At 36.1% G+C, this 144,179-nt stretch overlaps 1 protein-coding gene across 1 annotated transcript; it reads left to right on the top strand.

The window, feature by feature from the left end:
* Positions 1-43,996: 43,996 nt before the first annotated feature.
* Positions 43,997-115,220, top strand: CDH7 (cadherin 7). The gene is made up of 11 exons (XM_041399282.1): positions 43,997-44,400; positions 74,716-75,010; positions 82,067-82,186; positions 84,461-84,628; positions 85,939-86,126; positions 97,608-97,861; positions 101,592-101,728; positions 103,615-103,736; positions 105,111-105,228; positions 107,274-107,525; positions 114,663-115,220. The coding sequence occupies exons 1-11, from the start codon at positions 44,191-44,193 to the stop codon at positions 115,154-115,156; spliced, it is 2,358 nt and encodes a 785-aa protein (XP_041255216.1). The 5' UTR covers positions 43,997-44,190; the 3' UTR covers positions 115,157-115,220.
* The last annotated feature ends 28,959 nt before the right edge of the window (positions 115,221-144,179 follow it).

Here is a 144,179-nt window from a genome sequence, read left to right as displayed (position 1 = left end):
TTTACCTGCAAAAGTACATGGTTTTCCTCACTTGTAAGTCAAATGGCTTTAATGGCTTTAAAATTGATTTTTTTTTTAAATTTTTTTTTTTTTATTTTTTAGAGAGGAGGATAAGATATGAAAACAGAAATATCAGAATACTCACAAAAATCTTATTGTTCTGAGCATACAGAAATGCCAATGTGATTTCACCTCTGCCACCTGGAGGAAGCAGATTTTGAAAGATTTTACATTTACTATCATTACGGTTATTATTACTTGTCCTTCGTTTACTGCTACTATTAGGCAAATTTGTTAAAATGAGATATCATGCTGTATATAAATTTCTACAAAGCTAAAGCAAACAAAACTAAAAGTAAAATTACTTATTTTGCAGACAGCACCAACGTTAGCCATGTGTTACTGAAACAGATCACATAATTTAAAGTCAAAAAAGGAAATTAACTGAAGTTAAAATGTCACTGTTAATCCGTTAAAATACCACCATAATCTCCTGCTGTTTTGTGCTACAAAAATAAAATTAAATAGTGAGTAAATAATCTTTACACAGTGAGTAAAATATCTATAGAGTGCACCTAGGTAATATTACATTCATGGGTGATTAAAACTGTTGCCACTTAAAGAGTAACAGTAGTTTGGCATGAACCACATGACCTTACATGTCCATATTAAAGTAAATATGTGTTTAAACATACCTGTATACATATAAAGATATGAAAATATAGATATGCTTTTACTCATACAGAGGAGTTTCCCTATTTTATAAATCCAACACCATTTTTTCCCTGATATATTTAGATCTGTCGAAGCTATTCTTCCATAACATTAAAGAAATAATATTTTGCTGCATGATATAATGATAGTTTACTTAGCAGGAAAAAATTCTGTTGAAGGAAAAACTGTTTTCTGTAAGTAAAGCCCTTCAATTCAAAACAGGGATGGCTTTAGTTAAAACAGTCTGTGGTCTTACACTGATTTAGAAGGTGTAGCTTAATCTTTTTCACAGAATCGTGGAATCTTGGGATGGTTTGGGTGGGAAGGGACCTTAAAAATCATCTAGCTCAAATTCCAATCCCCACCATGGATAGGGATACCTTCCACTACACTAGGTTGCTCAAAACCCCATCCAGCCTGACCTTGAACACTTCCAAGGATGGGCCCTCCATAGCTTCTCTGGGCAACCTGTTCTAGTGCCACACTACACACACAGTAAGGAATTTCTTCCTAATATCTAGGCTAAATCTGCCCTCTTTCAGTTTAAAGCCATACCCCCATGTCCTAACACTACATGCTCTTATAAAACTCCTCTCAGCTTTCCTGCAGGCTCCTTTTAGGTATTGGAAGGATAAAGGATAAAAAGAAGGCCCTGTAGCAGTCTCTTCTCCAGTGTGTAAGCCCAGCTGTCTCAGCCTGTCTTCATGGAAGGTGTGCTCCAGCCTTCTGATCAACTTCATGGTCCTTATCTGCACTCATTCCAACAGGTCCATGTCCTTCCTGCACTGGGGACCCCAGAGCTGGATGCAGCATTCCAGGTGCAGTCTCGTGTGGCCAGAGCAGAGGGGCAGAATCCCCTCCCTTCTCCTGCTGTCCCTGCTACTTTGGATGCGGCCCAGGACACAACTCGCTTTCTGGGTTGTGAGAGCACATTGCTGGGTCATGCTGAGGTTCTCATCAGCCAGCATCCTCAAGACCTTCTCCTCAGGGGTGCTACCAAGTCATTGTCCTCCCAATCTCTATCTGTGCTTGAGATTGCCCTAACCCGTGTGTAGGACCTTGCACTCGGCCTTGTTGAGCCTCATGAGTTTCTCATATACCACTTTGCAAGCCTGCCAGTCTCTTTGCATGGCATCCCTTGCCTCCAGCACCACACATTTTGGTGTCATTGGCAAACTTGCTGAGGGTGCACTCTGTGGCACTGTTCGTGTCACTGACAGAGATGTTAAGCAGTGCTGGTCCCAATACTTAGAAACAATTGTTTGAATGACCTTTACTGGTGATCAGATATTGTTTTAGTATAATTTCTTTAGTTTTGGCAGAAAATTAAGTTCTCTGAGGACTGGTAGTATGCTACACTCTGAATTAACTGACAAAATGCAGTAATTTTTCCCTTCTGCTTAATTGTATTGTGGAAGCAATCAGTCATGCAGCAAAAGCAATTACATTTTTGTTTTTATTATATTTTCTTACTATTTTTGTTAATATCAAAGTGCACACTGTGTTTGAAAAGATGCTGTCTCTCAAACATGCTCTCTCTGAGAGCAAGGAAGCAAATCAAATCCAGTGGTAATGAAATAATTCTTGGTTTTGTGGTAGGGTACAAGAAAGAGATGCATATACACAAATATCTCATGAAAATATTTTCTCAAGGCATATTTAATAGATTTTGTCTAAAATAAAAATTAGAAAGGTGTGTGTGCCCTCTGCAGAAAATTGCATCTGTTAAACAAACACAAAAACACCTGAATGTCAGAAATAGTCAGCTGAAACATTTTATTCACATCTGCTGATAATAATGCCTCATGGGCATTCAGAAGCTGCATGCCACTACTCTCAGTAGGTTTGGTTCATTAGCAAAGATTTTTCCCCTTGATGCACTTTTGGCCAACATGTAACATATTTTTTTAATGTACTGAGTTTTCATCTCCCAGGGGGAAAATGTATCTATTTGCTAAAAGTTGAAACTATTATTGAAAAAAAAGACAGTGGTTTTGTAACTCAAATATTTTGCATAGGAAACAAGCTACTTCTCAGGCAGCTTTATTGGTAACCTTGGCATTACAAAGATCCAGTGCCACGGAGTACAATACCAGCCAAATTACTAAATAGCAGGCTGGAGTTCCTGTCTCAACTAATCCATGATATGGGTAGGTAGTGTGGAAAACTATGATTTTGGAAAACATTCTGCTTCCCATTTCAAGAGTAATGAGGAGGATTTGTATGTGTTACAAATCAATGTTTTTCCACTGATTTGTAACACATAAAAAGACCCTAGTCCACTGGATTAAGTCCATCACAACTGGACTCGATCTTAGAGGTCTTTTCCAACATAAATGATTTTATGATTCCATAAATACTTAATTTGCATATACTGAAACAAATCTGTCTTCTCCACTCTATATTATTTGACTGTGTACATCATTCAAAGAGTCAGAATTATTCCCCAGTTTTAAGTGATATTCTGAAATCTCTAAGAGTCTGGGAAAGGTATTGATGAGATCACCACTACCACAGATTTGTTTGGATAACATTCAGCAATTTCTGCCCTTGATCACACTGAATCCAAGACTATAGTCAAGTTACACTATACTTGATAAGTCTAATTTTCCCCTGGTATAACCTGGTGGAAAGTAGTGAGGATGCATAGTGGATAATATGGCTATTGAATTTCTCATACATTTATATGGTGAATGCACTTGCTAGGTGTTAAGTTTATCAAAAAACCCAGTATCCAACATGGAAAAGACCAGTCTTGACACATTAATATCAAGTTCAAAGGATCCAACTAATCCTGATCATCCTTTAATCATATATCTTAAAATTATGTGAAGTTTTATATGAGTAAGTTTTATTTTTTTAAAAAAATAGAGCAGGAAGAATAAAATGTAAGCCTTTTGATGGGCCAAAGTTATCATCTCTAAATACAATTTACAAAAAGATATTTTATCATTTTTATGTCAGATCTCATCAAGTTCAAAGAAAATTAAATAACTATTATCCTTTTCAAATACCTTGAAGAACAAGCAGTTTTGAAATTGTACTTAGTAGTATGCAAAGGAGATAAACTTTACATTAACCGCAGATATCTTATTAGTAATAACCCATTCATACACCATAACTCTCAAAGTGCAAGAAGAACAATACTTCTGTTGCTGTCTCATTATACTGTTATCAAATTATAAATATTTTTTCACATTTTGTATATAGTATTTTTAAATATCTGTAGTACCTTATTTTGTGGGCTTGGTTGGAAGAGCTATGAACATGTTTACCAAACAGTTCATTTAACAGATTTTACAGGTTTTCAAAATAAGATATTGAACTCTTTTTTTCATAATTCCTCCAGCCTTATTATGTAAAATATTGCACATGTTAACAACATTGATTTTTTTTCCTTTTACTGGAATACTTTGGAGTTCAAATTAATATTAAGTAACTTTCTCTAAAGTTCTTTTTCTTGAATCTTGAGTTTAATAGGCTGAAATTGAATTTAATGGAGTAGAGAGAAGGGTGAGTGGGCAGGGAGAGCACAATCACAGTGGGTTTGGGATGTAGAGTTCTGCAGTTTGCAGCAGAACTCATTCTGGGACCTGGGTTTCTCCTTCCATGTTCAGTGCAGACAATTGAAATATACTTTATTTTCACAGTACAGCACCTCTTCCCTGTCCTATTCAGTGGCCTTCATGTCTTTCTCTCACATAGTCTCAACCCTCCATCTGAATGGAACTGTTGAAGTGGTTTTTTCTCCCCCTTAACTGTGTTATCCCACAGGTGCTGCCATCGTTGCTGATGGGCTTGGCCTTGTCCAGTGGTGGATCCAGCTGGCACTGGCTCTGTCTGTCATGAGGGAAGCTTCTAGCAGAACTCCCATGGAAGCCACCACTGTAGTAGCACCCCACTGCCATTACCAAAACCTTGCCATGCAAACTCAGTCCACGCACTTTTAACAAAAGTAATTTTAACTACCTGTTTCCTTAGAAAGCTAGGAAAAAGACCTGCTTGTAAGGCCACATTTTCTCCTTCCCCATGCTGCTGAGCTGCAGTTTTGATCAGAAGCCCCAGCAAGCCCAGAGCCCCACTGTGCTAGTGAGCCTGGGGCTGCTGTGGGGTTGCAAGTCCAGCCTATTCCAGGGTCTTCCCAACCCAGGGGTCTGGCTTGGGCTGGAGTGTGGTCATCACCAGCAGCTGACAGACCTCTGAATCCCTGGGCAGAGCATATGCAAGACAAATTTCAAAGCAGAAACTAGTGCCTGAAACAGATTAGGGAAGACTTTTAATTTTGATTGTAACATTTGCTGGGAATACTCTGCTATATGTTAAAAGTGAGGAAGTAAATTACCACAGCAATTAAGATCTCTCTCTGCTGTAATGGCAGGAGGGTGAACCTGGAAACAAATCCATTCTGTATATATCCAAGGATTACAGAAATCATGTGAAAATCTCAGGTACTTGAGGCAGTGCTAAGGAGTGATAACTGTATCCTTCATTGAAATGGCTTCCTTTTAGCCCTATCACTTGGAAATGATGAAAAAGGGGAAATGAAAGGTAAAAGATGAATGTATCTGCACAGAATGGTGAGAGTACGCATGAAAGATGATCCTCCACAGCATACCAAATATAGCTCTAAAGATCCAGGAGTTAATGAGAGTGTCAGTGGTGGTTAATGCAGTGCTCTGCATGGGATATGAATGAGGCCATACCTTCCCATGGTAGGGAAAGTGTAATTTCAAATTGTCTCTGATATAAACATGCAACAATTGTGAGCAAATATTGAACTCATAATGGCAATTACTGCATTTTAATTACTGAATAAATTATGTTGCATATAATAGACAGTAAATTGCAAACATTTTGCAACTTGTTCAATGCTAAAAAACTGCTATCTACTAAGAAAAAAGAATCTTGCTTTCTCAAAACCATGAAAAAAATAATGAAAACCAGTACTTTCCTGAAGTTGATAATTTTATTTGAAACATGAAACAAGATAATTGGAAAAAAACCATCACTATAGATACACTTCCCTCCTGTTTATCTTCTTGCTTTTCTTCAATTCCTAGCTCAGATAGTTGCAACAGTAGGGAAATTGGGATTACATCATCTGTTCTGTGCAGAACACTAGAAGTATGAGTTGCATTGCTGAATAATCAGTTTTTTTCTACTAGAATGCCCATTCTGTAGTTTGAGCTAATACACTATCCTGAAAATTTAATATCTTTGCAATCATTTTAATATAGAACAGAACAAAGCTGTGCTGAAAGATGCTTACATTTAAATAAATTAGAGCAAACTAGCAAAATGCAGAGGTTGAGATACAGGGTGAATTGTGCACATGAGGCAACTTCATCGAAAAAGGGTTCAAAACATGTTTTATCTCCAAGTTCTTGAGAAATGAAAAGAAAATCAGCAATAAAGGGAGCAATAGAGGAAGCTAGCTTTTTCACACAGTAAGCAAACCTTTGTAAGGGCAGATCCACCACATAATCCTTATTTACTGGAGTCTAAATTCTTGCAGGCAAATGTAAATATTCAGCTCAAGAATGTATGCACAATGCAGATATTCTTTATTCCTTCAGAGCAAGGCCTCTTCAGGATAGCTTATTGTCAATACAAGATAGCTGTCTGTGTAGAGAAAAGAAAAAACACTTTGTCCACTGTAAACTTAATCTCTTGCTCCTAAATGAAGCTTATTCTAATTTGAACTAAGTCTTTCTTGAGTCTTGGCATTCAAATGTTTTCATTCAATAAATATGTATAAACATGCTCCTTATTAGAGTTTCCACAAAGAGCTTTAATCAGGTCTCTAAATTAAGGTTTTAAGAAAATTCTATTTCTTGTGTGTGTTGGGAAGTTTTCTTATTTCCTACATTTGGTAAAATCTGTAAACAAAACATTCAGGATTTCATTCAATTACTGTGACATAAAGAGATACAGTAAGTAAGTATCCCCACTGAATACTCAGTTCTGGAATATACATTGTGTGGCAGTATTTTAAAATTCTGCAATGTTCACTGTGTTTGTTCTTCATGTTGTCAGTGTGCTCTAGTGAGAGAGTTTTGGTATTGTAAAGTTTAAGTTAAGTTAGTGCTCATTTTGCAGTATGCAGTGTAAACTTGCATGTAGGCAAGGCTTGGATGTAGATTTAAAAAAAGGAGGGTGAGGAGGTGGGGTGGTGTTCTTTAGAGTATTATTACTCAATCATCTAAAAAGGTTGGTATGTCATATTTTGTCATTCAATAATTATTTTGCAATGCTCTTAGCAGACATATTGCTTCCCTAGGTAGTGATTGTCTGAAGATTTCATTACAAACAGGAGCCTTCAGGGAAGAATGTTGCTTAATGAAATTAATCATTATACGGGTTTACTCTTTAATAAGGTACTTTGCAAGAGATTATTTCTTGATGGAATATATTAGTGCAGATATGCTGTTTTGACAGTCAACACACTATATAAGAAAGGGAGATAGTAGGAGAAAAGAAGAAGGGAAGGAGGGAGGGAGGAAAGGTGGAAAACAGGGAGAAAATTAAAAATAGCTCTTCACCATACCTTTCTCTGGCCCCCTTGGTATGTACTGGGAATCATTTCACCTCAGCAGACCACCTGCTTGTTGATCATGTGATAGATAGAAGATGACTACATGACTGCAAAAAGGGAAGATGTATGCTTGGTACATTTTTGAGCTTATTATGCCCTTCAGGTGCCAATGCAACTCAGATAATCAGTACAGAGGCTGGACTTAATACACAGAAATTGGATTTTAGCTTCCGTTCACATTTTATCCTTGGGATTTCTTTTTTTTTTTTTTCAGAATCAGAGTGCCATTGGTTCACTAGTCTTTTCAGAGTGCAGGATGTTAGCATCTTAACTTTTTTTTTTTTTTTTTTTTTTTTTTAATAGTGCACTATCTATAGAGGTTGAAGCTACATGCAGTTATGCAGCTTGGAAAACCTTTGTTTCATAAACAAAAAAAATTAGTTAATAAACCCAAGATTTTGGATAGTTATAACTGCTTATAACAATTTAAGAACTACTTCTAGTCAAACTTCAGATCATACATTTCTGATAGATTTTCCTTAAATCTATATTGCTTTACTTGAAAATATAGTTTGCTTCCTACCCAGTGTTTTCCTTACTGTGTCTGAGCATAAGGTAATGCTTGAAGATTAAAAGAAGGACCTGTGACCACCAGTAGTGTTATGGCATGTCATGGATTAGCATTTGAGACTTTTATAATTCGAGAATTTCATCCCTATCTTCCTTTGGATTAATTTTCACGAAGACTTTGTATTGTCTCCAACATCAGCTCTACAGGAAAGAAAAACCGCATGTTACCATGAAATCAGAATTCTCTCACATGTCAAGTCTAAACAACACTGAAAATCATCCAAGGATGATAGGGGAGGATGCAGAAGCCCAAGTTTCCATTTGTTGTGTGTCCAGTGCCAGGTTAGTTTTCTTCAGGCCACATTGGTAAAGAAGGACATGGCTTCTGCCTCAGTGCTGGAGCAGGAGATGTCTTTCATGACAGACAATCCTAATAAAAAACTCTCTTTCCATTCATGCATAGCACCTCTTAGGCATAGATTTTTTTTTTTCTTTAGTTCAACTTGTTTTCAGAATTCACAATAAATGACCTTCTGAGGTGAAAAAATGCTATACTCCAGCAAGTGGTATATTATAGATTTAAAATAAAAAATTAGAAATGTTAAAAACAGATAAGGCTTATGAAAGGGCATGGCATTTTACTTGATTTTATTATTTTGAACACAGGTTTAATTCACAGAAATTAGATAGAGATCAATAAGCTTTATTTTTTTTTTTCTCATACAAAGAACAAAATCTGCAAAAGAAAGAAAGAAAAAGCAATTATTTTTGTGAGCATAAACTATCAGATTTGTTAATTTGGACATTAGCTTCACTCTGAAGCTTAGCCAGCCTTTTATAATTTAACAAGTAGCCCTGATAATCTCCTGCATTGTGCACAATCATTTACCATTTCTAATTAAAATTGACAACCCCCCTGAAACTTCCCCTTGAAAAATGTGGCAAGTTTGGAGTAGCTTCAATGGGTTTAATTCTTTAGGACTGTATTTTTACTTAGGGTCCTTTTAGAAAAGAAGCAACAATATATGGAATACTACAACAAGCCTGTGAAAATGCCCAGAAAATAGATTTCTTGCGATGATGTGTAGAGTACCTACAGAACCTTTACCATATGAAAAAACATAGTGAAAGCACCATTTTCCCTCTAGACATGTTCAAGATACTTTGTTCTTATTTGGAAGCAGAGTCTCTGAGAAAAATATTGTCTCATATACAATTTGATCACTGCTGCTGCCTGGATGGCTGCTTGTCTGTTAAACTCCAGACTCCTACTGCAAAATACGGTGTGTGTGCTTGGGCTCTTATAAGTGACCTACTTAATCTTGATAGCGGCAGCACTGGACCACCTCATACAAAGGTAACATTTCATACCTTCCCTCCTGCAACGAGACGGTGTCCTTGTGGTTCAATAAAGGAGTGACTGGAGGGTGACGTACAAGAATTTGTGCATTAGGAAGCCAGAATCACTTCAGGGTTTTTTTCTGTTCAACGCTGAATATTACAGTCCTCTCTTCTGTACCTAACTGTCATTAAAGCTACTTAATTCAACATATTAATAGAAAAATATTTTTTCTACTTCTGTGAAAATAGTGCAGGCCTTAATGGCTATTTTTTAAAAAATTTATTTATTTTTTAATGGAGCAGATGAAATAGTGGGGAAAGCATTGCTGATTTATATATGTGCTGTGCACGGTCATATAAGAGCATGTGCATTTTGCATATTTCAGGAGATGGATTTTGCCTGCAGCAATGAAGTCCATTTCTGGAATGTCCAGAGTAAATTCCTGAGATCACATGTGGGGGAAGGGATATAGAGAGGCAGGAACAAAATGATACCAAAATGCAGATCTGATGCTCCCCTTGTATTAGGGGACTTCTGGAAATCGATGTTGTTAAAGTCTTTACAGAGTACTGATGTAGCTGTTGTAGAGGCATTTCATTCTGGAAGGAAAGTGCTTTTTTATTGATAGTGAGCCTCTTTTGCTGTATTAATACAAGACAGATGATGCTGAAGGTCAAGTCTTGGCCAAGAGACCCAGCAAGTGTTGTAATAGACATCCTATGCACATATTCACTACTCTAGTTTAGAACAAAAAGAGAACAGTGTTCTTTGAATGCATGTCTTGCAGGTAGACAAATTAGGAGATTGGTTCAAATACAGGATTTTGCATTCCAAACTTTAAAGACAGTATAAAAGAGGATTGGCCAGAATGCTTGTGGCTTCTGAAAAGATTTATTTTTGTCTTGCACTTGTACTTTTGCATGTGGCAACGAGGTCCAAGGAGAGAGTTGTTTCCTTGAGAAGTTGATGACAGAGACATTGGTTCAGAAAGAAGAAGATGGTGTTTGACATAAAAGTTCTGAGATTTAGATAGAAGAAAATCACAAATATACAACAGAAGAAAAAGACAAACTACTTTCTGTGTCTATTTTCTGTCTCAATGTGTGTGTGTTTTGTTTTCTGTTGCAGATGAGTTTGGGAATGTTGAGGAAAAAAACCCCAATTTCTATTTATTACTTAAATTTGAGACCAATTTTTTGTAAGTTCCTTGTGAAAAGAGGGAAGAAATAAAAGTCCATAAAAAGTTATAGACTCTCAGATTTCCTAGTGCAATAAAATGAGTCTCTTTTTTTATACCTGTTATTTATGTAGACTGAGTAATGTGCCTGACCTAGCCTATGCTTCCTTGTTTCTGTCTTTGTTGATGAGACACATGAACAACATTTATTTCCTTGTTTCCCTCTCCTTCTCTCTCTCTTCTCAAGTACTTGAATTCATGTACAGCATATTTTGGCTTCATGTATCTTCTTGCATGATGAAGCATCTGCCTGTGGTGCTGAAGCTACTGGCAGTGCCTGTGTTTGCCCCAGAGCACATTACAGATGGTAGTGTCATTGCAGATAATGATAGCCTAATATACTCAGGGTAGCAACAGGGGACAGATGCTGCTATTGTTCAGTTTTCAGTGGCAGATCCACCCTGTAGACTGGGGCGGAGGGGAAAAAACACCTCCAAAAAACAAGCAGAGCTGGCAATTTAGGTAAAGGCCACTGGGTGGGGCAAAAGTGCACATCATTAAAAACAGAACCAAAAAAAAAAAAAAAAAAAAAAAAAAAAAAAACCCAAAAAAAAAAAAAAAAACCAAAAAAAACCAAAAAAAAACAAAAAACCAAAACACGCTTGGATGATTTGTTGGAAATAGCAGAGTAAACAAAACATGAATTTTTTGCCAGTAGATTCTCAGATATGTGAAATATCAGTTTCTACTTACAAAACAGTACACATCCTTCATTACTTTTATTACTTCCATGATAATTTACATCAGATTACACAGAGGGCCATTTCAAGGCATTTTGTCTCTCAGGATATGGATGTGAGTAAATTGCACCCTATAATCTTCCATCATACCCACTGCTTTTTCCAGGGGGGATTTACACTCACACATAAAATAGACATTGCAACCCCTACTGTAGAATGGCAACAGTCTTTTCTTCAGGAGACTACAAGCATCTAAAGTACGTGCTGTTTATCTTTTGTCTTTGCTCAGCATAGTCAGATGAAGAAAGCCTTATCAGATAATAATGTTAAGTAGGAATTTAACTTTAGCACTATTTTTCACTGAGTGTAGTATTTTAACAAATTGCATTTTCCTAATCTCTCAGTTTAATATCTTGAGATAATTTTTTAAAAAATTACAAATTTTTAATGATTAACATGATTTTAGCACAAACCAGCATTTTTTCCTCTTGCAGTTAGTAGCACTAATGAGGCAATGGAACTCTGGTTATCTATGTCATCAGTCATCCATGTTCAGCCAGTGTACCAGAAACACAGGAGAGAAGCCAAGAGCTGAGGGAAAAAAAAAAAAAAAAAAAAAAAAAAAAAAAAAAAAAAAAAAAAAAAAAAAAAAAAACAATCAAAGGAAAAAAAAAAAAAAAGAAAAAAAAGAAAAAATCACAGTTTGTATGAGATTAGCTTCTTGTACATCCTTTTACCAGTGCTCAGATCTGCCATCTGTTTTCTGCCATAATATAATTGCTCTGCTGAAGGTCCTTGAAGAGGTTTCTTCCCATAGCACTGCTATCCTTTTGATATTTTTCTGTGGGAAGGAAAACTGTTGGCTTGACTTCAGCAAACCTCTAAAATGGAAGACATAAGGAAGAATGGAGGAAGTATTACAGGCTTTTCTAAGATTTTTTTTCCCAGACTTGTTCCTGAAGAATGATCAGAAAACGAATAACAAAAGAATCCCCCTTGTCTTTGTAACACTACCGCCATTTTCCAAATTAGCCAAAAGAACTGTTCTGCATGAAGATGTTGAAGAAACAGCTCCAAGATAGAATACTGTCCTTTTTGTTTAGAAAAGACCATAAAAAGTAAATTTTTCCCCCTGTTCATCTTTCTACATTTTCATGGCTGTTTCCATCTATAACTCCAGAAGACCTCTCACATTTATGAACTTGGTAACTGTTATCACTTGTGTCATAGGGTCAGTGGACAGGACAGTACCAATTTCTGCAGGGAGAAAAGAACACCATCTCTTTTTTAGCAAAAAGACTGAAGCAATGTGGTAAACACCATTACACTTCCTTAACACAGTGCCTGGCACCATTTTTCATTGACCTCACATCTTTCTACAAACATCCTGATTAGAGCTACTTCCTGTGAGTAAAGCAGCTATCTGCTGGGGTTGCAAGTCCTTCTGCCCCTGGAGAGGACTGTTTTACCTGATTCTTTTTAGAGTAGCTGACTGCCTGGACTTATTTCTACTTGCAGTGCTTGGCCTACAAACTGCTGATTTCAGCCCATTTCCTGTTCATCCAGCAAAAAACATTAGAACAGATGTTACTATCTTTAAGTGGCTTTAAGAGACAAGACACTGAAGAGCTGAACTACCTTGCAGAAATTTCCAGATGTGAAAGGGTTCAATGCACATCACTTTCTTGAGGTTCCTAACCTGTGTATAAATGAATTTTATTGTCCACTGTTGCCAGCTTTGCATTTCAAAAAATTTTGAAAAATAACCGAGGGGAAAGCAAGCATAGTAACAGATAACAGTATTCAAACTGCTTAGACTGTTTCAGAGGATATCAACAGGGCAAACAAAAATCCTCTGCTAATGTCTCAGAATACCGTTTCATTGTCCTGCTGTCGTTGTGCTAAACATAGAAACAGGAAAATAAATCTCAACAATTTATGTAGTTTTGCAGAAAGGGCTGTTACTGAATGTGAAGACACTACCCCGGCTTGCTAAGTAAGTGTATAATAAACCTGGATACTGGATATCGAACTCATAACTTCTGTCCTGTAACAAGGAGATCATCTTTCCTCTCTGCCTTGCCCTGCAAAGCTAAGATAGTAATGCTTTTTAATAATGTCATTACTGATAGTACCTATTACTTAAAAGATTACCCAGTGTTGTAGTACAACTGCCAGTCAAACTGTATCTGCTTATACCAGAACTGAATCTGTTTCATAATTTGAAGCACTTCAAATTTGAATTGAAGCACTTCAAACATGCAGGCAACCCTGACCAAATACAAATGAGGAGATTGAAACACAAGTTTTGGGTTTTTCTCCAGGTAACTCTCCCTATCCTCCCCTACAGTACAAAGCAGAGTATTTTAAATTATTTTAATAGAGGGCCTACTATTCGCTTGAGCATCCTCTAACAAGGTCTTCCAAGGTATCTTCTACCAGGCATTGAAAGGTTATGGTTTGCTACTCTTCCAAAAATCAGTCATCATCCCAGTCTAAAGAAGTTGTAGCTTTCCAGCCTATGCAGAGGGTACACTGCAGATTTCCATTTATAATTATACCTCCTGAATTTCTATCCTTGTCTTAGACCACAGAGAAACTCTTCTTTTTCATAATTGTGTCAAGAATTAAATGTGGCAATACATTCAATGTGGGTTCCATAGTCAATAAACAATTATCAATAGCAACTTGAAATATTCATTTAGGGCCTAAAGTAAATTTAATAAAAATTGCATAAGAGTTAATTAACATAAAACACCCAAATGCAAAATGAATTAAATAAACTAAAATAAAGTTCATGTTTTAATCAGCAAAGCCTTGTTGCTTAACAGCTCCTCCAGGCTTAATGTTCGGCTTAGTTTCTGGATCACACTCTTTCAAATTGCTCCACAGAGACATAAATCTGACTGCAGCTACTGCATACTCTTGTGAGAGTGAGTACATGTGTATATTTCTGAGTGGGAATGTGAAATATAGCACGCTGGTGCATTGCATGTGAATGAGTCCTTTCTGTATTAGGGAAAATACATTGTAGTATACTACTCTTAAAGAACACTGCCAAATATTTAAAGTTTTCTTTTTTTGGGGTGATACCAGAGAAATTACAGAATAACATTGGACTCAATTAGATAGTACAAAAGCAGAATAATGTTATTGGCTTCACTGGAACTCTCCTGGAATAGACACCATCATGTTTGAAATCTTACATTAGCACAAAGTTCCCTCCTTTGGCATGCCTTCATGGCAGTACTTTTCTTTTTTGAGGCAAAATAAAAAAAGCTTTTCACAGTCTGTTAATCCATAAATCTAGGACACATGTGTTTCAAAAGAATGTCCAAACTTATACTTAAAGTCATGCAACTAGATAAATTGTCTGGATTATGTCACGTGTTAACCTGCTCTGATCCACTCTGGCTCATCATGCAATCCTTTGAATGCTAGTGAAAATGTAGCCTGAGATATCTTTTCCTTCTCTGGTTTCTTACTGAGGTCCAGCACAACTCAACCACAACATGCTCTAAACAACAAAGCTACTGTTGTTTGACAACATACAGCAACCAAGCAACCAATGCACTCGCCAGAGATTTCTTGGATCTAGAGTGGGAACTCCCAGTAGATGCCCACTGGCCCTCCTAGGACCCTGCTCTCACTGCTTGGAAGATGAAGAGAGAAATGTTGTGTAGTAACACTGGGTCCAGGATGTATCAGATAAGTATTTTTTGTATGTTCAAAGACATGTCTAAATTTTTCTGACAAACATTAAAAACCTGTAAGTTTTTTTAATAACTACATGGAAATCTACTTGCACAGTCCTAGCTTATATGTATATTAATAATCTACTCCATTGTCCAGTGTATATTTCTGCCAAGGACTTCTAGCATATAAATTATCAACCATTTTTTCCCTAAATTTCTCCATTTGTAAGATCATAACAGTGTTATTCTGTATTGCAAAGATTGTGAAATAAAAGTCAGGAAGCATTTTCTGAGCCTCAGGAAGAAAGTTTCACACAAGTGGAAAGTGTGTTTTTTTATTTTCCTGAAGTCTATAAATTATGTTGAGCTCAGAGCAGGCTTGTGAAAAGCAATTCTTTGTGGCAAAATAGTTCACATGGTCCTACATAAGCCAAGCAAGTTCCATTGAGAAAGTTGTGTTCTTCAAGTACAGCTAATTGAATTCTAGAAATTTTTATGTGGGAGGAATTACTGAAAGAAATCATGCTAATATTCATCATTAATATTAAACACGACTTGTTGGAGTTTTTGAAGCAGTACTGATTTTCAAGTGTCTTGTTAAATGACTAAAGGTCATTATTAAATGGAGTCCCCTCTGACAAGCCTGTGGCCACTCTATCTCAAAAAGAACACTTGTGGAAAAAAGAATAGTCATCCTTTCACTATTTAGATGACTTAGAGAGTCACTGCATGAAAGTTCTAGGGTTAATCACAAATTCAATAGAAAAAGTTTTTAAGGGTGAAATGTAACAACGTTTGACAGCCCAGAAATGACAAACTCTCAGGTACACTCTTGATTTAAAACAAACTTGCTGAAATATAAACTTTTGATGAAAGATATTTTCTATGTTGAAATTCTTTCTCTGGAATAAAGGAGTTTATCCATATTTCACTCCTAGACCCACAGAGTTAAACTGATTTGATTTTATGATGTGAAGAAAGTTATTCAGTCTTCTTCAGATACTCTTTCATAAAGCTTTTCTTTGGTAAAACTTTCAAAAAACATGAGACCTAAATGGTAGCCAAACTGCTCTAAAGGCATCACAAACCAGAGGAAGATCATGAACTTCTGAAATAACTATTGAAACACAGTTGGGCTTTCACTGCTGCAGACGGTTCACCCTGGATGATTGCTGGGCACCCACCAAACCTTCTCTATCACTCCCCTTTCTAAGTAGAGCAAGGGGAAGAAATATAACTGAGGGTTTACAGATTGAGATAAGAACTAGGAGAAATCACTCACCAAACACCATCATTGAATGGTGTTTGAAAACAACAAACTTGAATTAGAGATAATGACTGAATTTATTACTAACAAAATCAGAGCAGGACAACGAGAAGTAAAATAAGACCTTAAAAACGCCTTTCCCCCACCCTACCTTCCTTCCCAGCTCTCCCTCCTCGCCCAAAAAGCACAGGGAGACAGGGAATAGGGGTAATAGTCGGCTCATGACATGTTGTTTCTGCCTCTGCTCAGAGAGAAGAATCTTCCTGCTGCTCCATCGTGGGGTCCCTCCCATGGGATATAGTTCTCCATGAATTCCAACATGAGTTTATCCCATGGGCGCTCTCCATTAACTGCTGCAATGTAAGTCACTCTTCCACAGGGTGCAGTCCTTCAGGCACAGGCTGCTCTGCCCTGGGACCCCCACAGCTTCACAATTACTACCAGGAAACCTGATCCAGTGTGGGCTCTTCTCTCCACAGGTCTGCATTTCTCTGCCTGCTCCAACACAGGTTCACAGCCTTCCCTCAGACCTCCACTGCTCCATCATGGCTGTCCTTCAGGGACTGCAGGCAAGCCTCTGCATCCCCGTGGTCCTCCATGGCCTGCAAGATCTCAGCTGCTTTACCATGGCCTGTCTCACAAGCTGCAGGGGAATCTCAGCTCCTGCCCTTCCTTTTCCACTGACCTTGGTGTCTATGTAGTTGCTCCTTTCACATATTCTTATTCAACTCTTCTCTGGCCACAGACAGATGTGTGCAATAACTTTTTTTTCTTTTACTTAAATATGTTATCACAGAGGCATTACCACCATTTCTAATTGTCCCTGTCTTGGCCAGTGGCACTTCCATTTTAGAGCCAGCTGGCACTGTCCCTTCTGGAGATAGAGGAAGCTTCTGGCAGTTTCTCAGCTTCTCGCAGATGCTGCCCAGTCGCCGCCCCCACTACCAAAACCTGGCCATGCAAACACAATACACCTGCCTTGTGTCCAGTGATGCAATGTCTCTTCTGATGGTATAGTGAAAACTAAGGTAAGTAATATTCTACGCAAGCTAATGTTTCTTGGGGAGATTTTAGTGACATTTATTTTTGTTCATTTGGTTTTTTTTGGGGGGGAGTGTTCCCCTTTCTTGCCACATTTTTTTTTTTTGCCATTTATATTTCACATAAGCAAGGGTGGTCCTGGTTAATGTGCCCAAGAAATTGTGACACAGGCTTTAAATCTGTTTCAAAGTTGTTTAGAGGCACTTTAAAAGGGCAAGAATATCCACCCTGTACCTTGTGCTTTCCCTCCACTGAGTTCAGCTACAGGGCAAGCTGCTGCAAAGAAAGTGTTGCTGTGAATTTGTCAGCAGAATGCCCCCAAATCAACATGAAATAGAGGTCAAAACAAAAGTGAAGGGCAAATCTGTTATTGAGCAATCTCTAAAGAAAACCAAGGCCAGGTTAAATGCAGCTTATGTAATTCTTTTCAAAGAGGAGATTCAATAAATTTATGGATCTGAAATCCAGATTCTCAGGCTCAAGCAAATGAGAGCTGAGCAGAGAATACATTTTATTGGTATCAATTTTCAGTGCTGTGCCATAGACAACTGACCCCATGGATGACTTGAAACACAGTTCTATTAGTCATTGGATCTTTCAGTTCCTGCGATTCCTTACCTGGGATCCCTGCCCAGAAGAACATTTTATGTTTTGAGAGATTGTTCATCAGTTATACAAACAACTACCCAGAGTGAAGTAGAGGGTCTCTCTAGATAAGAAAGAGAGGCTAATATTAAAAAATATAAAAAGAAATTTGAAGCATTAAATATCTAAATTTAGATGTTCTACAATTAAAAATAATATGATTTTAGAGGACTTGTATTATTTGCAGAATTATTTCAACATACAAATTGCATACCACTCATTAATTTGAGAAGCTATATAGGCAGACTAGTTAATGCATAGATATCTATAATGTATTGCAATTTAACCCTTTTATTCATTTTAATGTATGTAAAAGGCCTTGTGTTGATTCAACATCTACATTAATTCTGAAGTGTAAGTTTATTAATTTAATTTGTAACATCCAAGCATATAAGTTTGATGCATTTTTTCTTCTAAACTAAGTAAATTGACTTGAAAAGTGACTCTGCATTTTGGTTTCTGATTACATCTCAGAACTACTGGTGATGAACCAAGCAACTAACTGAATTTTTCGTTTTCTTACTTTCTTAATTTTCAATGTGTATTTACATTCCAAAATTTGATAGCAAAGTGTGCAATGTATTCCCCAGACGTATAGAATCTTGTAAGAACTAAAGGTAGAATGAATGAAGTATTTTTATTTTAAGAAATGAAGTGTCATCTACTTCTTCATGAATCTGTGAATCTTACAGTATTGACATTCTTACTGTCAATAAGCTCATCTAAGTATGAACAGTTTTACTAGGAACAGAGTTATGTTCAAATTTAACAATCCAGTCCAGTATGTGTTCACATAGTTAAAATTAGTTTTAGAAATTATGACTGTAGCACACATTTGCAGCTGTAATGATGTAATGCTCATTCCAGACAGCCACAAGGCTGAGAAGACTAGGTATTCACAGTTTACAATGATTATCACTTTATACCCAGGGAATTAAAAATTCACTGTAGATATTAAAGGACTTTATTGCTACATAATAAATAGAGAATTCTTCCTTCAGATCCCCTTTTCTTTCTTTCTTTCTTTCTTTCTTTCTTTCTTTCTTTCTTTCTTTCTTTCTTTCTTTCTTTCTTTCTTTCATCAATAAACAGATTTATTTTGGCTGTTTGTATGCTGCATTAAAATATTCGTTTATTTTTCAAGATAGTACTATGTATTTTTACTCAAGGTTTCTTCATTTCACATTACAGTAAAATAGAGAAGTGCTTTAATTGTTTTCTATAATTTTTTTTTATACATTTCAGTGTCTGATAGATGACTATAATTTTTGAAAGTATAGGGGACATTTGATATCAAGTTAAATCCCTTCATGCTTCTAAGAAAGTTGTAACCCCACCAGACATCAGTTTTTTTGCATCATTCTTCTTTTCACTTGAGAATAAATGTTCTTTTAAAATATATTTTCTTTTGCAAAGCATTGTAAAAAGCAGTAGTGGAATGCCCTTTGCCACAATCTCTTTAATTACAGATCATGCTTGGGACATAGTAGCTCTGTGTAGCCATGATGTTTCTTAAGAATAAATTTAGTTTGTGTGCTCTTTGGGTCCTTTTCTATGTATTTACTGCTGTATTTACTGAACATAAAACAATTAGAAAAATACTGTTTAGGTTTTCAAAGGGGGATACTTTTATCAACTGAAAATAACAATCGAAGTTTAAAAACTCTTAAAATATTTTCTCTTTCTCCACTTCATACAAATAAGTTTTGTTAATCTCTCTCTATATAAGGATTTCGGGATGTCATAAATATTACTTGGGTGACCAAAGCTAAATTCAGAATTTGGGAAAAGAAACCCAAAACTCACTCTGAATGTATTTAATTGGATATGCAAGTTTTCATGGCTTATGCATTATATGTTGACTTTTAACAGACTGCAGAGTAACTGAACTATGACTTATTCCTCTTCTTCTTTCATAGATTCATTCTGTTAAGTTATAAAGCTCTTTTCACTTAATTTCCTATGCATTTTTTTTCAAAAAAAAAGGACTGCTGTTGGATCAAGTAAATGAACTGCCAAGGGCTAAATATATTTGGATCGGAATCTATAGAAAATTCCTTCTGCAGTTATTCTGTGAGTGCACTGTGTCTGATGAGAAGGTCAGTTAACCTGTGTAAACCTCAGCTATTCTACAGTGGCAAAATTCTAAAGTGACAAATTTTATGTGTTTTATTTAGTTACATCAGAGTACTGATATATTAAATTAACTAACATTTCATATACCTTGTACTGTAGGGGTTTTTTGGGAGTTGCCTTTTAAAGTGGAATTTCTCTATGAATTTGTCATTTGGAACAATATTCAAATACTTTTGTATACTCTAGGTAAGAGCACAAAATGGTTTAGAGGTCTCTAAGCTGGTAAGTAGTTACATCCCCTTTGTAATTCCCTCCTAATAGAAAACTGTACTTTCAGTCTAGTCAAACTGAGAACAGTGTTTTACTCTGAACTGAAAATAGCAAAAAAGAGGTCCAAAACCACAGTTCAAGTATTTTAAGAAGTATGTTCTCTCACGTTGACTTAGTCTCACATTATTCTACAGCTTGTTGTGGAGTTTTTATGCCTTTTTTTTTTTCTTGAACAACACTAGATAAAGTGTCACAAGATACCTCATAAGGTATGAAGTCAAAATATACTGAATGTAAATTAGTATAATAATGAAAACTTCTGGGATGGAAGGGAGAATGTTCTTGGTTATTTGTGATATTGGTTTTTTTTCTGATATTCAACTAAGTGACATTTTCAAGCCTATGTAGCCTGGGAAAGTTGAGGAATATTACTTTATGAAATACTTCATCCTGGGGAAAAATCTGCATGCTAAATCTTCACTCTATGGCTAATAAAATTATTTTTTACTTCAGTGAGAGCTTTGACTAAACAGTGAAGGAACTATCCATACATATATATATATATATATATATATATATATATATACATGCACGTGCACATACACACATAGATACAAAACCATACATATGGAACCATAAGTATGGATTAGACAAATCTCAAAATATGATAAATAAAAAAGAAGAAAAATGGAAAAAAAAATTTAAAATAACATGACTGTCAGATTTTAGAACTGATGAGGGTAACATTTTGGCTGCCAAGTAAGAACTATATTTAAATTCAACAACAGTGAAATGCTTTTATTTTAAGATGTTGGTAATTTAATCCCATCAAAAAGGAAGGTGAAGACATTAAAAGGGTTTTATAGGAAATTATTAGCATTGTTTTTTCTTGTCCATTCAAGTAAAATATTTAAGGGTAATTAACAAATTTTAAAAATATTAATGTATACCATATATTAATGTATATGTTAACATGCATAAGTATTAATTAGTTCATGCTTACAAAGTGCTTTGAGAAAGCATGGCATTACATAATAAAAGACTTATTTTTACCATAATATCATGCAACTCTTTTAGCTGTTTCCCACTTTCACAATACATCATTTAAAACTGTTCAGTAATAGATACAACCTTCTATCTTGGGTAAACTTGTGTGAAAGAGCACATCATTGAATTGTTCCAGAAAGGTAAAGACGGGAACTCTATGTTTGCACTATACACACTTAGACTGTGACTAGTTCTGTGACCACCTTATGCTATCATTACACCGGAATGGTGATATTGATTCAGATCCAAGGCCTGTCTTGGGCATAATCATTATCTGAGAAAGTGGCCAATGTCAGATTCTTTGACGTCCTGGGGCCCTCTCCACAGGTACTTCATATCATAATCTGCCTCCACTTCTGATATTTTTTTGATTGCAACCAGAGATTCAACCCTGAATCATGAAGCACTTCAATATGTCTCTATGTACAAAAATATATTACTTTATGTATTGTGTGCAAAAAAAGCTAAGTTCTCCAAGAAGATGTGGGTGAAGAAAAGTTTTTGGCAGTTGTACAAGGAAGCAACTGAGTGAATCAGTGGGCTGCCTTAACTTTTACACTTGTGCAAGGGTTTCTCAAATAAAAATGCTGTCTGCAAACAACTCCAACCCTTAGCTCCTTTTCATCTCCTAAAACCTTCATTACCTCTGATATTCATGATCTCATTATCAGTCAACTATTTTGCATCCATGTTCTGACTCTATTTCTCTGATATTTTATTTCTTTATCAGGGGATTACAGTGCAGTGTAACTTTGTGTTTATGCTAATCCTCTCACTCATGAATCATTTCTTTATTCTGGGTTTAAAACTAAATCAAGATCAAAACTCTTCATAATCTTTTGTTTTGTCTTTCATTTGGATAATTTTTGATAGACCTTAAAGATGCTGGCAAGAGGCTAAAATAATACTGCACAAGCCGGAATGAGTAAAAACAAGCCTGAAGTTGATACCAAATTCCTGATTATGTTCCTAATTTGTTAACATTTCAGTCTGTATTCACTGTATCTCTTATCAGGTTCTGTTCAGTTTTAAAAAGAAGGAGGATAACACATCCCTGTGCAGTAAAAAGCTTCTTACTTTGTAGAAAGTTCCTTACCTTAGGCTCCTAACTTCATTAGGTACCTACCTGCAGTTTGTGGCCTCAAGGACCAAATAGACTGAGCCTTGTGAACTAAACTGAGGTAATGAGCTCTTACTAGGGTATCCTCTGCAGCCAGTGTGGCATTACGAGGATCATCCCTTCAGCATGGCCATATGCTAATGGGTGCCAGAGGTCCTGGTTAGCAAATAATCATTGCTGAAGGGAGCACCATAAAGGACTAGAAAGGGATAAAATGGGTATAATTTGCCCTGAAATGTGGATCCATAGTGGGCAAAATCCCTGAACTGCTGTCTAGTCTTCTTGACAGCCCTGGAATTGCCAACATGCCAAATGTAGGTACCACATGTAAACAAGAAATTAGTCAGGTCATCATCTTGCATGCCAACTACCACCAGTGTCGTTCTCTGCAGAGAAAGAATCCACTTCAGAGCTGAACACTTCCCTTCAGTTTTCATCAGCTTTCTTCAGGTAGAAAAGGAAATGCTATGCCAATCTTGAGATTTCATTTTTACTTCTTTCTTCCAGGTAACTATTTAAGAACAAAACTAAAATTCATGGTATCCTTTGGACGTTGAAGATCACTCACTGTATGCCAGTTATAGTGAAAAAGGAAAGAAGTTTTCAAATATTGTTTTGATTTATTTTTTCTTTAATTTATAAGGATACTGGAGAACAATGAGTGCAGTTTTGTGCAAATAAGGCTTGCTCTGGCAGTGCCGTGTAAAAACAATCACTCACTTCTGGGTTGTGAGCTGGAATACATTCCTACTCTGTGTTCTGTCTCCTAATTAGTTTTTTAATCCATGACATGACTGTGCATCATCCCGTCTCATTGCTTAATATCCTCAAAAGAAGAAATCTTTCAAAAGGCTCTTGAAATTCTAAATCAGTTATATTGCCTGCTTCTATTATGTATTTTGTTAACTATCCCAAGTAGTACTAACACTTTAAGAATGTAAAAATCCCTGTAACAATAAGCTTTGCAGTTTTTTTTTTCCTTTTCACGTTGCACTTATCAGAGACCCTTATAGACCTTTGGTCAGTGCTACCAATTAGGAGGCATACACATACAGGAACTCAGACTTATCTGAACGGTTCTTGCCACTTCCTTTCAGTATTGAAAGTGCCTGTAGCACACCTAATATGATAAGGATGGTAACTTTATTAAAACATGGCGTAGCAATAACCATCCATGAATAATCTCTAATGAGGAAGTCTTTAACATTTCTTTTCTCTAGTAGCTTATCTGCTTAAATTATGAGGGCTTGAGTGTTTTAAGTTTAGGCTACATTCTGCTGAAGCATATATACACACACAGAGGTGTATATATAACTCTTCTTTTGTATGTCACCAAAACAATGCTCACACCTGAATACTGAGGCCTGTACCCTCAAAATGAATGAACTGATATTATTTTTTAAAATAATAAAAGAAATGTCCAGAAAGGGCAGGCACAAGCTCTTGCACACTCACTATTATTTTCATTTATGCACAAGAAGAAACGGTGTAGAAGCCCAAATGAGAATTTGCTTCTATCAAACATGAATCTAGTCCATTGCTATACCCTGGTGCCTATCTTATAAAAGACAGTATCACATCAGACTGACAACTGGCAAATGCCCATGCCCTTTCTACTGCTCTCATCAGCAGTGTTTGACACTGTCAGTCATACATTCCTGCTTACATGCTGTATAAATCTGGCAAGTGTAGGCAGAAGCACGTTAAAGTGACTCTGATCTTTCTTGTCAGATTAATCCCAGAAGGCTCCATTTCCATCTCCAGAACCTGGCACTGGTAAGGTTCAATTCCTTCCCCATTCTCATTTGATATCCGTGCATCAGGAAACTATAACTTGGCAGAGGCTTGGAAACAGAATGGAAAACCAGAAGAGCATATACCCAACCAGAAGAATGAGATAAATCCAGACAATAAAACAGCCGATATGCCTAAATACCTTTTACATTATGTTTTCCAAAGAAGGAATCTTTCCTTCTGAAGGAAACTGGATGTATAAGTTTAATTTGCTTGCTCCTGCCCTCTCGTCCCTACTCTTTGTTCTGCACAGTTACATATGCTGTTACATGCTGTGAAGTTGATCAGGGAAGAAATACATGTTAAAAAAAATTAATTGAAAAATTCTCTTTTTCTAGAACTTGATTTAACTTGAATAATTGAAGTGATCTATTTTGTAGGCTTACTCTCTGTACACCTGGGGTAACCTCACATGTGTGAATGCCAGCGCTTGGGATAGGAAGGAAGGAGAAGAGGAATGTCTCAAATGTCTCAGCTGGCTTTGTTGTCAGTGGCACTGAAACGCAAATTCCACCCCTTGCCTAGCTGAAAACCACATATAAAAATTGGGAATGAGTTTTCAGATGCAGCTATTCAAAGCTCATACACTCATTATATGCAATGCCTTAAAGAAAAGAAAGTTTTAAGAAGTGGTATGAAGATTTCATTATATGTATATTTACTTATTTAATATTTTTAAGGAGAATAAAATAAGTGAATTTTCTGTTGAAGATACAACTCCTCCTGATCTTCTTTCAAAACTTTTCTTTGAACATGCAGCTCTCTTTTTTTCTATTTTTCTATGTGACAACAATGGCAAGTAAGAGGATGAAATGTTAATAAAAGGAGATTGAGATGTACCTCAGTTTTTTGTCCATAAATCAAGTAGTTACAAGATATTTTAAATTTTATTTTTGTTTTTATGCAGTCCTGTATCACAGATTCTAGTACACTATTTGGACATTTTTCTACATCTCAATTTTTCTGAGTTAGAAGGTAGGGTTTTGCATATATTTTCCCTTAAATTCTGTTTCTATATCTGCTAATTAAGTAAATAGTAAGATCTTTCTTCTTCAGCTTGCTAAGCTACCTCTTGGATAACTCTACTTCAAAGGCCATGTGCTATACCCAGCCATTCCATCTAAATGCAGAGCCAGACTAAATGCTGTAATTCCTAATTTCCCCTGATCTTAAATCCACAGTTTTATGAATTAACATTAGCAGTCTTTTTTTTTTGACCCGTCTGGTAAAATTACCTATCTGTAGAGATTTTTCTTTCAGAGGCATCAAAGCATGCTTCCTTTTGAAGTGGTAAGTGCTTGGTGTCGTGCCTTAATGCAGTACTTTATTGTTTTGCTCGGCCTCAGACTCGAAAAGCTGCTGGCCTGATCCTTCACACAGCAGAAAATATTGTGATCTGATAGGTGGGACTGAAGCAAGTCATGCAGGAGCTTGCCTGCATCAGGGAAGGGGAGAGGGTTTTGCCTTCGCCTTTCCCTGCTAGTGTCTGCTCTGTGCTATTATCTCTATTCATAGATGGGAAAGAATTTTAAAAGAGGTAAATACCAAATCTTTTTTTTTTTTTCCTCTGTTTTTTGGTTCTTTTTTTTCCCTTTCCCTTTTCCCTTTTGATAACTATGTAGCCACTTCCAGTCACTGAAACAGGTTTATAAATATGGTATTAAATAATGCTCTCGATTATTCTTCTCTTTGAACTGATCACAGAAATAGTTTAGAGAACTTGCATTCAATGTTTCAAATAATATTGCAAGGAGGATGATAATGCAGCTGATCTTGAATCCCACTTATGTCAAGAATATTCTGCCAGGGGTTAAACAGCAAGTCATTCCCAAGCCCAAACTGCCAGTATTACCATTTTAAATGTTCCCCAATTAAATAATTAGGTGTAACTTAATAAATGTTTGAACACCACTTTGTTCCCTCTTCTTTCAGTCCAACTGTCTTGTAGTTTATGTCACTATGGCCCACTTTTCAGCAAGAGCATGTCTTAATATTGACTGTATCAAATTAATCCTACGGTTTATTGTGGGCAGCCCCAGTTGGTCCTGTTCTAAGGCTTTCCCTCCCTTTCTGGTGAAAAGCAGTTGTATCGTGGCCCTGCTGGTGGCCTGAATCACCTCAATTTGTTCTAGCAATCAGAGGCAGCTGCTTCTAGTGAAAGGAGTGTGGACCACTGAACAGAGCATTAAGACTGACCTCAGGCTGAATGCAAAAGGCTCAGCCTTTTTGGCGAGGCCAGTGGAGCATGTGCAAACAGATTTGCTGAAGTACAAAATGGTCCAGTGATTTAATGCAAGTTTTCTTCTCCCTTTCTCTCTTTTTCCTTTTCAGAAAAGAAACAGGAGAGAGGATAGCCTGGGTACAATCTTAGCAACATCTGTTGCCTTTCACTAGGGTCTTGGCCAAGGCCAATAGCTATTCAAAGAGCTACTGACACTTTACTGAAAGAGAAGAAAGACTTAAATAGAGAAGTGTTTGGACATGTTTCCCAACACATACAGTTGAGTCTTTTTGTGGGTCAGAATGCTTTTGGGGAAATACTTTTCCACTCCCTCCCCCACTCCCCCCTTTTTGGATGAAAGTGTCAGAAAACAAATCTTCAGCAAATTACAGAGTTCAGTGGGCCTACAACACCAAAGAATTGACTTGAGTTAAATTTTCCTTTCTTTGCTTTTATTGTCTGAACTAAAGGGTGTCTGATGACTAAAATCTTAACCACACTTAATAAAAAGTGTGAAGGAATTTATGCTTAAGTTTGCTTCACATCTGTTACTTTCTAATTTCCACATCAATTTATCTTTTAAAGTAACTACTAATAGCATTGGAGCAACTGCAGCATTTTAGCTCTATTGAGATGACTGATATTGTATGAAGACATATTTTACAAAGTTATTTCTTATGTTTGTTTTCCTGTGTGCTCTCCTCTCCCCCCGCCCCCACATAAACATTAATTTCATCCAGCACTTAGGAAGAGGCAGTTACCTGTTTCTCTCTCCCTTTTTTCCTCACATAGCTTTTCACAGGCAATTTTGCTCTGTCCATCCATGACATGCCTTCATAAAAATGACAGATGACGCAGCTGAGTAACTGGTGGGTATATTATCCTCCTGCAGGCATCTGCTGCTCAAAAGGCACCTATTCTTTTGTTTGCCTTGAGACAGAGGACGTATATTGCATCCCATACATGAAGTCATTCTTATCAGTCTTCTCCTATTTTGAGGATAATCACAGTAAATTAAATAAGAGCTACTCAGAGGAAGTCTAGAAGAGTTATTCAATTACATATACTTGCAATGAAGCTTGATGTAAGCACATGTCTGTAGACACAAAAGATATTGCTAGAATCCTCAAGGAGAAATACTGTGGAGCTTCCAGTTTTACTGAATTTTGTTTTGATCAGGCCATGCTCATTAAATTCAAAGCAAGATGAATATCTATGGATGAGCACAAACTTCATGACATGGGATGTCTTAGAGTAGCTGACTCATGGGTATTATACTCATGTGTGTAGTAAATTATTAGTATATGTCTGTAAGGTAGTACTTCACACTGAGATAAAGGCGCTTGTGCTCTGTGTCGCTTGACTGACCTAAAAAACCCCTTGTCCCAGAAAGTTTCCAACAGAAATATATGTGACAAACTTCAGTGACTCAGAGGAAAACAAAAGCAGTACTTTTGAAAAAGCAAGGCTTGCAGGGCTGGGAACACCAAGGTCAGTCCTGCTGAATGACCAGGCACAGCATCCCAGTGACCAGCACTGATGTCTCCAAAGGGCAGATTGGAGGAAATATGATAAAAGAGTCAAGGGGATTTAATGAATTACTTGTGGTGCTAGGGCATCACTAACCTGCTAAGTGTGGGAGGAAGCAAGTTCCAAAGAACTGCTATTTTCTTTCATCTGCCCTTGGCAGTTTTTTGGTTTTTTTTCCCTTACACATATAGCCGTGGGTAGAAGCAGAAGGAAATAAGGATTGATCAGGCTCTGGTTTTGTTCTTGCAGCACAACCATTAGTGTAATGGTTTGGGACTTGCATCTTCATCTCCACCATTTGGGACTTGTAAAGATTTCCACCACTTTCTGCAGGAGCGGTACAAAATGTTGTGCTTCATATTCTGAGCTGGTTTTCAAACCAACAATAACTTAGGTTTTTCATAAAACTTATTTTTGTCTCATTGACTAAACAATGTTTTCCCACTGATTTTAATGAATGCAGAATCTATCCCAAGGAAAGGTAGAAGTTGGATAGGATTAAGGGATTTATAGGGTTTTTAGCATTTTAAGTATAAAAGTAATGTCTAAGTTGTCATTCCTAAGGAATAAAAAAAATTGATTGATACATTAGCTGGGTGGAAAATTGACATATGAAATTATGTCTCCTTCAGCACTAACACCATGTAATTTTGAGAGTGGGCAGTTCAGGATGATGAAGATAGCGACTTTTTTTTTTTCTTTAACTGGCTTTGAAGACATTTCCATCTGCTTCCTATACAACTGCTTACATGCTGGTGTAGAATTCTTTCTACATAAATATTCAGGTATAGGAGATTAGCATTTTGTTTAACATCCAGACTTGAAAAGTTGGATTGCTTGAAAGGGAAAAAGAAGGGTCATCAACATGCTCCTTGCTTTTAGTGTTTTTTGTGCTTATAATACTCTACATTTTGAAAATGTGTTTTGGGATTGTTAGGGACTTTTTGCCTTATTTTTGTCTTCAGTTTTGGGAGGTTTTCTGAAAGAGAGAGTGCTTATCCAATTTTTGCTGTGGTCAGGGGAAAAACCTACAAATAATAATAAAAAAGTTGCTTACTTAGCTTAAGTTTTCACATAGGGAAGGTTATGAGCATCTTGAATACCATTTATGATGCAGAAGTATATATAATTCAGGCCATTTATTCAGAAAAGACTTCTAAAATTGCAGCTGTAATCACTGATTTTGTTTGTGCAAGTGTTCAAACTTGTCTTGACAAATCACACTGGAACACTGAAATCTGATTTGGGTTTAGAGGTCAGTGGAGGAATTATTCATATTAATTTTGTATAGTTGATGTAGAATAGAGGGTCTGACCTGAAGATAGACATACTTCTATGTATGGGAAGTTACTGGTTTAATTGTGTGTATATTGGCATTTTTCACAAGTAACTTAGCTGCAGATTTTCTGATGGATGCTACACAGTAGCAATCTCCCTGAAGCATGCAAAACTCCCTGAAGTCAATTGGACTTCCTATGTATGGCTTTTCATAGAATCAGACAAATTGTGATTCTCTATCACAATTCCACTGAAAAAATTACATCAGTTGTACCACAGTACGAATGCCTGGCAAAATTTATCTTAATATACAGCAAAAATGCATCTAACCTATTTTTTTTTCAGCGTACATCAAAAAAAAAGACAGGAGTGCTGATTCTAAGGATAGTGATGCTTCTTCTCCACCAACAGGATCTTTCCATCATGACACATCAATCTGAGACTCATGTGCTTTTTTGAACACAATTTGAATGATTTTTTTCATCTAGAGGTGCTCATAAAAGCAGCAACATGACATCTGATAGAGAGTTATTGTTTAACTTAGCACCATTTCAATGTCAGTGCAGGTCCAAGGATATAAAAGTAATTGGCATTCTGCATGCTCTTCTCCACCCAGACAATCCAGAAACCTGATTCTCTTCTGCTCCTGCCCTGACTGCATTTTTGATCATTTTTTGTTTGGACAACATTCTTGAATGAAACAGAATAAAATAGTTTTTTAATTATTCTGCCTCCCTTTTTATCATCTCATCTCATCTTATCTCTTACTCTTAGGCCCCCCTCCCCTTTTTTTATTTAATTCTAATATTTTAAAATAATATAAATCCTTTTATTATCAGCACCTTTCTTTGTCTGCTGCTGATTTCTTTTTTATTCCTCCATTGGTAATCCATACTTGTTGCAGAGCACTCACTGCACCACACTGCCAGCTTTGTCACTCTGTATTTTATCTCAGTGCTGGCCAGCTTGGTACATCCACTTATAATATGATGAATAGCATCTGGAGCCTGGCCACACAGCCTCCATTCTGGTCTTAGCGCTTGTTTGAGCCATCTATCCTTGCTTGTACAAATAGCCCATTCCTGTGTGGCCATAATGAAATTCTCCATTTCTCTTTTCAGTTTTCTGACAGCCTACCTGCCATTTGCCATCATCCTGTGCCATTTTCAAAATTCTTTCCATGTTTTTGTTTTTCGTTTGGTTTATTCTTGGGCTGTTCTTACTGGTGTGTGACTAATAAATTACTCTCAATAAGAGAATCTTTTGGTTTTGCAGCTTCCTTATGATTAAACAAACTTATTTTCAGTTTAGCATTTTTTAACTTTACAAGTTCCCTTCCTACAACTCCCTTTGTTGCTATTCTCTGTTCTTCCTGACAACATCAACTCCATTTTTAATTGCATTCACTTTTATTACCTCAGGCAACTTTGACTTCTTATTACTTGTACAGTTACATTGCCTTAAATTAACTAGATTTACTTTTGAAAAATACCTTTCTTGCAAATATATCAGTTACTCAGATTTGCCAGCATACGTGGACCAAATATGTCATCAAAGGATTGTGGAAACTCAAGGGAGGATAGAGAGGAGCCAAAGAGGGACAGATGGAACCATGACAGTAATGTTTAATTGATAAGGTAACACTTCCTAAGCAGAATGTGTGGTTGTGCATACACAAAGTGACCTCATAAATTCCCCAATTGAATCACCACTACTATTTACTAGAATTTAGTTCATATTATTATGTCATTTTGACTGACATATCTTTAGAGGATATTCTGCAAAATATATTCTAAAGAACAGGTTGTTGAACTTGTTATTGTTAGGCAGGTCCCCTGTGGTTCTACACTGGGTTGAAAACACTCTTAGAATATTGACAACATTGTAATTGCCTCAAAAATGTCAAAGTTTAAATAGGAAAATAAACTATAACTGTGAGGACACAGAAAGACAGATATCTTGTTAAATATCTTGTCAAAGGCTGTGAGTGACTTCAATTTCAACAGGCTTTATTTTTTTGCCTTCTGCTACTTATACTAATGAAAAGAAAAAAAAAAAAAAAGAAGATTGAAGAAAAAACATTGCTCACTTCTAGACTGGAATCAGAGCTAGCATAGCCACAGCAATGGACAGTGACTTCCTCTGTGATACAGAAGGCAAGATATTCAGATCAAAATTATAGACACATGTAAGTATTATTTCTGGACAGCTGAAGTGGTTAGCTAAGAGTAACATACAAAGGCATTGATACCTGTACAGGAAAACCATGTGTTAACGGTGTTAAGAAATGCTTTCCTTTAAAAAAGATACTGAATTGTAAGCTCTCCTGCTTGCTTTATGAAAGACCAATATCCACATAATTTTTTTTTAAAAAGTTAGCATTTTGCATCTTAATGTACTACATTTACATATTGAAGGAACTCTACAAGCTATTGCTGAGCGCGTAATGGAACTTGCTTCTTCCCACACAGTGAGTTACCAGGACCCATGTAGCAGTTACCTGACACTGCTCTCTTTCAGAATATGTATAATGAGTGTACAGATAGAAATGTTTATATAAAAAGATAGTCAGAGGCTCAGGGGACTGAATACAACCATTTAAAAAATTTGTTTTGTGTTTCTAGTCAAAATCCTTCATAAGCAGTGGCCACCAAAGCTCTCACTGTCTAAGAAGCATTTAAGAGCATGTTTCAGGAGATGCAATTTCATGTTTAGTGGTCCTAAATCTATGGATCCACTCTACAAAACAGCAAAGTGACTTGTAATATGAAGAGGCATCCTTGATAGTTCCAGAAGTGAAAAGATGGGAAAGGTGCCAGTACCAATGTGTTTTGATGCCTGCAGTTACTCTTTACAGCACCTACCTAAGAGAGAGTCTAGTATGGAAACTCTAGACTTTCCTCTGGAAGTGCTACACCTGTACCTCTCAAGATGGGTAAATGCACTCTACAACATATTAGAAAGAAATACAACAGCACTGTAGGTGTGGATTCCTGCCAAAATGATCCAGTCAATGCTTTGGAATGGACTGACTCATTGGCAAAAACCCACAATCAAGACAGTCAAGAACAAATTGTATTAAAAAACATACATTTGCTTATGTTACTAAAAATGGTAGATTGCCAAAAGTGACTAAGAATAATTGCTTCTTTATATTTTATTCTGCCTGTGCAATGAAATTAAATTGGTCTGCTTAGTCACATATTTTGCTTGGAGTCACTGTTTTACTCCCATGAAAGTCAAAGGGTTTCATACATTTTATTTTGATATGACAACATAAGCATTTAGAAAAATAATAAGGCAAAAATATCTATCCTATTTTCAACAGAGTAAAAATAAGTTCAAATGTTTTCATTGACACAAAGCTTAATGAGAGGTTTTGCTTGAGGGACTAGATTTTTGGAACATAAAGCACATCCTTGAGAGAGGTCTGTTAGGAAGAAAGTCATGAAATACTCCATGAAGCTACACATGAAAGCTTTTTAATTGGGTGATAATTGACTATTTTATTTTTCCATTAGTAATATCTGGATCAGAATCAAAATTAATAAGAAAGAGTCCTTCCTTTATAATGATTTCAAGTGACTGTAAAACTACTTAGTCCCTATTTTGAACCTGAAGAGCAAATAAAAAGTTTGAAGATATTTGCTGAAGTTTATGAAGCTCATGACCTCTTGTAGACTCTTTTTTTATGTCATACTATTTGCAAACAAAGATTTTTTTTCTCTGTTTTTGACTGTTCTGTTTTCATCATTGAAGTCATAGCTACTGAATTAAGTAGTAAAAAAGATAAATTTTCATGGTTTGTGAGTGAATTTGAAAGAAGATAAAGGAGAGATAATTTCATCATTAAAAAAAAAAAAGTCAATCTGTCCTTGAACCTTGTCCTCTAAGGATCAGTGCAGAGAGTCTTATTTTGATTAACTTGTAAAAGATGAATTAGGGATTGGGGGAAGGAGAACAAAGGAAAGGCGAATCCTTAATTACAATCTTAAGCAACTGTGTGCAATCATGTTTCAGGATTTTCTTGCCTGAATACATCTTATTAAGTTGGAACCATGCACTCAGACACTCCACAACTTGGAGAATGTAGATTGCTTCTAGTTGCTCTCTTTAAACCACTACTTCAGTTCACAAATGCCATGTTGAATTGCCTCCCTCTGATTAGAAGGGTGACATTGGAAATCACGTCTGAAAGTGCAGCTGAAAGACAAGAAACACACAGCAGTTACATATCATATTTACTAAAATAGTTATGCATGCTGCATTTGTGTATTCAAAGACTATAAACCAATTCAGAAATTAAAATTATTTTTTAAAAACCTTTGCAATCTAAACCAATTGCTTCGTTGCTGTTTTTTTTCTTATTCAAGTGACTTTATTCACACATTACTTTATTAGTGTTGAGAGCACACTTCATAGTATAATGTACAATAGGAATGAAAATTAATTATACATTCACATTATTAGTTTGTTTATATCACGTTGAAAATGCTTTTCTGGTAAGTATAAACCAAAAGACATTGGCCAAGGTGCATCTCTTACAGTTGCCCTTGGTACAGTCCATTGTTCTAAAAAAAGTATGTGTTAAAAATATTTTTGTCCGTGAAAAATGTCAGTTCAGCAGCTCTGCCAACATTTGGAACCTTAGCTTTTTTTTTTTTTTTTTTTTTTTGTCAGGAGGCGTGCTGACTCCTGGCTGATCACGTTTCTGTTGTAGATCTGTTTCGTTCTGCAGACCCAAACGGCTTCAGCAGTGCTGAAAGGAGGCAGAAAGTTTGTGCTGCCGCTGACCACGTCCAAACAAAGCAGGTACTCATTTCCCAGCCCGGCTGCCCCGAGCAGCCCCGGGGTTGCGGGGCTCTGCGTGGGTGCTGCCGGGCACCAGCCCCAGCGTGACACTGAGCCTTCTCCTGCTGCCGGCGCGCACACTCCGCTCTCTCCACCCTTTATTTTGGGAAAGCGCCCGGTTTAGTTATTCAGCGTATTTTTTACTTTTCTAAATCCTCCTCTCCCTGCTCACCACCACCCTGCGGTATAAACAGTAGCCGGGGAGGCGTGACAGCAGCTCTAGGGAGACAGAGGGCAGCAAGGGCTGCGATGTTTTAAGTCCCGAGCAGGTCGGTGGTGGCTCCGTGCTCTGCCCGGGGATCAGGAGAGGGGACCCCGGCCCGATCCCGCGGCTGCCCCACGCCAGGCAGGAGGACGGGCCAGGGCAGGGAGCGTGGGTTTCACAAGAGGCAAGCTGGGCAAGCTGAAAGGGCAAAGCTTTAAAGTTCGGTTTAGTTTTGCGACTTTGTCTTCACGCCTCGAAAGCTCAGTCGAAGCTTGTGGGACAAATTGCGTGGTGGGTTGTGGGGGGGAGAAGTAAAAAAAAAAAAAAAAAAAAATTTAAAAATCTTGAAGTGTCTCCTTCAACTCCGCGTTTCAAATACAAATAGGGAGAAAGATTGGTTCCCGCCCCACCCCCTAGCCCGGTTCCTGATTTTTATCCAAAGGACTCCATCTGTATATCCTGTCAAGGAGGAGGAGGAGAGGCGGGGGTGGGTAGTGGGGCCGGGCAGCCTGCTTGCTCCCTGGATCCCGCTTCAATAGCCACCGCTGGGTCTTCGGGAGGTACAAAGAGTCCCTGTGCCGCCTCCGCGCTCTCGGACGGAGCTGGCAGCCGGCTCCAGCCACCGAGCCGTGATATCCCCTGCCCAGAGCAGCATCCCCACCTCCTCTGCTTTCTCCCTCCCTCCCCGCTCCTTCCCTCCCTCCTCTTCCTCCTCCTCCCGCAGCCACGATCCGCACCCAGTCGGAGCTGGGCTTGGCACCGGCACCCACTTCTCCCATCGTGTGCCCAGCGGCTGCCTGTGCAGAGCCGCGCCGTGCCGTGGAGGAGGAGGAGCGGAGCAGCAGCAGCGCTCCCATCTCCGCGGGTGCGGGCGAGTGCGCGGGCGGGCGCGCAGCCCCCATGCCCGGTGGGCTCCCCGCCGCCCGCAGCCCGCCCCCCCTGCTCGGGAGCATCCCGCCAGCACTTCGCCGCGGAGGCACCGTCAGCCCTTGGAATTAAAATACTCACCACGCTGGGCAGCCGAGGGAAACGGGGAGCAGGTAAGTGCTGGTTGCACCTGTGCCTTTCCTTTTCTTCCTTCCCCTTTCCCTTCCCCTCCCGTGTAGGCAGAGGGCGGTCGGAGTAGTTGCAGGAGCGGGCTGGGGGCTGTTCCTCCGCACCCGCTCGCCCCGGAGCGGCTCCTGCCCGGAGCGGAGCCGCGGCTCTGCGGAGCTGCCGGGGGCGGCGCGGCCGCGGCCGTAAGTTTGGCGTTCCCCGGGCTGGGGGCGGCCCGGCCAGCGCGCCTGGGACCGGCCACGGGAGCAGCCAACATCAGGTGTGGTGGGGAGACCGTGGAAAGTGAGAGCACTGGGACTGTAGGCGCGTGTGCACCTTCTGAGAAATAAGAGAACAATAGCATCACTCTTGACTCTTTGGAGAAGTCTCACAGACGAGCGGGGAAGTGGGGTGGGGGAAGGGAGGACCACAGACTTCTGCAAAATATAGGCAGCCCAAAGTCCTGACTGTCTCAGTCCTTTCTACCAAGCCAAAGCGGCTGTCTTGCTTGGGCTTGAAGTCTGGCAGTGATGCTACAGCGCAAAATATTATAGAGACAATGAAATTTCCTGAGTTATTTCCCAGAGCTTTTGTCCTTCTATGTCAAGGGTGTTCTAGAGTTTGTAAATGTTGAAATTATGGGAGCTGTTTCTTTGATTAGTATTCAGCTGGTAAGGCCAGCTCTGCAGTGCTTAGCTGATGCTGACCCTTCCCCCTCCGCCCTGTCCCCCAGTCCATCCACATATCCACACACGGGCATGTCCTGCTTTCCTACAATAGGCTGTGTACACCAGTAGCAAGAGGTTAGTCATCTGAATCCTCAGACTTCTAGTTGCTAATGGAAGCAAAAAATAACCCTTTTTGATGAGATACAGTTTAGCCTTTATACTGCTTTCAAAAGGTGAAGTAGTTCAGGTGAGCCAAGATTCTACAAACGATGCCTTCCCCAGGATGTGGGAAAGGATGGGAGATGGATAATTGTGATGTGCTCTGATTCTGGAAACTGAAATGCTGATACTTTAATCTTTTCCCCTTGCAAGGATAAAATCTTGTGTTCTGATAGATAACTTGTTCAAGCCAAACCAGAGACTTGAAAGGGCAGAGTATACTTCATAGTCTCTCTAACAAGACATACTGACTGACTTGCAATTTTTCAGCTAAAACATAGGTGATTGTGCAGCTTTGCAGAAAATAAATTGCTTTTCCAGGACAAATAAATAAATAAATACATAAAAGAGCCAAACTCTTGAGCATGCCAGTTTCTGAGATAGGCTCTCCTTGGCGTTGATGCGTGACTTTACTTTCCTATCTTTATTATATCTACTAATTGTTTCTGTGTTGCATTATTTGAGTTTGCAGGGAATTGCTACTGGTGAAATCTAGGTACTTTGTTTCTGAGAAAGGTGGGTCTACATAAGTCCAGGCGCAGAGCTGTTCAGATGGGCAGTAGCATGAAAGTTGCATAACTAAATTAAGTTGCTTACCATGTAGCTTCTGAAGGTACAACAGGTCAACAGATAAAGATCAACTATAAAGTGATGCTGATTTTTTTTTCTCAGCAGTATTTTAACAGTTTTAACAATGCAGAAGTGAAGTGAGGGTATTTGAAAATGGTACAATTGTGCCTCATTAGAGCTAGTTCAGTGCTACGGGTGTGTTACCATATTCGGAGGAAAAAAAGAACACAAAACCCACTTAACAAACCCAAAAGAACTATCCAGGGACCAAGTGCTATTATTTTTAAGTCCTTTTACAAAATTTTATAGCTTTTCAGTCTGCAGCTACCAGGGGATCAAATCTAGACATCTAGACACACATTTAATTCAGGGTCATGAAGATAGGCTAAGTAAAATTCGAAAAACAATTGCAGTAAAATCCACAGTAAGGGAGGGCCTAGCTCTGACAGCTTTTAATATTAAGCATGTGCAACATCTAGGGTTTGAGTACTCGATAAAGGTTTAAAACTACCAGGAATATTAGGAATGTATCAAAGGTAATAATCTGAGCTACCACTGCATGTTAGAAATGTGTGTCAGTTAATGTGAGTGAAAATACAAACATCAGTAATATAGCCTATTTTCTTGCAAAAAGCCATTAAAGATTGCAGTTTTAATCAAGGAATATTTCACCCTTATAATGGGAGACTTTACTGTAATTAAAGGCTGATGTGGGTCATTAGAAGAGTGTTAAAAGTCAGATGACAGCCTCACAACTCTCCTAAGTCTACTTGCATTGATTTAATAGTAAGGCACTATTGATTATTTGGTATTGATTTAGTAGCCAAATATTCTTATTTTTTCATGTAAAAGAGTAATTGTAAAGCATTTGTACAGCAACAGATTAACTGTGAATTTTCTGATGAGAAGAATGGATACAATATCCACATAGATTTTCACCTATCCTTTTCACGTATGGTTGTGTGTACGTACACTTTCCCACATTTTTCTATATTTCTTCAGCAGTCAGAGACTTGACTGAAGAAAATCATTACTAATGCAAGACCTTATATTGTTATACTCCAACTTAAATTCCTACTTTGCTATAAACCTGGCTAAGCCTTTTCTCAAAGGGATTCAACTCACAAATTGACTCCACTGTGTGATGAAAATAGAAAATATTTTAAACTTCGAGTGGTTTACAGATGAATATACTGCTTGGGAGTCAGTCCTAGTGATGTCTAGTAAGTTTTTGTGCATGTTTTCCATCTATTGACTTCAGTATCTGATGCGTTCAGTGATTCTTCAATGAAGGCCTTTCTTGAACCATTCCTTTTCCTTTAGTTTATCACTTTTTCCTTTAGTTTATCACTTCTTTTTTCATGTACACTTTCATGCTACTACTGGGTATTGTTTTCTTATGGCAATAAAAATCATTAAATTCTGTCTGAGGAAGGGTGCATAAAATAGATGGTTACTTCAGTTCTTCCTGTCAAACCAGGCTTAACTCTAAGCAGTAATGCAGGAGTGCCTCCTCTGGGAATTCAGCAGTTCTGCAAGAAAGTCATCCCTAGGCATTATGTGATGTTCTTCAGCTAAAATGAGGCTGCAAAAACTGAGCTTGTGGAAATTTAAATATTTGCCTTGATTGGTTCCCAGATCCACAAATACTGGTGGTGTTTCTTTTCAATAACTGATCAAATTAGCATAATCCTTCCCAGCAGTTTAGATCTTTCAAATGCACCATGGGAAGGTGAAAAACCAATAAAACCCTTGCACTGGAGAAAATTATACTAGAAAAAAAAATCTTTCTTCTGATAATTTTGCATGGGGAAGAAAACAAACTTACCAAGAACCCAAACAATTTAGCACTCTAGACACGTGCAATCTTATGATCAACTGCAGAGCAGTATAAAAGACCAAAAGCTGTTACCTGGTTTTCTTTATGATTTTTTTTTTAAGCCATATAATATATTGCAGAGTACCTAGTGTTTTTCTGTTGTCTCATCAGGTCCTTTCACCTGAGTCAGAGGGTATTGGAGCCAGTTTAGTGTAACAGTGCCATATGTTTGGAGCAGTGATAGTTTTTTGCTTGATAACCAGATGCAGACTGCAGGATGTGCACTACATTTACAGATCTCCCATGTGAATATTTAGGCCAGTTAGCGGCAGGAGGTTGTGGTCTGTAGTTGTAATGTCATCTGGCACAGGGAGTTAATAGGTTTCATCGTACTGCCTTGACTTGCAGAGCTTCATTTCATCACAGGGTCCCCACCTCACTTGCTCCAAGGCACCTTCCTTTTCTTTTTTTTCTTTCTCCGAAAAAAAGTGAAAACCAGACATTGCAATTGACACCATAATTAGACATGTTAACTTCTCAAAACCTTTTTGTCTCAAGGATCACATTCCTGTTCATGTGCCTGTGAAGGAGTCTCCTGTAATATTTAGGATGTGTGACATGGAGGAGCTGCAGGCTTGTAACAAAGGGGAATTTTCTCTGCCACAAAATGTAATACCCTGTCCAATGGGCATTGTAAAATTGAATGTCAAAACATAAATATTTCAGTGAGGGCAGTCCAGCTGTCAGGGGGCTCACCTGTTGGTTCTACTTTGTTTAAGGGATCATGGTTCAAGATCCAGTGGCAGCAGTCACCCTTGGAATTATTTCAAACCCTGGCTCTGATTATACTGAATGGCTAAAGTAGAGAAAAAAATAAAAAAAACCCCATGGGATGACTGCATTGTTGACCAAGGTAATGCAAGATTTACTGGCAGGTGGTGGCTGCTCAATCAGTGAGGTCCATATCTGCACAGTAAATTTTGCAATGGTATCAAAAATCAAAGGAATTTGATGAAAGGAAAATAATAGGGCAGGGGGGAGGATGAGGGAAGAGAAGGCAATAAAATAGGAGTGGTAAACGCTTTAGTTACAACTTCAGTGAGTGGATGACAGTGAGATTTCAAACTAGAGTAATGCAATCCAGACTGGGGGAGTTTAGTAATGGAAAAGGGTTTGGATTTCCACTTCTTCCTGAAGCATTTTACACATTAGAAACACCTCAGGACAAAATATGCTGAAGGACAAAATCCTCTGTTGGGTTGAAGAGGTTGACAGGAAAATGATATGGTTCATAGATTAAGCTGGCACTGTGACACTGGTAGCAATGTGTGAGCAGAAGTCTGCAGGAATTTGCATTTTGGCTGCAAAGGTTAGGTGGTGCAAAGATGATCTCAAGAGCATTTAGCAAATTGCCCTACAGGGCTGGGGAAATCTCAGATGTGGGGAAGGAGGGCTTCCAAGATGATAACTCTGAGACTGAAAACTTGTCCTTATCTTCTGGTGCTCATTGTGACACACAAACAACGAACACTAGACTTGATGAGTTGTTTTAGAAATTATGGAGTAAAGCAAAATATTCAGAGAGATTTTCAGTGGGTGTAAATTACTCTTAATTGCTTGCAGTGAGGGGGACTATTCCTTTAAGTTGAGGATCTTATTCATGATCTGAATGTTTTCATCAAATCAAGATTGCCCCTTGGAGACAGTGCATAATAGTGTCTTTTTGACATTAGCAGATTGTTTTGGCAAAGTAGAGTAGTAACATTTTTCAGATTAGCAGTGTATACCAGTACACAGTGGCTTAAATATAATTTAATTTTTGTACAGCAGATGGGAAAAAATATGTAAGGTTTATGATATATATTGAATGAAAAGCTTATTAATTTTTTCAAAAGTATATTCTTCAGTCTGAGGTTTTGTATATCAGCCAGCTATTTAAGAACATTAACGTGAGCATTTGATTATCTTGTGGATATTTTTTATGTTTAGGTTTTTGGGTTTTGTGGTTTTGTTTTTTTTTATTCTTACAGCTGTTCAGTTGGACATCATGTTACTACTTAGTTGAGACATGCTACCTGCACTGTCCAGATCACATAACATACCCTCCCAATTACACACCAATTCTATTATTCTGTGTTTTTCATATTTGTGATTGCCGGGGCTACATGGAAAGCAAATAGGAAAAACAAGCTTAGATGTGAAAGCTAGAGCTTAATGCCTTAAATACACTAGCAGAAAATTTTATTTTTAAAGGCCTAAGTTACTTTTTAGGTTGGCAAAGTGTGAATGAGGAGATAAAATTTGGTTTACCCATATTTGGGGAGGGGAATAGCATTTGGGAGATCAGAAACAAGATGTAAAGGTACACTTTTATTCTGGGATAGTTAATGATATCAAAAATGTAAATATTTCTCAGTTTTGTATATTCTGAATCTTGTTTGTGCGTTTCATAAAAGAGCATCTTTCAACAAACTGTACAAAGTGGTTGCAGGTCAGTTTTGCCATCACACTCAAGTCAGTAAACACAGATGACAGTGAAGACACTGGAATCAGAGCACTGAATACCCTCTGTCATTGTCAGTGTTAGCTTTATCCCCTGCTGCAAGTGCAACCCTGAACACTCAAGCTGTGACTTAATGAAGAAAAAAACACCAACACTACCTCCTAGTTTTCAGTTTTATGAATACTGTGACATTGCTTATGTGGTCTTGCGGACTTGATACTTATGGACATCATAGAACAGGTGATATTGAACAGCTAGTTATGCTTGGACAAAATTAATCAAAAAAATCTGTATAAAATGTCTATCTATCTATCTATCTATCTATCTATCTATCTATCTATCTATCTATCTATCTCTGTCTATCTATATCTGTCTGTCCATCCATCTATCTCAGTAAGAAAGGTAATGAAATGCAATTTAATAAAGAATTCTTCCCAAAACCGAAATTATTTTTAGATACAAGAGACTTCTGCTTTTGGAGGGATCACATATAAAAGGCAGTGTGCTGGAAGGACTATAGATAAAAACCTAAACAAAAGAGCTTTAAGAGGAATAGGAAGACTTATCCTGAAGAAGAGAAAAAAGAGAGGGAAGAGTGTTTCAGAGCAGAAAGTGCTGCCACACAGATGAATAAAAATAATTGAAATTTTGGAGTCTGTGGTGAAAGTATTTGAGAATGAGTAAACCACAACAACGTTTTTTTTTTGGTTTTTTTTTTTTTTTCAGGAGGTGTGAGTATTCTGCTTTTCATCAGATTGTGCTGTCTAGCATATGGACTGTTTTTCAGTTGGTATTTTGGGTGCGTTTTTCAATTCTGTGCTGTGGTGTGTGGCTGGGGACCATGGCACTCCATATGGTGGCTTTCATACTTTTCTGCAGGTGTAAAAGAAGGGATATAAGAGAACACTGTTCGAGATAAAGGTTAGAGCAATTCTAGGTTTGAAATGTCTGTTCTGAGCAAGAACAAGACATTTCAAACTGCTTAGTGAAAAGACTCTAACATATTGTAAATGTTTTACTGACATTTCTTAAGAAAATCCATTTTGTATTTTTATCTCTGTTAAATAACAATCTGCTGCCTCTTTGAAATAAACTGACAGTTTATCAATATCAGATGTCTTTAACATGATGCAACTTAGACACAGAGAGGGGAAATCAAGGATACATAAACATCCTCTACTACAAACAACAGTTAGCGTAGCTGAACAGAGCAGTAGGAAGTGAACATATCATAGGGAAAGCACAGCTACTTCCTTAACACTCATTGGCAGGCCTCTCAGTAATTACTGTCATATGGTCATGATTTACCCAAAGGGCCAGATCAAAACTGAGTTATGACTAGTTAGGATTAATAATTTCAAACTAGGCTCTCCTAACGAGGATGACACCTGCTTGTTAATCCTGCTGTGACAAGAATTTTGGTCCATGTTGAATGATGTTTTTTATAACTGTAGCATCATGTTTTCAAAATTAGGGTCTTTAGGTAAGGCTTGCCTATTCCTTTCATTTTTGCCTGTAGGGAGACACTGGATTTTCCTATTTGGAAGCTTTAAAATTGCTGCTGATTAGGAAACACACTCAGTGGGTTTGTGGTTTATCCCACCAGCCTCTAAGCAAAGCCTTTCTGGTGCAGGGCAGTACCACAGAAGGGATTACAATAAAAAGGCTTTAAATACAGTCTGTAATCAGAAGAGCTTTTTATTTGTTTCATGTTTCTGCCCTCTAGGTACCTTTGGCAGCACAATGCATAGGCTGAAAGAGCCTGACATACCGAAAACAGATAGTGGATATCACATTTCACTCAGTTTTAGTAGTAATGGGTAGGACTATGATAATCAGCCCAGAGTGTTTAATGTGTATGTGATTTAATGTCTAGCCTTTTTAGATTAATTAAAAGTATAAAGGATGAAATCTTCTTTCTTCTGTGGCTTCCTAAGTAGCAGCAGTTCACTCCAAATTAATGTCGTTATCTATTTTAATTTCATCCTTATTTCCACTTCATGTTTGGCACTTCGTAAATGCTTCTTGTCTCCCTTATTGCTCACTTGGACAAGGAGGATGTCTATTTAAGAGACGGCTTTGCTTATCTGATGATTCTTCCAAAAGGCAAAGATATGTTTGGTTCTGACTAACAGAATTTATACTTTTAAAAACATTATACTAAGTATACATTTTTATGTGGTCAGAGAAGGCTCACAGTCATAAAAGGCAGAAAATAGTCTTAAGTACTGAAGTTTGTTTTTCTTAAAAAAACCTAATAAGTCCTATGAGTTATTAAATTATTAAATTTTAAAATAAAGACTGATTTACATTTGTTAGTTCTGGAAAATTATTTGTAATTAAATCAAGGTTTCATTGAAAATACAAAATGACATTATCTTCTCTTATTTCTGGGCATATTTCTGTATAAATATATAAAGTAGTCTAACATGTTTCTTACAGTGCCTGACATTTGCTTTAGGAATGTAGTGAAATTGAGTGGGGAGACTCAGGCCTTTTTACCAGGTCAGGTTCAGTTCAGAACAAATCATAGCATCTGATGTACTGTGACTAAGAATCAATCAAATTGTTCTGATTCATCTTATGCTCCTTCATTTTACTTTTGAGTTATATGGGAGAGAGTTAATCTAGGATCTATCCCTGCCACTATTACAATTTGCTGCCTTTAGCTGGTTTGTAATTATATCATAGTAATGGCAAGTAAAGCAGACCATAGCAGACAGAAGAGAAAATATCAAACCAAAAGACTGTAAATAACTACAGTTACTCTGATTATTTTAAAGAGGAAAAATTTTAGCATTTATACTGGGGGAAAAAAAAAATACCCAGTGTATTAAGAGAACATTTAGGAGAAAACTTTATGGCTATAAATACAGTTGTATCAGTAATGCCATCCAAGAAGCTTGCTATAAACTCAGAGAGATTTATGTAAACTCATTGGTGTTGATGAGGAGAAAAGTAATGAATAAACAGTTTCAGTGCATGATGTGAAACCTGCAAAGAATTTGCATTCTCTAAAAAAAATTAATATTCTGACAACCGTTCTTGTCTTTTTCCTGGATAGGTACCCATTACACCATTTCTTTGGTGAAGGCTATTCAGCAGTGGTGACATCTTCCAATCGTCCACTCTGCAGATTATTATCTTTGGACTCCCAGCTGACACCCTGCCGGAGGCTAGAGCTACTGAGACAACTGGAATTGTGCCTGCTTTGGTCAAGGTTTTTTCTTTCACCGAGGAAAAAAAAAAAAAAAAAAGATGAAGTTGGGCAAAGTGGAGTTTTGCCATTTTCTTCAGATACTAGCTCTTTTCCTGTGTCTTTCTGGGATGAATCAAGCAGAGATCACAAGGTCCAGGTCAAAGCGCTATTTTCAATCAGGGAGGACGAGAACCAAACGGAGCTGGGTGTGGAATCAGTTCTTTGTGCTGGAAGAATACATGGGTACAGACCCACTCTATGTAGGAAAGGTAGGGGATTTAAACAAATTTGCAGGGTGCAGATGCTTGCTTTTTTATGTCTTTATATGATGCAATCTAAAAATTGTAATTCTGTCAGCCCAGAACAGCAACACATTGCATTCTTGTAAGAATGCAAGGTTCCTATTGCAATTTTCCTTAAGAGCTCTACATATTAGCACTGCTTGTTTAACAGAGTGCAGTAATATTTATTACTTATACTAGGTTTTAAAACAGAGGAACACAACGATGAGTATTCTATTTTAAGAGTTAACAGCTAGTCCCAGAAAAGAGGTTCTGTATTATGTTGTTTGCTCCCTAAAACTCAGCACCACTGAAAGCAAGAGAGAAAGAATCAGGCATCTGTGGGTGTGATGAGTGAAAAGGAGGGCATGCCTGCATTACTGCTTTTCTTTGACATTGCCTGGCTGGCAGATTGGCACCTTGGGGGCCTCGCTGTCCTCTGTGCACAGCACAGCCTTGTGGCTTTACCTCGCCTGTGGTGGGCACGGGTCCAGTAGAGAGCCAGTCCTTTTACATCAAGGCATCCCAAATGGTTGTTTCTGAGTGCCTGTCGCTGCACATGGAGCACACTGAGCACAGCTGTGAATCCGGGACTTAGCTCATTTACTGCCTTGTGCTAGTGGGTAATACGCTGCCTTCAGCAATTATGCAGGGGGAAAAAAAAGCCCACAAAACAAAACCCCCTCTTGTGTTTCGCTGTAACATTTATGTGTAATCATCTTATTGAAAGGAAAACCCATTTTCTCGGTAATATCAGAATCAATAAATAGAGTTTCTCATTAAAATACAGCAAATGCATAGAAAACAAGGGAGTGACAGCTTTTGGCACAACAGCACGCTTACAGAAAAAGACATGAAGTAATCTGAAATCCACTGCTTCAAATATACCAGTGCAATGAATTTCAGCTTGCTTAATTCATCCTACTGAAACAAAACCTTGATGTTTGTGTTAATGCAGTTAAGCACTTTGAATTTAATCATGCCATCTGAATAATCAAGTTAAATAGGGAACTGCTTTCATGATTGCAGCTATCGTTGTGTTTAGGTGCTTTTCTGAATTGGGACTGGTACTTTGCATAATTGAACCCTTAAGAAAGGTGTGCTAGAATCAGAAATGTCATCTTGTGGTGACATTACAGTGGTCTTGAAACTTTTGCTAAAGTTTTACATTATGTAGCAGTATCCATTCTAATGCCACGCAGCTGCTGGTTGCCTTGTGCGTTTGTCTTTTAGGCAAATTTGTCCCCAGGTTGGAGTTTCTCTTGTGGCTCTGGAAATGGCCTAGTTGGCATTCTTTCGTATTGATAAAAAAAGAAGTGTGGCTTGCAAATTTGAATTTCTCTCCTGGAAAAGAAGCATCTTGAAATACTTGAGTGAAGACTAGTTTTGATCTGTAGTAATTCTCATATTCAGTCGATTGCTATATTATGGCCAAAAATGCTGTGGTAGTGCTGTAGTACATGATATTTGCATGCATGTGGTTATTTTTAGCTTCACAGTCTGCTCTTTCCCGTCCTTTGCAAGAGTCCTAGCATTCACAAGCAGATATCTTCCAAAATGCAACTTTTTTTTTCTTTTTCCCCTGAAATATTCTGTGCCCAGCCTGCTTTTCTATCAGCAATACGAATTGTTGGCTCAGGAATTTGTACCAGCAATCCATTTTGTAGGAAAAGCAGATAAAAATTTTCACTTACAAAAAGAAGCCCTTCTTCCTGGAAACACAGTCCTTGCTGAGCATCTTGTAAGATAAGATGTGCCCAGTTCCTAACCTTCTCATTGTAGAGGCTTTTCACTGTGTGGCTCCTGAGGCGCAATCATGACCGAAGCTGCATTCCCACACAGGGGAACAAAAAGGTGAAGAGGTGAATTTCTTTCTGTGTCTTAACATATTATGGGTAGCGCTGCTACAAGTGCCAGCGAAGTGAGCAGCAGTCACCTTTCTCCCCCTCTTTTCCTCTTAAAAACATTGTTGCTCTTGTTTCAAATCCTTTGCAGGCAGGTAGGGAAAGAGAAGACCAAGATTTGGATAGGAAGGATGGATTTTTTCCTCTTTTTTTTTTTTTTTTTTTTTTTTTTTTTTTTTTTTTCCCTTGGTGAGGAAGCTGCAGCAAGCAAAAAGCTCTAATAACTCACTTTTCTCATCAAATAAAGTGGAAGCAGCAACCAGACTCTGCAGAGTGCTCTGCTTCTGGGGAGGCTGGTCCTGTGCTGCCTTTCGTTCAGGATGCTTTGCAGGGTGCCAATCTAACTGCACATCCAGGAAGGAGGGACCTTCCTCCAGCTTTTAAGGGCTGTGAGATAAAAAGGCTTTGGAAACACTCAAGCAAATGGAGCTGTAATAGGAAATACTGTCTCCTTGCCACTATTCAATTTTACAAAGCCCTAGGCAATTCTGGTTGGAGGACAGCATTTGGGGGATGTTAGGGTTACATGACAAATCATTCAAGAGTTGTGAAATACCAATGTTAATTCCGTGTTCAGCACTAGCTCTGTCCTCCTGGGTGTCTGCATGCTGACACTTTAATTACATGATCATGCAATCATATTCCTCGTAAATAATGTAGTAGGATTCCTATTCATCTCAGTAAAACAAGTCCTTCTCTTAATTTTTCAGTGTTTTCATGTTTGTTTAACAAGGCTTCACATCTATACCTGAGGTATACTGCAGCCTTCCTTCTTGACATCCTTTTTTCATTTTCCTAAATGCATATATGGTTTTTTTTTTTTCTTCTTTATTAAGGCAGCAGGCCCTGTTTCTCATGTGACTCTTGAGAAACCTCTGGAGGAGTTCCATTAATTTCACTCTAATAGGAGTCAGAGGTGACAGAAGTTTGGTCTTCACTTTTTTTATCTTCTTCTTTTAAAATTTAGGTCCTTCCTCTTTACGTATGAATTTTAATCATCTTGGATGTAATTTCAAGCACTTCTTGGGAGGTGGTTCGCGTGTAATCAGATTGTGGACTGAACCATATACAATTCTTTTCTGTCGGTCAGCACAGCATATGTTATGTTCACTTGAAGGGCTGAAGCATTTGAGTGTTTAACGCATTAAGCTGTTTGGATAGGCACTGTTCTCTTCCAGACATGCCATGTAGGAGGTGAGGCAGTTAACTGTGATGCTTATTGAGCTAGAAGCATAGCTGGCTTCTGTTTTCTGGAAAATGTTTACTATTGCTTGGTAATATGTTTTTGTGAAATGCCTTACTCTGTATCTTCCTTGTAAATTATGGTAATGCAATATTTGGGGGAAAAAATAGAGCAGTTTTAAATGATTTGAAACACAAATGCCTAAAACTAGGAAAAATTTTGTTGAGTATGTTATTATGTTGAATATTTGAAAAGTTGCATATGGTCTTGTAATTGAAGTTTCCATGGGTACACATTGGCAAAAAGGGGTGCAGTAAAAGTAGAACTTGAACATTTTGTTGGTACTTTTTTGGTTTTGTTGCATAACTATCAGACATCCAGGGTTTGGGGTTTTTTTGGTCTGGTGGGTTGGGGTTTTTTATTATTATTTGTTTTAACTTGTCTTCTGCTGCAAGGGTATCAGTCTCATCAAAAGCATAATAATGACACAAAATCTCTGCCATTAATAATTTAATTTTTATTATTAAAATGTTAAAAAAAACCCAAATAAACAAAAGAAGCCACAAACAAAAGTGAAGAAGTGACACAGGTCTTTGAACTCCATATGAGATGCTGATTGATGGCTGGCTTCACTGGTTTTTTTAGGGTCCAAACCAACTGTCCTTTTCCAATGGCTCTAAATTTAGGTATAGTTACAGGGCAGTTTCAAGCTTTTTCCTGAGTTGAACTCTTTCCTTGAGTTCTCACTAACATATGAAGGACTGAAAATAAACACCAGAGACTTTTGACCGAGTACAAGCCCAAGAAGTTAGTATGTAACTTTGAGAGGCTCACTGGTAATTCTCAAAAATAACACTTTGAACTCATAAAATGCCCTGAGTGTTGTTTTTTATTTATAATGTAAGAGAAAGTAAAGCATAAGTCCTAACCTGCATTTTCTAGATTGTAAAATCAAGAAAAAAGGTTAAATGAGTGAACTAGGAGCCTACAGTTTCCTAGATCTCACAGTCACGACCTTCCAACACAGTTTTACCTGCCTCTTCTGATTGTTTTAAGATAGATAAGCCTGTTGGATTCAATTTTCAAACATGGACAAAAGTGCATAAAAGCTAATATTTGCATTATTATTTCCTGGACTAGTACAGAATGAGGGGCATGTGAAAAAATAAAAATTAACTGAACTTAATCTTTTCCTATAAAATTATGTCATTTAAGAGAATTTGCAGCTTCTACAAGTTTTAAGAGAACTTACAGGAAGGATGGGTTTTTAAAGCAGACACATAACAAGTTTATGTTATTATTAGCACGGAGAGTGGGTAGTTTTTTTCCAGTCTCCTCATTTTGGAGGGAAGGAGGCTGGATAGGGGAGGATACTGGGGTTTTGGATTAATGCTTTGTTTTTCAAAGGTGTTGGTGAATATATCAGTAAGCTGACAGAATTGCTCACATACTATATTTATCTGTGGTGTGACCTTGTCTCAGACCATACAGATGCAGTCAGCAGTAGGGCTCTTTTCATAGAATCATAGCTGATGAATTTTGATTGAGTTGGATAATAAGTGTCTTTGCTAAAATACTGTGTAGGCAGTGTGTACTGTGGAAGTGCTGGCCACTCAGTCAAACTCAGACTGAACTGTGGGAATATTACTGGCATTTTGGGAAATGGAGAGGACATGAAGTGATATTACAAAGGCTAAATATAGGAAGAAGGACTGGGCTGCATCACTTGCACATAGTGAAAAAGGAGGTTAGTCAGGCACAATTCCCTGGAGGGATCTGACCCTCCTGCTACTTCTAGAGGCACCCACAGGGACTAAGGCTCTCTGCTCAGCTTCAGTCTGTGTTTTTTTAGGTTTTTTTCCCTAAACATCCTGTGCAAGGTAAATGTTCATGCAAGTTCTGCAAGTAAGCTCCTGGCTGAGAGTACCCACAGCTCTGCAGACTTTTGTTTATTTTCCACACCAAGAAGTTTTGGAAAAAAAGCATTCAGACATACCAAACTCAGACCAACTATCTTTCATCTGTCTTTGCAGCCTCTGTGTGGAAAGCAGACAGCATAATAACTCAGAAAGAAACTTCCCCTTTGTTGTATTTTTTCCTCACTTTCTATTTGTGTTATCTTTACTTTTATCATAATCTTTGAAGCGCTGTTGTTTTATATACTCCCAGAAGGCCATTTAAGAAAGGGAAAAAGAAAATCTGCTGTATTTCTGATATTTATCCATCTCAGGAACTCTTTGCTTTCCTGTGCTATGAAAATTGATAACAGTTGACCTTTTAAGTAAAATGGGACATGCCATTTTTGTCAAGTATTTTCCTACCACAAGAGCTGCAAATGGAATGAATGAACAGCAAAAATAATAAGTCCTGCTTACTTGCTTTATGTATTGAATAGGTCTTGGGGAAATGATGCTTCAATGGTACTGCACAGGTGTGACTTTACCATCTCAACCTGTTCTGTCCAGTCCCAGTATCACACACTTTTCTTCACTGGATAGTCACTGTGGACTTTGTGTGCTATTTCCGTCCTATAATTTATGTGGATTACCCTGAATATCTGAGAGATGACTGACAATCCAAATGTTCCCTCCTTAGCGTGCAGGGCTAAAGTGCCTCTGGGGAGAATGGTGAGATTAAGGCACACAGGAAGAATTATCCAAAAGGATAACCTAAAATCTGCTGCCTTTTCCTGGTTGATTTCATCAGCCTGAACAGCTACAATGTAATTTCATCTTTCCCTCTTTACTGCAAGTCCTCTTCTCTCATAGCTGAATGGATACTAGAGAAGCTTTTATGCCAGGGACTTAAAATGATGACAATTTCACAAGGCCAATCACTAAAAGACAATTTGTGTGCGATTTCATTATTAAAAGTGATAATAGAGCTGAGAGACTTATGGTTGGATACTGAACCAGAACATGTAGCTTTTTGATCTCTTTCTATAATATAGAACATTGATCCTTAACATGTGCCATTACAGAAGAGGAAGGTTAGTGAAGGTGATGACAAGATCACTAAATTAGGCAGCCCTCACCGCAATTTTTCGTTCAATGGCACAGCCATGCTATTTATGTAATCCTGTAATACCATTTCTGTATTTCAGCAGAATGAGAGGCTCTACCTGCAGTGCTCTGCTCTGTATGTCTTTTGACCATTATTTAAAACTAAATTTTATGAGTCTCTGGCAAAATGGAAGAGCAACAGTAAAAGCTAATTTTGCAATTATATGTAGATGAGAGGCTCCTGTATGCTTGGCTGTTATCAGAAAATGCCTTATTTTCAGGAAAGAATGAGATTTAAAGCTCTGATGTCAGTCAAGCTGATGCTGCTTCAGCTGACGTTCCTTCTCCTTTTTGTCTTCAGAGATTGCACTTGGTCCCTTAGTTCTTGTTATTGGCTGTCATCCAACATCCAGTTTTATGTCCATCCTCTTGTCTCACAGTTCTGTGTTAATGACATTAGAAATACAGCACTGTAAAACTATGTCCATCAGGAACTGTGATTATTTGCATTGTTCTAAGACAAAGAAAATCCATTCATTAATTATTTTCCTATTTAAAATGCAAGAAAACACAACCCCTGCTCTGAGGCAGTGGCCTTATAAAGCAAGAACTAATAGCAGACTGAGAAGCAATGACAGAATTCAGAGAACTGTAGTGTTAATCAACATCTGAAAATAGTTTGAGAACAGTGGGCCACTAGTGCTGTTTTCTATGAAGATAGAATATTTCTTTTTCTGAAAATGAGACTCATGCAACATTTTAAAACGTTATGACTGTATAATTGAGAGCTCTTTCCTGCCTTTACTTTCCAGTGTTTATAGATGACAACTTTTTTGAAACTTTTAAGTGCAGACCTGTTTAATATCTATGTTGGTACAAGGCTACATCTTCTTTCAGACCAGTAAAGATAAAGGATCTTTTCCAATTGCTTTCAAAATATCAGACTGCATATGCTTTGTAGTTTTACATCTTGTAGCCTGCTGTCACACTACCTTTTTCATGTTGCCTTTTTTTACTTATACATCTTCTGTTAGCCATAAATGTCTTTCTACAGACTCATTGGGCATTCATTTCATGAATTAAGTATTTTCCATGTGCCACTGTTTAAAAATGCTGCCAGGATTTTTGCTGCATTGTCATAACTCTTGCATCACATTTGTTTTAAATATTATACTGCATTTCTTAACTTCCTGGCCCCTCTTTTTTTTTTTTTTTTTTTTTTTTTCCCAATAATCACTTAATAAAATAGCACCTGTCTACATATGTCAATGTTTCAGTGCTAACTTTAACCACTTAAAGGGAGAACCTGGGACAATATATTTAAAGATTCTGAAAAAAACTGAGGGAATGGTTCCTTTGCATGCGATAAGCTGGCGTTTACATAAATACACTGATGATAAGTACTGGAAATCTCTTCAGTATTATCTTATTATCTCAGCACTGTGCATTTCCTTGGAAGAGATAGCTGAGCAAAGTGCTAATGGTGGAGCTGCTGAGAGAAGAAGGATGTTAATACACAAAGTTGCTCAGGTCTTTTAGAATAACTATTAGCTGCCTTCTGCTACCAGCATCTTCTCTGTCACTTTTGCACTGGAAGAGGTACTTACTGTCATGTAAATTAGAGACAAGTAGCTCTTAGAAAAGGCAGTGGAGTGTGTGCTCTAGAGGAACTCTAATTCTGTCCCAACTGTTCAAATCGCTCTCACGGTATGAGTACCAGCCTATACCAAGAGCAGAAGTTTGAGGATGTCATAATGCTTAGTCTTTCATAACTTCCAGGTTATAACAAGGAGGATTAGCCAGTTAAAAATAGGCATGGGGGTGGTTTACTTGGTACAAATAAATGTTGTGAACACCTAATTATAATTCATTTGAACTCAGTGTATAAATGGGAATGCTTTTAACCATTCCAGGCAAGTGCAAACTTAGCCAATGAAGAAGTTCATTGGCAACAGACACTGATCACCAAAATCAGTAAATAGGCTCATAAAACTGAAGAATATATTTAATATTATTTCTTGCAGATGTTCTTGAAAAAAATACTACCATTAACAGCTCTGTCAGTGTAAAAATATTTGGTGATGTTACAGCCCTGTGCTGTTGCAAAAGTAATATTGTTATTTATGTAGGTGTAAGGCATGTAGTATGGTAGTAGAACACTGCAAGTCATAAATATAGCAAAGAATAAGCCTTATTTTTTCTCCCAGATAAATAGGAATGCCAAGAGAGATATAGCTCTTTTGCATATAGAAGTTCATGCGCCATTACTCATATACCAAGAAACACAAAATATGCCTTACTGACTTGGTGTCAAGCCGTCTTTTTCAGAGTCCTCCCCTGGGAGAAGAAGCTAATTCTAAACATTAAAGAAGAAGACAAAAATTTTTTTAATATGTTTTGATTATTGAATTATGCTGTTCATAGAGTAACTGAAGATTTAGTCCAGAATCCTCAGATCAGTTTTATTCACCCTTGGAGACCATTTGAGAGTATTAATGTTGCAATACAAATGTCTAGTCATTTGAAAATTGAATTTTTAACTGATATTTTATTCTGTAGGTTAGTGAAAGAGGAATACTGAGGATTGATTTGCAACATATATGAACATAATCCCCATTTTGAGAGTGAAGAAATAGTGGCTTCCATTCATATAGTACTTTAATGTTCCTAGAGCACCAAAGGGATGCATTGTCTCATTGTGTGCAGGTGAAAAGGTAAATGCTAAGAACAATTAAGGACAATCTTAGATAATATTTTGCCTACAACACAGAAAATTCTTAGGCCCTCTCTGAGTAGGAATAAATAAATTTAATGTCATTTTCTAGGTGATGTAAGATTTTTCTGCATGAATTCCACAAAACATTGCCAGAGTCATACTGTTTCATTTAGTTTTCCTGTTTCTGTAAATCATGAGAAATTACCTCAAGGATTAACCAGACATGCAATTCTATTGCTGTGGATTATGTGTGAGAAGAATTTAACCCAAAAAGTTATTTTTCATTTTAAATGCTTCCAAAATATGGAAAATCTGGTAGTTGGATTGTACATATGTAAGGTTGATAAGCTGCTTAAACACTTCATACTGAGGTACCAAATTGTTACCCTGCTGACTAGGCAGTCAGGCAATTCATTTTCCTTACAAGGTAGGCAGGTGCTGTATTATGTGAATTTTAGCTTGTTATCCTGTAACAATGAAAAGTTTCCAGACACAGCTGGGAAAAGCAGATGGTCATTTCTTAAGTTTCCATAATCATGGTATAAACGTAATGCCATAAATTAGCAAAATACTTAACTCGTCTTTTTTACACAATCTATACACATTATACGGGCAGAGCAGGCATTTGGAAAAGTGCTTGGCATATTTTTACATTTCTTTTTTAACTGGCAGGGCTGTAATTCTACATAGTCTACATATTAAAAACTGTTTAAATTATTCCACTTGCTCCTGGATGTTCATAATTTTCATATATATGTAGATTGTTATCCTTCCCACCGTCTTTCACCCTTAACCACTTAGCTGTTGTTTAGCCAAGCAATACTTTTAAAAGGTTTTCTTTTTTGAGTCAACACGGTAGTCTTGCGTTCATCCATACTGCTCTTTCATTCATCCCCTCCTTTTTTCGTGTATCTTCTTGACAGTGAAAAGCTGTGAACAAAAGCACGCTATTGTTGCTTCATCTAAACAGGAAATAAGCCAAGTGAAACTGTTACTTCCTTTCTCATTGTGAGATTTAAATTGCACTATTCATGTTTGTTTCTTTCTTTGCAAATTCATGTCCACTACCATGCTGAAAATCTTAAAGCCTTATTGCTTTTCTGTTTTTTTTTTTATCTTTATGCTGAATCAAGCACATTTCTGAGTGAGTCTCAGTCCCAAAGCAATGGAAATAGTTTAAAATGTTTCCATTTGATTGAATGACAAACCAAGTGAAGCCATGTCAAACAAGGTTTTATGGAGCAAACATGCAGGAACTAGAATGACAGCACTGATGAAGCATATACAGGAATAGGTATGTATATCTAGGAAGCAATGGAGGGACCTCACATTGAGGAATAGTTCCTGCTTATACTGACACATTTATTTAATTCAGATTTATCTTAAGATTCAAAGAAAATGTAAAAATTCTAGCCTATGTTGGTTTTAGTTTGGGAAAACAGAGATTGAAAAAGTTAAAGAGAAGAAAAAGTATGCCAAAGACTAAGTTTGAGGCAGGAAGGAACATGACGAAGCATTTTACTTTTTGTCACTCTGGAACCTGATGTAAAATGGAAATCAATGAGAAAATAAATTTAGATTAAGGTATAACAATCTAATTACAGGATGGCTCAGGTTAGGAGAGAACACAGGTTGTCTGGTCCAACCTCCCTGGTCAAGCAGAGTCATCCCAGAGCACATGGCATAGGATTGTGTCCAGACAGATCTTGAATATTTTCAGTGAGGGAGGCTCCACAACTTCTGTGGGTAGCATCTTCCAGTATGTGGTCACCTGCACAATAAAAGCATTCTTCCTTGTGCTCAGGTGGACCTTTCTGTGCATCAGCCTCTGCCTGTTGCATCTTGTTCTATTGCTTGGTGAAGAGTCTGGCTCCATCTTCTTGGCACCTTGCTTCAGAATCTTACAGACATTGGTGAGGACACCTTTCTCTTCAGGAGGCTGAACAGGCCCAGCTCCCTCAGCCTGTCCTTGTAAGAAGGAAGCTCCAGTCCCCTAGGCATCTTTGATGCCTTATCTTCGAACTGTTCCAGGAGGTCCATGGAGCTCCAGGAGCTCTCTTGTACAGAGGAGTCCAGAACTGGACCCAGCACTCCAGATGTGCCTCACCTGGGCTAAGTAGAGGGGCAGGATCACTTTCCTTGACCTGCTGGCAATGCTATTCCTGATGTACCCCAGGATACCTCTGGCTGTCTTGGCCACAAGAACACACTGGCCCATGGACATTTTGTTGTCTACCAGGACCCCTGCGTCCTTCTCCAAAGAGCTGCCTTCCAGAAGGTCACCCCCTGTCTATCCTGGTTCATGGTGTTATTCTTCCCCAGGGGCAGGACCCTGCACTTGCCTTTGTTCAGTTGCAGACAGTTCCTCTCTGTTCATCTCTCCCACCTGTTGAGGTCCCTCAGAAGGGCTGCCCAGCCACTCCTCCCAGCTTCGTGTTATCTGGGAACTTACTGAGGAGACATCTGCCCCTCCATCCAAGCCATTGATGAATAAGTTAAATACTGGTCATAGTTTTGAACCTTGGGAGACATCACTAGCAACAGGCCTCCAACTACACCCTGTGCCACTGACTGCAACCCTCTGGTTCAGCCAGTTCTCAATCATCCTCACTGTGCACTCATTCAACCCACACTTCCTGAATTTGCCTATGAAGATGTTGTGAGAGTCAGTGCTGAAAACCTTGCTGAAGTCAAAGTAGGAAATATCTACTGCCCCCATCCCTCCAAGCAGTTTCATTGCAGAAGGCAATCAGTTTGGTCCAGTGTGATTTACCATTAGTGAATCCATGCTGACTACTCCTGATCACCTTGCTGTCATCCACATGGATAGCAATGGTCTTTTGAATGAGGACAGGGACTAAGGTGAGGATCACCTTAAGTGTAGGTCTTGATTCCCTATGCTCTTTGCTAAAGAAGCTATATGCATCTGTATGGATCACACATTGGTTTAGGTCACCTCAATCCACCCCATATGTTCTAGAAAGCAGACCTGACTTGGTTATGTTAGCACAGATGGAAAAGGAGGGCAGGTAGCCAGAGATCCAGTAAGATCCAGGTTTTAGAAATATACAGGGGAGTAGGTCTGTTAACTAGCAGATGTATTTGAAAGACACAAAAAAGGTAAGTAAAGTTCATTTTTAATCAAAAGAGGAAAATGCCATGTGCAGCGAGGTAATATGTGATACAAGACATCAAAAGCAAATATCATCAAGACAAAGTCTAGTAGAACAAGTTTTTATGCTTCTTTAATGAGACTAAGTAAGCAATGAATAGGAAATGAAAGATGTAAATATTTCTTATAAAGCATTACTGGAGAAGGCTAGAGAATTTTGAATTTGTTCAAAAAAAGCCTAAAACATGAACAGCAGAGTGCCAAACAGCACAGGACAAGACAGAATAGAATTCTATACATAGAGGTTCCAAGAATTACTGGGTCAAGATAAAGCATGGATAAGTGAAAAACAACATGAAGATCTGGAGGAGTCCGAGCAAGTCTGAGCTCTCAGCAGACGGATGGAAGGATGCAAATATGTGCAGCTGTCAGGGAAGTAACTGGACCATGTCCAGACTGTTTCCAAATTAAGATCCAAAATCAAAATGATGAGTTCTCTGGTCTACCATTTAAGAAGGCAGCTCGTACCGTACAAAGCAATTTTTTCTTGGGTGCTAAAGGGATGAAATAATGACATCCACGGCTTTCAGAACTTTAGTAGACACCTTTCCTTCTAGACGGGTATTTTGACATTGATCATTTAATGTAACTATATTTCCTCCCATCTGTTTGCAGTATGCATGAGAATTTTTTCATGCAGACTAATTTCAATGTCCTGTCAAAACTAGATGCTGTTCCATATTATCTAAGTCACAGTATCACATGCAACAATTTTCGTTCATCTCTTATTTTAGTAAACAGAGACGGGTAGACAATGATGGTAGATTCTCCTAGTCTGATAACAAAGTTATCTTTCTGATTTTTTGTTTTTTGGGCAATTTTACTTATAGTAGCACAAAGTGAAGTCAATGACTGCTTTATGTGTGGGATGATACAGACTGAGGGCCCAGGTGCTTTGTCAGGCTTCCAAAATACCTGCCAAGCAGAAAATGAGACTGTAAGGAAGATGGAAAGATTAAGACGTCCACCCTGACGACAGATCCTTCTGATTTAAAGATATAAGGGTCTTTATCTATATACCATATTAAAAAGGGAAGATATTTACCATTGCTTCTGAAATTATGTTATCATATGTGTTTTAGACAGTGGACAGTCTTCCAGTTCTGACTGTTTGATGCATGCTTTATATTATATTTAAAATGCAAATATCATTTTGGAACACAGTTTGAGGCTTTAGCAGGATGTGTTAACAATTTTTGTCTCAGATTATATTTTTTTTGAAAATTACTTTGTAAAATAATTGGCAGGATAAAGGGGAGACATGCTGCAGATTCACCTTCAAGGTTAGAAGAGTTAAATTTATTAGAGTGAACAAAATGATCTGCAATATCACAAATTTTCCTGTAATCAAACATTCCTGTACCTGTAAATAACATTTACTGATAAGAGAACTTCAGCAGAAATTGTATGTGTGACATTGTAGAGAGTCATGGAGTGAAACTGGATGCTTTTTCTTCCATAGTAACTTGAATCTGGTGAAAATATGGATACAACTGAGGATGAGCCATACATTCAGTATATGCTCAAAATCAAAGTGGATCTTTGGTTTTCAACTAGTGCAATAAAATAAGATAGATTTTCTTAAACATTAAGATACTATTTAATAATGTTTGGCAGAGGATAACATCACTTTATAAATGATATCTTGCAAGGAAAGTTTTTTCGTTATATATTCCTGAAGTTGTATGTTTCAGTAATCAATAGACCCTTCCTGATGTTCTCCTGTAAGTTTGGGCTCAACAAAAGCATTTAATACTGTTAAATCTTTTATCTCAGTATTTAAATACCTTCAGGGTCAGAAGAAGCAGTAGGTTGTCACATGGCAAAGGCTGCTCAGGACCCTGAGTCTTCATGTTGGCTTGGAAACTCATACAAACAATGTGATGGTTTAATATGTCTGGTGGTTTTCAGACTAGCAGAAAATTTGCTCTTAAAAGAGACTGCATGAAATTATACTGTGTTACTCAGTAGATGATTTCTATGTGTGAGTCACAACTGCCTGTTCCAGTGACAATTTTTTTCCTACTTATTATTGCCATTAGTCCTGCTGAGCTAACACAGGTGAGAGACAGCAAACTGAGTGTCATCCATAGACTTGTTTGTTACGTTCCACTGACTTACACCTGCGGAATCATATTGTAAGCTATAGGGCCCTACATTTTAAAAATTAGAACTGAATCTGAAGATAGCAGGGGCTTTACTTGCTTTTGTAACCAGGGAAAAGACTCAACCAATATTGCAATATAAACAGCTTGAGTATGGTCTGTCCACTGAGTCTGAAATGCAAGACAAAGAAAGGAATTGCTGGTTTTATGCTATTACTTTTTATCATGCTGCATACTAATAGGAGGTCTGTTTACTGTCCTAATCCTATGTTTTTAATGATTAAATTGCCTTGGTTGGTTAATTCATTTTGGTTTTTACCAGTTAACATTGAATTCACTAGATTTGGTGTTGGACTACTGTCCTTCCACTTGTGCCACTATTTTTGTGTATATATTGACAGAAATGCATAGTTTTGTAAGTGAACTGACATGCTTTACCTTTGACAAAAATTATTACAGAATTAAATAGTTTATTCTAGTTCCTTTACTCTCTTATATAGGCACTGGTTTTACCTTCCAGTCTTCCACAAGTTTTAAAAGTAGCTGCAGAGCAAAGTGAAGGGTGTTCCTTATCTTGAGCTGTTATGAATACTGACCAACAGTGATTGATGACTTCTGCGAACAACATGCATTAGAGTTTCTCATGTATTCTTCACTGAAAACAAATTTTAAAAATCCCAACAATCTCTTTCTCTTTTCCTTCTCATGAATTTTATTGGGCAAATATGAATAGAGATTAATGGAGAGAAGAAAATTTGAAGAAGTGTTGAAAATGATGTATGTATGAAAAAATATGCCAGCCACAAACTCCCAGAAGAGCAGGGGTACTACTGGACAAGGGATTCAACAGGGAGGAAGATGTGGAAAGAGTGCAGCTGAAGAAACACAGTGGCCTTTGAACTAGTATATAAACTAGAGACAGAGAATATAATTTCTTGTCAGTGAATCACTAGTGAGATTAGGAAGTAGAACTTTCTGTCCACTTCAGAAAGTTAGACTTTAGTGATTTGAAGAGTGTAGATATTTCATTTATTTGAGTATTCTGCTTGTGACTTTTCTTTGCAGAGGCTCTTATTTGTGCTTTTTTCACAAGGTAACTTTCAGTTATTTGTAAACAACATAACTATTTGCTAAAATTCCATTGTGTTTATATGACTTGTACAGTTTTGAAGGGAAAATGTACAGCAAAATAACATAAGTTAGAGATTTTCATGTACAGAAGCAATTATTATTTGAAAAATATATACTGAAAATAGCATTTTCCTTTCCAAAGTTTGACACCATGTATTAGTGTACAAGGCTCAGAGGCCAATGAATAGCGATATAATTAGTTATTTTTTTCCCTTAAAACTACGGGATCCTCAATTAATAGAAATTGTATCTTTTTTTCAGTGCACAGAACTGTGCTAATTTACACCAAGCTTTACAGAACTTCCCTAAGGGGACTTTCTTAAATGAAATGATCATTTTAATGGACCACACAGAAGGTACGAGACAAGAGTGGAAATGCCTTGAGTATAAAGTTCTGAACATTACAATTGGTGACAGAAGGCCTATCAATAAGACAGTAATCCTATAAAAATACGGAAAGATCAGATTGTTCGTCGAATTAGACTTGCTTTAATATGGATGCATGCAAGGGAGCTGGAAACTTTGCATCTGTTTTGTATACAAAGTGATTAGATTGTGATCACTTAGTCCAAAAGGATAGAAATGATGCACAGTTCTGCCAGGATGAGACATGCAAATTGGATCAATTAAGCTTTGAGAGTGCTCAGACAATCTGGTAGAGAAGTTTACATGCTGTGTCAAGTGAAACTTAGCAAAGATCAGTCCTGGATGCTAGGGGCAAGTATTATAGTGATTTAAACTCTAATCTCTGAGACTAATTAATTGTTTTCAGATTTAGTTATAAAATGGATCCAATATTATAATGAAACAACCAGATATTATAATAAAAGATCCCTTACAGAGATGTTTGATGGTACACCAGAAGTATGACAGAGAAAATAGCAGCAGTCATTTGAGTTGCATCAATTTTGGTAGAGGCAAGTAAATTCAGATGACTGATCTTTTCTGCAGCTAACAGAACACACAATTCTAGTAACTGCTGTACCTTCATGTTCACCACAATATTTCAGAAGCAGGGAGTATTCTCATAAGTAGCTCACTGTGTGCACTATTTTAATTGAACCAAAGCTCTCTCAGAAGGGGGTCAACAAGAAAATGATCATTAGGTAAGAGTGCTGTAATTTCATCAGAGACCACATAAGAATTTGAATTACATACCCTTTTCAATGTCCTTTATTGTGTCAAAAGGACATGTTGTTTTAGATAATCAAAGGGGTCTCTATGGAAATTGAAAATTCTCAATATATGTGAGATATTGGAAGCCAAAGAAATCAATTTTGAAAGAAGATACTAAAATTTTTAGTAGAATCCAGATAGCTTACAGAATTAGAAACAGGTCTGCACAATTTTAAGGTAGATTCAGCAAGTATACATGAGCAGTGTAAAACGACACCTGCCATTTCACTATTTTCTCAAAATTTGTTTATCAGTGGCACATACCTTGACTGTATCACCAGCATTTAATGGCAATAAGTAAGAAATACAGTATGAATATGTTATGGTGAAAACAGATGAGAAAATCTAGGCATCATCATTGTATATGGCAAATCTCATATCCTAGTTTGTTTGTTTTTTAATACAAGTGAAGTTCAATCTTAACTCATAAATATCTTCTCACATAATTTGAAATGGCAAAATATGATTTAAGGAAACAAGGTATAATGACTGCAGAGGAATTTGATGAGATTTTCTTTGTTACATACTTGTTGTAAACACCAGCATAAAAAAAGCCACTAGGAGAGCACTGCCTTTCACACAGAACTGTTAAAATCCTTCTAAGCTGGGGGGATTTACAATTAACCTAGTATTGTTCATATTAAGGCAGTTTTTTATGGGTTTGAATGAGGCATTATCCTCCCCCTCAAATATTTTCTGAAAAACAAGCAGAACACCTGGACATTAAAAGCATTTATTTCTCAGCCCTTAATACTGTGGAGTTTAAATGCCTATTAAGATATGAATTACCATCTTGAGAACAGCCTGGTTATATCTGAAAATCCTTGCAGGCCTGCAAGTTTGAATGGTTAAAAAAAAAAAGCTAGGGAGAAATCAAACTTCTTAAAGTATCTATTCACAAAGGATCACTTTAAATGATCTGAACAGTTTCAAGCAGACTTTCAAGTGTCCATATTTACTGTGCATACTCTGCTTCAGCTTGTTCTGAATACTGAACAGCTACCATGTGAATTTGTGTGAGGAAATCTCTTAATCTTTCAGTGCTGCTTCTTATAATTAGGCATATGTGACACACATGTTCATTAAAGCAACCTTCCTCTTAGAGCAGGGGTTAAGGTGCTGTTTCAGAAAGATACTCAGACATATGCTTAGTACCAGCTTTCATGACTGTTAAGCAAGTCCTGACACGATCCACATGGATAAGGATGATTTCCTAACTTAGAAAATGCTAAACCAGGTTTAATTTGATGTGGCACCAGGTTAAATTTCCATAGGTTTTGGATTGAATTTTGAACAATGGGCTGTGAATTACAAGCCAATATATATATGGGTGGATGGACAGACTTGAGAAATATTTTTGGGTGAAATTCAATATGATATGCTACCTTCAGTGAAATACATAATAGTAGGGGAAAGAAAATAAAAATTGTCTTATAATCTACTGAAAAAAAGAGCATGTTATTTGTCATTCAGTGTTTTACCTTTACTTTTACATTTATTGCACAGCTAGAAATGGGTCACAGTAGTTAATGGAAAACGTTCACAGAAATATTAGGGTGTTTATCAAACCAGACTCTAAAAGAGATTCTAAATGAAATGTAAACACACTAGCAACAGTAACCTGTGTTTTATGATACCAAATTAACCAAGGGATTATTTTGCTCTTTTTTACCTGAACTCAGTTTACGACACAAGATAAGTGTCTACATGAAGGTGTCTAACACTCTCCATTTTATTTGGCCATGCGCTGGTTTTTCATCTTACATTGTCATACTAGCAAGGAAACTCTAATGCTTTACTATATATATTCATTCCTGCCCTTTTCATATGAAATAATTCACTCATTTTAAAATGCTATAGTAAAATTTTGTATTTAAATTCTCTGTTACTGTTTTTTTTAACTTGACACACTGTTAGTGCTGGGCAGTTGTGACTTTCTCCACAACATGCCTTCCGAGGTACTAATTATATCCAATGTGGGCATTGTGTCAAAATCCTAATTTTAAGGATTTGATTTTTGAAGTCTAAGAGCAGCCCCATTGATTTTACTGGGAAGACCTATGGGATTAGTTTGTGAAAATGCTTTGGGAGATACCTGGGTGGTGTGAAATATTTCACAACGTATAACCAATTTGTTCATATGGAGAATTGTCAATTTAAAGTTGACTATATAGCTTTCATGAAAGTCAGCATCAAGTATTGAATTTTTTCAAATATACAGAATTTTATAAAGAAAGACAATAGGAATTTAGTTTTTAAGAATAAAAACACAATAGCAAGCGCTGTTATCCTGACATTTGTACTGTTGTCATTTTTGTTAAAAATTTAAATTAGTATTTAGACCAACATGTAAATTCTGTTTTGTTCTGAGAGTTTTTTAAAATATTAATTAACAAGTCCATAGTTCTTTTCAGGAAATTAAAGATTAGTGAGTATGTGGATCCAGTTAACTACATTTTTTCTGTATTGCAAATCTTTAATCATGAAAATGATCAGATCATGCTCTCTTATGTAGTCCAGTACTTTATAAACTTTTCCAGACACTTAACCCTAGTTACTTACACTGCTTTTCAGTTAGGTATTTTACCATTGTCTTCCAGTCTGTCAGGGTGTCAGCACTTTCCACTAACACACAAGGTAAGATTATGAGTCGATCTTTAGTAGCATTAAACTTTCAAAAGCAAATTAAATGTGAGGAATTGATACAACATAAAACCAAAACGAAAACAAATGAAAAAAGCTCTACACCCTCTGGGTGTCTATTCCTTGGTACTAATGTTCTCTGGAAGCAGGTTCCTATGAGAAAAATCATTATCAACGAAGCAATGCTGCAAGCTATTTTGGATAGTTGAAGCAGAAAGAGGATAATGACTCTAAACTATAGATCAGTAGTTTGACAAAGAAGAGACAATATGGGAGTACAGTATAAGTACATATTTTATCTCAGAAAATACTTTAATTCCAAATGAATTTTTGTTTGTAAATTTGGTGTTATTGATATGGTAGTCAAACAAGAAGTGTGTATTATTATTTTTCCTGTGCAGTGCTGTTACAGATAATTCTATAGATTACAGAGTTAGAGATGAAAACATAGATCCTCTAATGTGCTCTCATTTTCCATGGTTGAAATCCTAGTCCCAAATTATTATGGCTGAGTAGAAAAAGCATTATGGGCGAAACAACTTTCCAATTACCTTATTTGTATTCTAATGTCTTATTTCTGTTTTCAAGGGCAGATAAAAAAGTAAAAGCATTAATTTTTCATTATTGAAGGTACATAAATTCTGTTACTGACTTTCCTGTTTCATTTACCCTCTTTCCCTTCTTTCTGTGCATGCATGCATTGTCTGGTCATAATAGCTAACTAACTAAAAAAAAGAAATAAACTGTACTGAATTCATTAATAGAAGTATGTACAGTGGTATAAGAAGGGAATATTCATATTACCATAAATATATATATTTGTGCATCTATTTATGTGTTTCATTAAAAAAAATACATGCTCAAGAATCAGTACTTCACTGTATGTGTGTTAGTACTGTGCAAACAGAAATTATTTCATGTATAATGAAGTAATTTGAGAAGAATGAGTGAAGTTTCTTGAAGGTTCTGTTTCTGCAAGCTGCTACACATACATAAACTTTTCAAGCCCATGGACATCTGCTAGCCCAGAGATATTCTTCTATGAAGTATGCTGGGAACTTTGCCATGCTACATTTTTAAAGCCTGAACACATCCGTAGAAGCTATGTGTGGGGAATGCAGGAAGGAAGCATCCTTAACACAAGTTTACTATACTGCTGAAATAGAGTGTGGTGACTTTAAGGGAATTTTGTCTTACAGCTTCAGTGATTCTTGGCAACAAAATAAATCAAACCACTGGACCAGCAAATCCATCGCTTTAGTGTATATAACAGCAAGTTCTTTGGTGCACCATGAATAGATATGGATCATGTGGAAATGATGTTGGCATGTATGGAAGTGAACTTAGGCTCTCCCCTGAGAAGTAAGACCCAAAATAGAGCTAGTAAGAGTAAACATTCAGGAATTTGTAAATAAAGTTTCAGTGCAGTGGGATTTTCACATGACTTAATTGTATTAGGCACTTTTATAAATGCGGTTTGAGTCATTTGGTTTCTTTAATCAAAAATTAAATCTATTTGAGTAAAAAAACAGCTGGTTTTGTATAAAAAGTAAGTCAGTTGGCAAATCCATTCTATGTTGATTTGTCAATGATGCTGGTTTTTTTTACTGAGATGTTTAGAATGAGTACTCCTAGGGATAAATACTGATAGACTGAGAGTAGTGTGGGGAAGAAAACAAACACCACCACCACCACCACTAAAAAAAAAAAAAAAAAAAAAAGAGAAAACAACTGAACCAAAAAAACCCACGCAATGCTAAATATTGAAAAGCTCTCTAAGGATTCCAGTGTGTGTGTTGTCTGCAAAGAGAGTGTGGTCTGTTTCCATTCTAGGAAGCCAGTTTCTGAAAAGTTTGGAGCCTGTGCATGAGGGGGAAGCAGGTCTCCTTTTTTTCCAGTTCTTGCTGTGGACGTGTTATGTTATCTATAGGCTCTTGGTGGTGCTACAATACAGTATTGCTGTCCCCCCACCCCCAATAAATATTATGCAATTATTACATGATGATGCACAGTATGCAGATGGTTTTTACCTCCCAAAGCTGCCAAGCTGTCTTTTTAAGTGAGTGAATGACAAACAGTCATTTTGGGGAGTGACATGTCATGATGATGGCCCATTAAAACTCCTCAAGAATACTCAGCCAGCTACATATGCCCACTCAGCTCCACAGTAGCAGCTGCTTCTGAGTTCCTCCTGTAGCTGCAGTAAACTTAATGGGCTGGCTGCACAATTCCCTGTTGCCATAGGGCATTTTGTGTTCTTATTAAAACTGGAGAGTGGAAAAGGCACAGATTTGTGACTACAGCAGCTGCAGAGACTGGAAAATGACAGAAAAGGGAAGGGTACATGTGTATGTGTGTATGCACATGTGTACATGTACGTACAGACACTTAAATGTATGCATAGATATAAAATCTCTATATAAAGAGCTACATTATATGTGAGTGTACATGAGGAGAGAGGACAATACAGACACAGCTGAGCATTATTAAGAGAAAAAAATATCATAGAAATGTGACATGGATGCTCTTATCACATCAAGTTTTCAGTATTTCCTATTAATTATTCAACTCACTAGCCTTTAGATGACAATATCAGTTATTCCTATGGGAACTATTCTTCTGAACTTTGTCTTCAACCTAGAAGCCTTGAGGGCTTACTTAGATGCTAACTGGAATATTATGAAGTGAAAGTTTTAGAATTTTAGTACTTCTAATTTGAATTTTGTTTGAACAGTAGCCATCAAGGAAATGAAGTTTCACAGTTCCCTTTCCTCTTTAACCCCCATTTCCGAAAGGCTGGCAAAATTAAATACTCACTTCACTACATGTGGCTGAGGTGATGAGATTATTATCCTCCTGAAGCACTGATCCACTACTTAAAATTAAAAGGGCTTTAACTAAACTCTTCCACCAATATCTCTGAAATTCTATTTTGGAAAAAAATACAGAGGAAGGAGGGAATAGTAAAACCCAACTGCTTATTCCAAGTTTGATGATGGAAGAACATAAATAAATTAATACAAATTCTTACTATTTTAATTTCTTAGGCAAAGAAACATACATTCTGTAACAGAAAAGAAGGAGTTCATAAACTGCATTAACAGCAGAAATAAGGATTGTTTGAGGGGTTTTTAAAGAGAAATACCTAGTCATTCAAAGTCAGCTGACAGTTATGCTACTCTCCCAGCCCATTAATCATGTTTATTTTATCCTCCAGTTTCAGGACTTAAAAACCAATGGCAATTTAAATTTCAATTTCTTTTTTTTTTTCCTTTTTTTACCTTTTTTTTTCCCCATACACTTGGAGTAGTGCTATTGCACATCTTCAGTAAAATGACACTTGACCAGATTCAAGTAATCATCTTTTTAAATTGCTGTTGCATTAAGCAGTGTATGAAAAGAAGATGCTGATAAAGTTATTACTCTGAAGTACTATTCTTGCACTTCAGATGTATCCATGTTCTCATTCACTTTGGCTTTTGGTTTGTGAATATTTTTACCTTATATTTGTTTTTTGGTTTGTGAATATTTTTACCTTATATTTGTTTTTTGGTTTTTGGTTTTTTTTTCTCCCTTTCCTGTTAAACATTTGTATTTATTTTGCCTCATCCGCTGTTTTCTTAATAATGACTGAATACCTTAATTGTAGAGAAAGCTTTATTCTCACTGGTTTTATATACTGTTGAATATGAAGGCCTTGAAGGTTCAAATTACACCAAATGGCATACATTTTGACTGCAGGAGGACTAATGAGGACAATCTGTGGGATGAAAACTGATACTCCCAAAAGGATGTGCCTTGCTTTTACCTTGAATCTGAAATATGTTCACTTGATAGGTAATTTCTGATGACCTCATTGCATTTGTGGTGATCCTGGACAGATATATATCTGCCTTGTGGTCATTCATAGGACTCTAGTATTACCTGTGTCAAAACAAAATATGATTCAGAGGCAGTCTGAGTTCAGGCAGCCTGTAGGATCAGTGCTGAATGTGAAAAGATCTCTGAAATGTCTTGGACCTCAATTATCTCAGAAGTTCTTAGGTCTTTGGTCAGCTCTGAGCATTCCAGACACTGTTTTGGATATTTTAAATCAAGTCAGGAGAGATGTCTTGTCTGGGATGACCAGATTTTTAGCAACCCTGTCACCAATTTCTTGTGTTAGATAAATATAATGTGGTTATACTGTGGTCTGCAGCATGAGACCTTGTTGTATTCCCTCGTGACTGTCTCTGCACTTGCCTGACAAAGAGCAAGTCTGAAGGCAACAAAACAGTGCATGAAATTGCCAGTACGTCAACATGGCAAATTGTGCCACAGTGACACCGTTGTCTGTGCTGGTTCCCTACTATGCTGACAACATTGCTGAGACGAGGAAAATCTGGCAGCATTACAAGCATATTCCTTCTTTTCAAACTCTAATTAAACGTGTTGGAGTTTTGGGAATAGCCGTTTATATTGACTTGATCTCTTGTCCTCAGTATTATCTGTTATGCTGAAAGCACAGAATGTAGACCAGCATATTTCCTTCTGAGCCTAGGCCTATACTATAGTTTTACATAAATTAATAAAACCAAAAGCAAACAAAAGCCCTCCAGGAACTCCTTTATCACTTTCTCAACATTTCTTGGAGAATAGACTTTTATAAGAAAATCATTACCTACTGAATAATACTTTCACTGGTGCCTGGGTATAAAGTCAATTATATGAATCACAGGCCTTTGCTGACATCAATAAAATGCTGAGGAATCTTTTTCTTTCCCTCATGACTTCTGTAATCAGACTGAAAGATAAATTTAAAAAGATGTCTTAGGCTGTTGATACTGAAATATGATTTCAGTTTACAAGAATGATAGTTTCATGACTCCTTCTGAAAACAATGATCCTATTAGTAACTAATGTGCTTGTGAAGCCCTTAGACATTGCAGAAACGTGGTATGTGTGCACATTAGATTTTACTGAAATGTTTAACTACACTGTCTATGTTGAATTTTAAATATTTGTTACTATTTGCATTGAAATTATTCCAAAGCACCAGCACTGAATCTTTAGTTATCCTGATAGTTGAGAAATATAGTACTACATTAAACTAAAAAAAAAAAAAAAAAAAAAAAAAAAAAAAAAAAAAAAAAAAAAAAAAAAAAAAAAAAAAAAAAAAAAAAAAGGAGATAAAACCCCTATGAGTATATAAGTACTATATGAGTCATCACAAAACACATACTAACAATGATAATCTAAGGGGAAATGGGATTTGAAAACTTTGTATATGTAACCACAGTAAATATTGGCTCCAAGAAAATCCAGGAACAGCAGCTTTAAGAACGTGGCTGTTGTGATGACCAAAATTAATAGAAATGGAAAAATTGTGGTTTTGTTTCAAATCACCAATTTTCTTTAGCCTTTTAGAAATTACATGCTTAATCTTTATATACCCTTTTTGAGTCTTCCCAGAAAGGACGAAGGTGAGGAGGTGGCATGAAGAAAAGTTTATTCTTCCCACAATCTATTCTCAGTTGTTTTGTGATAGTAAATTGTGGTTATAAAATGGAAAAGAAGATTGCTTCTGGGTTGGAGTTCTTTTTTTTTTTTCCTTTTTCACGATTGTTTTTGACTCTTAGTGCTTCCTTGCATTTTGTGAGGAGGCAGGAATAAAGCTTCAGTTGCGCCAGTTCCATATCACCAATAACAATGGATGTCGCACAGGGCATGAGGAGGAGGCAGAGGAGGCAGTTTTCATTCCTCTCTTCCCTTTCTAGTTAATTTCATAGAGAGAAAGGAAGGGATGCAGACAAGGCAAATCCTCCTTGAGAAAACTTTTCAGTACTGCAAAGGAGAGCACATTTCCTATGGTCTCAGAGAGCAATGCAGCTAGATTGTATTGAAGCATCTAATGTTTCCCCTGTCCATCTCTTTCTCTCCATTGCTTCTGTCATTCTGCTAGTGTCAAAAAAACACCAGCTCCTCATGTTCTCCCTTCGATTTTCTACTTCACCAATAATCTATAAATTCTGTAATGAATCATTAACCATGCTGGCACAGAGAGAAACAAAAGCAAAGATAGATCTTTAGGGAAGATAAATCAGAGAAGAGAGGCATGAACATTGCACCTGTGTTAAAGGAGCCTGCACTGAAAATCAGAAAAAGATCAAACCTCCCATTCAGACATACAAGAGATGAGTAGTGGCCAGATAAGCTGCTTTTAGTACGTTAAATGCTTTTAATAATGCAATGCAGTATCTCTCCTTCCTGAGAAAAAGAAGTCTCCTTCTCTGTTGGAAATAGTGCTTTAGTACTTTAATGGCAAGTGATACAAAAGAAGATCACCTTTGGTTGTACAGATCTTAACATAGGCAATATCTAGAAATTGTTGAGTATTGGGAATTTTGAAAAAAGTGTTTTGTTTAGGTTTCCCTAGAATAATCACCAGCCTGAAAGTCCACATAAACATAAATGCATTAGGGATGACCCTAGATTGCTGTAGGGCCAAAAAGAATGAGAAAAACATTCAATCAATGAGAAAATCATTCAATCAAACATTTACTCTTTAGTGAAGCTGACTGCTTCCATCTCTCACACATATGCAGCAAGTATTTTCTAAAACTGAGAGCCTAAAGAGATTAAGTGATTTTTTAGCTTGAGTTCAGAGTCAACAATAATTTATCTTCTAAAGAACATGACAAAAGTTCACTTTTTATGTGCATTGTCCCTCTGCCTCAATAAGGCTTATGTGGCTTTTATTATTAAATCTGTTTGCTCTCTGTTAACTTTCCTAGCACATCAGAAGTTATCCTCCTGGTAAAAAAATATGTCATCTCTCTCTAGAGGATTGTTGCTTCCCTTTCCTGTTCTCATGTACTCTTGTATAGCCATGGATCACCCAAATCCATAACTCTTAGAATCTTCATGTTAAATGTATGCAGTATGTAACAAAAAAGCTGTAAGATCAGCATACAAGAATTGGGTCATGAATCTTATGCTGAAAATGAGCCTAGTTGAAAGGCAAGGCAAACTGGAGAGTCACCATCATGGATATTGTGTGGAGGTGGCAATGGATGAAATTAATTGGAAGCATACAACTGTCTCTATCATTCCTCTTTCTGAAAATGTGCTGTTTTATTTACAATATCTATGGTAAACTGATTCTGAAACAGGAATTGTCTGGAATGACCCAGAATGGATCCAGATGAGGTTTACCCAGTAAATCCATGAATCCTCAATGTCTCTTGAAAGAAGAATTTGAAAGTGATTTTATACTGAGCCTCTCTACTTCTAAAGTCATAGTCCTAATGTGCAGCTGCAGATTGAGCTGCAGTTCTGTCTCCTACAAGAATGGCCCTGTAGAAAGTAGGAGGTTTGAAAGACAAGCTAGCAGACGGCATGGCCATTGATGCTTTCTGGAACCTTCCTGTAAAGTACTACTGCCCTGAGAACTAATATCATGCTATACATTGTTGCCAAATTAATAACAAGAACTAATGAAAATCCCAGGTCTTATTACTTGATATATTTCTTCCATTAAAAAAGGGGCAAAGAATACTCCAAAACTACAACAAAAACCAACAAGAAAACCTGACAACAACAAAAAATGTGAGAAGTATATTCTAAAGCCAATATTATATGGAAAATTGTACTTCTCACTTCCTACAATGTTAAATTAAATAGCTGGAATTACAGGTAGTTTGCAGTCATGTTTGGTAGTAGCAGAGCTGTGAATATGATATGGGACATTCAAATTCAAAAATTTTGTTCATAGTTGCAAAACATCAGTGCCTCTGCATTAATGACTTTGAAGATCATTGTATGGAAAAATTACATTGTGTGAAACTGGAATATAAGTGACATGAAAACTGCATCAAAATTCTCAATATTTTCAGCAAAGCACCTTTTTTCCTTTTTCTCATTGTTCTCTTGTACTGCACTTTTAAGTTTTCTCAGATCTCCTCTAAAAAGCATATAAAAGTGTTGAAAAAAATCTCTTTAGAGTGCTTTACACTGAATTGATTGTTCCATAGTGCCAAAGATAAACTAAATCTTGAGCTATATCGCCTTCCTGGGGTTAAGTAGGTAGAGAATTGTACATTATTAATCTGACCATGGGCCAGCGCAGTTTTTAAATGCTTAGTAGAACAAAGTTTTAATAAAAGATGCAAAGAAGTTTGCAGTTCCAGAGCCTTAACCTTGGAATAACAAAGGTCCTCACTAATCAACTACTAATCCATGTGGTAGCAGTTTTCTTACCACGGCATCGTTCCAAAAAGTGGCTTCTGCTCAGCGTTTCACTCCAGGTCACCAGCCACTGTAGTGCAATCCATGAGGAGATTTATGGACCTCAAAGTGGAACTCCTTAAAGAACAATGTGTTGTTAATCAGTAAGCCACTGAGTGAGCAAATGGGAAATGCTGAAGCTACAGAATTTCTCCTTTCCCTGGGATGTGAAAACCTTGCTCAGAGCAACTTCAAGGATTTACTGGCCTCTCCCCTGAAAGTCTTTTTTTAATTTTTTTTCAAGGCAGTGGTGATTAGTCATTTGGGATAGGGCTGGATGTAGATACAAGGTAAAAGGTAGGCTGTGCAACCCTGCAGTTTGAGACCACTGTAGTGTGCTGATGGGCTTAGCTCCATGCCCAGGGGACAGGGCTGTGCTGCTCTCAGCAACTGAGATGTGAAACTTTCCTTTCTCTGCTTGAAGAGATTTGCTTGTACATCTCTAACATTCAGAAAACTGCTCTGCCTGATGAAATGGTGGGTATGCTGGGTATGCTGGTGTCCTCCTCTTTTCTCTCATCCAGCATCCATCCTAAAGTATGCCAGAAAAGGTGGAACAGCCTTTACAGGGAGAATGTAGGAATCTCAGCCACCACAGAAAGACCAGCTATAATATGGGGTATGGAGAAAACAGTAATCCCTTAAGAAAGAAAAAGGCATGGAATCCTTGTATCCCATGACCTCGGTTCTTGTGTAATGTGATGCTCAGCATGTCAGTCTAGACTGTAGGATTCTGGCTATGTAGGGAAACACACACCGTTCCTCTGTAGCACACAGGAGACTTAAGCACCCTGAAGCAGGTATTAGAGAAAGCAAAGAGGAAGGAAAAAAATGTCAAATAAAATCAAAGACAAGTTAGACAGATTCTTACTTGCACAGGCCACTGCTCCTCTGTAGGGAAGATGGATAGTTCTTCCAGTCAAGTTTGAAAAAGAGTTGAAAGCTCCAGCTGTCAGATGTGTGAGTTGAACAGAGGTATGGTTTGTTCAATAAACCCCAGCCATCGGGACTGAGGAATACTCAGTGCTGTGGATCTCGAAAGAGCCTGAATGTGAGACACATTTTACCTGCCTTCTCACAGTGTCAGCATTGTTTATTCCTGAGTGAGCAGAGAATTAATTTAATTGTTTGGGAAACTCCACCAAAGAAATCTTAGTCTTGTTTAGGTGTCTCTGGATTTAGGTAGCAGCAGAATAAGGATAAACCATATTTCAAAATAATGTAGCTAATCTGATTTAGATACCCTAGTTTGGTTTTTCTAATCCAGTCCAAACGTCTAGATTCCATTTCTGTCTTAAAAATTAGGAGTGCATTGTAATTGCATAAGTATGAGATATCCAAACAGTGTAAGTGAAATAATGTGTAAGAAATAGGCAGCTTTTTATCCAGCTGAAAAATTCAAAACTGAGCATGAATACTTCCCTGCTGAAATAGGAAAAGATTTTGCAGCTGTGCTAAGTCATGCCCAAGATAACAATTTTCTGCATGTATTTGAGAAGTGAATACTGTCACAGTGATACTCCTAACAGAGAGAAAAAAAATTAGTGATGGAAATTATGATGATGATGGTGATGACAGTGGATGTACTTCCAAACTCAAGATAACATGGAATTAGGACAGGTACAAAGAAGATATGAGATAGAAAAACCCAAGCATATTTAACAGTCTTCAGCTCTTTACAAATTAATCCACTTTCAACAAGCCAGAAAATACTTTAAATTTTACTGATATTATTTTCCTTGTACAGTATTAAATAATCATATATGTGTGTTACTATAACATGATATCCAGATCAATTACAATCTTGATGCAAGTTTGAGAAGTATGTGTGAGAGGTGTTTGGGTCTGTGTTCTGTAACACGAAGATAAAACTTGAACATAAAAGAGCTAGAAAACCTTGGAATCTTGCTCTGTAAGTTAAAATACCTTGAGTGATGAAGAAAAAAAATTCTTTCTGTAAATCTATCTTGCCTTTCTAATGGAAGATACATTTTGACCTACTGAAGTGTATTTCTTGTGTGCCTACTACAAGTAGTCTCAGGGGAACTGCACCTGGCCTTCAATGCTGTGTGCTTCCAAAGTGCCAGGACATCTTCGTCTTTCTGAGTCTGCATTTTTCTGTCATTAAATAATGAAAAGGAAGATCTGGAAGTGAAGAATTGAAGTTACAGGCCCATCATATAGTAGTGAGCAATTGATCAACCAGTACATTCTACTTCCTTTTATAGAATCATAGAATTTGCAGAGCTGGAAGGGACCCATCAAGATAATGAAGTCCAGCCCATGGCCTTGCACAGGAAACCACAAGAATCACACCAAGTGCCTGAGAGCATTGTCCAAATGCTTCTTGAACTCTGCTAGGCTTGGTGCTCTGACCACTTCCCTGGGGAGCCTGCTGCAGTGCCCAACCAATCTCTTGTTGAAAAACTTTCCTGCTATCCAACCTAAACCTCCCCTGACTTAGCTTCATGAAATTCTCTTGAATTCTGTCACTGGTCATGAGAGTGAAGAGATCAGTACCTTCTCTGCTGCTTTCCCTCATGAGGAACATTTGACACATTTTACTGCTCTCCACAGTAAACACTGAGAAAATAGATAAATACACACAAGAGCAAACGCACACTGATGTGAGGTTTATATTGCCATTTGCTTGAAGTCTCACCCTTCAGAAGGATTATAAGATGAAGTGAGCAATATGGTTAAATTCAGATAGGAATAAAGTCATGGTTATGATCATATGTGTGCATGTGTTTGCCTATGTAAAAATCTGGCATGAGAAGAGTGAGATTTTTTGCAGGAAAGAATGAAGTTTTTGTGCTTAAAGGAGCGAATTTACAGATTCTAATGGTCACACACATGCTGTGTGTAATGAACATTGAGCTTATATTTCCAGAAACAATAAAATTTCATGTACTAGTGCTCAACACAGGAATTATTTTTTTTACATATCTCCATGCCACTGACTCTCTTGTAAGTTAATCTCATCTCTCATCAATTTTTCACCAGCTCCACTCTGATGTTGATAAAGGAGATGGTTCCATCAAATACATCTTGTCAGGCGAAGGGGCAAGTTCCATTTTCATTATTGATGAGAACACGGGGGATATTCATGCTACAAAGAGACTGGATCGAGAAGAGCAGGCCTACTACACGCTCCGAGCACAAGCTCTAGATAGGCTGACTAATAAACCCGTGGAGCCAGAGTCTGAGTTCGTCATTAAGATTCAGGACATCAATGACAATGAGCCAAAATTTCTGGATGGTCCCTACACTGCTGGAGTTCCTGAGATGTCTCCTGTGGGTAAGTGCAAAATACAGTGTTGGTGTTGTGGGAAATTTGTTCCTATTGCCTTTTTAAAAGTTTCATTATTTTTTACTGTTTCACACTAAGCTACTTAATTATCTATGAGACACCTGCAACAGTTAGATATTTCAAGACTAAACTGGAAATAATATGCTAGATTAAGTATTTACCCTTTCAAAAATGTTGTGAAACTCAAACAGCTATGCAAGGATTCAGCCATTTTATGGTGCATTTCGCATTCCAGGGTCCAGAGGCTTTGTTTTATAATTTCCATTAACAGTAATAAGTTTCACACCTATGTTATGGTACTCAAAGGTTATAATTTATAATTTCATTTAGATAAGGTCTGTTCATAACAAACTCTTCAAGTTCCTGCTAGTGAATAGCATAATTTTTTTGGTAAGTTTTGCACAGTTTATTAATAGTTTATTGGATATAAACAAAACTAACAAAACAAAAAATAAAAATTTACTTTACTACAAATATGTATATGGGAAGGCCCACTTCAACCTGAGAGGGCTTTGTGGTGATTGAAATGACGATTTTCTTTGCTTAACTGATTTTAAACCATATTAAAATGTGGTACTCTTACAGTAAGCCTGGGCATAAAATTTTCTATAGTTTCCTCAGTATGATCTCCTGTGTTTTTGAATGTTAAACAATGCATCTAAATTGGAGCTAGAGAGAAAAAGAATCTTCCCTACGTAAGTGCCCTGCAGCTATCAGTAGCAAACATGGCTTATATATTTGAAACTCAGCTTAGGAGTCAATAGAAGATAAGTAAAACATTGCTAATGAGTTTTCTATACATTTATTTTACTAAGCAGTGAGCATAGACACTATTTCTCATAGATGCTTGGCATTTGTTGTCACTTGGGCACTATGTGGATGGTTGAAGAGGCAATGCTAGCCTTGCAAGAAAGACAGACACCACAACTTTTGCAGAGTAACAGGGAGGAGATGAAGTTCTGATATTTTGCTGGGAACTTTTTACTTCTGAACTTTGAAAAAATCTAGACAACAGATAATCTAAGACTGTTATACCTAAATAATACGCTTCAAAAATATGTTGTGTTAAAATACATCTGTTTTCTTCTTGATTAAGTTGCCCCTTTACCTTAGAATAAGATTATTTAAGTAAGATGTAGCATGCAGCAACTATTAGATTTTTTTTTCAGTTTTGTCTTATGAACTGAAAAGTAATTATCTCTATATTTCACTTTTGCATTTATCACCTCTGTCTTTTCTTGCACGGGCATATTGATGTACAGACAACTACTACAGATATATGAGGTTTACTTACACGTACAAACCCATGCCCTACTCCTACCTATGCTCCATTTGTTCCAAAACTATATTGGAAATCAATCTATGGGGTGTGCACTGTGTGCAGTGGAGAATATAAGGACTATTTTTCAAAATGAGCTGCTTTGTGTATTTTGTTGAATCTTTACATCATAAAGGAGTAAAAGATATTTTCTCCCACATGGACTATGCAACACCAAATGCATTTTTGATTCAGGTAAATATTATGCAAAATGATTAACTGACACTAGTGCACTCTCTGAAATTTGTGTCAACTAAGGGTGGTTTCAGATTCATGAGCTTCCTGAAACTGCACATTTTAAACACCTTCATGGTTAGTATCACACACCTAGCAAATACTGCATTGTTACACAGTTAAGGATTAACATGAAATTCCTTTGTCACACTTTGTCGCACTTTGTCACACTTTGTCGCATTTTGTCTTACATAGTTACAGCAATTCATACTTTATTCATATAACATAATTTTTAATTAATCACCTAGAGCATCCATGAAATATTAAGGAGATACAAAGTATCTCTCTCCTATTTAGTTTAAAATTGTATCCATGACAAGGATTTTTAATTGGATATTAAAGAAAATGAAAGAGATCACAGGATTATAAGCCCAAATTAACTATGAAGCTAGGAAAACTATAACCTTTAACCTACAGACTGGTTATGCAAGTATAATGGTTCTGTATTTTGTTTGACAAATATTTTTGGACATGATCTAAGGCTAATTGAAGTCAATCTCTTCTTTTATTTGAAATGACTTCAGGTCAGGTTTAAATTATATTTGGGTCAGGCCCAATTATATTGATTATCCTGAACAGTGTAAATATCTTGATGGCTTATAAATCTATTCATGGCAAACCCCCCAAAGATATGGCTTATCTGAAAAGCATAAGGATTTGTTTTGGTTGTATTTTTTAAAGTGTGTCTGGTACTTAAAAACTGAGCAGCATTATATTTCAAACAAAAGGATACTAGTCTGTTTGAGTTATAACCAGGGGAAGTTGGGACAAGAATTCCAATGCCCAACATAGTTTTGGTTTGTTTAATCTTCTCTGCTCTCCAGCCATATCAACGACCTTGCTTGTTACCCGGCACAACAGATATCTCCCTTGCCATTTATTACCCCTGACTGAGATGGATAGAAATATCTCAATTATATAAGAAAAAAAGAAAGCAAAAACACTGTATCAGGCTTACATCTTTGATACAGTGTGTAGTGGGCTTGAGAGTCTGCATGAAGTCTCTCTCTCCAAGCACAAGCCACCTCTGCTTCCCTTTGTCTGACCTTGCTGCTTAGCTGGGACCATTCTTGAGTTTTTTCCCCAAGTGAAGGCAACATAATGAGGCTATGGGAGGGGAGGGAGGAGCTGAAGAGGGTTCTGACTCTCCCCTTTCACACTCCTGGAAAGGAAAGGCTGTGGAAGCCTTGCAGCATCAGCTGTGCGTGAGACCTGGTGGTGGAAGCACAGAAATACCAGCAGGTACTGAGCAGAACCAGTCTGGATTGTTGTACATAAGGGTCATGCAGGAATTCTGGATAACTTGATAGTAAAGGTGTTTAATGTTTTTAGTAGCAGTTGATACCATGTAGAGATGAGATGCCATCATGGAATGGCTTTGTGCGTTAGACGTAGTACACATCGTTAATTGATATAAATTAATAATTTTAATAATTGACTGCCTTAAAACTTGTTTTTCAATTTGTTAATGTGGCTAGAATTCAACTGATAAGAGTTTGTGCAGTTTAAAAATTATGCATTTCTTAAATTATTCTAGTTTTAGAAACCAGTTTTATTTTGAATGATCTCACCAATATTAAAACAGAAGTCACAGAATCATTTCTCATAAAACATTCTTTCAAAATTTGCATAAAATATTCTGCAAGTTACTAACAAACTTTCTAAAAAGCTCTGTAGAGGTTTCTAAAATAATAGATTTAGAGATTCAAAATGGATCCCTTTGAAGGATCTCCAACTCAATTTTTAGCAAGCAGCTTAGCTTTTTCTTTTCCTATCATGGAAAAGTTTAATTTCTGTGGTGTGTCAGGAACATTGTTGAGCCTTGACTTGGCTAAATTTAAGTACAAATAGCATTCTAAATACAAGGTTCTCTCTGCAAATATTATCCAATCCTTTTACCTTAATATCAGTTTTATTAGGTCAAGTTCTGAGATTACTGTAATTTAGTAATCTATATCAAATCTAGTAGATATTATGTTACAAATTATCTTAAAAATTCGACAAAATAAAACCAGGAATCTGTACCAGTCACACATAACTAAGTCTGTAAGAAACTACTATCAAGAAAAAATTACATGGAACATTTGGATAAGCAGTACAGATTTTTTCTCAGTACTTGCTACAATTGCTGAAAAAGTTTATGTTGTTGCTACATGTAGAATTCCTTTTAATGAAATGATATCCAAGTTTTGTTAAAAAGACACAAATATAGAGAAAAATAATTTTAGAGGAATCCATACTTAAAAGAGAAAGCTATTTTTAAAATAAATAAGGCATGTTTCTTTTTTCAACCCATACAAAATACACAAACTGTAAGTAGTATTTGCAAATTTGCAAAGCTGTAGTTTATATTAAGACACTAATGAAAATTTGGGGTAGGGTCAGTGTCCTGTCTACACTTGCACTCCAGGACTCTGAACAATGGTTACTAAACAAGATTTATTGGAACACTCATTTTGTTGGATGGAATAAAGGTGTGGTACCATTTGTTGACTGTCCCCGTTGCCTGTAAGTCCTAACCTCGGATGCAGACATGGCAGCTGACTGTCTTTGCTAGAGAGTAAGGCAAAGTATTCACAGATACAAGGATGACAATTTCAGTGCAGGAACACAAACTCTTCTAAGGTGATGTACTTGGAACTACAATGCAACTACCTATTTTTCCTCACTTTTAGATCTATTTACTATCCATAAGTATCCCCACAACTTTATGATTTGTGGTCTTTTTAAAAGGGAAGTAAGTATTTTAATTTAACCTCAATCCATTGCAGAAAGACTAGGACAGCAGTACATGGCAAGTATCCTACTCTGAAGGAATTCCTGTTCTTCAAAAGCAATCTGCTTCTTCTGGAAGAAATCTCTGGAAATCCTCAAATACAGATCTTTCTGTGTGTTTTATTTCCTTGGAACAGATTTTCTACACATAGGACTTTTCACATAATTAGAATACCTTCTGTTATCTTGCATATTCTTGAAAAAAAATATTGTGCAGAAATCTCCTTCTCAGCATGGGGCTTCAGAAGCTCTTTTTGTGTGTGTGTGTGTGTGCAATTAATAAAGAAATAATGACAATATCATGAGTTTTAGATCTTTCTCTTAGTGATGTTTAGAAGGAGTTGTTTATCACAGAAGGACTGTAAAAGTATCATTATTTTTTAGTTACTGATTACATTTAAATGGAATTATCGCAGAAAGATTTGATGTTAGAATTTCTACTTAAAAAACACCCTTTTCTGAAGGATTCATGTGTTTTAGAAGAGAGACAATCAAACTCAGATAACAACTTGATTTGTCTCCGGAAATGTAGAGGGTTTGTTTGCTACATCAATAGATTTTTACAGCAAACAAGCACTTCTAAACTTGCAGCATTTTGAAAATGTCTTTGCTGAGATTGCAGAGCTTGTAATTTCTTTGATCTTGTATTGGTCTGGGGCCCTTGAAGGCAGCAAGAGCGGGGGAAAGACATAGCTGTGTGAGAGGTTTATAAGCACCTTTGCCAATATTTGCACACATTGTAAGCTTCATTGGCAGGGCTTAGTGACTTTGTAAATGTGGTAAGCCTGGCTTTCACAAAGAACACGGAATGTCAAACAGTCATTACGATACCCTTGTTCTCAAAAGCTGGATAGACTTTAGCAAGTTTAAAATAGGTCCCTGTATGAAATTACATTATAGAGTAATCTCTAAAATCACTTTGACATATGTAATCAAAGCTCGTAGTTACTGGTGTACAGAAAATGGATGTATTTTAAATCCCATAACTGATACATGACTTGATGGATAAATTAGCAATTTTCATTTTAAACTTCCCATCTACTTAATAGTTGCATGCGAAATTTCAGGTTAGGAAGAACCTCTTCCCTGTCCAAAAATATTAGACCAGTCACGAGACAGAAAAAATACATTTAAATAGAATTGAAGCCATACTACTTTGTCATGGATACTTCAGGAACAGAGATCAGGAATGTGGGCTAACTAGGCCATAACTGCAATAAATTTGTTATACAAATGATCATTTCTGGTCAGAATTCTTTCAAGCAGGACCCATCCTTTGAAGCCTGCTCCATTTTATGGAGGTCTGCACTTAATCCTTTCTGCAAACTTTCAGCCTAGTCCCAGGCTCCATTTATGATGTTCTACTTAACTGAGAATAGAAAAGATGAGGAAAATGGATGGGTGAAGTACTGTATAAGAACTTCAGAGCTTTCTCCCATTTCCTGAAAATTCCAAGTAAAACTGACCAGTATACTATTTATTTTAACTTCACCCTGGACACTTGCTATTGCAGTTTGTTCTTAAAAAGTGATTTCAAGTCTTGCTGGTCTCATTTTCACATGTCAAAAACATGTCCTTTCAGGAAATGAACATTGTGTTTAGCAAATGCTTTTCTCTAATTGTATGTTTAAATAAAGTCAATGAAGCAATCTGATCCTCTCTTGAAGACCTTTATTGGGCATCTGATACAAATTGATCTGGGCCAAATTGATACAATATTAATTTGCAATCTCACCTCCAAATGGGTCCCTGGGCTGTTCGATGGAAGGTCTGAATGTTACAAACAATCTGCCAGTGAGAAAACATAATCTTTTCTGTCTATCAAAGGGTGGTGACCATGGCCAAGGCCCTGGATCCCAAGTGTTATTTTATTCTGCTCTCAGCATACACCATGAAAGCTGTTGCCTAGAACAAAACAAATGGGAAGTGACATGGAGAACATAATGAAGAGGAGATGGATGCAGCATGAGGTCCTCACAAAACATAACCTTCTTGTTAGCCAGTTTCAAATTTTTCTTTCTTATTCCTGTTAAAATAGAGATATTTTTTGCTCGAACAATCTTTACACAATAGATTACCAAAATTGATATTGCAGATATATTGAAGGAAATTAGTACTGAAGATTATTGAGGGAAATTACTGCTTTTTGAAGGAATTTAGAGACCACTTTCACCAGGTTTTCTCTGAGATGAGAAAGAAGCTCTTCAGCCATCTCTTTATGAAGCAGTAAATGTATAGGCTAACAATGATTTTGTGTACTTTTATCAAAATTTGTAAAACATTTATGTGTATGTATGTTTGAATTTCTAGTGAGTTATTACAATTTCAGGAACAGACATCTCTTAAAAGGAGAACCACTACTACTGTATTTCATACTCAAGCAGACTTCAGGCTTCACCATCATTAGTGAAATTTTGCTGACCTATCCTCCACCAGGAAGAGGCAGAGATGGAGAGGAGGGGCTAATGAGTGAGATAGTTTGTACTGCTGTGAGTCAGTGCTTGTGACTATTTGGGAAGATGGAATTCTGTAGTAGCTGATACTATCAGTTTACAAATAGAACTGGATACACTAAACAGAGTCAGCATGGAAATGATGAACTGTTGTGAAAAAGCCACCTCACACTGTTCCAGATATGTACTGGCACAGCATATAGAATAAGTGTAGTTCAGATTTTTCTATCTTTCATGTGCAACAGTTCCTCGAACATTTTACAGGTACCTCTGTGGTTCAAGTGACAGCCACGGATGCAGATGATCCTACTTATGGCAACAGTGCTCGAGTTGTTTACAGCATATTGCAAGGACAGCCTTACTTCTCTGTGGAGCCCAAAACAGGTAAATTTGCATAAACCCTTTGCAGTAATGCTGAGAAAAAGAGGAAAATGTGCATTAAGGCTTGCTAGGAAATTATTAATATGACCTCTTTGTTAATTAAATACATTCAGGTTTTGTTGATATTTTAATCTCTTATTGTATAGAATAGATTGCTAAAGCCACATGTCTGAGCTATGTAATAAACAGATTTTGCTGGAATATAATTGGTCTGCTGCCCATTTTCGTCTCTCTTATCAATGAACATTTTAAAATTCATTCAACATTTTTTTCAGATTTCAGAAGTATCTAATATCACATAGCCAGGTTCCATAAGAATAGATTTAAGGCTCAATTACTCTTCATTCTACTTTTCAAACTGAAGTTTTCTTGTGGAAAATTAATTCCTTCTTCGTTAATATGAGGAAGAAAACACTGTGCTTCTTATGCTTATTGGATATAATATTTTGCTGCCACTTTCAAAGCATATTGCTGGTGAAACTTTGTTTTTACAATTCTCTTGAAATTTTTTGAATATTTTTAAGCCACAACCAAATCCAACCTTTAATCCTCTGTTAGTTTAAAAAATATTGCCCGTTCTGCTGGATCATTTCATAATGCAGGAAAGTAGGTTTTTGGTCTGCTTATTTCAGTTTAGTGCTGGAGCCTTCACTTACTCCTACAAGGAGAAGAGTTATAATCTTCATTTTGGATGTAACCAAGATGAGACAAAAGAGAAAAAATATCACCCTTTTAATCATAAAAAATCTGTGATGTGAATCAGACCTGAGTCTCAATATTGTGACCAAAAAGTCACACTCTATTTAGCAATGTCTAAATTTGCAGAAATAACTACTATAATTATCTCCATATTGCAACAAATCCATGTTCAGCTGGGATATACAGCACTGTCCTTTTCCCTCCAATGAGTATGATTCATAGTGGTTTTCTCTCTGTTTCTCTTTCTCCCTCTCCATGTGTGCTTATGCACCACGTATGTTGTGATGATGGCTTCAGGCAGCCCTTGAACAGTAATGTGGTAGCTTCTGCTAAATAAAAATCTTGAAGAATTCAGACTGAAATGTTTGCACACATTTTCATCACTTCGATGTGATACTCAGTTTCCTGTGTGCATGACAGTTTGCTTCCAAATGATTGAGTAACTTTGCCTGGTAATTTAACTATGACAGAAAAACAAGCATGCCAGGAAAAGCAAGGTAGAAACAATAACACTAATAAACGGTATATTAATTGTATTTTTACATGTCTTGTAAAATGGGTGAAATAGTACCAGGCAGTCTGTTGGTGAAATAAATGTTTCAACCCAAAGGTGATTAATGACAAGTCCAACATTCATAAGGGAAAAAAGAAATAAAACTCTAAGCAAACATTCAACAAATAGCAGATGAAGAGATATGTGTCCCAATGTGCCTCTTCTTTATTTAGTTTGTTTATATTTCTTCTACTGCTGACACTAAGTGCTGGAGAAGCAAGCGGCTGCCTCTCTGGAAATCAGGGTTAGCAGCTGTATTATGTACTGGGCATGAAATATTAATAAAATCATCATATTTTGAGAAGGCATATTTATTTTTTGATGCATATCAACAGAGCAGAAAGAACGAAACAATGAATTTTCTTCTAGTTTTCATTTCATGTCAATTAATTACAAATTAATCAATTATGCAGATCATCATATGGACATAACAAAAACTATTTCAGGTATTTAAGTATTTCATTACTAAATTTAAAAAATCTCTTAATTATGCCAATTATTTAGAAGTGGATATTAGTAAACGCAATGTAGGGCAAAATATGATAATTTCATATATCCAAAAAGTGTGGCATGTTATCAGTATTGGCAAAAGTTAATGTCTTGAATGGGCATCCAAAAGATAGTGAACTGAATCTTGACCTTAGACTTTAAAAAAATGAATGCAGAATATTCTGTTCTTCTTAGCTCTAAAAGAGTGGGAAATCCAATACAGAAATTTACATCTTCCAGGGAAGGAAATGTTACTCAAGACATTTTAAAGACTAGTTCAGGGAGAAGATACTTGAAAAATGCAATCATGCAGTGCATTACCCACTAAATAAAAATTGGTGGGTTTGGTGACTATTTAAAATAAGCTTATGGTACATCAGTGCAACTCCTAGTCAAACCCTGTTCTATTAGTGTTGGAATTAATTCATTCCACTCTTGCTGCAATCACTGATCCGCTGTTCCTTTTGAAGGCAAACTCAGCTTTTACAGTAGCATTTTTTTGCTTGTGTGATCCTTGACACCTTGTCTTTCTGCAGGTGTTATCAAGACTGCCCTTCCAAATATGGACAGAGAGGCCAAGGACCAGTACCTGTTAGTTATCCAAGCAAAGGACATGGTTGGGCAGAATGGGGGATTGTCAGGGACTACATCTGTAACTGTCACCCTGACTGACGTTAACGACAACCCGCCCCGCTTTCCACGCAGTAAGTTACTTTGTAAATATGTGACTCTTAATATCATTCCTAAACACTGCTATTTTCTTTACACACTGTGCTATTTCTAAACAAAAAGTGCTTATTTTCCATGTTCTTTGTTAAACACTGACTGCAAGACTCTATTACTATTATTATTATTATTATTATTATTATTATTATTATTATTATTATTATTATTTAGTAAGTGTTGTTTTTCTTTGTCTCATGCATACCAGATCAGTTGAAATGGTGTACAGCAGCAGGGACATTTATCCATGTATTAATGTGAATAAATAAACAAAAAAAAATAGATCCTAACACATATTTAGGTCTTTCCACCTAGGCTTCAGAATTCTTTAATCCTTCATATTCCTTTGGCATTGTCATGTGCTTACAGTGTTTCTTAAAGAGTTATATACCAAAGAGCTGGGTAGTCACCTTCCCTCCATTTGATTTCTTTGACCAAGGTGGCTTTCATCCTAATCTAAAGAAAGGAGCACCTAAAGAAAGGAGTTGTATGTTCAAACTAGAAGAGCTCAGTTTATTCATAGTGTTCTGTCTGGGGTCCTTTTTTATTAATTAAAAAAAAAAAAAAAACAAAAAACATGGTAACATAGAAAGTAATGTGAAGGATATATTCATGTCAGCTCCAGCCTCACCTCCAACAATGGAAAAAATAGATCTGTACATAATAGTTTTCCTGTTATTTCAAGCCACCAACTGCTTGAAATAATAATAGAATAACTGAAGTGGTTTTTGAAGGTGAGGGTGTTATTGGCTACAGAATGCACTCTGATAGCCTTTTGACAGCATATATATCATTTTGTGCTTGAATAAAAAAAGATAGAATTCTCAAGATAGTGCACTTACCATTAAAGAAATGAATATATATTAGTTTCTAGTGATATTCAGGTTGTGAACTGCCTAATCAAGATATAAATTATAGAATAATAAGTTTTTATATTGATATTATTTTACTTACTTGCTTTTCTTTCCTCCTTTCTGGTAAACAAAGTAAAACTGCATTATCAGGGACTCACATAATGATTTGCATTTAAGTTGTGAATTTTGTTTTTGCATCTTTGCTTTGTACTTCTCTTGTCATATGAAAAAGGTATGCTTGTTTACTTAGAGTCTATCACAAAGAAAACCTAGCAAAAAGGGCGATTCTGTTTCAAAACTGAAGAATCTTTTCTTGTAGCCTGAGTAAATGGTCAGGCACATGATTTTAAGGAATGTAGATTTAAGAAAGCTAGATTTTTGTATTTGGCTTTCAGTCCCAGAAGACTCTGAATTCATTAAATTTTTAAATTTTGCAGGATCATATCAGTATAATGTCCCAGAGTCTTTGCCAGTGGCTTCTGTGGTGGCCAGAATAAAAGCTGCAGATGCAGATGTTGGACCTAATGCTGAAATGGAGTACAAGATTGTGGATGGTGATGGTTTGGGAGTATTCAAAGTTTCTGTTGACAAAGACACCCAGGAAGGAATCATAACTATTCAGAAGGTGAGTCTGATTTTACCCACTGATTCTGTTTGGAACTCTTCAAGATGGGGGCAGGTAATGAGAGCATGAGCTTTTGCTTTTGAGAGCCTTTTTTTGCGGTAAATGTTTCCATTGGTGTATTTCATCTTCACTTGACTGTGTGATTTTGAGGTTTTTAATGGTTTATGCTGAAAAATATTCTGCATTTTCTTTGACAAGACCTGTATTTTTGTGAGGTGTATGCTTTAAAGCACTGCATTTGAATGGGAATCTAAACTTTAGTCTCATTTGTCTTTGTATGAAATAGTAGAAAGTGTGAAAATATATCTTGCAGCAAAAATGGAAGCTCCAAATAAAAAATGGATCCTGAAATTAACTTTAAAAATAATTACCTAGATGTCTTTAGCTGAGGTGGTACTATTCAGAAAGCACACATTATTAATTTAAAATTATATAACAGTAAAAGTAGTAGGTCTACAAGACCATGTATTATTAAAAATATTATTTAGAAAAATCCTGAAAAATTTAAATAAGTATCTTTTTTCATAGCTTCCTACATGTGCAGTTAGAAAGCATTATGAAATTGATAAATCATGTTGATATAAAATTATTAAAACTAAGCTTTCTCACATTGTTACAACACATTTTAGACTACCCTTTTAAAAAATAAAAATGTGCTGAAATATTTTTCAAGAAAATTTAAATTTTTTGAACAGTATAGAAATAAAGAAATAAAACATCCTAGAAGAACCTCTCCTATAATTTCCTCCTCTTAATGTATGAATGCTTGGCAAGTCCCTGTGACCTTTGTTATGAAAAGGGTGGTATTTCACGGCCTGGGTTTCCCACCCAGAGCTCAGCCTGCTGATCCCACTGCAGCTGCTCACCCAGCTACCTACGCTGAATGGATTCCTTAAGAATTTAATATCCTTAAAGTGTAGTAATGACTTGGCATTTTGGAATGCACGTTTCCAAACAAGGACCTATGTTTGTATTTAGTATTATTCCATAATAATGGAAAAATTCCATATTTTTCTTCCCTATGTAGTATTTAATCTTCATAAACTTCACCTGTCGGCTGGGGTGCTTTTTTGTCTTGTTGTGTTGGGTTTTTTTCCCTTCTCTGGTGTATCAATTTCTTCTTCTAGCAATATAAATCTTTAGTTATATTTCTCTTTGAAAGAAGTTAAGTGTGCAAGATGTTGCAGAGCAATGGGCTAACTCTCTGATGCCCTTAACACTTGTTGAGAGCTGGTAATCATCCATAGATGTCACAACAAATGAAGTATGTTCACCCTTGAAAGATCATAATATGTGTATTGTGAATCTTTTTTCAAGGAAAAAACATCCATCTTAGACTTTTTACAAAATGTACTTCTGCTTAGCACATTTGAAATACAAGTGATGAAAAGTTAGTAGTCTTTTTGTTCAACAGCCAAATTCAGTGTGGCTTCTTCAGTTTGCTCATTTAAAGTTTTTGGGCAAGGATTTGGGAGAAATGTGCCTATCCTAGAGGGAGAACATTTACCAGTGCCACAATGAGCAACACTGAATCAGTCAGGATCTTCAGTGATCCAATATGAGAACTGGTGAGTTAATTTCCTTTTTTTTTTTTAGTATGATTTCGTAGTCATGGTATTTGTTCCTGGAGTATCCTGATTTCAGTGCTATGCAGTGGACCAAATAATTGATATTTGTTATTTCTATAATTATTTTAACTAGGGAGCTGAACTGGACTTTTCACTACTGAATATTTGTCCAGAGAAATGCTCTATGAAATAGCTGTTAGAATACATCAAAAGGGTACAAATTTTTGACACAATCAAATGGTCTAATCTGCTAATATATTTTGACACAAGAATTCAGACTTCTTTCTTTGCAGTGTTAGACCTTTTCTCTAATTTTCCTACTACTTTTGACTTTTCCTCTGTGTGGTAGGTAGTCTTTGGCTAGTGCAAGGTGCCCACCAAGCCAGTCTATCACCCCCTCTTCAGCAGGACAGTGTGATAAAATAAGATGGACAAAACCTTGTGGTTCAAGATAAGAGCAGTTTATGAAAGCAAAACTGAAGGTCACATGCGTGCCAAGCAGTGCAAAAAACCAGAAGATCTTATTCCTTATGGAAATGCCCGGCTGCTTCCTGGGAAGCAGGGCTTCAGTTCAAATAGCAGTTGCTTCACAAGGCAAAGGTTGTAAATAAGAAATGCCCACTCCCCCACTCCAATCCCCACCTTTCTTTTAGGTTTTATGTCTGAGCAGACACCCTATGGCATGGAATGTCTCTTTGGTCCATTTGGGTCCATTGTTCTGGCTGTGCTTCCTCCCAAGATCTCGCCCATCTGTGTGGGAAATGTTGGAGAGAAGCGCTGATGCTGTGCCAGCAGTGCTTGGCAGTAGCCAAAAACTGGCATGTTGTCAATACCTTTTCAACTACCAATGCAAAGCACAGCACTGTTCTGCTGTGAGGAAAATTGACTATCCTTCACCAAATCCTGACATACCCAAAGGTGATTTCCCACGCTGAGGGCCACCTCCCGAACCTCAGGATGTCCTTAGCTTTTCATTTTGACTCCAGGGAACTTCGTACTTTGCCCAGTGCCGAAAGACCCTCCCTGCCAGCCTTGTAGAGAACATTGTCTAGGATAGAAGTGAGGAACAGAAGCACAGTGCCTATCAGGCAACTGCACTGCCTTCTGGACAATAAATTGAATTAAAGACCATTATTAATAACTGCGTATGCAGGTTAAGTAGGTATCAATCACTGAACCTTACCTGCCAGATCACTATGGAGTCAGGTTATCTCTGCATGATAATGCAGGCTTGTTAGTAAGAAGTCAGGGAAGAAATTAAGTTTGTAGCCTGAAATCTGCCTGAAAATTTTACTGTCCAGCACATGATGTTCTGTACTCCTCTGAGTGCAATTACCTTTCTCCTTTTCATGCCCTAAAATCAGCTGCGGCATTGAGAAACAGCTCAGCCTCAAAATGCGTGCCTATCCTTTTCAACTGCTGATTATTGATATGCTCAGATGTCAGGTTTGTGTACACATCAGGCAGTAAAATGCCAAGGCAAAGACTTATGAAAAGGCGCACTTTGGTTCTAAATGCAAATGGGTGCTTTAGTTTTGCGTACTTCTGCTGCAATTGTACATAAAGCTCAGCAGGCTGGGCATGAAAATCACCGGCAGTAACTGAGCAGCTGAAGGCACTTCTCCATTCATTTTTGTGCTGGGTGTTGTTGGAGAAAGTTTGGCACCTGGTTATCCGAGTTCCACATACAAGCTGAGGATTTTGCACTCTGTTTTTAGAAGGATAACCACTTCAAGACAACTTTGAAAGTTGACTTCCTCGAAACTAACACTTTTTCTAACACATAAGTAGCATTAAATTCTAAAAAAAGAGAGTTTTTGTAAGAAAGAAAAGAAAACTGCAGGAAGAGAAGTGAGATTTAAGAAATCACCATGTAAAGATAGATTTTTATGTTCTTTTTATTTTTATTCCACAACACTCATTTTATGGAATATTAAAGAAAAATGCCCAGGGATGAGAAATAATTGCAGGAAAATGATCTTGTTTGAAACAGAGAAACACCAAGTACCGTGATATTAGAATGAGAGAAGTGTTACATGGTTAAGTGTATCTCAGGATTACTGGTGAACAGATTTGGGTGTATTTAATTTTTTGTTTTGGATTGTTTTCCATGCCTATTTCTTCTCTGTACCCTGCAACAAATAGACTTCCTAACATCGCGAGTCAGCGGGGGGGGAAAAAAAGTGTTTTTACTATTGATAGTGATTTTCCTTGAAATATATGAAGTGTATTCCTTCCTTTATATTTTTTTCTGCCTTGCTGTAAACCCAGATATCTGGCTTGCACAGTTTATTCAGGCTGGATTTTTCTCCTAACACTGTGAGAAGAGTGCTGTGTTCTGAATAGTAGTGGTAGTTCTGCTCACAGTTCTTACAGCCATGGCAGGACTAGGGATTACATGTTCCTGAACATGCTAGTACTGTTCCTGCCTAGTGCCTAATGTGAGTGTAGATTAACTACTAGACTAAACTTCAGCTCAAAATAACATTGTGGCAATAGTCTGGCTCTCCTGTAATTTCTCCCTTGACCATATGGAAGCAGACAAGGGAAGAATGCTTTCTCTGTGTCGCTATCCACTTGGTCTGTCCTTTCCAAGAGTAAAGAGTAGGATTGTACTACACCTTATGCAGATACAACCAAGAAGTATGTGTGCTTCTATCACTGTTGAGTTTTTGCAGCTGTATGGGTTTTCACATACTTGTCACACCTTATTTTATTTTTATAATTTTATTTTTTATTTGTTTTTTATTTTATCAGTTAGGATACTTGAATCAAAATTAAATGAATGAGATAAGTAGTTCACGTATTTCAGGAAGTTGCTTAAGTTCCTTTGAAACAAAAAAACCACCACCCCCCACCAAATAAAAACCAAACCCAAATAAACCAATCAAACAAAAACAAATAGACAAAAAAACCTCTCACACAACATTTTAAAATATTTGGAACAAGGCCTGATTTTTTTCATTAATTTATGGCTTACATAGTGACAGTAGGTTATGTTTGGGTAGAATTGGTTTTTGTAAGATTAGAGAAGCTAAAAGTTCATCTAATGACAGAAGCCAGTAAAACAGTGTTGAACCATTGACTTGGTTATTGACACTACAAAAAATAATCTACTGTCTTCTGCAATACATTAACCAATTTCATATGCAAAACATGTATCCAGGATGTATCTACAATGGTATATAAAAGTGTGTAAATCAATTTTAGGCTATTTTCAGCTATTTCATTACCTGAAATAGGATATGAAAATTTCTAGAAGACAAACTTTGACTTTCTTTTTCTTTGTCTTTCCTCTTTCTTCAGAAGTTGTTATAAATGACAAGTGAATGAGACCCATAAGTAATATTCTCAGCTTAGACGAAGGGTGGGAAAGAAGTGGGAAAGCTAATAAGGGTCTTTTGCTGTAACCTACTATATTCATACAATTTGTTGCCTAGCAGTTTCAAGTCCCTGTGGAAATCTTTCTATTTCTTTATTTACTTTCTTTCTCTTTTGTTAAATAATGCAAAAAAATAAATGAAAATTCTCACTTGTCAAATGAAACAAAAGAAATATTTCTTATTTTTATCCTGTTCGGAGCAGCTCATGCTACAATTCTGATGTTGCGAATAATGTGAGTTTGGCTAATCTCTGCACTGTAGCACAGACTCTGTGGTAATTCAAAAAACAGGGCAGGATAGAAGAGAATAGAATCATAAGATAACATCATTAAGGTTGGAAGAGACCTCGAAATTCATCAAGTCCAGTCTTTGATCAAACACCATCATGTCAGTTAAACTATAGTTGCACATCCAGTCATTTCTTGAACACTTCTGGGGATGATGATCCCCTGGGCAGTCTGTTTCTATGCTTAAGTACCCTTTCAGTGAAAAACAGTCTTTGTGATGTCCAGCCTGAACCTTTACCTGTCACATCTTGTAGCTGTGTTGTCTTGTGCTATCCCTAGTTATCTGGGAGAAGAGGCTGACCCCCATCTCATGACAATCTCTTTTTAGGCGGTATAGAAAATAATGTTCCCTCTGAGCCTCCTTTTCTCCAGGCTAAACAACCCCAGTTCCTTCAGCCACTCCTTACACAACTTATTGTCTAGACCCTTCATCAACTCCATTGCCCTTCTCCCTACACTCCAACACTTCCTGAATGGGGGTCCAAAACTGGACACAAGACTCAAGGAGTGGTCTCACCTGTGCCAAGTACAGGGGGGCAGTTGCTGCCCTTGTCCCTCTAGACACACTGGTTTGGGTAGCAGCCATTGGCCTTCTGAGACACGTGGGCACACACTGGCTCATTATCAGCATTCCTAGGTTCTTTCCCGATGGGCAGTTTTCCAGCCACTCTGCCCCCAGATGGTAGCGCTGCAGGGGTTGTTGTCACTCAGGTGCAGAACCCTGCGCTTTTGTTGTTGCACTGACCTCAGCCCATTGATCCAGCCTGTCCAGCTGCCTCTGCAGAGCCTTCCTGCCCTCCAGCAGATCAACGCTCCCACCCAACTTAGTGCTGTTTGCAAATTTACTGAGGTGCGCTCAATCCCCCTATCCAAATTATTTATAGATATTAAACAGGACTGGACTGAACACTGGTGATTGGATGGCAACTGAATGTGACTCCATTTACTACCAACTCTCTGAGCCTGGCCAGTTTTCAACTCAGTGAAGAGTGCACAGGTCAAAGCCATGGGCTGCCAATTCCAAAGTAAAACTAAACTAGATGTGTAAGTTGCCTTTAAGCTGGATTTTGGAAAACATCCATTTTATGTGATCTTTTCAGAAAAAAAAAAAAAAAGGAAAAAAAAAGGGTTGTAGAGTTTATGAAAAGGAATGAGGCATTTATATTTCTTAGAAGTATCTCAAAATTTTTTCTTCGTTCACACTGTGACTCAGTTCTCCATCTGTAGAGTAGGATCAATTCCTTCCTGTGGTTTCATTTGTAATTTCCATACTTCTATCAATGCTCCGTTAGTAAGGACTCAGTTCATTTGCATAACTCAATTTCACAGTGGTGAGGGTGTTTGGAGAAAAAGCGTAATTTTTCTGCATATATTGGAGTTTTAAAAAATGTGTCAGATTTTCCTCTGCAGTACAAATCTTAGAATTGAAGAAACATTTATGGAAGCAAATGATGATTCAGTCACTTAATACAACAGATTCTGAAGTGTCCATGAAAAGCTATCTATGTACAATTTTGAAGTGAATTCGTCTTAATTTTTGACAGAATCAAATTGTAACACACATGAATAGAGTTTTGGCTTTGCTTTCCAAGAAAAGTATATACACAAACCCTTATTTCTTGTGGTTTCCAAGGCACTATTCCTAGAAATAGTGTACTAAAAAAGCATCATTTAAGTACAGATCTTACTTACATCCACAAAGTTGCAGGCTAAAGTTAGACTTCAGTAATATTAATAGCTTAGTAGAAAAATATCTATAGATAAAAACATGATGCTCTGTATCCACCTACACTTTTATCAAATATTTGGTACTTAAAGTAGTTATGATAATTTAATAATTAAAAAAAAGGCTGTAAGGTATATTTTATTTTATGTATCATATGTGACTTTTTGAAATGTTACGAGACATGATTCAAGCCATTTGGAAGTCTGTGGAGAGATTTTAGTGGATTAAAGGGAGGGAGAATAAAAGACCAAAGACCCCTAAATACTCTGCAGAGTGAGGGTTGCAAAGTATTACTGCAGAAGGTGACAAGCACTAAGATTTCCCATGGCAGAGTTCTTGCTCACTTTGCCTTCATTTTTACCCTCAATACACAGCTCCACCACAATATCACTAAATGGTGTGCATGTTAAAGGGAAAAAATAATGTTCTAAAGTACTTTCTCATAGAAATTGACTGCTAAGAGATTATTTTAAAACCTGAGTTCATTCTAAAAGAAATATTGGTAATTATAAAATGGGGATGGGGGAAGGAGAGGGTTTATGCATAAGCTTTTGAGTGAAGAGCTATCTTTCCATTATTGTTAACATTTCTCTTTTTTTTTTTAGCTAGAAATTTTCCTTTCAATTCTGTATCAGAGTTTACAATGTAAGAACTTGAAGCTTCCCTGGTTCCTTTGAGAGATTGTGCGCATTTGTTTGCTGTACTGGAGTTTTCAATATAATACCTCAACTGGGCTTAAAAATGGGATTTTCACCTCTGAAAAGTACATTATTACAAAGTTAACATGCAATAAAAATGAACATTATATAAATGGACTTTCTGTGAGTTATAACTTTATATCCAGCCTCTCTAAAATAGAAGACTTGTTTTGCAATTTCCTTCAGAGAGGATAAAATTCTTACCCCTTAAAAGGAAAAGAAAGAAAAAAAGAGACAGACCTCACAAAAGCAAAGATATGGATCTTGCACGGGATATAATCAGATAATATTAATGCACAGATATTAATGAAGCTGTTAAGCTCTATTCACTGTACTGAAGGACTGAGGTATATGTTGTCCATTTAACCTTCACCATTGATGTAGTGATTTGCAGTCTGTTAACTTAGTGTTTCATCATTGGAATCTTGTGCTTTTGTTATAGCTGGAAATAATGAAGGCATGATCTAAAAGCCATTTATATAATGCTCTCTGTATAACAGACACCAATGATAATTAGATAAGAAGAAATGAAAAAAAATCTTTTCAGGTCACTTTCTCTGTCTTTCATGTGTATAGCATGAAATTTCTTCATTATATTATCTAAGAAATGTTGAAATATTTATGCCAGTTCAAGAGCTCTTGCACATTAATAATATCTTAGATATTTTGTTTGCTTTTCCCAGATTATATTCTGCCTCAAACTGTGATTGATACCTCTGTATTCCCCGCTGGCTCTGAGGCTGTATATCTCAGAGCAACAGATTGAGGATAATGACTGTAGCTTTTGTAAACGTTGCCACACCCCACAGAAGACAGGCACTGCTAGAAAGAGCTGAAAATAACATTATTGCCACTGCAATAAAATCACTTGATATTGTAAAATCCTTTTGTTCATCCATAATTACCCTCTACTGTATATGAACATAGATTCAATTTTTAAAATTTATTTATTTATTTTTCATTAACAAGGATCCTTATCTATTTTGAATGCTGCCAGAAGCATTGGGTACCAGAATATATCTGAGGGAATCCTACAGAAGGATTCATGTTGCTAAGAACAGATGTTTACTTCTTTCAGTTACTGAAATTCCCTTACTAGTGACTGGTGAAAAACAGGCATTCACCAGCTGATAGCTTTCCTGGAAGAATTTTGCTACAATCACACTAAGGACCATATGGTGGCTTTCTCAGATGTACATAGCTCTGTTAGAGATGGTTGAACATGCACTTAGTAAGTAAGACTGCTTAGAATACATATCTGCACCACTGTTAGTTTTTCATCCTTTTCTGTGAGGAAATACTTTACTCATGAGTGTGTATTTTTGGTGAATTCCCTATTAGTGTAACACTCCTACAGGATACACATTCATATAAAAAAACACTTTGTTATGATTTCAGTTAATAAAGATCTAAAGTAATCTTCTTTAATCAATATAGAGACATGGGAGTGTCTTAAAATAATTTAAATAGTATTTATTTTTTGTTGTGCTAGACTATTAAAACAAAATTTAAATTTATATAATTTTTCCAATTATATATACAATATAAATTTTGTATATTAAATCAGAAATTTCATAATTCTTTTTACTTTGAAGGACTATGCTGTTAACATTAGTGTATCAGAAGAAGCTATGTTTTCTGCAGTCTCATGATAAGTTTCCATGTGTTTAATTAGGTATCACTGTAATCTCAATCACACAATTTCAACAGATACTATGAAGATAAATTAGCTTTCCTTTCCCCACTACATATTTCTGAACATTCTGACTGAAAATATACTGTTTGCAAAAGGGTCAGTGTTTTTGTTTATTGAGGGGGAGTTTTGGTTTTAGTGGTTTTTTTTTGTTTGTTTGGGGTTTTTTTTTGTTTTTTGTTTTTGTTTTTTAGTTCAACAAATGTTAGCCCTTTGCCTTTCACATTTTTCAGGGTATCATTTTGCTATTTATTACTCTGTTTCTCCAGGTTATAATTTTTTAATTAATAGTTTGCTTTTATTAGATATTGCAATGTCTTAAGATGTCTTAAGAGTTTGTCCACTCTTTAACCTTGCTGCTCATCTGGTTATATCACTTGCCTAATTGTTATCACCACAGAATGAAGTTTCTGAGGCATTTTTCATCATTCCAACATCACATTGCATTTGCATTATGGCTATGAGGTTGTTTCATAACACATGTATTGTCCTTTAAATATAAAACCAAAGTGAAAAAAAAACCCCAACCTATTAAACATGCTTTACTAATGAATACTGACCAGTTGTATCCAATACAGGGAGCAGTATCCAGACAAACTTTCTATTTCAGCATATCTGTTTTCCAAGAACTGTTGGTACTGCAGCTTTGATTCAATGCAAGAAGTAAGTGCTTGCATAATATGAGAATCACAAGTATTCCCATTTGGAGAAGCCTTTTGCTGCCACACAGAGTTTGTAAAAGTTCAGTGCTTTTCTGAGTGTGTTGTGCTGCAGTTCATTTTTCATGTTTAAATCTAGACTCTTCGCAGCTGTATTATCGCATCAACATAATCGCTAACTTTAAGATGCTCATTTGGGATTTATCCGACTGTAACTAGATGGAGAACTTAGGCCCTTGTAGGTCAACAGATGTGTGTTTCACCTCTGCTGCTCCTCTGAGTGAATACTGGAATGTTTTGCAGATGCTGGAGGATTAATTTGCAAGCACATCTCAGATCCCTGTGATGTATTCAGTAGCAGAACTGCAGAAAAACATTTTTAATCTGTTTTGTACACTTGGAATTATAGTTTGAAGACATAGTTGAATAACCAGACTGCAGCTTTAGAAGTGCTTTGGTATTTTGCTGTTGTTTTTCAATTAAACTTGGAATTACAAAAGAATAGTTAGGTGGATGTTTGGTGCAAGCTGACAAACTAAGACTAGATACAGGGTAAAAAATTCTAATACTAATTTCATGTTTTCTTTTAAAATTATTTCCTCAAATAAAATTTTCTTCTTTCTGAAGAATCTGCATATCCTCAGATCAGAGATGTCTCAATTGTTGTGGGGGGCAGTTTTTTATTCTAATACAGTATTTATTTGAAAAGAAACTTTACTTCTATTGAAGAAAATTAAAGGAAGAAGGAAAGTATTAATATATACCTATATATATATATATATATACATATATACTGAAGGAAGGTATTAAAAATTACATACATTTTGCTTAATAAGCAAATCAAACCAAAACAATCTCCAGACTTCATCTCAGTACAAAATATTGTTGTATAAACAGTGTAATTTAAGTCATTGCCACATTTTCTACACAAATTTATAAGACCTTGGAGAAAAGATTGCTTATTCAATCCAAATACTATGCAAACGTCAATAAATTCAAAATAAATTTAAGACAGAAGAGGTGTTTTCACCTCTAAGTAATCTGCAAAGATTATACTGAGTTTTTTTATCCGGGTAGTATGTCACATGGTATTTGCCATGAGATTAGATAAATATTAATAAGACAAAAAAAATATTAATTCACAATGGTGAAATAATCAGTGAGAATCTGGTCCTCACAGAAGTTGCAGAAAGTTTTTGCAATTATCTTATAAATTTTTTTCACTCACAAGGTAGAACTATCTTTATTGCTTAAGTCATTACAGAATATTCACTAGTGAGACACTGCAAATAGTGATTTGAGAAAGCTAAAAAATTAATCATCAACTATGGTTTGTCAGTCAAAAGTGATGGTTGTATAAAAATGGCAAAAGCGTTTTCATTTTATACTTACTGAAAGTTTTAAGCAAAACAGTTTTGCACCAAAATCACTGAATAATAAAATTTCCAAATAATTTTGCCTGTATAGGAGCTGGATTTTGAAGCTAAGACAAGCTATACCTTGAGGATAGAAGCAGCCAATATGCATGTTGATCCTCGTTTCCTGAGTCTGGGGCCCTTCAGTGATATGACAACAGTGAAGATAATTGTAGAGGATGTTGATGAGCCTCCTGTGTTTACCTCACGTCTGTACTCCATGGTGGTGTCTGAAGCAGCAAAGGTTGGCACTATCATTGGAACTGTAGCAGCCCATGATCCTGATGCCTCAAATAGTCCTGTCAGGTAATTCCAAGAGTTCTTGGTCATTTATTCAGCTTTTGCATTGAATTTGTTCATCTTGTGGTGGGAGGGGCTTTGGTAACAGTGGAAGTCATTAATAAGTTTTATTCCCTTACTGAAGGAGATTCAGATGTTCTATGAGTTTGCATGGTTTAACTTTTATAACCTGAACTACAGAATCTCAGAAAAAAAAAATAGTTGAAATCTCTGTGAAACATAGAGACTATATTGTTTCAGAATCCCAAATGAAAGAAATCACCTAAAAATATTACTCATATTTATTACTCTCTAAGCTTAGGAAGAGTCTATTATGATCTATACCAAGCTATGTTCCCTTAAATCAACCAGGATCAAAAATTGTATCTATAATATACATGTAGGCTTGAATAATGATTCATAGTCTGTGTCCACTAGGAATCAGAATGTAATAGGACATAGATTCTCACATGGAAATTGGAGCTGAGGTCCCACAGCAGGAAACAGTGATAAAAACTCTTCACATGAAAGAAGTGGACAGGATGAGATGCATCCTGTTCTAGTCAGGATGGTTAAATGCTTTTTGTTTTGTAAATTTTGCTGCAGCCAAACATCTTACATTTGAATGGGAAGAGGTGTGATCACTAGAGATTCATAAACTGCCAAGGACCTCTTCATCTTCAATGTCTGAAAAACCTTCAAACCTTCCACAATGTAATGTCCAAGATCATTAAGAAACTATAGGAGAACACAAATTCTCAATCTTCTGTTTGCCTGTATCTAAGGTCAGAGCTCAAGGGCAAAGACTCTCCACCTTAACTATACCAGTAATGAGCTACTTGTTATTTTTCTTATGCAGAGTAGTAATATTAATTCTCAAAGGAACACACAAAGGATCTAGAGAGTAATGGTTGTAACTTTGGAACTCTGTGAATTTAAACATCTGCAGGGGGAGGAACTCATACACAATTAAAAGTTAGTGCTTAGTTACATTTGGTTTTATTGCTCACTTAGGGCATACATAGGAAAGATCTTTGTGGGTATTTGTTTTGGTAATGTTAAGTCTTTCCTTTCACACATTGAAAATGAACTTGGGAATCAAGTGAAATTTCTAAAGCAGAGATCTTTTGCAAAAGTAAAGCATATGTTTCACTCCTAGAGGTGATGCAAAAATCTCTTTTGTTATATATTTGCAACTTATTCAAAGTAGCTGATTCCTACAATGAATAAACAAGTCCTAAATGAATGTTTGGCATGGATTTACTTGTGAATTTTTTCTTTGCTGTGGTAGTATTTTCTGGCACTAATGTTAGCATCTGGTATATAATATCTGGTTACCAGAATAATTTAGAATAGGCTTAAACACAGTTCCATTATTGCAGGCCATGCTCAGAATGCTTGTGACTCCTTTGTAAACTTAAAGATGAGTTTATTGGCCTTGATCTGGTTAATGTTTACAATTCCAGCATAAAATATAATTTCATCACCTGCTAACATCTTGGAGATTCCTTCTACTTCAATGTTTCTTGGAATTTAAGGGAGAAGAAAAAAGAAAAGTAGTGAGGATTTTTCTATGTGCTTGTGAACCTGCTATGTACATGGTCAAAGGTACTGAAAGATAATATAATTTAAAGCTGTTCTGCAAACACTCTGATATATCAGAGACAGATTCCTCTAAAGTTGGAATGTGCTAAGAAGGATTAATGCATAAAACTTTTCATGATCTGTTTAAGGAGTTTAAACTATTAATCTATAAATAAGTATTCCAACTTCCAAACACTGGATTATATTGATGCTGATTAAAATCTAGATTTGTTACAATTCAGAAAATGTTGAAATTACAAGATCAGACACAGAACCTTGACAATACCAAGGACTAGGGAAAATAATAAATGTTTTGAAAATAAAAGGTTATCTCATAAGGACCAGAGAACCACTGACGTTTGAACTAGCTTAAATAAAGGATTTAAAACCCCTGCAGCTCAAAGATTTTCAAGTACTATGGCTGTGAGGAATTAAAGGATTAAATATATTTAAAATATTTTTTTTTTAGAATTTGAGTATGTATATAATGCTTATAAATAAGGGAAACTGCTTGCTTCCTATGCATAGAATTATTTTTCTCCTTGTTTCATAAGGAGATCATCCAATTTATATAACTTGTTTGCTTTTCCGCCCTCCTTCCCTAGCTCCCTCCTTGTCTCCCTCCTTTACTGCTTTCTTCCTTTTTGTCGTTCTCACCTCTCCATCACCTCCTGCTTTTCTACTTCTCCTTCTCTTTCTCCTCCTTCTCCTTTGACTCTTCAAGTTACATAATGATAGACTTAATAATTGGGAAATCTGAGGATTTCTAAGGGAAATCTGGCAGGAGATTGAATCTCAGCTGTGAGGCCTGCCAAGATTGACTACATAGCAGAGGTGACAGGTATGGTCTCATGGGGAAACTTGCCAGCCTCAAAGCAGTTGTAGAACACCGCTGACCAAATAAACAACAGTGCTGGCAAGAAATAAAGTGAAAAATGGCCTACAGTTAAGACAAAATGAAAGAAGAAAAAGAGGGAAAGCGGTAATCCACAAAAACTGCTATTACTGTTGTTGTTATAACTCGTTATTCTCTCTCTCGCTGCGACATAATACAGGTAAACAATTCTAATTATGTAACAAGGCTCTGCACTTAGATTATACAGGTAGGAGGCAAAGATAAAAACACAGTAATACAGTAAAGAAGATGTATATTATAAAATACAACAAAAAAATGGTTTCATAAGATCATTGTGTCTAGGAAGTCGCATTGTTTAATTGTCTTGCATTGTTCTTTCTTTCCGTGTTCTTCTAAGCACATGATTTATGTTATATCAATAATCTAATATATCATCAGTGTGTCAGTAATTGCAACACTCACACTTGATCTGGTTCAGACATTTTAATTCATCCTGAGTGTAGGGAAGTGCTCTGGAGTACCTACTTGACCTAAATGAGAGTGCAAGAATATGACCCAGTTATAAATCTAATGTCAAAAATTCTCCAGTTCTAAATCTAAATCTGCTTAATGAGCTGTCCCTTACTCTAAAAAGGGATATAAGAAAATCACCCACAGATGTTTTGACCTTTTCTCTTATGCTATTTTCAGTTTGCTAAGGAGCTCCTAAGGAGTTCCCCTTCCTAAAACAAATTGGGAGGTAAAGATGTGATAAGCCAAAGAGTTCAGGGCATGAGCCTGTGTTTGTTTAATGACAGTGAAGTGCTGTGAGCTGACAGTGATGACATGCAATCCCTTGACCCTAGGCTGCATCATCTTTCCTTTTTACCCCTTCCCCTGCAGCTATGGGTGACTCAGGGTCTCTTGTGGTGATAATAGAAAGTTCTGTGCTCAGACTGCCAGCCCCATGGGATCAGTGCCCGGCTGGTACAGACTTGTAGCAAATTCCAACTCACCTCCTTAGCTGGCTCTCAGGAGGATGCTATTTGATTAATTCCTGAGTTTGTTTTACAGCACAGAGGAAGAAAGAAAAGACAGAGGAATACTTCGCTTAAGATGACACTCTGGGAGTGTAGCCTGCCACTGGCAGCACAAGTCACTGTGTAATTCTCTCACCTTTGCAAGTGCCTTTGCTTCTCTCAATGCCCCAGGGAAACTGGACTGATGCTCAAACTAAGGAAACAGTGGAAGTGCTTCCCCTCTAATAAGAAATCAGTGAAATATTTTTACAGGCTGCAAATGAGCATAAATTAAAAGTTTCTTTCATCCTTTACCTAGGTATTCAATAGATCGAAACACAGATCTGGAGAGGTATTTCAATATTGATGCCAACAGTGGAGTCATTACAACTGCCAAATCTTTGGACAGGGAAACTAATGCTGTTCATAACATCACAGTTTTGGCCATGGAAAGTCGTAAGTATCCATAGAAAGATTTTTATCGACAGTTTGTGTGTAAAGCTTCAGGCTTGGTTTTGATGAGCTTTACTTAGAGAAGTTCTGGCAGCAGCAAACTGTGGCAGATAAAAATAATATATTACTTAATGCAAAAGAAATCTATATGATAAAAATATAAAAATACAACAGTTTAGGTGTTTGCTCCTTCATTGCTTCACACCTTGTGTATGCTTTTATTTTCTGAAAGACAAATACAAAGGAAGATTAAATCTGTTAAGTCAGCAGTCTCACACTAAGTGTCATTACAGGAAAGGTGATATGGAAGATAGGGGACAGTAGTTATCCCATCTCAGAGTTGATTGCTCTTGGTCAGCCATAGGTATAAAGAAAAGGGGATATGAATGCTGATGTAGTTTCATTTTCCTGACTCTAAGGTACCACTGTAGAAGTCATTTTGTATTTGGTATCTTTTCCTAGTGTAAGATAAAAAGTGCTAAAAAATGTAATGCTTCAAATTGATATAAGAATTCTTCTAATGCAGGTTCAAACATAACTTGTTCTGCTTTGAATACATTTTGTAAAGTGCTTTTATATTTGAAGAATTTATATTTTCAAATTTCATCTTTAGTACTCTGTTGGGCTGTGATAATAAAAAGTTATCAGTTCTCTGGCTTGCTGTTGTAAAAATCATTACTTCTTGATTTCAGTGAGCTTAATTTAACATTCAACCTGAAAGTCAAGATTTATTGTTTAGCATCTCTATGAATCCATCTTCTATTATCACGAGTAGAATTTTGGTCTAAAAACACAAAATAGAAAACAAAAATTTTCCTGGGTGGTAGCAAAACTGATGAGGTAGACAAGGGGCATATCTGACACAAATGAGAGTCTAGGAGCACAAGTAAAAACTTGTACTGCTTTTATTTATATTTATGTCTGCTTGGTTTTCAATAAGCTTAGCTCAGCAGAGGACAAATTTGGTGTCAAAAAGGCTTGCTTCTCTGGCATTTCAAATGTGATATAAAGAACAGCCAAAAAACCCACCTTGTGAATTAACATTTTCATGCTTAAAATATTTATTAAAATGTGGCTGCAATACACTATAAAAAGATAAATACATGTTTGAACTTTTGTAAAGTTTTTTATTGTAACATTGATATTATCATTTTTGGTAAACAAGAATTATAACAACTCTTTCCCCTGCTCTGAAAGAGACAAAAAATAAGTATTGTGCTCACTGATGTCCTTATGCTTAGTTCAAAATATAATTATTGTTTACAGTTAAAGTTTGACATTGGACAATGAACATACTCATAGTTTAGCTAGAGATATGTACCAGTTTACAATGTGATTCATATTTAATGTGTTCAACATGTTAATGACATCGTTGAAATACTTAGTTTTGTGTGCAATTTAAATACTTTGGGATTTGCTTCAGATTTGCTTCTCTTATTTAGTCTTATACATAGCTGATAAAATTCTGGTTTTTGACTTCTCAATAGACTGACCCTTCTGGAGTTCAGCCAAAAAAAAAAAAAAAAAAAAGTTTAACCTATAACAATCATGCTATTCTCAGTATGAGTGATGTTCTGGCTAGCTTGGTGATGATTTTACATCATCTTGCTTTTATCCTTCCATGTGATTTGAATCAAATCAATGCTGTGATTAGTGAGTAAGATTTCCAGTTTACCCTGAGAGTAAAATTTTAGATTAATTGAAGCAGCTGGAGCACACAAATGTTGGTACAGAAGATCAAGACAAGAACTTCCTTTGTATTTGAGGGAGGGATTATAATTGATTTGACATGCATATCAAAAGAAGAATGCAAATAAAAAAGATAATGACCTTCAGAATAACTTGCAAGGATCTCCTCTTAATTGTTTTATTGGATTTTTTTCTTGTAGAGAATCCAGCACAGATTGGGAGAGGCTATGTAGCCATCACAATCCTTGACATCAATGACAATGCCCCTGAGTTTGCCATGGAGTATGAGACTACTGTCTGTGAAAATGCTCAGCCTGGTCAGGTATGCCTTGATAGGTTTTATGTATGTTTTTAACAGATAATCAGCCATTCCTTATGAAAGCCTTCCAGCTTTAAGAAAAATCCTCTTATAACATTAAGAATGAGGCTCTGATGAACAGTACAAGCAAACAGTAGGAAGAATCCAGGTACAAAAAATATTGGTTGAAAGTCATGTTAAAATCTCTGGGTTTCTTTCTTGTATAACTGATACCTTTTACTTAACTCACCTAATTTTGAATAATACCCAAAACGCATACTTCTAATTTTTGTGGGAAGTGGGAAGTAGTAACACAAAGATTATTCTGAAACTAAATGTCCACCATTCTGAAAATGAGGACACACTTTTAATCCCCATAGGAAGTATGGACCTTAAGGACGCAGTTTCACATTGGGAATGTATTCCTATTTTTTATTCTCATATTTTCAACTACACAAATATCTTCCAAGTAGTCCTAGACCTAGCTAAATCTATCACTTGTTGTTTGTCCTTGATGTACCTCATATTTGGCTTTTTCCTCTCAGCTTTGGAAGACCTCACAAAATACATGTACTTTCTCAGTCTCTCCTCCCACTTCCAGAAAACTTGTAGATGTTGCACCTGCATAGATCCTGCATATTTCCAGGAAGACTTTGTGCTTTTGTGCCTTCTCCCAGTGTATTGTCCTTCCTGTGGTAGATGTTTATTGCATATTTCAAAATCACCTCATAATTTAAATTCTGACAAAAACACCACTATGATTATTAGCTTGTATTCATGAGAAACACTGTGCATGCTCTTATTGTTGTACCTTTCTGTTTTCCCTGCACTCTGATCAGAACTGGACCAGAGAATTGGAATTTCCAATTTTTGTAGATTTTTAAGCAGTGGTGACAAATTCTTTAGAGGTAGATTTTGACAGAATTTTAGAAAATGAAATAGAATTAGTAATGAAGGTTGAGAAAACAATAATAATATACCTATAATGTGCCTTTCTGTTTTGCATTATATTAAAAAAAAAAGTACATTAATTCAAATGCTCAAAAACATCACGGTTTCCTTGTGAAGGTTTACAGCATTGATTGCAGCCACTGATAACTACACTAAGAGCCATCCAGAAGGTACACTTCTTCCACTGCTATGTAGTTTATTACTCCAAGCTCTGGCAAATGATAGGACCTAACTTTCTCCCAGAGCCTGGAGAGCATTGCTTTGGTCCATAAATTTGGTACAGGTGGAGAGCTGAGTCACACATGAACAGTCTCTACATGCTTAGGAGATTAGAAAACTAAAATTCAAGATTACTACAACACAAGGGAGGGTTGATATTTTGGTAGAGGGATTATGTAATATACATCTACATATGCTTCAATGAAACCCTGATGTATCTCAAAACAGGTGATCCAAAAAATTAGTGCAATTGATAAAGATGACCCACCAAATGGCCATCAGTTCTACTTCAGTTTAACAGCAGAGGCAGCAAATAACCACAATTTTACATTGCAGGACAACAAAGGTAAGAAAATTTTGATTTGGTAAATATTCACCAATAGCACCTTCCATTTTCAATGCAGCATGCTTATTATGGCTTACATAAATTTCTGTTCTGGTAGGGACATAAACTACCATCAGCCTGCCAAATATTTTTATCTGTAGACTGTTTGTCAAAGGAATTAAGCTGTTGCTTGAATCATTTAAAGCTTTGAGCCAAACAGAGCAGCATCAAATCTTTAAATCTTTACTTTCTCTTGTTTTTTTTTTTCCATCAGTCATTCTTCACATTTTCTGCTTGTATTTATAGGTTTTTATCCAAATTATATTTTACCTTGGGGCAGTGACTGAAAAATGTCCAGGAATTCATGACTTATTAATATAACTCAGGGCATAAAAAATGAGTACACGATTGATGGAGATGTTTTGTCATTTGTGGGGATTTTGTTTGATTTTTAGAAAAACACATCTTTTCAGTAACTAAGTACATCCCCTTTTGAGGAATGCTTTTGATAATGAAAGCTGCCTATAATATTTGCGCAGACTTCTTATGACTGTTTCCTCAAAGACTCCCACTGACAACCCATTTCTGTTAGTTAAAATATCTGAGAACACACTCTAATTACTGCCCTCATTAGTTGCACTGCACAGTGCAGCAGCTGGGCACGTGTCAGGCAGTTTAGCTATTAGCTGTAGCAAACAGAACTAAATAGACAGGGTATTGCTCTTGCACTGCTCTTTTATGGATCAGTACTTAGCCAGAGCTACAAAGTCATCCTATTAGTAAAACAAGAAAAACAAACATATGGACACTGAAGGACACTCTTTGTACAGGCAGACTTTGAATAATATTCAGTAAGTATAATGTGTGACCTAATAAAGTTCTTTCATGCAGGTCTTCCTTGCCTTACCTTACATGTAGTTAATGAAATGCTTGATTTTCTTCATATGAGCAGCTCGCAGTTTAAAACTGAAGACTCTAACAGTAACAATGATCAAAATAATAAAAGTGCATTAGAATAGGACTGTTCAGAAACCTGACAAAATTGTAAGTAATGAAAAGAGACCCTCTTCCAGAAAATTTATAATTTAATAAAAGTGATACTAGACTTTTGTAATGCCTGTAAAATCAGTGGATGTAAAAGACACAGCAGCAGCTGCCTAATTCAACATTAGTTAATTTTATGCATCTCTCGTTTGATGTTACACCAAGGTGTTTGCATATTTTGCCAGATATAATAGATGACACAGTAAGATAACTTTACTGACTACCAATATGTCTGTCTATGGATAGATAGGTAAGTGGAAAGGTAGATAGATAAACTGAATGAATATTTATATACATGGTGGGTGCTGGGGGATGTAACTCCCTACCTCTCAGGAGCTCTCAATCTGTGTTGTACACGGAGAGTTTTGTACATATCTTCTTGAACACACAGGCTTTTTAATCACATAACTCAGACCACTGTCAATCTATACATTTTAGACTGATTATAATAGCCATCTTGAATCTCAGAAGAGTTTGAAAACAACAGCATTTCTTTGTTGCATGAACAATTACTTTGTTTTTGCATGGATAGGAATTTTTTTGCATTCAAAAAATATTTCATTGATCTTCAGAACCTATTCTGAATGACCATATTAATATGGTCATTGCTTCCATTAATATGATATCTATAGCTGTAAATAGTTGAAATAGATGCTTATAAATTAACTGGAAACATGTATTGAGATACCTAATCTGATCACTGAAGGATAATTTTTACAATTATCTCATCTTCAGCTATCTATCCAGGCTGTGAAAATGTGAGCTTAGCTAAAAACAAATGTATCTCTGCATTTTTGAAATATTCTTTTCTGGAACGTAAAAATCTTCTTGTTTAGTTGTGTGTGATTTTCAGTTGATCTTACCTCTGCAGCTTCAAAACTGTATGACTGGGAAAGGTAAACTTGTTGAAATAATAGTAATGCTTTTATAAAGTCTTTAAGTAGAAGACTATAGTATTTATAGACTTGTGTTTCAGAAAAGTCACAGATGTTATAATTTTGTCTTTTTACTCCTTTATCTAGATAATACTGCGACAGTATTAACCAAAAGAAATGGGTTTCGAAGACAGGAACAGTCTGTTTTCTACTTGCCAATATTCATAGTGGACAGTGGATCACCTTCACTTAGTAGCACAAATACTCTCACCATCAGGGTCTGTGATTGTGATGCAGATGGTATTGCTCAGACATGCAATGCAGAAGCATATATCTTGCCTGCAGGACTTAGCACTGGAGCCCTGATAGCAATATTGGCTTGTGTCTTGACACTGCTAGGTACGTCTCCTTTCTGTTACCCTTATTTTCCATTCAATGCATTGTGGCAAAAGATACATGAATATAAGCTTCAGCATTCCTCTCCTCCCTCATTTCTGTGAACAGGCATAGATATTCAAGAAAGAACAGCATTTTGTAACATTAGCACAAAGAAACATTTAGATTGGGATTATCAATTTAGATACTTTGTTTCTATATCAAGCTGCCTTCAGACAGATATAAGAAATTACAGTAAAAGAAAAAAAAGTTGGACTTGAATCAAATGCAAGATAGACATTGCAGTTTATGGAAGCATTTGGTTTAGCATCCTCACCATATAACCAGCATCCCTTTTCCACAGGCATAACTGTTTTTAAACATTTACTGATTTGCATAGAAGAAAAGATATTCAGAAAATACAACAGATGCAATTTACTCATGAGAATCATAATTCATTGACATCATTTGCAGAGTGATCTTTTGTTACTTTTGCAAATGGTAGCACAGCTGGATTTTATGTTGGGCAGTGAAACTGCAACTAGACAAAAGGCAGTGGAAAAGAGCGGAATAGTGTCAACATCCTAGTTTGCCTAGCATTTCTCATGTAATACCTAGTCATTAAACAGTAAAAGGGAGAATAAAGGGTCAAATCAAGAAATAAAGATGAAGGCTAAGGTGAACAAAAGTGAAGTTTTGGGTTTTGTCTGAAATTTTTTATGTTACCAGGGTACCTGGTTCAGCACACAAGAATTTTCATCAGTGTTGCTATCAATTAAGAGATTTTTCTATTCCCTGTCTGTATATACCAGTCTAAGGAAGGGAAGAAGACCACAGTCTTCTTTTGTTGGTATAATCCCAGTAGTGTTTTATCTGCCGCTGTTATCGAAGTAATTTCCATAGGACAAATCAAGAGACTTTTGTCCAAACTTCTGTCCCTGGAAGTATTTCCAGCATGTACAGATATGTCCTCTTTCACACTCTGATTCGTGTCACTGGAAACCATTAAAAGGAGATGCTCCTTCTGCTAAAATATTTCTAAAGGACTCCAAAACAAAAAACCTGTTGCGTACTTTTTTTACAGAGTAATAAAAATCACTAACTCTGCAACTAACTTACATATATATATAGGAGATGGCATTTCTAAAGTTTTCTGTCTCCGTGACATAAAGAAATCTAACACCATAAGACTCTATTCTCACTCAACACATGGTTAGGTCTAGGTTTAAGAAATGGAAGGAAATTATTGCCAAAAGTTTTAATGAACATTTTTAAATATCATTTTTCTAGCAGCATTTCGAGCCAATTTATGTGCACAAATGAACTTTATTGGGACATGAAGCTAAATGTTAGAGTTCAAAAAGATATAAAAATATTCTCTTATATCAACTGGCATTAGTATCAGTGAAAAAACACCGGCTTTAAACTTTATGTACTTAGGAATAAAAGTCCTGTAACCATAGCAATTCAGTTGATCTGAAAAGGAAATCTCACCATTTTTGTTAGACATGAAAAGCTAGTTTCTGAAGATTACGTAGGAAACTGCTGTAGGTACCATGCAACTTGGTCTGGTCATAAACCTTTCTTAAATAAAAGCAGTAGGGTTTCAAGAAGACCATTGAGTGGAAACAAAGCTATTTTTAAAGTATTCTGAACAAGGGTTTGGTAAAAAAATCTTGCATATTACCACCTCAGCAATGATTTTATTTGTCAAAGACTTTGGTTTTCCAAAGTCATCTGTCTGAAGGCATCAACATTGTTTATCCAAAAAGGCATTTGTATGTGCCACCATCACTTCCAATCTGAACTGTTCCTTTTGAGTACAGTTCAAAGCTGCAGGAACAGGTTAGACTGTGTTTGTATGATAACCCTGACTTTGAGTACTGCATTTTGATATTGTATCCCATTTTAGTCTCAGTCACGTGCCAGTGTCCACAAGGAAAAGATATCTAAGCATCCCTGATGCCCAATAAAACCGAGCTGTTTGTCTGGTCCCAGAGAGTTTCTTCTTCTCTCATTTGCTCCTAAAATATGTTTTGTGGGATCAGCTGTATGGTGGAGTTGCTAAGAATTGCTAGGAATTTACTTTTGCCCTTTTGCCCTTTGCAAAATTCCTGAGAAAAATGCTGAAGATCTACTAGTATAGCATAAAAATCTGGCTTCAGCTGTTGGCAAATGGTTTCAGGACTGGAACAAGGGATCAACATTTTTGTGTAAGACTTTATCAGTGAAAGAAGATACAGTCTACTGGATCAATATCTTTCCCTAACCCAAGATTAACACGCAGTGCAAATCCAGTCATATTAATCAATGTCAACTTAATGTGGGTGCCAGTTGTAAGGCCGAGAAAGCATGAAATTTGCATAGATGGAATGAATACATGCATTCTGGCACCAGGGTATTGAATTCTCAACCAGGTCTTACTTTCTTGAAGTTAGTATGATATACTTTTTGATCTTGCCCCATACATCCCTGTGGCTAATATATATTCGCCTTTATCAAGACCTGGATTGTCTCAGTGGGATTTCTTAGTGTTACTACTTTTACTTAAGCAACCAATCAGTTTTAGGAAAGCACAATGTTTTCACTGACTCTAAGAAGGAAGAATGTTATTAAATTACACTCTTTTTATGAGAATTGCATATAACCTAGTATAGACTATTTTTTCAAATGAAAATAATTTTTAAAAGCTAACAACATTTAAAAACAAAATCTCTATCTTCATATTGAGTGATGAAATTTAAATTGTAAATTTCATTTCATAAGAAAATTGCAATACTTTTTTAATTACTAAAAACTAGTTTCCAATTATGCAGTAAAGCTAAGCTTTACAGAAAGAAAAAAAACTCAAAAAACCATAAAAAGCATATGAAAAGGTAGCCTGAATAATTTTGGACTACAAATAGATTTGAGGAAAGCAAATAGAATTTTCTTAACTTTTCTGAAAATTATATGATAATTTAATTCAAGGCAATTTGTTTTTCAGTTAGCATCTTCCAGAAACAGTGTAACAACTGTTTAGCATGAAATGTTTACATAAAATCACACAAACAGAATATTCACCTGTAGATAACCTAATCATTTTTGAGAGGTTAAGTATTTTCTTTGTACTAAAAGCTATATTGGCACAATACTTTTTCATAGTTGTTGTCTTTCATACTTCTAAATGTAATCTATTAGTGTCTCCTATTTTCTTAGGAAGACTGAAGAAAGCCTCCTATTGGTGTGGCACTAGAGTTTACAAGAATAATACATTAATAAAACTTGAAAATGCAGCTTTGAATCTTTTTTTTTTCAGTTGAAAGACATCAAATTTGTTATCATTATCAAAATACCTGCAAACCGAAATTAAATCAGAACACATAACCATGATTTGTTAACAAGAAAAAACAGTTCTAGTCATAAGAACCCTATTTTCTAAGTAGGTATAACATGTACAGAATGTGGCTATGTAGTATGTGTAAGGTTCGGCCTTGCAGTTTTAATAGTGATAAGTATAACTGGGAGAAAACATTTAACTAGGGGTACCCAAAGCAACACTTTCAGAAAGTGGTTGAATATGAAATGCAGCAGCTGTTTTCTGAAAGTTCGGGAGCTGATTAGGGTCACTCATTGTGGGCATTTAAAGGTCACAGTCACTTTGCAAATATCAGTCCAAACTGATTAAGCAACAGGTATAGGTGAAGTTTGTTAAGTGGAAATCAAATTCAAGTTTCCTGAGTCTTGGCCTCTGTTATCACCAATCGTTATCTGACTGTACTGGCAACTGCAAGGTATAACTTCAATAAACCTATTAGTACGCTGCTTAGATGGCTGGGGATCTCCAATCATCAGCTTTATGAATCATGACACACCTAAGGCATAAACCAGTGTGCAGATCTGCTCGCAGCTGATGTGGCTTATTGCTATAGTAAATTCTTGGCTTAGGGCTGTAGTGTATACAAATCATGGTAATGCTTGTGATTTAGCTCTGTGCCTTTCTGTATAGCTCTACATGTAGTCTTCTCTCTCAGGGCCTCTCACGACTTTATGGCTTCCTTACAATGATGTTGCAGTTGCCTTGAGTACAAAAGGAAAAATTAATACTAAACCAGAAAAATATGTTAGGGTAAATTAACCTGACTTATTACCAGATCATACCAAAATGGAAATTTCATGCTAATTCCAGAAAGCACACTGAAAAGTGGCAAAGCAAAAATCCACTTTTGCATTCTAAGGTGTTTGTTTAAAGAGTGATTTGGTTGAACTGATACTAAAAACATTAAATGTATACTAGACACAAGGATAAAACTGTGTATTACTGCAACTAATATAAAGACAAACAATTTTTTTGCTTGGTTACTGTACCTATTAAAGGAAATCAATATTGTAAAAATTTAGGTAAATCAGAAGAATTAAAAGGTTAGTTTAAATCAGTCTTTGTTAATTCTGGTTATTAAGATTTTATAATTAGCAGCTTAAAATATCGATTGATTTGTTTATTTGTTACATCACATATGAAATCTGTATAGTCATTTCATCTCCTTAGTGTGAGTTGGGTGTATCTGTATGAAGCCAGTCTAGTGCCCTCAGTGTGCAATACATTTGTGCCTAAAGGTTTTCCACTGTATTGTTTCTTTTCTAAGAACCATGAAATTAGGTTTTTAGTAGTTCAGACAGTCCCTAATTACTGACTTAATGTCTGCTTTTGTCATAAATGTAGGAAATAAAAGCCCACCATTACTTAATGAGAAATGAAAAAACTTTAAAACCATTTGCATTTGATTAAATAGCAGTGAAAATTGTTTAGGTTTGTATTCATTTCTGCAGCTCCTCCAATGAAGCTAAAGCTTTTTTCATTTAGAGGTTAAACTTTATTGTTCATGGCTGCTGGAAAGGCTAGAAATTAATAATCTTATAAAGTTATCTAAATGCTAAAATATTTAACCTTTAGAAAGACTCCATATTTTTCTTGGCTTCAAGCAAGTGTGAGAGGTAGAAGGAACACTATATAAAATGTTAATTGTATCTTGATTTTTATTGTACCTTTAGGCAGACCTTCCTACTAAGTTTCTTATTTTACTCTTATTAGCATGTCTTTAACTTTCAGCATGAAGTATGTTAAGAGGGACAGTAGAGTAAAAATGCATTTATTGAATGAAGTAAATGATTAGCTTCTTACTTATGTGGCAATAAAAATGTGGCAGTAAATGCTAAAAACAATATTTAAGAAGTTATGCCAATAGAAATCTTGTTTGAAATATCTATTTGTACTGTCAGCAAGGTAATTTCACTTTAAAATATCTTTTATAATAAGGAAAAGCATTAAGAGTGGAGTGCAATTGTATCTGATGAAAATTTTATGTTCTCTGCCGTATAATTTACAGCTTATTATACAAATATCAGAATGTTTTGAAATTTCACAAATGTCACTTTAAAGGTCAATATTTCATATTATTAAACTGCTTATGTAAATATTGTTCAAAGCAAAATGCCCCAAACTAGTGGCTTCTGAATTCAATATATAAAGGATGAATCAGGTAGATGCCAGGGGCAAAAAACGTGAAAGAGTGGTGTTGATTACGTCGTAATATAGTCATGAGACATCTGTTAGTAGATGGACTATTGCATATGTGCTTGGTAGCTGCTGAGAAAAGAGGAATGAATCGTTGCCTAATATATTTGTCAAAAATTTTAGGGTAAAAAAAAATGTAGTTGCAGCTTTATTTTTAGACATGTGTGGTTCCAAAGGGAAATAAAAATAGTGCAGAAAGGCATCTCTGGCTTTAGCCAGTCCAAATTGTACCATAACATCTGTAGACTGATACCGCTTTCTTGCATGTACAATTTACTGGTTTATTCTGGCTATGTGATTGAAATATTAAGTCATTCCTTACAATGACTAGATTGGTACTGATTTTAAGATCATTCCATGAAAAGGCTTTCAAGAATGGTAGTCCCACATCATGCAATTTGTAGAGGCCATTTTTGAGACTACCTAGGGAACCTTAAGCTTAATTTTATCTCTTCCACCTTTTAGCTTTTGCTTTTCCATATGTTTCTACAGCATTTAATTGGCATTGTAAGTAAAGACTGAAAATGTTATCAATGCATATAATCACATAATCTTAACATTAAAAATAGTCATAAAATCAGAAGAGATTAATTAAATGTGGAATGACACTTTTCAACATACTGTTATTTTTTCAATCATAGTGATGCCTGTGATATCCTAGGAGTGTCATTAACTCAGCAAATGTTATCCAGATGCTACAATATAGTATTAATTATTTTCTAGGAGGATGATTCACACTCCATCATGTCCCACAGATGGATGCAATATTCACAGCATTGGTTCCATATTTTGTGTGCCACCAGTGATGTTTCTCTACCAAAACTGTATTAGAACTAGAGGAGCCTTGAGCTAGTTTCTTTCAGTGCTTTTGGCTGCCACTGCAGTTTAGTGTTAGCTATCAAGCTGAAAGAAACTTTGGGGTTAAAATTAAATAAACAATTACATTTCTAGTACTGGTTTATCCAGTAAACTCTAGCCATAACAGTTCTCATTAGATATAAGGCAGAAGTCTCAAGTGCAGTACTTTGCACTTTTCAAGAAAGTGAGATCCTATATAGACGTGGTTTTATTCCATGAACTAAGTCTTATCAATGTTCTCCAATATAACATTTTTAAACTTTCTTTTTATTCAGCAGATATTGATCATACACTGTAATGCTGTCACTTTCCAAAGCATGGTTTTTAAATTCTATTCCATCAATTTATGGATGTGCTTTTATCACTTGGGCATTTAAGAGTTCAGGAAAAGTTTCTTGTTTTTTTTTTTTTTTTTAAATTATTATAATTTCTCGGATGTGAGATTTTCATAGTCAGACTGAACCAGTATTGAAATTTATGTTTAGCAGACAATATAGGATATTATTATTAGAGATGAAGATGGTAATCCTGAATGATTTGGGAAATAGATTCTTTAGGGTCTAAAAAGCTTATGGTTTAAAAGTTATTTCATAATCTGCTAGGTTTCACATCTAACTGCATAAATTTATTGCATCTGTCTGCATAAATTCCTTGGGTCTTTGCCATATAAATTAATGGATACTTCCAACATTAGGAAAAATATGAGAAAACTTCAGCACTGCTAAAACTCTAACTTTTCTTTGTTCCAGTTCTTGTCTTGCTGATTGTCACCATGAGGCGACGGAAAAAAGAGCCCCTCATTTTTGATGAAGAGAGAGATATCAGAGAAAACATTGTCAGGTACGATGATGAGGGTGGGGGAGAAGAAGACACAGAGGCTTTTGACATGGCTGCCTTGAGGAACCTCAACATCATGCGAGACACCAAGACCAGAAGGGACGTGACACCTGAGATTCAGTTCTTGAGCAGACCGACTTTTAAAAGTATCCCAGATAATGTCATTTTTAGGGAATTTATCTGGGAAAGACTAAAAGAAGCTGACGTGGACCCCTGTGCGCCGCCCTACGACTCCCTGCAGACGTACGCATTTGAGGGGAACGGCTCAGTGGCGGAGTCGCTCAGTTCTTTAGATTCCATCAGCTCAAACTCTGACCAGAACTACGATTACCTCAGTGACTGGGGCCCTCGATTTAAAAGGCTTGCAGACATGTATGGGACCGGACCAGAATGCTTATACTCCTAGCCTTGGAACCTTCCTCTGAAAATGCACTGAAGAATATTAAAACAGAAAACTCAACCTAACAGACTTAGGAAAGTTGTAAATATTTTCCCATTTTTAAAATTTTACGTTGTTGGTTTTGGTTTTTTTTTTCCTGCCTTGGTGGAACATATCTTCATTAGACTTGTCCTAGGGACTGCACTGACCACACAGAATATGAGCATTTGGTGGCATTTTTGATAAAATGAAATGCTCAGCCACGTTCAAATAGATAGCAACCCTCAAGTACCTGCAGAGGCAACTCACTTTCAAGAGTAGGTTATACAGTCACCTCAGTGAGCTGGTGATACTCTTTAAATGTCTTCACAATATTACTGTATTGAAAATACAGAGTCTCTTTTTAAGAAGAAATAAATTTTCAAATATATAACTCAATACAATATTACAGTACATTGTATTTACACAAGGAAGGGTTTTTTTAGTAAATTTTCTTTACTGTGTACATACAGCTTTCTAGAACAAAACCAGAAGGACTGATGAAAACAAACAAGTCAAGGAAATGTTTATTTTTGTGTTTCTCCCTGTTTGTTATCAGAGTTATTTAATTAGAAATTTCTTTAATTTTCTGGGTAGTTTTTGAGAAATTATTGTTTGTACTAAGAACTCCACAGTGTGTCATCAACTTACAAAGTAGCTTAAAATCCACATAAAATGATAAATATGGTGTAGTCTTCTGGATGGGAAATTTTGTGATGCCCATGTAGGTATAGAAAAGGTGTTGCTATCTATTTGCTATTTTTTATTCTCTCTTCTGATTTGTACAGGAGAATTTATCCTTTTTTATTATTGTTTGAACAAAGTATTATATTTATTTTGGAACTCCAATCTCCACTAAATTCAGGTCCATTTTACTGCCTCATGGTTTTAGACTTGTCAGAACATGCTGATTTTTCTCCAGTCTCAGATAAATGTAGGAAAAGAAGCATGGAAGTGGAGAAATTACAGTAAACAAGGCTACCCACCATTCACCCCACAGAAAGGAGAGCAGCTCCAAGGATGTGCAGTTGTTCTTCTGAGCCACTATAAAGTCTGAGACATTTAAAGAAGATATTTGTACATTGAATTTTTTGAAAGAAGACTATAGAGGTAGCTGGGAGTGTCTTTAATGCAACATTTAATTTTCAAGGTTAAACATGCTATATGCTTCAAAGACTGTAAACACCTTGCTCTTCTCCTTCCCTTCTCTTTTGCTGCTGATGAATCACAGTAAAAGATTTTTCTATTTCTTTCTTATGTTAAGCAATGTAATACTATTAACTTCAGAGGTCATCTCTAGATCCTGCTGCACATAAGTATTATTTCCCCAAGGTGTTAACTCACTACAAGTAATTTCTATGCTGGTTCAGGAGTGCCAAAATGGAAGGACAACTATTGTTGGCTAATATACTGTATGATTTTGAAGTAGGTTTTCTTAGAATAAGATAACTTTTTTAATGGTTCTGACAATATTTATACTTCATCTTTCATGATTTATTACTAGATAATAAGACATATATTCAAGTAAAATAGTGGGTTTAGATATTATTTCAGATTTTTTTTTGTTTTAGATAAAATGTAGATCAGTTCCTAAATTAGAGTCTATTCCTGCAAATTTTTTGCTTGTACCTAACTTGAAATGACTTGATCTGCCTGCAATTATTGAGAGGTACACTGAATTGTTTACAAAACTGTGTTTGTGAACAGAAGGTGCTCCACAGAGGATGATGCTCACTCTAAAAGTACTTCTTTCTGAGAGAAGGATCCTTGTACTGAAATCCTAATGTATGAGTGATTGGAGGCTGGGGGATGGGAAATTATCATTAAGGCTCTGTAATTTTTGCAGCCCAGCATTATCAGTTAATTATGTGAAAGTGGCCTTCAGCTCCAACAGAAAAGAAAAATAATTTTAATCATCTACAGCATACTTAATTTGAGTTACATGTTAATAGACAATCATTGTTTCATAATTCAGTAGATTTGCTTCTAGTTGTATGAAATATATATATATAAGCATATATATATATATATATTACAGATTTTGTAATGGAACTGAAAGATATCGTCCATGACTTTTAGTCATACATGTAAGATTTTCAATAAAAATATTAAAAAATAGGAAAAAAGAGAACCACGTGTATAGAGTTTAATGAGAGCAAGATATGCTGCAGAATATAAGCAAGTATTAAATCAGAACAGTTCTGAGAGAACAGTTTTTCATTAATCTCCTTATTCTTTGTGGGAAGATAATTCATGCATCTGGATTAAGATGTCAAAATTGCTGATTTTAGCACATAACATTCACAGGAGATTTAAATGTGGTTTAGATTAAACAGCCAATTTCCTTGGTTTTTTACCTTCTGCATCTGTAAAACCCCCCAAAAACCTCCACTATTAGGAAATGATGATAAGGTGTCTTTTGTTTTTTGGTTTTTTTAATGTGCTTTCTACAAAAAAACCAAACCAAAACAAAACAAAACCAAAAAAACAAAAAAAAAACCAACAAAAAACAAAAAACAAAAAAAACAAACAAACAAACAAAACAAAACAAAACAAAAAACCAAAAAAAAAAACCACAAAAAAAAACCCCCAAAAAACCCAAAAAACAAAAAACCAACAACCTTCATTCTGATACTGTAATAGCTTTTGCACATGCATGTTTTCTGTTGCACAGTTCTAATTTAATTAAGTTTGCCGATACATTCTACATGCTTATCTGCTGATTGTATTGTTGCAGTAAGAAAGGAAGGTGGAAATCCCATATGTTTGGTGACAGATATTACTATAGCATACACATAAGGGTGTGTGTAATATGCATACTATATAATGCTCACCAAAAATTACCACAACTGTAGGTTTTTACAGTTTCTAATCTGATTCAAATTCTTTTGTTGAGTCTTATTTTTGTTGCATAGCTGGATAGCATAAAGTATATTCTACTGACTAAATAGTATAAAATGAAAAAATATTTTCTCTGTCTTGGAAAGGTAATGAAATTATTTAGGCAAATTAATTAGAACAGGCCTTTAAAAAGACTTCCAATCTTACTTATTTATTTAACTTTCTGAAGAGCTTCAGTACCTAACTAGAGGGCCACAAATCCTAGGTAAAAAATAGGTCAAACATTGCAATCACTCCCATCTTACAGTGGAATAACATATCTTTCCTTACTCCATATGCTAATGGAATACCCTTATTTTAAATTGAGATTTCCAAGAATGTTAAAAAGTGCAGTTTTCAGAGTGTTACTAAAATACCCCTACATAAAATTATGCTGTTTGAAGAAGACTTAAAAACTTTTTACTCTGTTTTGAGCAATGTGAAATCTACTGAATTTAACAGAGTCAAATGGACATTCTGACTAATATTCCCTATTCAAAAGAATAAACTTAGTGTACTTACTCTAGGTTATATTCCCACTAAGAAATAGCACAGGCCTTCCTAAACCTCCTAATTCTGATGGCTGCTTAGTATAATCACTGTAGGACTCATGAACTTTGATGTTACCAACTGAAATTTCTTCTACTCTCAAAGAATTAAGGGAGAAATAAAAAAACAAACAAGTTCCTTTTTACTCTATTGTTTGTTGTTTTGAAAGGGAGAGGGAGGATTCATCACAATGTCCCCTTTCAGTTAAGGTCTTTTCTAAATTTTTTTTCCTGTTTACACTTCAGGTGTTAGCAATAATTAATAAAAAAATTCCTACCTTTTTTTCTTTTAAAAGTTTTGGATGAAAACATGAAATATAAAATTATGAAATATAAAATTGCAGCATTTAATTTTTATGGACAAATACTCTTGTACGATATGAAGAAAAGTCATAGTTTGTCATTCTGAAAAGGAAATAAATATAAATAAAACATACAATTATATCAATTTTTAAGATCCTTAAAGAGTTGAAAAGTGAACACAATTACCTATATCAAATCTAGTACTAAATTCTTGGTTGCAGTTTATCATGTGACTGATTTTAATTTTTTAAATATAGATTTTTTTGTCTACTTTAGAATCTGTAGAGTAATCTGTAGAATCTATAGAATAATACTGAATTGAGGCATCATTGTCTTCACTTCATTAGTGATAGAAGGGGTCAAGTATATTTTTACAGGTCTGTGACTCTAAAACAGAATTGCTAAAGATAGAAATGTCACTTTATCTATTTGACAGAAATGGGAAAGTCTACAAGAGCTCTAAAATTTGTTTTCTTAACTATGTCATCCTTAAGTCTGACAGATTTCCATCTAAATTTTTCAGATACATGCTAAGATATATTTTCACCCCAGAATGATTCCTTCCACACCAAAAATTATTCTTCAGTTCATTTTTATTGCAGCTAAAATGTATTTTATTGTTCACTGATTTTTAAAAAGCATTTCTTCCTTAACTTTTGTTCTTTGAACTAGGGGAATCTCAGTATGCAATATAATCTATTTTCTACATGAAGGAAATGAAAAAAAAAAACCAAAAAACAACAAAACCAACTACATAACATAGGCTGTGCTTTGTTACTATAATTTACCTTTTCTCATAAAAGAAAGGAAAAATGTTTCCCTATGGTTCATAAAATCTGTGAAGCCTTAGCCCATACAATTTCCTACAGAAATACATTAGTTGAAAAAACTTGATTTTCCTCATTCTTATATGAAATGAGATTGTAATGGAATCTTTACATGAAGCCTTATATATCTGATCAAACATAATGAAAGTAGAAATCAACATAAGAATTTTCTGGAAATCAGAAGAAAATTTCATTTGAAGCCACAGTGGTGTGTTGCAAACACTCCTCATATGTGAACACATATTTTCTAAAATTATGTGTATGTTTAAACATTCCACTCCCAAACCATTTCTTTTAAAATACTTTTTATTAATCAGAGAATATCTGGAAAAATGTAATCTTACTCTCAAAAACTTTGTTTATCCCTATTAATGAATGAGGTAGAAAAATATAGTTTAGACTCAGGCAAAACTTTTAATAATGCCCACACAATGAAAGCAAAGTGGTGTCATATTTTTACCCAAAATAGTTTAAAAGCTGTTAGAAGTGTTGCAAGGACTGTTATTTCTGTGATTTTTTTTTAAAAAAGATGGTATCAGATCGAAATTCCTATTCCTGGAAATAAAGTGAGTTTAAATGGAGTTTAATATTTGGATGATTAACTAAAGTCATAAACCTGCTGTGATGGATGCTGAACCTCTACTACGGAAAAAATCAAGGATTTTACTTTCTTCTTCTATTCACCAGTATCCTGGTCAAAGTCACGATTTCAGTGTTCACCAATGCAAAATCATGTTGAATCTAGAACACAGTCAGTAATTAGATGTTGTCTCTTCCTCACAGAGGCTAAGATATATTTATTCTATTTATTCTATCATTCTATTCACATATTTTTTTCTGATTATGTCTTGACTGCCTAGGTCATTCTACCTGAGACCTGTGAAATTGTTGTCGTTTGGGGGTTTTGTCTGGGGTGAGGTTTGTTTGTTTGTTTATGTTTTTGTTAATGTTAAAATTGGTATTCTTGCTGAAATGCTTATGATTGAATGAGCTGACCTTTTTCATTGAGTTTTTTGGGTTTGTTTTTCTTTGGTCAAAACCATACTTGCCATGTATATCCTGACTTTTCTTCTATTTTGACTCCAAACCCACCTTTTTCCATACTGTTAATAGCAAAAAGAAGGTCCTGAGGTGTTCTCTCTCTTTGATGTAAAGAAGCTATGAAGAAAAAGATAAACAGAGGATCAACAGACTACAATGAAACTAATCTGTCATTTTCTTGAAACACAAGCTCACAGATTCCATAGTTAAGCTGCCATTAACACCATTCAAATAATGACATGGACCTAATCTTAAAACCTTAAAATATTCTGGCACCACTATCAGCAATTTTTACACATTTAATGAAATAATATTTTAGAATTGTCAAGGTTTGTTACCTGTAACTCAGTTTCATCATAGTTATTCATATCGTGATCTAGATGCACAGAAAAAAAAGAAAAATTGCAAAGTAAAACAGCCCAAGTACGAAATACCCCTATGTGCACTGGCATTTAATGCAGTGTTTTAATTACTGCTGTGCCTTAGTATTCCTCATACACTGACAGCTTTTCCTCTCTTTGAGACTAACTACTAATAAATTAAGATAGTGTGATATCGAGCCAGATATTCAAGCCACATTAGACCATTTGAGTTTGACAAGAATATTCAGTCTGAATTTTAATGTTCTTCTATTTCCTTATTGATCAGAATATCCTTTATTATTGCCATCAGACTGTTGAAGTTTTATGGAGAAAGAAGTGTTTACTGATTCACTTACGAAATGCTAGACAAAATCTGCATCATGTTGAGGTACCTGGCAGATCTCCCTATGGCTTTCAGGAGGTGTCAAGATTTATCCATTGTTAGGGGAGGCAGATAAATGAACACTTACATCATCAGGATGGAAGATTGTTGCTTTGAGTCAGATACCTTTTCTTTTTACACAAACTCTTCTACTAACCTTCCCATTTTGGAAGACACAATCTCAGAATGGTAAGGCAAATAGCTTAATAGGATGTTTTTAATGGCATAAGCTGCTTACTATCAGCATTGTGCACATAACCTTCATGCACTGAATAGTACCCCTGCTCATAAAGATCATTTCTGTGCACATGCTAAATACAGTGTTAGGAAAGGTTTAAATTTGATGTACCAATAGGAAAACACTGCCTGGAGAACAAAACCAAAGCAAAACACAAACAATAGTTTCTCATTAAAATAAATAACACACAGAACTTTCAGGCTATCAAAATCATCATATTTTCCTTAGACTGTGGGACCATCTGTAGCCTTACTGACTTCAGTGACTGCAGGTACCATCCAAATTAACTGTAATCTTGTTTGGAAATATTTTGTTTTGCTGATACTTCAGATTTTGTTAAATCGTAGAAAACTGCTGTAGCAAAAAGAAAAAAATAAGTGACAGAGAGGTTAAAAGTATCACGCTTTTTCTGGTGTTTGTAATGTTTCATAGATGATCTAATGATGTGAAAAATAATGTTTTACCAGTTGCTACTGGAATACAATTTTCTTTCAGGTAATAATATTTCCATGGAACACTGTTCCTATGGAACACATGTTCCTAAGGAACACTGTTTTCCAACAGTCTGCAGTGCTTGGCCTGGCCTGGCCTCATCTTCTTATTCAAATATATACATAAAAAAAAAGAGTTATTAAGGGGAGAGATTAAACACATAAGTGACAAGATTAATCAAAAATTTTCAATTGGTCAAGACATTAAGTTTTCCTGTTCTAGGTGTGAGGAAGTGTCGTGGGTTGGCGCTGGGAGGTCTGAACTCTTCACTGACAGGAACAAAACAAAAGTTCCCCTGGGAGTTCTCTGCTTCTAAGCCCCTGTGTTCTCAGAGGTGTATCCATGTTTTCAGTGGCCACACTAGGTGCCAATATTCAAATCTGACCACTGACCATTGGTTTGGCTACTTCTCAAAAACTCACTGCATTATCAGCCCAGGATAGGAACATATAAATAAAGCTCTCATAGGACATACAACCTGTTGATCCTGCTATTGATTCTGTCTGATATTTGTTCATGTTTTTTCTCATTCCATTTCTAGTAGTTTGTGACTTGATTTCTCTTTCAGTGGAAGTTAGTATGTGATAACAAAATAAAACATTATGAAAAAATGATATTTAGTAGCAGCTGATCATGAAAAATAGGTTAATATATTATGTATGACATTTTATTTTTTTACTGTAGCTTAGCACAGGTCAATATACTTTATTGTGACTCAGAGATTAATGTCGACCAACTTGCCTCTTGCACAAACCCCCCCACAAAGGCATTTTAATTCAAATAGCTACTATAATATGTGGAGTTATTTAAATATGCAGAAGCCGCTGTTCCTTGGAAATAAATAGAGGTAACAAACAATCCATACTCCTTGTCTTTCTGGGAACAGGTAGATATATGCAGAGAAGTCAGAAAGGGTAAGCTCCTCAAATTTAACACCTGTAGTGAATATGGATGAAAATCCAATTGAGTGCAACTGAAAGCAAGATAGAAACCCAGGAGGTATCTGTCAATGGCAATCATTCTAATCAATCTAATTTACCCAATTAAGGTCATCTGTATTAAGAGTTGTCTTAATTTAGTTTGGGCTTTGTGTACTACAAAAACCACAACTTCAGAAACTGAAAAGATTTATGTTGTCTTCTGGTCAATTTTGCATTCATGAAGAGGTAAAGCAAATACAGAGCAAAGCTGTGGCTGACTGGCCACTGGCAGTCTGGAAGTCTGGCCTCACCTATGATATAGATAAGACTGATGGTATGGGGAGGCCATGTTGAATGAAAGGGAAGATTTCCTCAAACACCTTGTGCTTGATTTATTTGCCAGAACCAGACCTCAGGAGAGCCAAGATCCTTGTGCCCAACAGTTTGTCAGTATCCCATTATGGGGGCTCTCCACCGAGCAGTCCACTGGAATGGAGGGCAGTTCAACTTGTTCAAGGACACACACCAACAGCATAAGAGAGACCCCCTCCCAGGTCCCTGCAGCTGGGAGTGTTGCCCACTGCCAATGACTGCCAGCACCCTTGAAGGACTCACATGAACAATTTACAGAACAATATTATTAGTATAATAGAAAATTCTGACAGGTTAAGGTCCAATGGTTGCTGGTGATAGTATTTGACTGCAAAAACTTATTCAAAGCAACGTATGGATAAGCTCTAATCCCTAAAAATGTTAGCTAGAGATAATTATTCAGTGTGAATAGAGTATGATTCTTACCCAATAGACATCCCCATGGGGGAGAAGACATGTTCAGCTTGTCAGATGATCCTGGCAGTTATGGAGTCTTCCCTAACTTCTCCCAGTTATTAACTTACATTTACAATATTTCTTGGTGTCTAGGTGAAGCTTTAGTGACTCTAGGCATGCATCATGCTCAGACAGGGGTGCTCATACCCTGAAGACAGGTAGCTTTGGGATGGAATTGAGGATCAGTATCATATCTGAGGTAACCTTGGGATGGAGATGGGCATCAGTATTATATGTGACAAGGGTGATTTCACCTTGTTTTCTGGTTCAATAGCAAGACATTTCTTTTTATCTCCTTTGGTAGGCATCTAATATGTGGCTTTTCAGTTAAAAAAACATCACTGAGTTCCCTCTTCTGCAAGGATTTCAGCTGAGCTTGGTCACTCTTTCTCCACTCTGCTCCACTGTCAGCTTCATCCATCCCTTCTCATGTATTGTGTGTGGGAAGTCAGGCATGTTGACAACATTCCATCCAAGGAAAAGTAACTGCATTTCCCCCCTATTCTTTCCATACTGTTATAACTTCCTGGTTTTCTGTAATTTTTGCCTCAGTCTTTTCCCTACAGTGAATGACAATGTCTTGCTGCCTCACTCTTCATCCTTCCACTGCTCATCTCTTTCTCTAGCTGGTGTTTCCTAGAGAAGCGTTGTAATTTTGTGAATTTTCTATGTATAATGTTTCATACCACTGATCCCAGATGTTGATTAAGCCATAAAAACAGAACAGCAATACTGATTTTACTCTTACTACTAATAACAATGACACAGTCAAAAAGAGACATTGTTAGTCTTGGAATCAGAATATCAGATTATTATTAGTTATCTGCCCATCTTTGTCAGTGATCTGATCTGTGGCACTGGTTGATCCATCTTTGTCACTTTTTGACAAAAAGACTTTCAGAGCACTTTCAATATTTAGAGAATGAATATAATATGGAATATTCATGTAACTATTTGGATTTTTTTAACAGTTTGTTTCATTCCTGGCATAAGTCTGGAGTAAACTATTCCCTAGCCAATGTCAGCAGCAATGCAATTTCAATGCTGTATATAGGATGGCAAGGAAGCTTCAGAGAACAAGAAGTAGTCCTGAAAATTATTTGGCATTAAGATGCCATAAAGATGCAACATGATAGTCATACCAGTGGGATGGAATGCTGTAAGAAAAAAAAATAAAACAAACAAAAAAACCCCCACACATAATGGCTTCCAATATTTTAATTTCATACATATTATGATTCACAGAGTTTCAAAGAAAGAGACATTAATTTGCTTAGTCATTCTGTCATTGAAGAAAGCATTCTCTCAAATCTATGATGAAACATAGGCATACAAATATTTTGGAGGAGTAGTATACTTTATTGAAGTAAAAGGAAGCTACATAGCTTTCTGTTGAGTATTCAAGGAGGTAAAGGCAAATACTTGATTGATGTTTTAATATGAAAGAAGACATATTTGCAAGTAACCAGAAAGGTTTTGAGAACGTATTTTCTCCTCAGTTAACTTACTTCAACAGCTGAAGCTTGTTAATACCCAATCCTAAAGTAAAACATCTATCTTTAAAACCTTATGGTTTAACTAATGTGAGACTAAAAAATAAAAAACTTTATTGAAATAGAAACTGATCTGAGGAGGGATAATTAATTCATCTTGCTTGCCATTTAATCATAAGAAAACCCAATGGCTTTGTAAATTTGAAAATCAGTCTTCTCTTTGGAAATCAGAAATTAAACAAATTAAAGGCTCCCTCACTAGCAAGTTTTATTGGCAAAGCAATATGTGAGAAAAGATAATGGCCTGGAACAGACTATCTCACCAAATTATATCTGTAGGATTAACCTACCATGTGCTGAGGAATCATTAGGTTAGGAAAGCAAAATCACTCTCTGTTAGAAAACCAAAGAAGAAGCAGTTCAGGTAAGCTCTTATCAACTTCAGTAGAAAAACAGGTTTTGGTCTACCACTTTATTTCTGTAATTTTTGGTGAATGGACATTATATAAACCAATTGATACAGAAGAAATTTACACATTATTAGATTTAAAGGTGATCATGTTGTCCAAAAATAATGTGTGAAATAATTCATCAAGATTCAGGCCAATAAATCTGGACTGCTTATGTTTTCTTCTGAGTGAATTAAAAAAGATGCCAATATTCTGACAACAAAATTATTTTCTGAACTAAATGGGATCTCACAGAGTATGTGTTCTACTGTTTGCTTTCAACATACTTAAGAAAAAAAAAAAAGCAACAAAAACAATACCCAGAGAAGCATAAGACATCAGTTAAAAGTTCTCAAAGATGATTTTTTTGTAACTATTGTAGCTGTTTTATTTGCCTTCTGGTAGCTCAGATTTTGTACAATATATTGGTAATTATTTGGTGGTATATTTGCTACTGCAGCAGCAGTGAACTGACCTAGAGAACAATATGGTATTCAGCCTCAGAATTGTAGAGGTATTTAGTCACATGACCAATAACAGTGGGGCAGCTAAAGACCTCTTAAAGGCCATGATCAGAACTGAACCCTTATCTTCCAAATTCCTCAGAGACATGTGAGTACAGTATGTTTTAGACAGCAGAATGCAACAAAAGTCTCTACCTTAGGAAATCTAGTCATAGGAGAAAAAAAGTCCTTCATTTTGGAAGTTTTCTTGTTGTGTTGAAAGTGATCTTACCAGTCTTTTATCTACAAATAACCAAAGCACTGCATCAACCTTTATCAGCATAATTCACACTAAAACTCTGTAAGCTAAATTGTTTTAAAAGTCTCCTTAATTATTCTTGGGAATCTCTGGCATTTAAAAGGGAAGTGTTTTAAATGTTCTAGTAATCTATACCTTCTTTCTCTATGTATTGGGTTTGCTTGGCCAGGTTTTAGTAGCAGGGCACCTACAGGGCTGGCTTCTGTGAGAAGCTGATAGAAGGTTCCTCCAAGTCCATCAAAGCTAATGCCACCTGGCTCCAAGATGGATGTGCCACTGGCTAAGGTCAAGCCAATCAGAAACGGTGATGTCTCCTCTGCAATAACATATTTAGAGGGAAAAAAAGTTATTGTGCAGATATAGTTGCGGCCAGAGAGGAAGGGGTGAAAATATGTGAGAGGAACAATGGTGTAGACACCAAAGATCATTGGAGAAGGAGGGAGAGGAACTGCACCAGGTGCTGAAGCTGATTCCCCTGCAGCCTGTGGTGAAGACCATAGTGAAGAACCTGTCTTCCTGCAGTCCATGGAATAGGAGATTTCCTGGTAGGACTTGTGACCTGTGAGGAATCCATGTGACCTGTGAGGAATCCATGTGACCTGTGAGGAATCCATGCTGGAGAAGGGTGTGCCTGAAGGACTGCACCCTGTGGAAAGGGACCTACTCTTGATCAGTTCATGAAGAGCTGTAGCTTGTGAGAAGGATTTACACTGGAGAAGTTTACGGAGAAAGATTCCTCTCCCCAAGTAGCGACAGAAACAATTTGTGACCATAACCTCCATTACCTGTTTCTTTGCACTGCTGGGTGGGAAAAAGCAGAGCAGGGAAGGAGGGACGGGTGGGGAAAGGTGTTTTTAAGATTTGTTTTACTGGTCATTATCCTGCTCTGATTTTGCAGGCAATAAATTCCATTAACATCCTCAAGCTGATTCTGCTTCATCCATGACTGTAAACAGTGAGAGAATCCCGGTCCTTAACTCATGAACCTTTTCTGTTATTTTCTCTGTCCAGTTTTGGAGGTGAGTGGTAGAGCAGCTTTGGTGGGCACCTGGCATCCAGACAACATTAAACCAATATGAATAGAAGTAAGAATCAGAGTATCTTGTGTTTAGAAGATTAGCGAACTACCTGGGCTTAGGATAAAAATGTAATAATTCCTGAAACAACTTGTTATTTTTATTTTTAAATGTTTTTTTTTCTCTGAGATCCTACTGACAAAAGCATTACAAGACATATAGCAAATGTAATGGGTTTTATACATGTTGTTCAAGGACATAGAGAAGTGTTATTTACATCTAACAGGCAGAAGACTGGGTGTGTACAAGATTACATGATGTTAGGTTAAAAGGATGCAACTTTAACCAGCTTAGAAACAGCACATCTTGTTTACAACTGAGAGCATTCATCACAGAGCTGTTAAGTATGAATTATTAAATTTAGAGTGCTTCAGAAAATGTAATTGAACATGGAAGATAAATATATAAATTATAGTCCGCAAGAAAATAAATTTAACCTTCTCCTATTTCCAAAATAGACATAAAATACAGTATTAGCATACAATTTAAAGGTTAATTAGCAGCGATAGTACACCAGCTTTATGGAGGTCAGCCATGTTGGGATCTTGAAAATAAATGACTTTTCACATGATTTTACAGACTTCTTTTAAAACCATTCTCCACTTTTTTTCTGTTATTTCTAGTCTCCTTATTCTGCTTCACTTCTTTTCTCCTTTAAGAAATCTGTTCTGTTATACAACCTCTCAGTCTCTAAAAGGATACGATATACCAGGCACTCTCACTATTTGAGCTGCAAAATTAGATTTCAGGTATGGATTTTTAATCAGTGTTCCTTGTAGTGCTTCCTTCTAGATCCACCTTCAGCAAATTTCTCTACCACTATTTACATATGGTTAGAATTTTCCTCTTTTTATAAAAGGCAGGCAGAAGACATAAAACCAATACACTGCCTTATGTTTTCTTCTTCTGTATGTGTATTCTATGAATATACCTATATATGAATATGAATATAATATTTTCATATTCTATGAATTCTAAAAGAAAACCTTTTCAAGAAGCTGTGACACTGTATAGCATAAGGAAGGAGTAAGACAGTGGAGTCTGTGCCTCAGGAAGTGAATAGTGAGCTAGGAAGGAAAATCTCATACCTGTATGAACTGAGTTTTGAGTAGGAAAGAATTGCTAGTCAATAATATTTGAATGACATTATATTACACTCATGTGACAATCAGGGAGCCTATATCAAATAACGTTTGATTTGAAACTAGGTCATAGAGTATAAGTCCTCACATAACTGCTGGCAATTAATTTATCAAAGTTTTCAGCAATCTCAATAAAGACAAAAAGAATGAAAACAACACACTGAGTAAAATACCCTCTCTCTGTCCATCTGATTACCAAATGTTTCCTTCAGGCCATTTTTTTAAGTCACACCAGCTGTATTAGCTATCACAAAGCAAAAATAAGAAAGCTTTAGATGTTAATGAACCGTTAATTCAGCATTTTTCTTTTAGCATTGGAAACAAAAGAAGATTGTTGACTAAGCAAAGATAATTCAATTCAATTTCATTCATAAAACCTTTCTGATATTTAATATCCTACCATGCTCAACTTTCAAAACATCTATCAATTATGTCCAAATCATGTCAAAAGTAATCATTTAATGAGATATGTGTTTAGATACCAAGTTTTGGTAAAGTTCCAGAGTCTCTCTTTTTCCTCACTCTTATTTTTTTCCCTTTCACTTCTAAGAAATTGCAGAAGCTCACTATGCAATAAGCTCTGTAAAATTCTGGAAGTAACAAGTAAAACATGTCTGAAACACTTTAATTTTCTAGGCATATATTTAAAAATAGATATCATAATAACTTTAGGGACAAAATATTCTTGCACATGGAGAGGGCAGATATTGCTACCAAGCTCTGAAATGAAGCAGAGGAATAAATTCTTTTAGATCAGAAAGCATATTTATAACAGAGTGAGCCACAGAAAGTAATCTGATACATTGAAATGTAAGACAAAAATTAGTCTCTGATTTTTTTAGTTCTAATTGATGATGTTTATTGTCTTGAATGATGGACACAAATATTGGAATGGAATGAGCAAAGAATTATTTTCTGTAAAAAGGGCAAATTTGAGTATGATCTTTTATTCAAAGCAGGAGGGCACTGATATGGAAGAAGTGCAAGCCTTACTGAATAAAAAGAAAACCAATGCAAAACAACATAACGTATGTCCAAACAATTATTAAGAAAACAATGACAACCTATGAAAAAAGACTCTCCAATAAATTTTCCTATGACAAAATTGTAAGGAAGTACAGAAAAAAAAAATAGTCAAAATACAGTTAAGCTGAGTTTTTTAAAGAAAATTACATCTGTCAATGACAAAGATAAAAATAGAGAAGGGTCAGCAGGAAAAGGAAACAGAAGAAAAGTGATACTAATGCATGCTCAGAAAGGAGAAAAGATCAATGTTAATCTATTCCAATTGCCAAAGGAATAATTTTGCCTCAGACTTTCTTTTTTCAACGCAACTGGTATACAGAAAAAAAATAGTAACCAATTATAATAAAAATCCCATGCCAAAGAAATAACAACAAAAAAGAATTATGTGTCAAAGTAAGGATATCTGAAAGGGAGTAAAAACTTGGATTTCAGATTATTAAAAAAAAATTGAACAGTCCCTTAGTGTCTGTCTTGAAGAATATAGTCTTTTAAAGAATCATCATTTGAAATTGAGAGTCCAGTACTATGAATAAATGATGGAAATGGTCTCTGAATGAAGAGAAGGAAACACAGCACTGTAAATACATCAGAAATATGCACATAGCAGGCCTCGGTGCTACATAATGGCCTAGAACTTATTTTTGAGAAAAAATTGCCAAATCCATGCAACTCTGTGGACCCTTGAGTAAGTTATGAAAGCACAGTAGATACACTCCGTATATATCCTTTGGAAATACACAAATATGTATATTTTCTGACAGTTTATTAGATCGTCATAGTCAAGTAATCCCAATCTGTCTAGAGTTACAAAGCACTTCGTACAGTTCCCTGTAGAGGATTGGATTTATATCATTAGAAATTATGAATAGCCAGGAAACAGGAATGTGGCAAAAGTTGAGTTGAACAGATCAGACCAGGAAAAAATTAGACAATGATTTCCCTCAGTAGTTCTTCCTGTGGTACATACGTTTAACATTTTCATTAGAGACTTTATGCAGGAACTAAGTGAGCACTCTGAAATGTGGAAGTGTTAGAAAGCAGAAAGTGTTATCCAGATCTGATCAGTAAGTAGAAGAGTTGGATGAACTTGGGAACTAAAGCAATGGACATTATATTAAATTTAAAAATACAAATTCTAAAGATAAATGCTTTATGATTAATGAGAATTTGAGCCTATAAATGTAAACTACATTCATTGTATGCAAGAAAGGACAGGAAAACTTGAATACATTGTTGAGTAACAGGATGACTGTGACATGGTTGTGAAAATAATAATAGTATCCAGGAGTGCATCAAAGAATGAATTCTCATTACAGATAGGAAAATAGTACTCCCATTTTGGAACATATTGTCATGATCTTGCTCAAAATATTGTAAACAATATGACTCAGCTGATAAGCATGAAATTTACCTGAATTTGATACAGAAAAAGACGGTAAGGATGACTGTGAAAATGGAAAAATCCCTACAAATTCATGTTAGAAGGGATAGTAAACCACATGTGGAGTGAAGATTACCTTCATAAGTGTGAAGATGTAAGAAGGACAAGAATGATCTGCCTTAGAAGAAAATGCCTATGCACGACCAGAGGGATATGAGGTGGTCATGGATAATGTCATCACAGTCACAAAGATGTTTCTTAGTAACGTCATGGGATAGCATTTCTAATGATTTTGGCTCTAACACTGAGGCTGAAAAGACTAGAGAAAAAGGATTACATAAAGATCCTTATTCTCATGATGAAAGATTCAACTCAATTAAATTTTCAAAGGTTGTTGAAATAAACATAAAGGCTTCATTGATCAAAAATGCCAATGCTGCTTTTTGGTACTACACCGAATTTATATGTTACCAAGGCTGCACCCTAGACAAATAAATTTGCTTTTGTTTTGTTGTTCCATCTTTCATTCTTCTTTCCAAAAAGCATTTAGAGACTGATCACGGACTGCAGTACAGGTTCTAAAGTAGCTTTAGCATCACTGATTATTTTTCAAGTGTCTACATGGTATTTCATACTTAGATACTGAAATGATCATCATATATCATTAGAATAATAATCAGGAAGTAATCAAAGACTGACTGTCAGAAAACACTGGAAATTGTTTCAATTTGTTTTCAGTCTCCCTACCTAGATAGTTTCATCTGAAAAATGCTCATATTCTTCCTGTAATCTAGGACAGTGTCAATGTCCTTGATATTCTCAGTATTTTTTTCTGTGCATTTTTGTAGCTTTTGATCTGATGTTGAAATACTGAAATCTTCAGCTGGTTGAAAGAAGACACTATTATGACTTTTAAGTTTAGGTTTCCCAGTGCCTGTCCAAGAAGATGTCATTCAATCTGCAGCTGTTGAGCACTGACCTCTATTGCTATAGCACTTTCTTTTTCCCCTCCAAACTCTCTTTCCTTATTTATTTGCATTTATTTATGCATTTAAGCTATGTTATTGACTTTTTTCCTACATGATTACAGAAGAAATACCCAATTTTTTGTAACCCTTGTTTGGTGGAGTCTTAAAGCAACATTCTAAAATTTACAATTTTGACATTGCAAGGAACAAAATTCTAGAAGCTAGAGTGCCTTGAACACTGCAAATGTATATATCTTTAAAATCACTGGTTTTAGTTAAGCTGCTCTGAATTTTCTTTTTTTTTTTTTTTTTTTTTTTTTTTTTTTTTTTTTTTTTTTTTTTTTCTTTCTATTTACTGAAAATTATCTCACCTTTTCCAGTTTATCTCATTTCTGGTTTAATATCTGAAACTACCTGTTGTCATTCCTCTACTGTATGTCACTCAAGATTGCTTTCCCAGGAGTAATTGGGAAAAGACAGCTCAGGCTGGCAGCAATAGCCTCATGATATTTGCATTCAGGAGTATTCATCACTAAGTTTTCATGACGGATGCTGCTCTATGTACATATCACTGAACAGAAAAGAGCAAGAAATCCAGAAGACATGTGCAGTATTTTTCTTTACAGGACTCTAACAGAGAAATGAGGAAAAAAGAAAAAGAGGTTTTGTTAGATAAAAAGAAAAAGGTAAATTGAGATTAAGGAAGGAGAAAATCATATGTTTAATACTGAAAGAATAAACATAATTTCAATCAACAGTTTTGCTATATTTATATGCCAAAATATATGTAGACCAGTTTGGAAACAGACTTGTATGATGACATTAATTTTTTCTTAATATTTTTCTTCATCACTATTTTTTATTTTCTATCATGACAAGACAGTAGCAGGAAATTGCTTGATGTATTTTCTCAGTTCTTTTGTTATCAGTTTTAAAGCACTAATTTTTACATATCAGCCTTATGAAATACATATTTTTGAAGTAAATATCATTCATATACAGAAAGCAGTATGACTTAAAGTGTTAGATTCACTCACAGCAGAATCACGCTGCATTTAAATCAGTAATGCATCTGTTTCCCCTAATTAGAGAAAGGTCAGTGTAGAATAAAAATAATAATGATCATGAAAATATTTCAGATATATATTGTGTACTGTGTGTGAAGAATTCAAAGTATTTTTGAAGCTCAGTAGCATTTAGCCAACTATTAAAACCCTGTTGACACGGGGTGCTAAGAGTTAGGGCACAGACAATTCAAATGACTTACCCAAGGCCACACAACAATTCAATTCCAGTTACAAAAATAAGATTCCATAATTCTAGTCTCCTTTGTACCTAGCTATACTTCATTCCTGCCAAACATCTGTCTACAGACAAGTACCCTTGTTCTCAATTGTGAAGTGAAATGAAAGGAAATGAAGTCACCTTGTGTGATTTTATTAGATGACCTGTCTTAATGAAATATTGAATCCTCTAAAGACGGTGCATAGAATTTATCTTTCTGGTCCTAAATATGTTAATAACATTATTTTACTCTCTGTATCGTAGAAATTTTGGAAATAACAGAAATGTGGAAGGGTCAGCAGAAGTACATACTTACAAGACCACCTTTTACAGCTGGGTAGATTTAAGACTAAAAGAAAACAGATGTGATAGCAAAGGACTGTCTGCATTAACAGCTTAAATACAAAGTAAATGGCATATCAGACAGAAATGTGAAGGATGTGAAATACCTTCTATCTAAATATACACATGCAGTCGCAGCTGTTTCTGAGGTAACACAATGTGACTTTCTGAACAGTAATTCCCCAAAGCAGGTGTACCTTTCAAGGGATGAATAGTGCACGAAGACGTTTAGAACCATAACTTTTCTAACACCAGCAGTTGGTTATTTTAGGTGATTTTTTTCTTGACATAGGCTTTTTTAATTATTACTAGCAAAAGTTTGCCAGGAAAATAACTTCAGTGTTCTGACAAACACTATTTATGCTTTCTCTAGGGTGATCTGTGGTGCTGTATGTTGGTAAAAGCAAGAACAAAAATAAGTTGGTAAGAAACCAAAAGGAGCAAGAGGAAATATGGGTTTAAAGTTTCACTGCCTGACAGAACAGCTGTCTATAAATCTTCTGTTCATCTTTTACCTTTGCAAAACTGGATACTAGCCAGCAGTGCACAATCCAACATAGGCAGGGAATGCAAATTTTTTACTGCCTGAAACCTCTATAATTTCTTATAGCTTTTCAGTTTGCATGAAAAATGCTACTATTCTGATCATACCCACACTTCTTTGCACACAAGATAATGATTACCTAAGGCAGTGTAGAATCAGACCAAGAAAGAGGGATGAAACAGGGAAGAGGATCTCCTTAAGATCAACATTTAATTGAGAAAATATAGAATAAGAAGTAACACATGCATTTTCATGAGTGCTCATCTTTTTTCATAGTGTTTGCAATAGCATTAAGCATTTTTTAATTATGAATTCAGACAGGAGTTAAAATATTCAATCTGTATAAAATTTTCCAGTAGATTACCAATGCATTCAAATCCATTTAAAATTACACTTTTGTGGCATACCTGTACTACTTATTCATCTCTGCAGAAGTCCTATTTAAAACCTATACACATATTTAGAAAATTAAACTCCTTCTGTATTATTTTGGGGTGCTGTGATGTACCTGTCAGTACTTTGTTCAGAGTGCTAGGGCACCAAAATTTCTAACAATGCATAGAATGATTAAACAACATCTAATTAAAAGATCTGTTAATCTTTTATATTTTTTGAGTAAATCTTGCTGCACCCTAATCAATTTGTCACACACTCAGAGGGAGGTTTACGGTGAAGGACTGCAGGTTTACAATTTCAACAGGGTTTGTGTGCTTGTTGTTGCATATGGCCCCAAAAAATCTTTTACAAGGTGTGATCAACTCTGTGTTTCTCATTCATACTTAGATTTTTTTATTCACAGATTGAAAGTAGAGGTCTACAGCAAAGAAGGATGTAACTGGTTGCTTTTCAGCAGTATAATGGAGAGTAATCACCCATCATTTATGTTCTCCTTCCCCCGCGCACAGTCTTACTCATATGTGGTAATAACTTCAGTTTGGATGAAACTGCAGCAAATATAAAATATCCAGGTTCAGCTGTAATTTTGAGAAATGACAACATATTTATGTGAATAATTTCTAGTACTACATCAGCATTTTAGATAAGAAGATGATGTCATTCAAGGAAAACTTGAAAATCTGGAGAAGTATTTTAAGACATTGATAAGACAATGTTCCACAAATATGTTAAGAATGGCTATAGTTCAGACTAAAGGCCCTGTAATCAAAAGTGAAAAATTGGTTTAGAAGAAACCTAGCAAGTAGAGGATATGCTGAAAGGTTCTCAAAAAACTTTCCTAGGCTTGGGATGAGAATTGCATTTCCAGGACACAAGGCAGATGGTATATCCTAGTCTCTACTACTCAGCTGAAAGCTGAGAATGGAAAGTGCTTTCACATCTCTAAGCATATATGAGCTTCCTGCCTTTTATCCCACTCATACTTTGTTTTCCTCAAAACAAACAACCCATTGCTGTATAAACATATTTCAGAGACATGATATTCTTTGGAAATTATAAGTTCACTCATCAGAGAACCAAGGACCATTGTGGCTTCATGCATGTTCCTCAAGTGCCACATCTGACCAGGCAGTAATGCCTACATGTTGGCACAATTTGATTACAAACTGTGCAAAAACCAGGCTACTGCATTTTGAGAGATGACTTTAATCTATTGGTTGATGTGATTAGTTGAGAGGAAATTGGTTCTGCAACTTCCATTTCTATGGAACTGCAGTAAAATCATAAAGATTGGTGTGAATAAAGAATTAACAAGATTTTTCTGCTGTAGAAGCAATAGAAGAAAAAGCAGAACACTAAGCCTATAAGAACAGCATGTGCTGATATCACGTAGCATTGATTTTCAAAACATCTGATTCAATAGACAAAAAGTAAGTAAATTCTGGAGGACTGTAGAGACTGAACATGATGGAGAGATTAATCTCTGAAGAGTCCAACATGAAAAATGGGCAAGTAAGTTACTCAACTAAGAAAAACTGAGGAGGTGATGAGTTGATGTTCTTTGGAACCTGCATCATCCTGGGGCCAACTACTACTGTACATTAACCTTGTGAACCTTGGTCATTGCACACTGAAGAGGGTGCAAAACTACAAAAGTCTTGGTGCCTGTGAGTATGTGAGCATGCGGGTAAACGTGAGCTAATGTAGTTTGGTTTATTTATTTATTTATTTATTTATCTTATTTATTTATTTCCACTTTGTTTCATTTTTAATAAAATCATCTTTCTTTTCTACAGGGCCTGCACTAAGTTTTGCTACAATTTTTCTACTAAGTCATGACGTTGCATCCTACCTTCTCTGTTTTTGTTTCATTTCTATTTTCTATTTCATCACATATTTTCTTTCTGTAAGAGCTGAAAACAAAACATGACAAAATAAACACATCCACCTTCCTTCTCTCAAGAAACTCAAATAACTAATCAGGATGCGAACCCTAAAATTTGTATCACAGATAGTACTTTACAGCCATAGAGCTTTAGAAGAAGGATTGCCAGAAGCTGAAGTACAGCCAGACTATGAACAAGTTTCAAAAATTACTCCTTTAACAGAAATGGAACAAATACCTTCTGTCAAGAGTACACAATTTACTCTGGCTTTTTTTTGTGCTTCATAGACCTTGAATTCTTGAAAATCCTATGGAATTCAGTAAAGGTTCAGTGGTTAGTTTGACTTGGCTGTTACACAATTTCTCTATCAATGTAATTTGCAAAAAATTAAAACTGTATCAAAGGCACAGATTCAAGAAGTAGTATTTAGTTCTGGGTTTTAAAACCAGAAAAGGATGAGGAATGAAATACATCTACAGTGGCTTTCACAGTTTGAAATGCAGTTGTCCTCTGCATTGCCAGCCAGCTTGGAAGGCCAGTGCAAAGGGGCAACAAAGGACACTGTTCCAATCAGATTTTGGGGACGCCTTGTTTCCAAAGGCAGATGCACAGATAATGTAAATTCTATAGTAAGAATAATTGTATCTGGTCATGAAGGATGCACTCCAAAAATGGGCTGTCTGACCTTCTTATTCTGGAAGGAGTAGACAAAACAGCTCCATATTGGTTCCAGGAATACAAAGTGAGAGTAAATAAATAGAAATACCTCAACTAAATGTCTATTGTCTTAAAAAAAGCCCAAGAAACAACTGCAATTTCTACCAAGTTGGGTAGTTCAAGCTCTACAAGCTATAAATGAAGTCTGTATGTGAAAGTCTCACATTTAATTAGCAAGTGAGAGTTTAGAATGTTAGCAACCAGGTGCCTATGCGTCTAGATAACTTTAAAGTAGTTTGAGCCTCCTGAATTTTAGTTCAGTTTAGCTATCATTGCATAGTTAGCATTCTTCCACACTGGCCATTAGTTTAAACACAGCAGGTCTTCTTCAATTATTTAATAGAAAATAGGGAAGGAGAAAAGGAAAGAGACAAAGGTAGGAAAAAAACATGAAAGGGTTAAGAGACAATTCCAGTTTTTTATTTTAACAACTAGGAAATTTACAACAGAGGAGGGTGGAGAGGGAATCAAGTGCTGTTGTTTTCAGTTTCATCTTTTCCTTGGATATATCAATGATTCAGTTCTGAATGATGTCTGTCGCTTGATCCAGTTGTACTAACTCCATTTTCACTGCCTTGGAAGATGCCATTAACAAGCAGATTTATAGACCAGGCACAGGTTTATGTCTGATATGCTGAAGCTGTTTTATTCCATGTAGAATAAAAAAGCAGGAGAAAATGAGAGAGAACCTGTAAGCCCGAAATTTCAAGCCAAAGAAACAACTGCAGCAGCATTCCCCAGCTGAGCTTATTACTGCTGCACAACTGTGATAATTACTAAATTTTTATATTTATAGAAAACTGGGACCTCATAAAGATCCAGCTGCACCTTTATCTAAGTACAATATGTAACCATTTTCTATAAATATGGACATTTGGTGGAAGCATATTTTAATTGTGAAAATGCAGGATTAAGTCTGAAGAATTTTTAATTATTTATTCATAATACATAAAAATTCTGCCTTTCTGGAAAATCAATCTGACTCATTCCTATTTTCACTGAATACATCACTGATCATTTAATGATTTTTTGACCATGAGGGCTGCAGAACGATTTTTTTTGGCAGTATGTCTTGACAGGAAACAAGCAGATTATCAAAGTTTTCGATCATGGCTAATGTGCATAAAAAATGACTATGTAGGCTATAACGCTGGAAACACTGGCACCAAGAAGTCTGTCACTGGTGTGGAGCTGCAAAGGTAGAATAAGACAGAGACATTGATTCATATGAGATAGTTGGAACAGTTCAATTATTTATCTGCAAACAACCGCAGCAGCAGCAAACCCCTGACATAGCATAAGATGGTTAACTTTGAACTTGGAATAGATCTTATAGTCGCTAACGTACCTCAGAAGCAGAAGGCAAGTTGTCAGTAATTAATGGCTTGTGGATTTAAGAAAAGAGCAAGGTGTCAGCATTTACACAGTGAAGGATTGGAAAGTACGAGGGACAAATCTAGCTGACAACTGCAGGGAGTTTTGCAAGTGTTTGCAAGTGGCATCTTAAGAAATATTCATCTGAAAAATGACTATACTTATAAATGGATTATGGTATCTAAAACTCCACATGCCTTTTATTCTCAGTTTGGGCTGCTGCTCTCCTTCCATCTTGTTTAATAAGATTTACCATAAAATGTTTGTCCTATTTTAACAACAGCAGCACCAGCCGAAGTGAAGAAAAAACAACCAACCCCAATTTTATGTCAGAAAAACCTCTCTCTTTTTATTAGTCCAAATGGTTCCAAAGGTTGTTTTTGTACAGTGCATGATGTGTGTGTGGCAACAGTGGCTATATATAACACAAATACACAAAACTGGCAAGGTGGACTTCAGTCTACTTGTGATGAGCTTCCTCCTTTCATCCCTTTTCCCTCCTTGAAATAAACTGCTAAGCTTTCAAATGTTATCCTGTCTCCATGTAGTCACTTGACCAAAATGGATTTTAAACTTGTCACCTGTTAAAGCTCTTCTTTTTTAAACAGCTCTGAGGGAAGCAATAAAAAACTAGCAGAAGTCAAAATGTCATCCAGAGACAGAGAAGGGAAGAACCCAGGTATCTAAATTTCTGCTTAAAATATCAGCAATCTAAATGAATTGAAAATAATTAAAGACCTCTCATTTTCTCCTTCCTATTCAGTGTTTATTTTTTTTTTAATAACACTACCATATTAAGTCCATACACAGGCTGAACCCATGCAAAAAGATCTGCAGTTTCATTCCTGATTATTTGGCAGGAGGGGGATGGGGCTCTGTGGCAGCTGGGGTCATGAAACAGCAGAGCCTGGCAGCCAGTGCCCACCCACTACCCCAGCCAGGAGAAGGCAGCCAGGAGGGCACTGGGCAGCACCGGCCCCTGGCATTGGGCACCTCTCTTGCTGGATCCCAAGGCAGGGCTCTGAAGATGGGTGCAGACAACACAAGGACAGCTCTGCTTCTGATCATCATCTCATCCTGGCCACCCCCACTTCTAGAAAAGTCACATATGGAAAAACAGAAGCTTTCTGGGAAGATATATTTAATGAAGTTTTGATAGCAAACATACTTTTTTCTCACTACAAGAATACAAGCAAAAAAACAAAAAGAAAAAAGAAATCTGTCCTCCTTGCTTTCAGAAACCACTGTTCACTTTTTCTGTTTCCCAGATAGGATTTTAGCAACTGAAAATCAAAATATTTATTCTGAAATTAAAATGTATGAAGAGAACCCGGAACTTTTTGAACAAAAAACACTTAGTGGATGAAATTGAGGCAATGCTGTAGTGACAAGTAATATTCTTATCTAGAAAAAATAGTGTATTTGTGCAAACTAAACTTTTGAATCCATCACCACTTTGCATCTGAATTCAAACTAAGGCCAGGCTTAGTTCATACACCTTCCTCTGGCTTCTTATATGCCTGTTTTTTTCTTCTGAATGGTTCTTTATTCAGTTTTGGGGGCCTCAGCTGTGACAGTAAATGCGTGTAGGACACCGATGAGTCAAATGATCTGTTATAATGACAATCCTTGGGAACTAACAAATGTGGAAAGACCTATATCAAAATGCACCCTGAATTTGACTTTTGTTACTGTTTATTGGTTTTAGGGCATCTGGACTTGATTTCTCTCAAGCAGAAAAAAATGGTAGGCATGGGAGAAGTAAGAAAGGTATTTTAGTCTGCAGAACAGGGAGGAGTGATTTTCACCTAAGAAATGTTAAGAATTGTCCTAGGGAACAATGGGGCAAAATGCATGGATCATTTTAGAATAGACTTATTGAGCCTTTTATTTTTAATTATACTTTCAATAATAATGATAATAATAATAGATTATTTTTTTTCTGTAGACAATATCTTTCCCAGCTTCTGCTAATGTTAAAGTTATGCCTGTGTTGGAATCAGAATATGGAACATTCCTTAGCAATAGTTTATCCTCTATGTCTTGCTTTTTTTGAGATGTTTGAGCAATGAATTTTCTCTAGTGGATATTTGCTGCCTCATCAAGTCTTCCTCACTTTTAAAATGTAAACTACTTTCTGCTCTCCTTTGATTCCTTTAATTTATTTCTGAAACTTCCTTCTGAGTCAGAGCATTTCCTCCAATCATCCGGTATGCTGCAGGGCTTTTATTTCTTTTGTATACTGTGTCAGGTACAGACACACTTAAAGTTGCCCTCGTCAGCATAACTCTCAGCATTACAAGCCCAAGTTGTATGGCACAAGACTTTTTATTTCACAGTACAGGCTGGAGCTAACCTAATCTCTTTTAAAGATGATTTACGGTATAGCAGACTGGTGAATATGGGCTAAGCACTCAACCTTCCTCAATTCAGAAAAAAATATGAATATATATAAGTGCATAAGACTTGCCAAAAGGTTGGCTTTTTAGCTCAAGCTGTTGAAATTCATGTTTATAGGTTTGGAATCTCCCAGTCCCTCAGCTATCATTATTGATAGCTATTCAAAATTCAGGTGGACAAGACTATAAGCAATTTGATCTCAGTTTGAATTTAACCCTGTTTTCAGCAGAAAGCTTGGCTCAGTGAGCTTCAGAGTTTTGTTTCAACCTAAAGTTATCTGTGTTTCTACGAATTACAATGAACTTGATGAGGACAGACCTCTGTTCAGTAGTGAATTAATTCTAAAATCCTCATGACCCTTCATAATTTTTAATTTATTTTTATCTCAAGTTTTAAATGAGTCAATGGAATTCTAGTTGGTATTTAATCCAATACCTTGCTTTATTTTGCTGATAAAATAACATAAGAATATAAAATCTGAACAAAAATTAGTATATTTACCACTCTTTTCTTCTTATTATTGCCAAGTATTATATTAATTGGACATTTTGTCACATTTCTGCCTTTGCCCCTCATATTCTGTGAGCAGTCACCTCCATTTCATCAGTTGTGAGAGGAACAGCTGTCATTCACAAAATCCTTCACCAAAAAAATATCATTTTGTGAGCTAACTGTCATCCCAACAGTTTTCTTAATAAGCTATTGATTTTTTTTTTGTTCATTTCTCTTCACATCATACATAGAAACTTCATATTTTTGAAGGTGCTGTAACTAGGAAGAAAATGCAGCAGATATGTTTTGCACCAAATTTCCTCTTTCATACCTTGATCTTTATGTTTCTTCAAGTTTTTCAAGTCCTTTCTATCATTATCTTTGCTAAGCAATTAAATCTCTCTTCAATGCATGTCTTTAGAAGCTCTAGAGATATCGAAAGAACATTACTTACTTCTTTGGGAACCAACCTAAAAATCACAGTTTAGCATTACTTTTTAAAATTTATTAAAATTCCATCAAGGAATATTTATGTAAATGACTACTGACTAAAAACACCCACCTTAAGTATTAACAGTGGTAGGTCTGGAGCAGAAAGTTTTACAGATTTTCTAACAAATATCTCCTAATTAACAACTGTTCAGAATTATTTTTTAAAAACAAAAACATTTTCAAGAGACATTTTCAACAGGGTGGGTAGTGGTTTTAAGCCAAGATAAGTTCATGTTTATGACAGGATCCCTCCTCTATTCAATCTCTGAACTCAACCTCTTCCTTTTTAACATATTCCCCACTGGTATCAGTTACACAGGGCTAGTCATAAATTTTAAACTCTTCAATTCAGTGTTCCTAAAAAGATAAAAAAAATTTAAAATAATTTCATTGTTGAACACATACTTGATTTTATACCTTTTAACTAATCCATGCGTATACTAATACAAAGCAGAGAGCTTCTCATCTCCAGCTGCTCTATGCTATCTACAGTTAAAAAAGGAATCGCAGAGGAGAGGAGACCTCAGAAAATAGACACTTTGATCACTCCTGTTTCCAAATGCATCTCATAGTCATTTTTCTTTCAACCACCCCACACAGCTGCAGCAGAGAATCTCTTCCTGGTTTTTTTATTTCTCCTCATTCATATTGAGTAAGAAATTTTACACTTGTCAAAACTGAGATTCTTCTTAATCACATCCGCTGTAGAAAATTTAATTTTATTTTCCTCTTTTGAGTAACCACATTTTTCAAACCCTTCAACAAGACTATGAAGTATATAAACAATGTAGGTCAAGAGTTTATGATTCTCCAAAGGCAGAAAGGCTGAAATTATTGAATGAAATATCGAAAATAAAAATTGAACACAATTTCTTAACACGTTAGTCAGAGGGTGTTCCAATATAGCTTTCTTCTGTATCATTAAAGTATTTCAAAATGAAGAAAAAGGAAAAATTGAATATACACACATGCACACACACACATACAAAATCCCAAAACCACCAACCAAAAAAAAAAAAAAAAACCCTCAAAAAAAAAACCCCCAAAAAACCCCAAAATAACAAAAAAAACCTTATGAAATTACCTGGTGAATAAAGGTAATTTTTGTCTGGACACAGAATCATGGAATATTCTGAGTTGGAAGGGACCCACAAAGGTCACTGAGTCCAGCTCTTAAGTAAGTGACCCATACAGCTATTGAACCAACAACCTTGGCATTATTAACACCATACTCCAGTAAACTGATTCAGGGGAATCAAAAAATATGATTTTAAAAAAGTTTTAAAAGCTTTCCCCAAAGACCACAGACAAAAAGATTTTTGAGTTAGTGACCCAAATATAGAATGAATGAATAAAAAGTATTCTTTGAACAACATGATAACCCAACATGATGAGGGAGTGTTTTTGAAGCCTGTGATTAAAAAGTGAAAATAAGCTGCTTCTGTGACTGCTGGTTGCAGTTATGTATATGTGCTTATGGTTTGAAAGAACAGAAACAGCTCTCCTGCAGTGGGTACATTTTTGAAGGCTAAAGGTTAGTATCAGGTAAAGTACCTCCTAGTGGTCTCTCATCAGTCAGTTCTTCTTGCCTTTCTCATTAAGAAATGTAACATCCCAAAAGTTCCCAAAATCACAGACTTCATAAATTTCCCAGTAGAAATCAGAGAACTGTAAAACAGCCTCTTTGGGAGCAGAAGAAACTTTAAATGTCTTTTTGTTCAGGAAAATGTCAGGCAGTGAAGACTCTTCATTTTTCTGCCAATTGTTGAAATATCCTTTGTCATTTTATTAAAACCCCTACAGTTTTGCTTTAAAAACTTAACCAAGTTGGATTCAGATAGTAAGAGAGAAGTCCAGCAATAAGGAAGGCATTGTCCCACTTCTGCTCTGCACAAGTGCAACCTTGTCTTGAATATTGTGTGCAGTTTTCGGCCCTGAAATACAAGAAAAATATTAAACTATTAGG

Source organism: Onychostruthus taczanowskii, unplaced genomic scaffold, assembly GCF_017590055.1.
Source record: "Onychostruthus taczanowskii isolate IOZ18803 unplaced genomic scaffold, ASM1759005v1 scaffold16, whole genome shotgun sequence".
Taxonomy (NCBI): Eukaryota; Metazoa; Chordata; class Aves; order Passeriformes; family Passeridae; genus Onychostruthus; species Onychostruthus taczanowskii.
This window is presented reverse-complemented; position numbering and strand designations above follow the sequence as displayed.

Excerpts from the sequence above, each read along its gene's own strand:
- CDH7 (XM_041399282.1), top strand. The coding sequence starts at position 44,191 with ATGAAGTTGGGCAAAGTGGAGTTTTGCCATTTTCTTCAGATACTAGCT. Across the intron at positions 44,401-74,715 it reads ACCCACTCTATGTAGGAAAG|CTCCACTCTGATGTTGATAA; the intron begins GTAGGGGATTTA and ends ATTTTTCACCAG. Across the intron at positions 84,629-85,938 it reads CCCGCCCCGCTTTCCACGCA|GATCATATCAGTATAATGTC; the intron begins GTAAGTTACTTT and ends TAAATTTTGCAG.